We start from the raw sequence: 120596 nt of genomic DNA on the forward strand, positions 1-120596 counted from the left end.
GGAGAGTTATCAAATAATCCACGAAAATCTCCCAGAACTGTAGAAATGGGTCCCCTGGGTCCAGGATGAAAATAAAATTATACCAAAGAACATCATCATGAAATCACTAAAACATGGAATGAAAACAATCTGAAAATTGCCTGAGAAGGGAAAAAAATTGTGTAAAAAAAGTGAGAATTGGATTGAGTCCAATTTCCCAGTAGCTCACTGGCATGAAGTCATTAGAGCAAAGCCATCAAATTTCTTAAGGAAAATTATTTCCAACCAAAAAATTTACACCCAGCCAAATGACCAATTAAGGATAAGGTGACCAATAAAGAATTTCCAGATTTGCAAAATCTCAAAAACTTATCTCCTATACATCTTTTCTCAAAAATATTCTGGAGGAAATAAAGCAAGAGCCATGAATCAGGGTCTTAGATATGGGAGAGACAAAGGGAGAGCCCTCCAAGAGTTGGATGGGGAGAGATTCAGAGGTGATGACTCTGTCATAGAAAGGAATCAGTCCACATGGGCATGGAAAAGAACACTCCAGGAGAACTTCCAAAACTCTGAAACTGATGGGGTACCTGTTGTGTTGGAGGTTTTGAGAGAAAATTTAGACTTTAAGTTAGAGTTTAAAGATAGATATGTGCCACATACATAGAAAACTAAACGAATAACACACATAAAGCGAAAGTTAATTTTAGCTTTTACAGTTAGGTCTGTGATCGATCTGAATTAATTTTTGTATATGGTGTGAGATAAGGATCTAAATTCTTTTTTTTTTATTTTTTTATTTTTAGTGTTTTGGCTGTGTTGGGTCTTAGTTGCAGCACGCGGGATCATCTGTGAGGCATGTGGGATCTTTTTTTTATGTTGTTGTGGCGCACGGGCTCCAGAGAGAGTGGGCTCTGTGGTTTGCGGCACGCAGGCTCTCTAGTTGAGGCACCCGGGCTTAGTAGTTGTGGTGCGTGGGCTTAGTTGCCCTGAGGCATGCGGGATCGTATTTCCCCGACCAGGGATCTAAACTGTGTCCCCTGCACTGGAAGGCAGATTCTTTACCACTGGACCACCAGGGAAGTCCTAAAATTCCTCTTCTTGCATGCAGATATTCAATTGTCCCAGTATTGTTTATTGAAAGGCCTAGCCTTTCTCCCCAAGGAATTGCCTTGGCACCTTTGTTGAAAATCAATTCACCATAAGTGTAAAGGATACTACATTATCTTGATTACTGCAGGCTGATACTACCTTTTGAAATCAAGAATTCTAAATTCTCCAACTTTCTTTTCTTTTTCTAAATTGTTTTAGCTATCCTGGTCTTTTGCATTTCCATATATATTTTAGGATCGGTTCATCAATTTTTGCAAATCTTCTGCTAGGGAGAATTGCCATCTTAATATTAAGTCTTTCAATCCATAAACATGAAATGTCTTTCCATTTATTTAGATCTTTTGTAAATTTTCTCAGCCAAGTTTTATATTTTTTCTTCTACCTATCTTGCTCTTCTTTCGTTAAGTTTATTCCTAAGTATTTAATTCTTTTTAATGAAATTATGAATGAAATTGTGTTAATTTTATTTGCAAATTGTTGGTAGTATATAAAAATAAAATCAATTTTTATGTATTGATGTTGTATCCAACGTTGCTGAACATGCTTATTAGTTCTAATGGAATCCTTGGGTTTTCTGAATACAGAGTCATGTCACCTGAATAAATAAAAGTTTACTTCTTTCTTTTCAAACTGGATGCCTTTCATTTTCTTGCTAGAACCTCCAATGCAATGTTGAATAGAAGTAATAAGAGTGGATATCCTTGCCTTGTTCCTGATCACAAGGAAGGAACATTCAGTCTTTCATCATTAAGTACAATGTTAGCTATAGGTTTTTCACAGATGCCCTTTATCAAGTTGAGGAAGTTTCCTTCTATTTCTAATTTGTTGAGATATTTTTTTCATAAATGGTATTAATTTTGCCAAATATTTTTTCTGTAACTATTGAAATGACCATATGGTGTTTTGTCCAGGTTTATGGTTGCTTTTAGGGAGAGGATTTTTTTTTTTTTTTTTGCGGTCCGCGTGCCTCTCACTGTTGTGGCCTCTCCGGTTGCAGAGCACAGGCTCCGGACACGCAGGCTCAGCGGCCATGGCTCACGGGCTCAGCCGCTCCACGGCATATGGGATCTTCCCGGACCGGGGCACGAACCCGTGTCCCCTGCATCGGCAGGCGGACTCTCAACCACTGTGCCACCAGGGAAGCCCTCAGTTTAAAAAACTGTCTATATTCCAACTAGAACATATATTCTACTAAGAGCTAGGAATTTGTTCTGACTAGCTCACTGCTGTGACCCAAAGACAGCAGTTCATGTCCTGGCAAAAACTTAATGTCCAAGAAATATTTGTAGAATTCATAACGGAGTAGATGAAATTGTAGCCTGAGTTTCAGTCACATTATCTTGATAAGATCTTCCTCTATTACACTCTATCTCCCCAAAGCTTTCGTAATTCCCAGTAGTATGAAGCCTCAGTTCTCCATATTTGGAGGTGAAGTGTGCCATGCTCTCCCTCCAGTTCATTTCTATCCTTCTTAACGTCTATAGCACTATTCTAGCTCTTTATCATTAGAATTTTTGGCTAGTGAAATTCCCTGAGTTTCCCATTTTTCTAGAAATAGTTTGTTTTGGCCCAAGTTTGATCTCTTATTTACTTCTTAAATCTTATTTTGATAGAAAAAAGTCCTCCAGGGGCTTCCCTGGTGGCGCAGTGGTTGAGAGTCCGCCTGCCGATACAGGGGACGTGGGTTCGTGCCCCGGTCTGGGAGAATCCCACATGCCGCGGAGCGGCTGGGCCTGTGAGCCATGGCTGCTGAGCCTGCGCGTCCGGAGCCTATGCTCCGCAACGGGAGAGGCCACAACAGTGAGAGGCCCCCGTACCGCAAAAACAAAAAAAAACAAACAAAAAAATCCTCCATATTGGAACTAACACTTTTCAGGTCTCTGAAACCAGAAAAGGGGTATAAATTTCACAACTTCACCCATTTATTTGGGCTCAGCATCTCCTCCATCACCTCACCTAATTTTTAAACTTAGGCATTGTAAACCCTGTTCCTTATAAAGTTAAATTTGAAAATACAGACTCCTACACCTAGTAACATTAGAAAACTCCAAAAAGAAAACTAAATACAAGGCTTTAAAAATTTTTATTCCTCCTTGCATATTTAGCCAAAATGGTCTTTTAATGTTAAAGTTCCACAAAAAGATTATGTTTATTTGGCTATTCTTCATTAAAAAAAAGTTGTGTTTTTTTATTGTAAGTATTAAAGTGAAGAATGCTCATTTCCAAAAGCAAGAATGTGACCTAATTAGACTTATTCCTTGCTTTCGTCTTACAGATTTTTGTTGTGCCAGAGAACACCAATTAAAGCATGTCCATTTATTGTATTAAAAAGAATGCAAGGAACAGTTGGTTTTTCACGTAAGCAATATTGCCCTGAGAAATCCTACCAGGAAATATTTACTTGAACAGAGTATGGAGAAGAAGGTTATTTCTATCCCCGGAGCATAGGGATGTTTTAAATATGTCATGAGACTGCTATTTGGCTGACTAAAGTCAGATCTCCACATGACAAATGCACCAAGCCAACTGCACTAGAAAATGTTTGCTGGTTTTAGATTAATTCAGCTGTCAGGGTGGTGGAGAGATACAACAGAGAATCAAAAGTCACTTAGAATCAACAGTATGCCTACCAAAATAGAATAAATTTTGAGTTCTCCAGGGTTTTTTTTCATAATACAGAAAATATAAAAAGAAAATATGAACCCATTGCCCACAGTATATTCTAATGATGAGGATATTATTATTGTTATTGTCACTTTCAGTGAACAGTTAATATAATTCATAATTACATATAAAATATCCAAAATTCTCCTTTCCTGGAGATAGTCATACGTTGTTTTATTAAAACCAACTCACCCCTTCTGAAATGAGTTTAAACTGCTTTCAGTTCACTAGAGAGATTTTTCAGGTGCACACAGGGGCAAATGGAAACAGGTATGTAAACATACATGGAGGGAAGGGGGAGGAAGGGAGAGTAGAGCAGCACACCTTTCATTCCTCCGTCTACCTGCAGCCCGGAGATCAAGCTGTCATGCGTGTATCTCTTCAGCACATGGAAGAGCTTTCACTAAGTTGGTACAAAACCTAAGTGCATGTAATTTTCCTGGAGGAAAGTTCCCCAGTGTACCTGTGCCTGCAGATGCCATTCCAGTAGGTTTTCAGGCTACTGTCCTCCAGGAAATATGAACTAAATTAATTTTAGATGAGCTAATGTAAGACTTATACAGAAACTAGAGCAATCAGCAATGTTTTGCGGGCCAGTAGGGTCAACAGCCACTGAGAAGACAGAGACTTCCAGGTCTCAGTGGAAGTTGAGGAGGGAAAGTCTGTGTTGATCTTTAGAGAATCCCTAAACTTGAAGGAGGAAGATGAACTTGGGTTGGTTTTCTTTACTTATGCATTTTATATATACTATACATATGTACGTATAGTATATAATGAGAGATAGCAAGGTTATTGAAGGAATGGATTATTGCAGCTGAAAAGGGAAAAAGGTCATAAGACAAGGCCAGGGACACAATAGGACCGTAAACCCTTTTACTGAGATATCCGAACACTTAGGTCCCTGGGCTCCTGCCTTCACCAAGCATAAGCCTGAGGGCATCGCAAGATGTTTTTTTCTTAGGGTATTTTTTTTTTTTTTTTTTTTTTTGCCATACGCGGGCCTCTCACTGTTGTGGCCTCTTCCATTGCGGAGCACAGGCTCCGGACGCGTAGGCTCAGCAGCCATGGCTCACGGGCCTAGCCGCTCCACGGCATGTGGGATCTTCCCGGACCGGAGCACGAACCCGTGTCCCCTGCATCGGCAGGCGGACTCTCAACCACTGCGCCACCAGGGAAGCCCTCTTAGAGTATCTTTTGACACACAAGAGAAAGGGGTCAATTTCCTGATCCAAGGGGTATAGTCCCTTACTCCTACTCATATTTGCGTCCAACAAATCTTTCTCCTAGCTCTGTCTCCCCTTTTAAACTGGGAGTCCTAGAACATGAGTGCCCGTTGAAAATCCTCCTTCACTAATTACACTCACTAAGCTGCTATCTTCGACCTGAAAATGATAAATATGTATCAACTGACTACATACTGGTCACTCAGTAAATGTTTTGGGGATGAAGAGTAAAGGGTGAAGGATAAAAATACAAACATGAAACTCAATCCCTAACTGAACAAACTCATTCTGTTTGGAATTTTTTAAATTCCAAATGTTTTTGACTGGTAAAACATCTATATCCATAATGTATGTTGTTGCGTATAGGATTTAATACTATATTCTGTATCAGAAAGCCAACAGATAACTGGGTAAAATTTTTTTCGTGTTTCTTTCTTTTTTTTTATATGTTCTGGATACAAATTCACAATCATTAGTTTCTCTATTCATAACTTGTTTTCCAATTATGAACCTACCAACTCTTTCACCTTTTGTTAGCTTTTAAATTTATTTATTTAGTTATTTATTTTTGGCTGTGTTGGGTCTTTATTGCTGTGCGAGGGCTTTCTCCAGTTGCGGCGAGCGGGGTCCACTCTTAATCGCGGTGCGCGGGCCTCTCACTATAGCGGCCTCTCTTGTTGTGGAGCACAGGCTCCAGACGCGCAGGCTCAGCGGCCATGTTGCAACGGGCAACGGGCCTAGTTGCTCCGCGGCATGTGGGATCTTCCCAGACCAGGGCACGAACCCGTGTCCCCTGCATTGGCAGGCAGATTCTTAACCACTGCGCCACCAGGGAAGCCCTGTTAGCTTTTAAATCATTTGTAACTGGGGAAATGTCTTGAACTCAAGTATAATATAAAAGAATTATAATCAGTGCCTGCTCTGGACATATGGCTTCATTTAGAGTGTTTACAGTTATTAAACTTTATGAAAAATATAATTGAAGTAATATGAACATAGAATAAAGTTTATATGAGTGTTTGTAAATCTCTTTAAATTTATTAAAAACAACCTATAGTGATTTTCTCAAATGTAAACAACGTTGATTTTCAAATGTCAAAAGTTGCTCTTACAATCATGTTCTTTCTTCAAACGGAGCCAAATGGTGTAGTAATCAACACTGTGCAATATTATTTTAAACAAAATCTAAGGCTGCAAACAGAAAATCTTATTATTTCTATTCTTCTTTAAAGGTTAAACGTCTCTCAACTCTGTCATTTATTGGTTTAAAGTATGCGTTTCAATATTTAGATATATTATTTCTTGGACTAGTTAACTGATTTTTTTTCCTGTGAAATCTCTTCTTTACACATCATCAACTGAATCAAATTAGATATCAAATAATGTGGCCTACAAAATTAAAAAAAGATATAATTCCGAGGGTGTTTTTACTAGGAATAAATAAGCATATCATTGAATGTTTGGGATTCTGCTTTAGAGAAAAAGCATGTTATTACATGTGAAACTAAAATATGTATTAGTTCTGTGTCAAGCTTATTCCATTTATCCTATATAAGCTTGCTTTTTAAACATAAATATATTTAAGAACAATAATACCAACAAATATCCTGAAAATTATAAACCACTTAAAACAGGTTTTCTAATCTACCAATGCTAAGATTTAAATGAATCTCTGTAAGCATGGCCAAACGTACCCATAGGCACATACTTCTACAGGAGCCAAAAAGCATAGCTCAAAGGGATTTAAAATGAAGGCGGGCATCATGGCACATAGGCTGTTGTACTGATGTCATCAGGCAGGTCTTAGGACTGAAAGATGAGTCATTCTACTCACTGAAGCTTTCCACTGAAACAATCACCTGTTTTCCTGAAAGGTCCTTTACTGAACTTACGAGGAAGCAATCCCTTTCTCTGCTGAACACATTGGGGAAAGCATGGTCCACAGAAGAAATTCCTGTTTTGAAGTTTTGGAGCCAAGAAAACCAGAGAAAAGCTGGAGCAGTCAGCAGGTGTAAACAGGAGGCAACACAAAGCAATAAGCAACTGAATTCACAATAGGATCCAGAGCAAGACGAATACGCAACCACTATATTAGCATCTTCCTCAGGAATCACTGAAACAACTGAAGAAAATGCTAGATTCCCCAAACGACCTAGGATGGGGACTCAAACTATTTTATTTAGAAAACATTCTGGAAGGGTATAAACCAAACTGTTAAACACTTTTTATTGGGAAGGGGGATATTGTTTTTTACCTTCTATATTGTTACATCGTTTAAAAATAAGCATGAATTATCTTTATAAACATGAAAATCAGTAAAGATATTTTCATGATCATTATTTTTATGTATTGGCTTAAAATCATAACATAGTGAAAATTTAGCTGCTTGTGTTTATTTTTAACTATTTATTTGGTTGTGCCGGGTCTTAGTTGCAGCAGGCAGGCTCCGTAGATGCAGCTCATCAGCTCCTTAGTTGCAGCAAGCATGTGGGATCTAGTTCCCTGAACAGGGATCAGACCCGGGCCGCCTGCATTGGGAGTGCGGAGTTTTATCCACTGCGCCACCAGGGAAGTCCCGATGGTGTTGTTTAGAAGGTATAAACTGTCATTCTGACTCTCTCTGCTGGCTGGCCAACAGGACCAATGAAGCAACCTTCATCCCTGCCACATATTCTAGGAGACTCTGGTGGGGAGCAGAACAACAGCATCTCTTCATTAGAGACTGTCAGTTGCAGAGGAAGGACCATATTGCTGGTCATTTCTTGGTCTGGAGGGAATCAGGTGACTCTTGGTAAAGACGGTTCTTCCTGGAGAATTCTTAGTGTGAAGGCACTCAGAATATGTCACCCAATGTTCTCCTGAGGCCCATCAATGGTATCTCATGCATGGTTGTTTTTAACCTTACATTTGATAAATGGATTAAGAGCCTCAGTTTACCAAGCGACAAAGCCTCAGGTCTCCCTTCTTGTGTCTGTCTGGAATTTTCCAGGAAACAGGAGTGTGTTATGTGCAGTCAGAGCTAGCTCATTGGTCACTTACTACCAGTAAACGCTTTGCCTTCAGGAAAGGCATCTGCCCCACAGCCACGCTAGGAGACACACGGGGTGATACTGACTCCAGTGTGATCTTCTCGGGGCCCACTTTCCCCTGCAGATGCCAGAGCTCTTCTTTCCTGCCTCTTGGTCCATGGAGTTTCAGTGGTGCTGGCTGCCTCAGCTAAGGGATGCCCACAGCTGTGTGAATCAGAACCTGGCTTCTGCTAACCTGGGACAGATTTCATGCTCCCATTTCTGCCATCTCCTGTCTGAGATCTTCGCTCTCTGCAATATGCCTTCTGATACCCAGTGTTGACCGCTTTCTCTCTGCCATTTGGAAAGCACTGTCCTCTCCCCGTGTCCAGCTCTTTCAAAGAGAAGTTCTCACAGTCGAGAAATAGCCCCGGTGGCAATTTATACTGTTCTTCTCTTTTGTCCCTATGGCAGCCTCACGTTGTAAAGTACACCAGTCAAGCACTGTTACTGAGTCTAACTGCCACACAGTTTACTACTGGATATTTTCCCCCAAAGGCTCCTCTTGTGCTTTCCTGCCATCTGTCTCCACTTCTACACTCACCATCCCCCTCACCGTACTCCGTCTGTCCATTGGCATATCTCCACTCAACTAAATCCAAACTCTGAACTAATTTTAAGGTCTTTGGTAGGGGTGTTATGTAAATGAAAGCATGTGGCTAATTGCCTTCTAACATTCCGTGACAGAGAAGCTTTGAGGATCTGTTTGGCGATGTACAAACACACCCTCCAGAAAGATGTCAACTGTGGTCAGAGGTAGATTTACTATGTTGTTAATGAATCTTAATCTTTAGGGCCTCTCACTGTACCCGTTCTAAGGCTTGCTGTGTTCTCTGGATGACTAGAGAAGGAGTGGCCCTAGCCATGGACAGGAAGCAGGAAGTACTGCCCAGGCTGGTGGTCACCCTCTACAACCTGACGGTGGTACTGGGACTGCACTGGTACTAGCGGCTACCAGGAATACTACTGTATCATCCTGGGACTCCAGATATAGCATCAGGCCTCCGGACCCTATCTTTGAGCCCAAGGAGATGTCTCCCTGCTTATGGGCAACTATGACCGAGAATTCAGGAATATTTTCTGTCCATCATTTCAGGTACTGCCCACTGGGAAGAGGGAGCAGCAAAGACCTAATAAAGGTGAACCATCTGCTGTGGCAGGGGTTATCAGGGTCCATATCCAGTGATATTGGAGTTTTCTTATAATTTTCTTGACCAATGCCTGAGAAAGAAACTCAGATGTGGCATTACCGGTAACAAATGAAGAAATTGCAAGAAAGCTTTCTGATCACTCAATTTCCATCAATCATGATAGAGGAAAGAATGAACTATATTTCTAGTCTTTCAAGAAAAAGTATTACAAAAAATGTTCATATGAAGAGATAAAAGTGTATGCAGCCTGAAAATGCAGGAAAAAAAGTTATAAAAGTGTTAGGCAGATTATTGTCATCATAAATCATCAACATTACTTATTGTGTTGTGCTATTTTTCTTTTTAAAATATAGTAATTTTTTGTGATTTCTCATTCTAAATACTCACAATTCACAGTTTATTTTTGTATTCATAATTTTGTGTTCTCGTTCTTAAAGAAGGCCTATCCACCTGGCACTAGTCTGTTCAACACAAGCTGTTGTCTGGTTCCCATTCAGGCTGTGACTTAGCAAGGGCTGACCCTGCAGGGACAGATGCAGAAGACAGAAGCGTTTTTAATTTTGACGAGGTTTAAATTAATTAAGGCAATTGACCACAAATGTAATAATTTATATCAGGACTCTCAAGTCTCCTCCACTGATCTATATGTCCATTCTTGAGACAATATCACATTGTCTTGATTACTGTGCCTTTGTAGTAAGCTTTGGAATCAGGTAGAAATCCACCAATGTTATTTTTCTTTTTCAAAATGTTTTGGCTACTCCATGACTTTTTCATTTTCATATAAATTTTAGGATCAGCCTGTCAATTTCTACAAAAATTCCACTTGGTATTTTGACTGAGATTGCACTGAGTTTATTGATACATTTGGAGATAACTGCCATTTTGCAATATTGAGCTTTCAACCAATCAACACAAACTATATCTCCATTTAGATATCTTTAATTTCTCTCAGCAATATTTTATAGTTTTCAGTGTACAAGTCTTGTATATCGTTTGTTAAATTAATTCCTAAGCATTTTACTCTTTTTGATGCTAACGTGAAATGAAATTATTTTCTTAATTTGTAGAATGTTCAATGGTAGTATATAGAAATACAATTGATTTTGTACATTAACCTTGTATCCTCCATCTTTGCAAAGCTCACTTAGTAGTTCTAGTAGCTTTTTTTTAGATTCCATTTAACTTGCTACATAAACGGCCACGTCATCTGAAAGTAGTGACAGTTTCACTGCTTCATTTCCCATCCAGATGCCTTTAAAAAAATTTTTTTTCCTGATTGCAATGGCTATAAACACCAGTACAATATTAAATAGAAGTGATGAGTATAGGCATCTTTGTCTTATTCTCAATCTCAGGGGCAAAGCATTTAATCTTTTACCATTTTAGATGGTGTTAGCTTTTTTTGAAGATGTCTTTAGCAGGTTGAAGAAGTTTCTTTCTCTTCCTAGTTTGTTGAGAGTTTTACCATGAATGAGTATTGAATTTTGCCAAATGAATTTTCTGAATATACTAAGATGATCAAGTCGGTTTTTTGCTTTATTCAATTAATATGGTATGTAACATTAATTGTTTTTAGATGTAAACCAACCTTGCCTTCCAATGTTATATTTTTAATACCAAGAATGTCTTTCTCAAGGACCTGGGAGCCATCCCATTAAAACATAATCATCTAGAAAGACTGCACCTTTATCTCCTAGTCTCTGTGAAAAGGTAGGGAACTAACCTCAATAAGCACCAATTGGCAAACAGAGATGGCCTAATGGCATTGACTAACCTCCCCAATAATGCCCAACAGTACTTTTCACCACCTCACTTCAGTGCTTAAAAGTTCTCTTACCTTTTGTTTCAGTGGAGGTAAGTTCAATCTCCTTCTCCTATTACAATAGTATTTAATAAAGTCTCCCTTGCCTGTTTAATCTGCTCAGTACAGTTTTCTTACATTATGATAGCTTTCATAAGGAGAAAGGAGCATGGGTTCTCCCTTTGGTGGTTTCAGCTGTGGAACTGAAGTCACTATCCACTGAAGACAGTCTTAATAAAAGGCAACTATCTCTTTGCTGGTTAAAAGGCAGAGACCTACAGAATAGGTGATAGAATGTTGATGTAAACTAAGAAGTACTGTGATTCAATTATAGTGTTCTCATTCTTTTTGAGAGTCTCTAGTTGCATATTATAATTTAAATGAAAACAACTACTTAGCTTTATCTCCTTAAAATATGCTATTGATAGAAAGGCCATTTTCCCCTCTCCCTGTTAACGGCTTTCCCAACAGCACCCCCGAATAGTTTTAAAGTAATTACAAGGGCAAAGAAGCTAAGAGTCTGAGATAACTTGGTATAATTGATGACCCAAAGGACAACACCACATATTAAACAGTGATTTAAATGCTATTCAACCGATAAAATTGTGCCACTGTAGTATGTGCTTGCCTGTGTGTATCTCTGTTTCTCAATAATTATGCTTCAATAAAAAAGAACAGTCTTCCAAATAGTACTGTCATTATATAAAAAACATCATTAAACTTAAAAAACATCATTAAATTTAGATAATTTGGAAATAGTCATAAGCAGAGAAATAAAAGTTAAATTAAAAGTATTGAAGGATAATGTAACTGAGGTTTTTTGGTTTCCTCAGTGAGGGCAATATTTATTCTTGCTCTAAGATCTTGATATGACAAATGTTTTCCAGTGAATTACTCACCCAACAAAAAGGAGTCAATTTCTCTTTGCTCTGTTCCATAGAGCTTGAGGGGGTTTTTAGATGGAAAAAAAAAAAAAATACAAATGTCATATTGAAATCATTAGGTGGGAGACTTTGGTCTTTTCGTTTTCTCTTAATACAATGATTTTTTTTTAAAGGTTAAATCATACTACTTTACAAATCATAAATAGCTTTGAGGATTAGAAAAAAGTAGACCTTTAAGCAGTCTTCTTTGTTTAGTCAAAAATGACTGGCTAACCTCACCCTAGTTCTCTGAGGCACAGTACTACCAAGTCTTAGAAAAGCAAGTCAGCAAAAGGCCTGACCCATGAATCCCAGTGATCCTTACACACCTAAGTGTCTCCTCCAACCATGTTTAATCTAAACCAAACATTGCATAGTACCAAAATAAGACCTACTTTGTTTTTCTAAAACCCATATTACTTTGTCAGTGTGTAATATATTTGGGATTAAAGGTTTTTCCTTATTAGAACTATTCAGGAAAAAAGTCTAGACTACCCCCAAATCAAAGGATACTGTTGGCTGTGAGTGATCAAATCCCTCTCTGAAATAATACTCTTCCCCTCCGTCTGTATTTTGAAAATTACAGAAAAATTAATAATGTAAAATGCAATTGATGCTGAATTATTACCCAACAGACTAAGTTAAGTGCTTAAGATACCAACAAAGCAGATGAACCAGAAATTACTAAGAAATTTTAACTGTGATGAATTTATGCAGCATTTCAAAATAAGAAAATCTAGAAAAAAGTCATTTTAATTTCAGTATTTAGGTGTTTTATGACCTTCTGAAAAAATAAATTTTCTTTTGAATTACATATGGGGTTGTCATCACAATCTTTTTAGTATTTGGAGCTTCTAAAATTCTCAATCCAGCCCTGGATACAAAAACTCTAAACACAGAGGGTTAAGGCATCAAAGATGAAAGCTAGTACACTCACAACTATTTACATTGCAAAAGCTTTGCTCTTCTGCAAGAACACGCAGTTGCCCAAACGCTAACCTCTCTTTACAAGGTTATGCTTATTAGCTAGGATTTGAAGCTCAATAGCAACACTGTTCATCCATTGTTCAATTCAGATTGTAATTTCTTTTTAAACTACCTGACCCTTATAATCATATGGTGAGTAGGTTTGATCATTCATCTTCCTGAGGCCAAGTACTTGGCCTGAACACAGAGTCACTTGTGTTTCTGAAGCCTCTCAGCATCATGATGATTGGGGTAGAAACTGTTGATTGAGAAAAGTTTGAAAGAAACCTTTCATACAATGTTTTCATTGTCTTGTTCTTTTTCTGGAACTAAAATTCTTGACTGGAAAAGCAAAAGTCTTCCTAGATACAAGGATGAAGTTTTAAGAGATGTTTCTAATTGTTGTGGAAGCTATAAACAATTTCACTGTCCCCAATGTCAGAATTTGCTAAATAAGATTTTGCTTTTCCTAGGGCCCAGTATTTATTAAGCACTCAGCAAATTCTTATTGAATAAATGAACGACTCTGCCCAACTTCACATCCTTGTCTCGAAGCTGTATCATCCCTCATAGTATTAAAATGTTGCACTAGTGTCCAGCTTCATATCCAGTGCACCACAACCCACATGGTATCCAGATTGGATTATAGTTTGGAGGAGAGGAATCCTTGAGCTGATTGTTTAGACTGGGTTTCTGCCCTTCCCTGAACCAATCACTAAGGCAAAAGGAATGGGATGGGCTGATTTATCTAAAGTAGTGCCCACCATCTCTGGAGTTAGGTTGGAGTCAATTCCACCCAAAGCATGTGGCTGCTACCCGAGAGGAGAAAAAATATTCCAAAGGAAAGTCTGAGACCAGTAAGAATTGGCAAGAGTTGCATGGCTTCTGGGTAGGCAACTAACAAGTACTGACAATGTAATTTCTATTTTCAATATGACTCAATGAAAAACTGATGAATATTACATATGTTAGAAATCATCCTTCTCTCTTAATATTTAAAGAAAAGCTCCTCTAAGTTGGTTTGGAAAAAGAAAAATTAGTTACATTTGACGCCACGCTCTTGTTTTTAGGAAGGGACCCTAAGATAGGACACCATCTACTGTAGAGTGGAGTTTTAGACTTTAACTAGACATTGATGATTAGGTGACTGGCCTTGAGGGTTTTTTAAAGTTAACAGTGCTATTTCCAAAGAGGTTTTAAATAAAAAGTTGTTTCTAAGAAAATTTTCCCTAATTAGAGGTTATAAAAACATTCTTTAACGTTTTCCTTCTTAGCACGTCATTCCTTCTTGCATCTCAGACCTTCCTTCTAGTTATTTTTCTCTACTCTAAATTCATCCTTATTCTTTAAATGAAAGTTTATTGGTCACAAATTCTCCTTTTAAAAAAAACAAAACTAAATATGTCTTTATTTTGCCTTTGTTCTTGAAAGATAATTTCACTGGGCACTCATTCTAGATTGACAGTTATTGTCACTTAGCACCTTGAAGATGTTATTCTACTGTCTTTTGGCTTCAATTTTTGGCACTGAAAATTCGACTGTCAAAATCTGTCATTCCTTTGCATGTGGATATTTAGTTATTCTGGCTGCTTTTAAGATCTCTTTGTCTTTGTTGTTCTTCAGTTTCCTTTTACTCATCTTGCTTGATATACGTGTTATTTCTTGTATATGTGGATTCACGTTTCTGATTAGTTCTGGAAATTTTTCAGCAGTCATCTATCTCTTCCATTTTTTTCTATTCTCCATCTTTGGGACTCTGATTAGACACGTATTAGATCTTCTCATTCAATCTTTCAGGTCTCATCACCTGTCATTCATATTTTCTATCTCCTTATCTGTCCTTACTACAGTATGTCTTATTTTCTCAGTTAATTAACTACTCATGAAAGCTTTTCATGATTAGGTCTTCAGCTATGCAAGTTACTAAAAGCTTGTATCTTACTCCTGGGCTAAATCTCTAGTTTCTAGAGATGTAAACTTGGTTTCTTTGATCCTGGTTTGACTTTAGCATTTCAGATGTACCATTTAACAGTTGATATGAAACTTCCAGAAGGCACTCACTAGCAACTGAAACTAGTATCAGTAAATCTTTGTTGAGGGTAAACAACTGCATTTCTAAGTTTCCACCAATGCTAAGAGATTTTGGAGTTAGTAACTACCGTCTAACGGTACTTACAGTAAACACTTAAAAATTTGTACTTTGGGTTTGCCAAAGTGGGAATTAATGTCCTTTCAAGTTTATTTAAAGACTCAGTTCAGTCTAGCAGACTCCCTCTAAAACAAGTAAGGGTGTTATGCATGTAACGACTGCACAGGAAATCTGGTTTTGCCTTCCACCACTTACATTTTAAGCAGGAATGCCATCACTACACAAAACCTACAAGAATCCCACTCTGAGTAATTAAATGACCAACCTCTTAAAAACCTGCCAGAAGCAACAGGGTCTATAAAAATCTATTTAGTGTGTCGTTTAGTTCTACTTCTGCTTTTAAAATTAGAATTATTTGGAGAAAAATAAGGTTTCCTAATATTCATGATTTTCATGTTAACCAAAGGATTGCGAAAACAAAGGATTAAAATTGACCAATTGAAACAGTATTTAAATTATGAGAAAATGGGTTAATGTGAGCCATTGAGGGTGTTCTTTATTCCATTTTGATACCACAGAAAAAAATAATAAAAATTGCCAAGGGATAGGGCAGGGTTAAATTAAAAATGTTTTAAGGGACATTTTACTAGGAACATGCATAATGCATTGGCTTTGAGTACATTCTGAAGAAACATGGATTCCAAAATTCCCTTAGCTCTTTCCTCTTTCCAGTGCTCTTCCCTCTATTGGGAGTAATAATTTTGCAAAAGTCCTATAAATGTCAGTCCTATCAGGACGCCCTAGCTCTGAATCCAGATGCTGCCACCAAAAGATGGAAAGTTGTTTCCTGGAGACAATACATACAGATCAACTTTCAAATTAGTAGCTACTTTTTAGAAAACTATCACTTTTCTAGTAGTCTGTTAACTGAGAAAAGAGAATGAAATTCACTTACTTGGTAATGAGGTAATAGGATAAACAGGAAGCCAGTCCTTAAGAATGAGCAGTCCCCAGGTGTAGGTGGATTCATCCTCATTCAGTTTTTCCCTTACCTCCTTCCTCTCCCACCCACCATTTTCCTCCTAACATCAAGTGTTTTTTACATGCTTAATACCAAAATGTAAGCTCCTTGAGGGCAGGGACCACATTCTTTTGGTTCACTCTAATACCCTCTGTGCCCGGGCATGTGGCAGCCTGGCACAAAATAAATGCCAAATTAAGTACACAAATATTTATTGGGCAACTAGGGAAGGACAGAGGAAGGAAACAGCTAGGTGCTGGGGTCCCAGAGTATATATAATACAGAGACTTTGTTCTGGTTGGGAAAATGGGCTTGTTTACCATTTAAAATCAGTGTTATTTTTTTTTCCCCACCAAAGAACCCCTAATGGAAGAGAATTCTGTGAGGCTTTCTGCTTCACCTTGTTTGTGCCCTTTCCATCTATCAGCGTTTCACCATTGTGATGGGCTGTCTGCTGTCACCTCAACATCACTGTCCCCTCAACATCACTGTCCCCTCCTTCTGTAGTGTTCTTTGCACTGCAGGGCAGCCAGAAACTACACTTTCCAGAACCTCCTTTGCTTTCTAGTTCTAAGTCAGTGTGGCCCAAAGAGAAGCATTTCCAGGGGATGGAGGAGGCAGAGAAGGGAGAGGCCACCCTCCCTTGGAGGCCATCCAGGCAGAAGTGTGCACAGGCCCGCAGACACGGGCATCGCAGCAGCTTCCAAGATCTCTCACAGGTCACCTGCTTTGGTGCTGTCAACAGCCTAGACAGCTGGTGACAGTTCCTTGAGACTCACTGCGTCGGTGCTGCAGGCTGAGGTGACGGGAGCTTCCTGGATGCTTCCAGATTCTCACGGCCTCCTGGGCCAGCTCCTGAGATCCGCCCAGGGTGGTACTGCAGATGCACCTTCCCTCGCCTGCCCTTCTGACGCTCGGTGGAAGCTTCTGACTCCCCACATTGAAACACTTTATGCTTACATCATCAGGTGGTTGTTTTCCTGACTGAACCCAAATAGAAAGGTTAAAATACTTGAATTTAGCATTAAGAGAAAAACAGGTTTCCTACATGTCTTAACTTAGTGAAAGAGATAATGCTTCACTGAGTCTACTGACTTTGTTAAACGCAGATGAAATGAAGAAAGATGAACCTGCAGGTTTACATCAGGCAATTTCTTTATTTCCTGTGTGACAGTATTTTGAGGACACAGATTCCTAAAAAAGTGGGGGAAATGGTTTTCTCTTCACTGATTGATGAACTATGTCTGGACAGTCGTTAAGCAGAAATGTGATGTATTCTGTCAAGGAAGTGGTCCAGTGTAACACTTTCAGGCTCCTGTGGGTGCCAATCTTGCTATATTTTCTTGCTGAGAAATACAAGGTCAAGCTGCTCAAATCTTATGGTGTACCGAAGAGGTCTGGGAGCCAGAGGTCAGTTTTTTGTTTTCCTAAGTGAATTATGAAAATACGCAATTTTTTTTTCCAGGAAAGGATGCCTAATGATGTTCTTTCCCACTAATGAGAAATTTTCATATTTAAATGAACTAAAAATGTCATTTAACTCATAACTTACCCAAACAACTCTCATCTCCTTCTGAAATTTAATTTTTATTGTAGTAACCTGATCATGTGTAAAAAATAGTTTTGCTTTTCAAAAAATAAATGCTGAATAAGTTACCCTTGTGAATTGCTCTTCATTATTACGGCGGACAATGACCTTTTTTTCCTTTATATAGCTTTTTTTTATTGTGACATTCCTTTTTCTACATGAAGAAACAAATGAAAATCACACCAACTAGAGAAACTACTCTGCATTTTCCTTGCTCAAACCACAGATTAATTTTTGTGGAACAAATTTTCAAAAGTCATTTTTCATTATAAATTTGTCTAGATCGGTATTCAAAACATGATTTTTTGTGTGCAAGATTTTACTTTTTCTTTTCGGTACGCGGGCCTCTCACTGTTGTGGCCTCTCCCATTGCAGAGCACAGGCTCCGGACGCGCAGACTCAGCGACCATGGCTCACGGGTCCAGCCGCTCCATGGCACGTGGGATCCTCCCGGACCGGGGCACGAACCCGTGTCCCCTGCATCGGCAGGCGGACTCTCAACCACTGTGCCACCAGGGAAGCCCGATTTTACTATTTTTTAACAAAAGCAGTGAAGACCCTGAAGAAGGACCCAGTGGCAACGTCTTCCAGGTGCAGTGTTCTCAGTGAGCGACACAGATACAGCTGCCGGGCACCCAGTGTACTCAGTGCTCCTGACTCCAGAGGCTGCCTCCATGGTTTGTTGTCTCAGACCAAGCTCCATCTGTGTCCATATCTGTATTTTTTTAGGGTTGATCCCACGCCTAGTAAAACAAGCTGCATTATGTTGAAACGGCACCACTTATTTTTCTACCACTAATCATTGTGCAAAACCAGAACATTTTCTTAATATTTAATGGCTAGTACAACAGCTTAACCCTTCATGCCACACTGTCATTCAGTTTAAGCAAAGAGGCTGGTTAATCTCAGTCTGCGTTGTTCAAGTGTGTCTTCAGAACACACTAAAATGAATAATATGTGTCACTTGATAAGGAAAGTTCTTCAGTTTGAGACTCAGTTCAACTCAAACAGATTCAGATATGTTGACAGTCATGAAAGTAAGCATCACTCTTTCAAAGAGATTCTAAAACTCACCTAAAGAAAACCTTTGTTAAGAACTTAAAAAAAATTGGCTACTGTATTGTTTTTCATTTCATTTTTTCTAATCAAGACTACTCTTTTGTGGAAAAAATTGAGTTTTGATGACAAGCAAAGCAGCTTCTACCTATTAGCGGCAAAACCTTTTAAGATTGCCAAAATAAAAACTTTTGAGTATGCCAATACTCCAGCAAGATGCAGAATGGTGGCCATGTGGTTACATCTCCTCTGTTGAGACTGCAGTGGCAAAAGTGTGAGGTAAGTATCAAGTCCCACGGAAGCAGAGTTCTCCTGAAATAAAACTATCCAGACACTTTTTAAAATCATCTTTATTTTGGTTGCAAAGATACAATTTACTTAGTTACTTAATATTTCATTTGTTCCCATTTGAAGTCTCATAGCTTGCCATGTAAAACATTGCCTTCACTATCAAACTGCTATATAAGAACATTATAAAATACAAACTATAAACTAAGATAATCTTCTTTACAGTATTCAGATTAGTGCATTAAAACAACATTGATTAAAAAAGGCAAGTGAGTTAAGTGGCGAACATCCAATTCCCTTTCTAATGAAGGATGGTACAAAATGGTATGAAGGGAAACAGAATTTTAAGTGTTAGGTGCTCAAAAACGGTAACTGTGGGAAAGTTACTTCCCAAAAGTAATCTTTATTATTCTACAGGACATAAGAGAAGGTAATTAATTTTCCATCATAACAGCTGTGGAAATACACAGCCGAATACAAGTTGGGATCTTTAGAATTCTAACACAATAGGTATTGATCTGTCATACTCTTCCTCCAAATCACATTAAACATTTATAGTGACCACACAATCCCCTGCAAACGAACATGAGACTTAAACAGAACCCATATAAAAACAATCTATCCTTAGTATTTTACTAGCCAATCTACAGCAAATGCTTACTATATACACATCAGGAGTAAGAGATATACTAGGAAGTTATTCACTGATTTCATTCAGAATAAACAAGGGTCTTAAGAGAAAAATAACAGTAAAAGTTAAATAGACAATTTGTGTTGCTGTGAACTAGATAAAAACAAAACTCCAAACACAAACATATATGTTAATTTTTAAAGTTATTGACAATACTTCCTCTGCTGGCCCAAATCAAAATTAAATTTAAGATTTGTAATTGAAGTAACACAAACGTGGGTGCATGTTACACTGTGACAGAGAGGTGCACACAGAACACACACACCCCTTTGAATTTACTAATTCCAAAAACTAAGTCAACAGGATAAATAAATTATAAACGAAAGGCACATACAATGTGGGCAAAAAACTAAGTTACTAGGTCGAAAAGCAGGAAGCTATGCCAGCAGTGATATTTAAAAAAACTTTCAGTATTAGAAAATATCAGATTTAATCCAAAGAAAACTTCCCCCCAAATAAAAATAACAAAGTATGGGAACCATCCTTTAAGCAACAGCTTTAAAATAATAACAATTAAAAAAACCTACCATGATTAAAGGAATCTTCCTACATAATTTACATAATGTAGTGCAATATTGTGCTCCTTTATAATCTTAGCCTTTCACTCCCCATATGATGAGACCGATAATTACGACTCCGATAACAAGGATAAAAATGATGATGCACAGGGTTTTCCTGGATTTGCGCTGCAGATGCGAAAAAACAAAAACACGTTTACAGATGTAGTGGAGCACCTCTATAGCAAGTGAAGATCATTCGGTTCACTTCTAGAGTAAAATCAATAGTAATTTATTGCCCTCATTTTGGGCTATATTTTTTTGCTTTTCAATACATATAGCCCTATGCTTTCAAAAAATATTCTTCTTGAATTAATGGTATAATTCAGGGGGTAATTATTCAACTTCTGTTGGTACTTTTTCTAGATGTGTGGTTGGGCTTAATTTAAAAATGACAAAGAGAAATAAAAATTAATAACTTGAGCAATAGAGTTTACCTATGTGTGAAAACAAAAAACAGCTTAAAGGAAGATAAAAAAAGCAGAAGGTAAATATTGGTCTTTGAAAGCAGAATTTTCCAACAAGAGAAGAACTTAGAACTCATCTCTTTCAATTTCATCACGAAAGGCAGGAAGAATATTTAATTACCCTAATGGTTTACCCTAATTTATTTATTAGCGGAATTAGCTCCCCAGTCCAAGCTGAGTTAGTACAGGACTGGCACAGATTCATCTGCTTTCACCAGTCCTTTAAGGAAAGAGGGTGGACGGGGAGAGGTTTTGGTTGTACGTGTTCCTGCTGGCCTGATGCCTGGTTCCTAGGCATCAGGCCAGGCCAGAGGCCTTCTAGGAGGCTCTGGGGTAGGGAAGGCCACATGGTTGGGGATTTAGGGGCTGGCCTCACTCAAAGCTGACGAAAGGTAGAATATATGAGTCCCTTCTTTAAAGTGGCAAGAAAACTTCCCTTCTCATCCAGACACCTACTCTCTATTCCCTTTATCCAAACCTCATAGAATTTTAACCAGGAGAAACTTTAGACAGTTTTTTGTCTCTTCCTTTTATAATAAGGAAATGGAGAAAGAGAAAGGGGAAATATCTTGCCCCATGGTCATACTGCTAGTGATTATCAAAAAAAGGATGGTTCCTTTCCACTGATGACTTGTCTACTGATCACACTGTGCTTAGGCTGTGAGCTACGTTTTTTTTTTTTTAACATCTTTATTGGGGTATAATTGCTTTACAATGGTGTGTTAGTTTCTGCTTTATAGCAAAGTGAATCAGTTATACATATACATATGTTCCCATATCTCTTCCCTCTTGCATCTCTCTCCCTCCCACCCTCCCTATCCCACCCCTCCAGGCAGTCACAAAGCACCGAGCTGATCTCCCTGTGCTATGCGGCTGCTTCCCACTAGCTATCTATTTTACGTTTGGTAGTGTATATATGTCCATGCCTCTCTCTCGCTTTGTCACAACTTACCTTTCCCCCTCCCCATATCCTCAAGTCCGTTCTCTAGTAGGTCTGTGTCTTTATTCCTCTCTTACCCCTAGGTTCTTCATGACATTTTTTTCCTTAAATTCCATATATATGTGTTAGCATACGGTATTTGTCTTTCTCTTTCTGACTTACTTCACTCTGTATGACAGACTCTAGGTCTATCCACCTCATTACAAATAGCTCAATTTTGTTTCTTTTTATGGCTGAGTAATATTCCATTGTATGTATGTGCCACATCTTCTTTATCCATTCATCCGATGATGGGCACTTAGGTTGTTTCCATCTCCAGGCTACTGTAAAGACAGCTGCAATGAACATTTTGGTACATGACTCTTTTTGAATTATGGTTTTCTCAGGGTATATGCCCAGTAGTGGGATTGCTGGGTCATATGGTAGTTCTATTTGTAGTTTTTTAAGGAACCTCCATACTGTTCTCCAGAGTGGCTGTACCAGCTCACATTCCCACCAGCAGTGCAAGAGTGCTCCCTTTTCTCCACACCTTCTCCAGCATTTATTGTTTCTAGATTTTTTGATGATGGCCATTCTGACTGGTGTGAGATGACATCTCATTGTAGCTATGATTTGCATTTCTCTAATGATTAATGATGTTGAGCATTCTTTCATGTGTTTGTTGGCAGTCTGTATATCTTCTTTGGAGAAATATCTATTTAGGTCTTCTGCCCATTTTTGGATTGGGTTGTTTTTTTGTTATTGAGCTGCATGAGCTGCTTGTAAATTTTGGAAATTAATCCTTTGTCAGTTGCTTCATTTGCAAATATTTTCTCCCATTCTGAAGGTTGTCTTTTGGTATTGTTTATGGTTTCCTTTGCTGTGCAAAAGCTTTTAAGTTTCATTAGGTCCCATTTGTTTATTTTTGTTTTTATTTCCATTTCTCTAGGAGGTGGGTCAAAAAGGATCTTGCTGTGATTTATGTCATAGAATGTTCTGCCTATGTTTTCCTCTAAGAGTTTGATAGTTTCTGGCCTTACATTTAGGTCTTTAATCCATTTTGAGCTTATTTTTGTGTATGGTGTCAGGGAGTGATCTAATCTCATACATACTGGACACGTACCTGTCCAGTTTTCCCAGCACCACTTACTGAAGAGGCTGTCCTTTCTCCACTGTACATTCCTGCCTCCTTTATCAAAGATAAGGTGACCATATGTGCGTGGGTTTATCTCTGGGCTTTCTATCCTGTTCCACTGATCTATCTTTCTGTTTTTGTGCCAGTACCATACTGTCTTGATTACTGTAGCTTTGTAGTATAGTCTGAAGTCAGGGAGCCTGATTCCTCCAGCTCCGTTTTTCGTTCTCAAGATTGCTTTGGCTATTCGGGGTCTTTTGTGTTTCCATACAAATTGTGAAATTTTTTGTTCTAGTTCTGTGAAAAACGGTTGGCAATATTTCTTAAAGTAGACTTATTAATTTCCCAAATCATTCCCATCCTTGAATATGAATGGAAACTGCATTCAAAATCTCTCAACATTCAAATAAACTATAAAACACAAAGAGCTAAAAAAAATTCTAATACTGTCATTTAAAATATAAACGTTAAGAGTTTTGCTCCATTATTCATTCCTGGCCCAGCTGTAGTTTTCTATATTTCTCCAATGGCTTGTATATCTCACAGCTACAGGCAGGAATCCTTTTTCTTACAAAGTAAAAAAATTTGTAATTTACTTTGTGTCAACTAGAAGTAGTATAAAATTTACAAAAAGAATATGTTCCTGACTCTGAAATTATCCTGAAAACTACTTATACTTTTCAGTATTCCATATGGCCATCTAATTTTTCAACAGAATATACTCTGCATATATTACATATATTACATATATATTACTCTGCATATAAACAGTTCAAGTTTCAATCTCATCATGCCCATGTATTTTCCCCAGATTCCACCTGGTTACCGCAGACCCATGTGTAACGTGCCTTCATCAACAATGAGAGCTGTTCCCCTAGAGTATCTTTTTTCCTGGGGCACCCTCTCCAGCGTGCGGTGGTGAGGTCCTGGGGTGCCATGGTGATGAAAGCATTTTCCACCTTCCTTTATGTTCATGGTCCATCCAAACTATTTAGAAGCACTGCACCGTATTTTGCAGAGGCATAAGTTTAATATCAAGGCTGCCAAGTGGGACTATTGGGAAGCTGCTCTCTTTCTAGCCCTTGTGTTGCATGGCTCTTTCCTCATCCCTCCAGGGCCTGTGGGATTAAGGATGGGGGCAACTCTTGCTCTGGAGGTACAACTTGGGAAGATGTGTTCCTTTTCCCCAGGGTGGCTATAGGCCTTCCCTTCCACAAGGAAGAGTAAAAATAAAACTTGGGGATATATCTATATCCCCCTGAAGTCCAAAAGGAAAATGAAATTATATGGAATCCCAGTCACTGATGAATCCTGCTAAACACTCTGAGCAGCTATAACTGTTGGTATTTACAGATTACTCTGTGTGTGTGTGTGTGTGTGTGTGTGTGTGTGTGTGTGTGTGTGTTCAACTATTCATGAATGACACCTACATTCTAGGACATGGTGACATTAGCTATCTTGAGCTGCATATCTGAATCTCATGCACAAAGACAGTAAACATGAGTTACTCTGTCGGTGAGCACAATTGGTTGTATAACTCAGCATCCTCTATATGCACTGATTTGTCCAGTGAAAAAAATGGCATTGAAACTAAAGGGAACTTCTAAGATCAGTGAGAAAAGTGAAAAGCAATTAAAAAATACCTAGGATGGTGATAATATCTTAGAAATTTTATAAGAAGGTAATAAGTTTCTGAGAAAATAATTATGAACAACTACATCAACAACAAAAAAATGAAGTTTTAAAAGGGAAATCAAATGCTAGGGTGGTATTTAGGGGTTCCCAAAGAGCCTGGGCTTATCTTTGTTAAACGTCAAAGGTCTACATATTAAGTGATATATTAATAGTTCATGGTGCTAATATTTGTAGTCCTTTATATATATTTGACTCATACCTATGGATTCCCTATACTAACCTGATTCACTTAAGAGATCAGTTCATTCCTGGTGAAGAGTCTGCTGAATGCTGACAGAATACCCACTGGTCAAGGACACTCACTCTAAGCTAATATAATTTCCACAGGACCTGAAGAGATCTTTCTGGACAAGGATCTTTGCCTCTTTAGTCCATAGTATCATTGACAAAAAAGAAAGGTAGAAGGGAACAGCAAGAAACAGAAGGAAATCGCTATCAAAGAGGTTTCTGGGTTGAAATGTCAAAATGACATCGGAGACCAAAAGTTGTCAGAAAAGACTGGAGTTGTGTACTGCTCCCCTCAAGACTCTAAACTTCCCATCCCTGTGGGCACAACACTGGTTCAAACCTGAGAACAGACAGGCTACATACACACAGTTTGAACTGACTGGCATATTTCTAGCCTGTCTTCCATGGTATTTTGAATTTTAACATCTCCAGCCACTTTAAACCTGATTTTACACACACACACACACACACACACGTTTAAAAGTCTGAGTTATAAGACAATTCAGCACAGTTAATATTACCTGATAGTCTGCCGCCCTTGACAGCTGCTGGTTTGCTTGCTGGACGTGCACCTCAGCATTTTCCACATTGGCTTCTATGCTATCTTTAAAATAAAACACACACACAAAGCGGGTGCTGATGCTTTAGTAACAGAGCTGTATCAATCACCAGATTTTATTCAAGGTAAGATTAAACATGTTCACTATTCAAAGGTTAATATTAATAGTGTATGGGTAAGGCTGAATTTTTTTTTTTTAGTGATACTACTTCTCAGGTGATCCAAACAATACTGAAGAATTTGAAGGAAAGAAACTTGATTATCTTCATTATAGTGCACTCCAGTTCTACCTGGTAACCCCCAAAAGTACCGTCACCAGTACCTGCATTCTGTGATGGCCAACTCAGCAGCAAGCAAGGCATCTGAACTTTGGTTTAGGGTAAATATAGAGAACTGAAAACCGTCATCTGCTGGGCGGCCCTCATCAACCTCCTTCTGTGCTGAAACCTAGGCTCCCTGAGGGTCCCCAGAGCCTTCTCAACTGGTGACAATTTCCTCCCCCCCTCCTCTGACCTGGGGGTGGAACAGGTGTCAGTCTGTAGGATGGGTGACCACTGTTTCCTCCTCCTCCCTGCCGACTTTCAGTTTTAGAGCTATTGCTGTCCAACTCATTCAACCCACCTTGCTGCAGACATCCACAGATGTCTTTTCTTCTCATTCTTTGACTATTTTAGCCCCTGAGTCACTGATGTTCTTTTCAATGCTTCTACTGTCCTACATATCGGTGATTTCAATATCCAATTGCTGAGCCTCTAATGCCCAGGCCTCTCAATTCTTTGAACACATGTTTTTTCAAAGACTTTGCCTGTGGCGCTTTCCGAGCCACCCACAGCCATGGTCACACCCCAAACCTGTCATTACCAATAACTGCAGCTTCTCTATCATCTCCATTTCAGGTGTCACTCTCTGATTACCATCTGCTACCTTTAGAGTTCTCGCCTTCTAAGACCCCAGCTTTAGTGATCCTACCACTTTTTCACTGCCCCTCACATACTTCATGTCCTCACTTTCCTCTTCCCTAGCCTAGACTCCATATACACAGTCATCTGTCACTGGTTTCTTGCATTTCTCCTCAGCCCTCTTCCCTCCTACTGTGGTCACAGTTAGGTGACAAAACCCCAACCTGTCCCATCGTCTCCATCCTCCTCTTGCTGACTCCATTGGCCCACGATGTCAGGCGTGCTTCTGCCTGAAGGCCTTTGCACCTGCGGTTCCCTCTGCCTGGAACATGTTCTCTTGCCTGCTCCCTTACTTCCGTGAAGTCTTCACTAAAATGTCACCTATCAGTGAGGCCTTACCTGACTCCTCCAGAAAAGCAGCACATTCCCCCCACCTCCTGCAGTCCTACCCCCGACCTGGCCTTATTTTCCCCGTAACACTTATCACCATCTACTTACTTTTCTTTCTGTTTTAATTGTCTCTCTCTTCCAATTAGATTATAAGATCTTTTATCTGTTGTTTAATTTCAGCTGAATCCTCAAGGCCTAGATATATGCCTGGATATAGTAGGCATTCAATAAACATTTACTGGATGAATGAATGGCTTTTGAAAATTTACCCTACTGGGGCTACAGAGGAGGGTAAGAATGGACAAATAATAATTATATTAAACTATAGGTCCAAGCATTTCAACTGAACCAAATTCAGAAAATGTATTAAATATATCTTTAGCATACCCACAGATATCTTCATATATCAAAATGATAAAGATGATCAGAATCCTAATCAATGTTGACAACTACACCTTAAATGAATTACAATTACATTTAAAACTTAAAGGAAGTCTTAGTCACTGATTTTTTTTTAAAGAATTTTTCAAAAAGAATTCTCAGTATCTAAGTAATACAACTAAATTAATGTACTAAAAAAGCTATAAGAATTAATGTTCAGGCAAATGGCTTCTTATTCCCTCTACTTTAAAAGACAAGATAGTGTGCACAATTATGAACAGATGTTTTCCCCAAAGTCCTTGGTGTGATAAGAATTAAATTGGGATAAGACAGAAACCAGAGATCCTGGAAATAAGCTAGAATGATGTTAAATGTTACCTTCCATGATCTCAGCAGCAGTAGACCCTGATTAAATTTGGAACTTCTTAAATAAATTAAGCTGGTCATTTCCACCAGTAGGAGCCGAAAACGAGATCTGTTTTAGATAATGCCAAGGGTGATGCTTTGTTTATTACAGACACTGTACTTTTGATTTCAGGAGGACTGAAAGAGAGGAAGGAGCTACCCTGGCTTGAGAAGTTACCACAGGTAAACTGCATGTAGCTTCCTTCTGCCTCATGAAATCGAATGAGTAGGGCTTACCTATTACATCTCCTTGCTCATGAATCATCATTCCCAAATCTTTAAATATTTCATTAATATCCATAATATCAGCCTAAGAGAAAAAAAATGCATATTATTGTAATCAGAAATTCAGTCCCCAATCCACAAAAGGAGAAAATTTTAAAAAACACAAACCACTGCTCATACCTAGGTGAGCATGCATCTGGACCTAATAACATATATTTGGGGAATATCAGAAAACTATTTTACTATAGGCAATACCAAGTAAGTAGCCTCTGAATCTCAGTTCTCTAAAATAAGTTTGTGATGTTAAAAATATCAAGTGATTCAGAGTGGAAATGAAGGACTATACAATAGAGAAGGGTTGTGGGTTACTGAATTTATGTCATGCAATATGATTAGTTTTGTTATCATGAATAGTATTTCCTCAAAAAAGTAAAAAATATTCTTATTGTATTTCTAGTAAAAATGTATATGTCAATTTGACACTTTAAAAGAATAAAACATTAGGTGTAAATTCAAAGCCTCACATTAATAAATCTGAAAATGCAATGGAAGAGTGATGGATAAATAAGTTATAAATTTAATTTTCTTCAATATATAACTATTATTTTGCTTGATTAAAAAGTAAAGTTTAAACACTTTATTCAGGAAAGGTGGGGCAATTTACATATTCATCCTGTGCCTCAGTTTCCCCATCTGTAGAAGGGCAATGATAATGACACAGTTAATTACTTCACAGAGCTTTTATGAGAACTAAGTAAGACAGTTAAAGAATTCATCACATAGTGCTTGGTGCATGAAGCCCTCAATAAATGGTAGCTATTGTTAGCTATTATTAGCCCACTTCCTAGGGAACAGGTAGGTTCCCTAAGAACTAAGGCTACTAAACCTTTTAGACCTCTTTGATATCCTACACACACTAAAGAGAAATAAAACACTTTTAAAGCCCTTGGAAAAGTCTTATTCATGCAGGTGTGATGTGTATCATGTGCCATGGAAGCTTTCTAGACTCTCTGAACAGACCTTTATCTCTAGACTGATAATTTTCTCAATGCTCAGGTGGCTTGAGATGACTTAACAGAATTAAAAAAAAAAAAAAGTTGGAGTAGAGGGAAGTATATTTTCTCATCCTTGCACAAATTCTAAAGAAATTACTTTATTTTAACAGAATGACTCTAATTTATATGAAATATGCCATCAAATTGATACATCTATTTAGTTTTCTTTCTTGACCTCTCTCCCAGCATCATCTAAGCATCTTGAGGACAAACTCACTAAGAACAGAACAGCAATCCAATTCTGCAATGTAAAGCTTACTTCGAGTTGCCTAATAGAAGACTCTCTCTCCTGAATAAGGCGGAGGTCATCCTCTGTAATTTCTTCATCCTGCACCTGCACCTGAGGCTGAGTTTGGCTATTAAAAAGAAAAGAATATGTAAAAAAGAAAAACCGGTATGAAAACAATGAGGCTTCCTTTTTATTTAAGAAATACTTATTGAATAGAATATTTTTTCTTCAAAGTCATAGAACTGCTCACTTAAATTCTAAAAATATAACAGAAATGTTAACCAAATTTTATTCATGTTTCATTTCAATGATGTTATTATTATTTAATTATTGGAAACTATTATATTTGGCAAGTGAGTACTTCTTCTTGGTTGATTTAAACTTCACCTATGGGAATAATCTATATCAAATAATAATTAAGTCAATAATATTTATTTGGATAATTAAAGAGTATTATTGCTATACTGGAATATTTTTATATATTTTATAATAAATAATGACTTTGAAAATTTTTCAAACTTATTGTTTTCTATTTATAAATAACTTAGGATAGTCATGATATATACTGAAAGCTTTAATTCTGCCCAGGGACTGTGATGTAAAAAATGTATTTGAAGAATTATCTTTTGATCTGTATAATGTTTTATACTTCTTACCTTTCCCAGGACACAAGATTCCTTTCTTTTGAGCTCTCCTCAGGAAAACCACCCTGAATAATTTAGTAACAGAATGGATTGAGAAGATGCAAAGGAAAAACACACAACACTCACATTTTACTTCATAATAATCTAAACTGATTTATGTACACACTGGAGTGCAGGTGTAAGAAAAGAGAGAGAAAAGTTCTTGTTCTAGTATTTTAGGTCAATTACTTCAAGTAATAAAAAAAATTATATCCTAAGCTGACAAAGAAGGAATTCATTAAATATTCTCAAGGGCCAAATAACAAATATTATTTGATTAAAACATAATGTAGTCTTGGAACCTCTATGTTAAGGAACAACGAAACAACCTGTGATAGTTTCTAGGGAGATTTAAAATTAGATTAAGTCAAGATTCCACTCTAACTTATCCTTTATTTTCTCCAGGTGTACATTCGTTTTAAATATTCATACAATATATTCACTGTTCATTTACATCATCTTCATATAATGCAGGATTAAAGTGCTCTCTACTCCAGCACGAATACAAAGTAACAGCCTCAGGCTCAAGTTAGGATTTGACTCTAATCTTTTCTGACAAAACGTTTCTATATTTTTACATAATCTTTTGTTCCACAACATTGACAGAATAACCACAATAATACATAATGATCATCCTTCTTAAAAATTGATTAGAAACACCTGAAAATAAGTATTCAAATACCGATTTCCAAGATATTCACAGGTCTTTACGACTCAAGAAACATGCCGTATAGCTCTTCACGGGGCCCTTGGAGGGTACCACGTTCTTTTTACAGTGCTGATTTAAATACTTACAGACACTCTGGAACTGGCTCTTACTCGAGCGACAAACTCTTTCTCTCTCTCAGCAGCCTGTCTCTGCGCCTTCTGAAAGTTTGTCAGTGATGTGGTGAATTCCGCCACTAAGCGATCCTTCTGTATTTTCCTTTGACGCTAGAGGAAAGCCGGGGGGGGGGGGGGGGGAAAGAAACCTACCAGAATCAAGCTGTGAAGCTCTATAGAATTTGCAAAAGCTGTTTTGCTGTTCTTTATTTAATTCTGAAAATTTCACTCACTCTCCTATTACAGGGCCTTACTGATTAACTCAATAACATTTTGAACAATTTGACAGTATGTTCAAATACTGTGCTTATTTTACCTTGAGGCAAAAGGCCCATAATGTTGGATTTCTCACCTCAAGTTCTCATCCTAAAAACTGGGCCATGATTTTATGTTAAAGTATTTTTTTTTAATGAAAATAAAACCTTTGACTCACCTAAGTAATAACTTCCACAAAGTAATAAGCAGGGTAATAAATACATGTGCCCCTAGGAAACCTCACATCTTGAATGAGCGTGTATGTTATATGAAGTCAGTCCTGGAAGGCCAGGAAACAATTACTCAGGAAGCATTTTCTGAGCACTTACTTAATTATGGGTCAGGGCAAGTGCATGGAAATAATTTTTGCTTTATTGAACCAAAGGATACTACCTGGGCAATTAAATATAGTTTTGTGTTCTGTGAACTAATCTCAAATTGATTTTTTCCCTCTAATTTCCTTTCTAGCACAACAGTTCAAAAATCCTACAATACATTTGATTTCTTTCACATTCAATACATCAACAGTGTGTCTTAAAGTTTCATACCTGGTCACTGGGGGTGGTGGGCAGAGATCCAAACTCTTTAATGTACTTATCTGTTTCTTTGGCAAGTTGGTTCGTATATTGCTGCTTCTGTTGCCTAAAATGAGAAAACACACATTATAGCAATAGAACTAACACATTTCTTTAAGCTATAACTCCGCCACTTGATTCAACCCTGATGAATAGTTTTAGAAAAATCACTTTTTTATAGACTGGCTCCAAATTTTCTCTATGAAAACAAAATTTTCAGGTTCTATTCTTTCATAAATATTGAACAAATACTATGTGGAAGGTTCTTTACTCACACATGGAGTAACCAAGCTCTGAGAAATAAATCAGCAGCCATTTAGAAAGGAAGATGACAAAAGCCAACAGGAGATTGTAAGGTGTATGATGTTTGAGATTTGGTGGCTGTGGGAGCCTTTGATGTGCATCCCACAATTGGGAGGTCAGTTGAATAAGTAAAGAAGATTTGTTGTCTTTAACTCTGCCCAGTTCCCAGGTCTCAGGGTACAGCCAGCCTCTCATATTTCTCCTGAACATTTATATCCTATACTTAAAAAAAAAAAAAAAAAAGCAGAGACGAGTAATAATACGAATTTACTATTATTTAAGTTTGCTGTGGAAAAAACAATAGCACTCCTCTGTAAAAAGAACAGAACAGAGTAAAAGAGGTAAATTATATAGCTATTTATATCTATCTTGCTAGCTAGCTTATGAAGTAAAAACTAAGATCTCTAACTAAAGAAATTAGCACTAAAAAAAAGCCTGTATTAATGTGATGCTTTACAAGTACAACATCAGTACTTCTCATATATATTATCTCTCATTTTAAACATGTATTGGTCACACTTAGGATCCTTTAAAATAATGATACTATGTAAAAATATGTTTTAGTATAGATATCTGTATTTGACTGATAAGGAAGAATTATACCCTACTTTTATATACTTACCAAGTGCCCTATCTTTAATATGCCTTTTAAAAATCTTTAGAAAAAGTAATATAATTAAAATTCTAAAAGAAGACTTTAATGATGTCTACATATTCAGAATCTCCACTATTAACCTTAGCAAAATATTATTAACTACTAAGAATTATGGTTTCTATTCCATTTTACTCTATTTTAATAAATGATGGTTTATTATTTAGATTTGGGGCATGTTTAGCTCCTTGATATCTACCCACTGCAGAAAACTGCAATACAAATTAGAAACAACTGCAAATTCCTCAAATTGTACTTCATAAAAATATGAATTACTATTACCTATCTCTTAATTTCTTCTTTGCAATTTTTCCTTCTGTAGCTAATGTTTGGCATATCACTTATTACATATATATTACTTGAAATTTGTAGCTGTTAACAGTGCTGAACTAAGATTTAAGATTCAGGTTCAGAATAATGTTGGGCAAATCATCAAACCCCAAACAGACATGTTTTCCTTATAAGTAAAATGGAAATAGTTCTTTTAATCTATCTAGCTCACTCCAATTTTGTAAGGTTCAGATGAGAAAATGTGTAAAAACACTCTGTAAAATCTGTAACCCATGAAGTATTATTGCTGTTTTTCTAATAGCATGTTAATTTATTCAAATATGTACTAGATAAACTTCATTACAACTTTTTTTTTTTTAAACAGAGGCTAATGCTTTCTGAAATTCAAATATGTAAATATAAACTTTTAGGGGCATAGTTCATATTGGATATGCATTGAATCTCAGTGAAGTAAAAATCATCATATGGATTGTTAGCTATGGGAAGTGAATCACATAAGTAGAGAAGCTCAGAGTACCGTTTTTCAAAGCCATCAAAAACAACCTATTAAAAGGTATAAGAAAGCTAACCAAAGAAGTTCTGCTTTGATAGAGTAAGCCAGATCTTTAAAATGAAGAAACACATCTGCCCACTCTGGACAGGAAAAAACCTACACAAAAGCTTAGTACAAATGAGGCAGCAGAAAAACCTTATTAATTTTCCATTGTTTTCTCCAATAAACGTAACACTACACACTATCAAAGGAACATAACAATAGGTGGTTTTTCCCATTTCCTTTTTCTTGTTTAATTAATACTTACAGCTGCTGCCTCAATTCAGGTGAATCTTGAGGTGTTCCAAGTTGATTCAGAGTCCTCTGTATTTCTGCAGCTATTATGATAGAAAATAAATGTGTAATTGTTACAAATGTTAGGGCAATAGAAATTAATACAAACAATAGGACAGTTAGAAAAAGACAGAAAAACAAAGAGATAAATATAAGAAGTATTAGTTGAGAAACAAAAAAGAAATGGTTTATTCAAATCTAATTAGTGACAATGGACTAATTTTCAAGATTAATTAAATTAATTAAAACTCAAGATTAGAGACAATGGATTTATTTTCAGGAGTATTGTGTGGGGACCTTACCATGTGAAACGGCAATTATGAGCCAAAAATATTATCGTCTTCCCTATTCCATCAGAACATTTAGTACAATGGCACATGGACTTTCACGTAACTCTACTGGCATAAAAATTGTAAGGAAAATAATTGTTACAATTACATAATTCACTGGGATATAAAGTGAATGAATTATAGTTAATAAATGAAGGGGGAATAACAAAATTAGAAAAATTATTTTTCAACTATGTAATAAGTGATTCAAGCAAAGATCAAAGGATGCTAAAACCATGGGGATACTCACATGACCTCAAATTATCATCACACAGATGTCACTACTTTGAGTTAACTTTATCGAAGATAAATCTGTTGCTTATAAAACAAATGATCAAATTTAGGACCACCAATGGTACAAACTAGCATTATGAGCCTCCTGACATAATGCAACACGAAAGTCACAATATGACCTATGTATTTTGCTTGCCAAAATATTTAACCCAAATCTAACCATGAGAAAGAAATCAGACCAATTTAAATTATGGGCTAATCTACAAAACAACTGGCCTGTACTTTTTAAAATGTCAATGTCAACAAAAGAAAAAAAGTATGAAAGCAGGAAAGCTTTCTAAATTAAAGAACTAAAAAACACAAAACACTAAAACACCCAGTGTATGATTTTTGACTGGATTCTGAATCAGGAAAAAAAAAAAGACAAACCCACAAAAACTATAAAAAAGTTGTGGAGACAACTGGAGAAACTTGAATTTGAATCTGGAGAGAGAGAGACTAAACAAGAGTTGAAAAATGTCAGCAACTGGTGAACCCAGGTAAAGGGTATATAAAAAATTCACTGTACTATACTTTTACTCTTCTGTAGGTTTTAAATATTTTATGCTAAGTTCACCACTCAGAAGTCTATGACCACTGTAATAAAAAAAAGGGGCTCTTTACAAAAGGGGAGGTCCTAGTTTTACGCATTTATATACACAAATAAAATGTCAAGTAGAAACAAGTTGAAAATCCATCTCAAAGTAAGAAACTTTCACACTTCCAAGAACTAGAGAAAAATGATTCAACCCACCCATTCTTTTCATTTAAAATAATCATTTATTTATACAGCTTAAATGCTTTTATATAGTCACTATTTATTGATATTTATGGGATCAAAGGAATGACTGTATTCCAAAGCACAGGATAACTTTTTTTCACTGAGAATGATGTAATAAATATTGGTTTCAAGTCAAAGATGAAAAATATAAATACTGGAGAGGAATCATATAGCAACTGTTAACCATTCAGCTACTTACAAAGGAATTTCTTTTTGCAGTTCTTTTCGGTAACAGATTTTTCTTTTGTGAGGTGGAGGAATTTTGTTTGCTGTTTTATAACATATGGCGGCTTCCAATTAGTTACATATTTCCTTCTTAACCTCAGCAGATTTTCTTGGGCTACCTTATAGGGGTTTAAAGCTTTTATTTTCAAAAAAAGTATGTTGATAAGACAAACTGATGCAGGCATTTATCACATATCTAGAGGGCTCTTGTCTTTTAAAAAAGGTCACAATAAGTGAAAAAAAATAGATTGCTCAATAAATGACACGAGGAAAACTGACTAACCACTTGGGGGTTAAAACAGAGAACTCTAGCTTACCTCATGAAGTAAAATAAATCTGTAATAAATTATTAATATAAGAAACTATTAAACTGCTACATAAAACTATAAAAATGTATTTATTACACAATCTTATTTATGATCTTGGCATGAGGTATAAAATATTATCCAAGTATGATATAAAACTAAAAACCATGAAGGAAAATATGTCGAACTGGCAAAACATACACAAAATTTTAAAATACTATATGAAAAATATGTATCTACATTACAAATAAATAAAAGTAACGTGTGTGTGTGTGTGTGTGTGTGTGTGTGTGTGTGTGTGTGTACGTACACGGGAGAAAATACCTGCAGCATATAATGAGTAAAGGGGTTAATATCCCTAATATAGAAAAGAATCCTATAAACTGGAAATATAAAAATAGCTCAATGAAAAATGGGTAAAAGGTATCATCTTAAAATTATAATAAGCAAAAAAAATATGAGAAATTAAACTTCATTGATAATCAACACATATCAGATTGGTAAAAATCAAGAAAAATAAGCAGATGATAATATAATTACAATCAAAAGCCTTGAAAAAGGTAAAGACATAGGAAGGAGCAATCTCCATCATGTAGAAAGAATCAGAAATAACTGAGAAAAGGTCAGACAAGCCAGTGCAAAAATCAGCCAGGAACAGGAACTTTAAAAATTGATAATATTCACTGAAAACATGAATAGCAAAAGAAAGATTGAAAAGAATATCAATCCTGGAAAGGATAAATAACTTTAATGTATGAACGCTATATAAAACTGTTCCGCCCTTAAAAAATTTAAGTAGACATGCTTCTGATAGGCCCAGTGGGAAGGAGCCTAAATCTACCAAGTGGTTATTTCCCTAGTTTTTGTAAACAGATACACTCAGCAACCCGTTTTCACCCTTTCTCCCTGAGTAAGGGCTTATATGCAAAGGAAGAGATAACCGGGAGCCCCTGAGGGCGCAATACTCCAACAAAACAGAAAACCAGGAGCAACACCTATTCTTGTGTACTGCTCAGAAAGGCCTCCAAGACCTGACAAGCTGAGCAGGGTGAAGTCTCCCCTATTCCCCTCTTCCCATTTAACTGGCCTGTCTGGAGGATGCAGAAGGCAAAGAGTTATGATGGCTAGCAGAAGCTTATTCAAATGGTGACTCCAACTGCAGTGCTCCTCAAAATGTGATCTATTTACTAGAACAGATCGTCACAATCTCTGGCACCTTGTATAAACCTGCTGATATGGTAAATACTTTTTGCTCTACCCTAAAAAATAGAAAACATGAGAAGGAGTTTGTTTTCAACTGGATGGGATGGCGTAGAGCCTTCACAGTCTTATCTTAGGGTTATATATACTCTTTATCTCTGTACTACAAGTTAGTTGTCAAGGTTGTTGATCCTCTCCTCCAATGGGACACTACACTAGTCCAACACACTGCTTACATGTGCTTTTAGGATCTGAAAGGCAAGAAGCAACATGCACTCTTCAATGCCTTGGAAGGATGGAAGTATGCCAGTAGATAGAAGATAAATTCCGTGAAAATACAGGACCCTGTTTCTTTGGTGAAGAATCTTGGTCCATTAATCCGTATGGATCACTGACATACTCCTGCAAAGTAAATGACAAATTGCTTTTCTTTGCAGTCTCAAATACAAATAGGGAAACCGTGCTTAGTGAGACTTTTTATGTGGCTCCAACCCATTTTACTGAATGCCCCCAAACGTTGCCAGCTCTGGCTTCAGCTCCGCAAAAGAAAAGGCTATCCAGCTAGTTCAAGTGTTGGTACAAGCAGCTCTACAAGTTGGCTTTAATGACCCGGTTGATCCAATGGTAACTCAAGCGCCTGTGCAATTTCAGAGTTCTGTATAACACTAGTGGCAAGTCCCACTAGGAAGAAAAAAACCCACAGGAGTCCCTTAGAATCTTGGAGCAAAATCATGCTCTCTTTGGCAAACCAATGTTATCTTTTGAGGAACAGTTCTAGTTTTGCTACTAAGCCCTGGATAAGAAGTAAACAGTGGTATACTAGGTGACCCAGTGACCTGAGCTGCCTGCTATGTATTAGGTGTTATGTTATCTTGTTAGTTTATCTCTTTCTAGATTTTGTTCTGTGTATGTTAACCAGCCTGCCCCTCACCCCAACTTCTACAGCACTTGTTCACTGGACTAATCAACCAGCAACGGTTTAAGAATAAAAACCACTTGTAGGCTCACCAACTGGACTTCCCCTTTCTCAGATTAACATGATTACTGGAAATGCCATGTACCGATTTGCAGCAAGAGTGTCAAAAGTAAATAAGTGGTGTGGCGCCATCTATGGGGCTATGAGCCAGTCACCCAGTGGCAAGATGATGACACTCCTTTCTTCGTGGTGGAGGCGGAATTTCATACTCACTGAAACAGCAGTACTGTGGATTTTGTTATGCTTCTTCTACTGCCCTCCCCCCCATGATTCTACCAGCTTCCTAATCCATATATTAGTCACAATCACGGTATTCTACACACCGGTGCTGTTGATCAAGGTATTCAATTGACAGAGAAAAAAAATTAACAGAACTTCCAAGGACAACGGGATTCCTTGGTCTCCCAGTACTCCATTATCTGGAAGCTGCTGGACTTCTAGAATCTTTAATGGCCTTTTGAAGACCCAATTACGGTGTCATCTGAGAGACAGTGTCTTGGGAAGGTGACCTGCAGCCCCATGGGATCTTTACGCTCTCAAAGAACCCCCACTCCTTGGTGCTGCTTCACCCACAGCCAGAAAGAACACTCAGATTTAGGAACTAAGAGGCAAAAGTGAAGGGAAATAGTTCACATTTACACCTAATTACTCACTTGCAAATTTTCTTCCATCCCTTGAGGTGATTTACAGACAATATCCAAATAAGGAATATAATCACACCTCCATCTGGTAGAAGCAGAGGAGGAATGGACTGGAAATCACCCACTAGACCTGGCACTGGATGCAGGAAATAAACAGGCCTTGGTCCTATCCATCTGTAGAGATGGGAGAGGAGTTCAGGTTGTATGAGTGAAAGCGGTACCATGTTAGACAGGGGCTTTTTAATTTTTTCAAGCTTAAGTATGCAAAAAGGGAAATATGTTCATTATCGGAAACAAAAGGTATGAACTATAATGGACATTTATTTTTGGTCATCTGATACCCCAAATTCTTATTACATTGGCTCTTTTTGGTTTATAATACCATGACCACTGGGAAGCATCATTACAGAACCAGTCTTAGGGGAAAAAACTGGTTGTTAAACTAGTCTAAGAGTCTTTGGGCTTTGCTTACCTCCATTATGAGTAACGCAGGTGATTAACAGTCAGAGTCCTAGCAACAATCACAAAAAGAAAGGCCAGACTCATAAAACAAGCTACTTGTAATCAAAAGCTAGATTTACTTAGTGCTATTTAGGTTTCGTAAATATTGAAGTTCTTTACAAGTCAAATGCTTTAGCTGACAACCTTCTTCTCACTCTGAAACAATAATTTTAATAACACAGTATCTCATAAATTGAACTTTCTTAGAAACGCAACCATTATGCTTTGCCTAACCGAGTGCATTAAATTAATGACTGCTAGATGCTTTTCATGAATACAAATGTAAGACAAGGCCCCTTACACTCAGGCAGCATGTAATCTAGAAAAGGAGAAAAAAAGGTACATTATATAAATGTTACAATAATGTTTCAAACAAGGACCTATAATATAGGCATTCAATTGAAGGACAATCCAAAAAGCCTTAACAGAGGTGGCATTTGTATTGTTTTTGAAGTAAGACACTAGACACTTTGTTTTGGAGATTCAAACCTCTAATACCATACTTAGACATAACTTGAAATGATCAGATTACCGACTGGTTCCCCCAACCACAAGGGTAAACTCCTTAAAGGCAAGAACTAGGTATCCATTGTTCATTACTGTATCTCTAGAACCCACCATATTGTTCACACTCAACGAGTATTCTTTAAACTGAACAACAAAAGAGCATTAGAAAGACTGAATCCTATGTAAGAAGTCATATGTATTTCTAAAACACAAGGCATATATAAGAAGAAAGCTAAGAAAGGTAGGTATGCTCCTTTATTACTCATTTATTCGACACGGTCCGGCCATCCACTACCCACCGGGCACAGTGAAGGGTTTCTGGACATCAACACTCATTTACTTGTATATCTTTACTTTGTATAGCTCTAAACTTGAGGATCAAGCAAACGTATCATCTGATCAGGTGATAAAGGGCCTATGGAAACATAAATTTGAAATTACTGAATCAAATTTAGGAGAAATATTATATGGCATTAGTTCAATTCTATTATATACATGAAGTTGAGAACCAAACAGAATAACTGATTTGTCCAAGAAACTATGGCTATTTCAGTAGAAGAGCTGGGATTAGAATATAGATTTCTTAGTTTCTAAAACAGTATTTTTCAGTGTCCTAAAAGGGCTAAAAGTAAAAGGCTTTTAAAAAGATCATTTCATAATCCAGGTGTATGATAGTTGCCAAAGCAAACAAAGGAAAAATAAGTTTGTGCTAACTTCGAGTAACTTAATAGGAGTTGAGCTGAGATGCTTAGGTGTTGCAAGTAGTGTTCAAAGTACATTTCAAGTCCTACCAGTGGACCACAAGGATTCTTCCGCCCTACTGAAGCTGATCAGGAAATAAACACCTGTCCTTTCTTCAGCTCTTATGAACTGGCAAGATTCCAGAGACATCAATTTACATATGACCAGTATTACCCTCTTACACCAGGGTCAGCCATTTATGACCTGTCGGGGCTTCCAGCCTAGTTTTATACAGCCCTCCAGCTAAGAATGGTTGTTACATTTTGAAAGGGTTAACAAAAAACAAAACAACAATGAATACACAAGAGACCATACGTGGGTAGCAAAGCCTAAAATGTTTACTATTTGGCTCTTTATAGTAAAAATTGGCCGATCCTTGTCCTAAACTAGTAAAAATTCCTAAAACTTTGTATTCACAAACTCAATTCAGTATGGTACTTGAGTGTACTAAGTACTCACTATGTTGTCTGTTTCACACAAAACTGAACAATGCTGCAAATCTTCCACTGAACACGCAAGTATACTAGGTTGGATTTCTGCAATTTTCAGAAAGAATGTTACCAGTACCTCACAGATGCTGGCTTGTATGGGCTATTATTTTCAATTGCTGCTCTTCTCACATTAATTTAGAAACAATTATCGTTACTTTTTCATTGTACTGGATGAACATTTTTGTAGAGTAACTATGTCATTACCAATCTATTATTTTATTACTCTCCAGTTTTTGACTATCTCCTAGTTTTAGGATAGTGGTTCAGAGGATCTCTTGCCTTACTCAAGTTGACCATGTTCAAAAATGTTTAAGCAAAATTAGTTCAGAGAAAGAGAGAGAGAGATAAAAAAGAGGTTTCTAGGTAGATGACAAACAGGATGGTGATCTGGAAAAACTGATAATCATTCCTAGCTTCTTCCAGGTCATGTCTACTGGGTTTCATTTCATTACCTTGCCTGGGATACTGTGAATTTATGAAGCAGTCATATTCATTTTTATTGGCATATGTCTAATTTGAAAGAAAAAAACCCTGTGAAACATAAAAATTAAGGAACAAATATTTTACATAACCATAAACAGTTACTTGAAGAAAAATTCACCTGATACTGATAAACTGAGATAGGATTAAATCAAGATGCACCTCTACAACAATAGAATGAATAAATTATTTTTGCATTATCTACAATCTGCAACTATTTGCACCATTACTTCTAGAGAGGTGACTTTACAGTATATATTACATTTTTCATGACGTAAAGATAACACTATTTCCTACACATCCAGAAAAGGTGCATTATTATTTCCACAAAACCCAAACCATCCCCTTTCTGGCTCTTCATTATTTTCAGTACCAAACACCCATTCTGTTCCACGTGAGTCTGCTGCCATCTAGTGGATGATCTAAGGAAAAAAACGCTTCATAGCAAAGGGTATTTTTTTCTGCTGTACAACTGTAGGCAACAGTTGGCATCAGGGGCTGCGTAATGTCACCACCTGTCAGAGTGCCCTGGGGACCAGGGAGGATTATGTCTGACCACTGAGAGTGGCTGGGCTTCCTGGGCCAGCCCTAACAGGCATGTGCGCCTTCAAAGAAATGTCTCCAAACAACGGAGAACAGAATACAACTCCTTGCTCTTTTAGCACAAAATATCTGTTGCTCAACCCAAAATAATTCACAGTTGAAACTGTCAATCGTAGAAAAAAATAATGGTTATTAAAACCCTTGGACAAGTGGTTTTGAGATTCTGACTTGGTCTCACCCACATCACACTGAGGAAGAAGAAGTAGAGTGTAACACTGACCAGCAAGCAGCCTGGGAGCCAGACAGTCTGATTTGGAAATCTGACCTCACTTCTTGCTGGCTGCTGACCTTGGGCAATTGACCTCATCTTTCCAAGCTATAACTGCCTCACCAGTCAAGCAGGGGGGGAATCACCTCTTCCTCAGTTATGATGAACTTCAACTGAGGACAGTGTATGTAAGCACCTTGTACTGGAAACAGAAACAGTTCAATAAATGAGAGCAAACAGTATGAAGTGGCTTAATGTTTTTCTCCTGAAAGTCAGAAATGAACAGTAAGAATATTCTTATTAATATATATTAATGTGAACCATGCTGTAGGAGGGTGTTGAAACTTAATAAACTCTGATATAGTTATGAGAATTGTAGAGATAATGATAAATATCAACTGACACAAGACAGTTATAACCCCTAATTAGGAGCGAACTCAGCTACCACCTGACAGTGACATGTATACACACAAGTAAGAAACTGAACTAGAAAAAAAACCCAACTAAATATTAATAAAAACAAATTCTGTTTTAGACAACTCCTCACCTATCAAACACTCTATCTATTTTAAAGGGTGGGTTGAAATATTACAGACGATATATATAAAAACATTTTCAAAATGGCATAGATTTCTGTAAGAACACGAGATGCTATTACTGGTAAGTTTACTATAATCAGAGTTAGAATCATTAGGTTGGGCTCATTACACAGTACAAGGTGCATAGGATAATGTATCATGAGAAAATATATCAGCTAGTTGAAAATAAGTTTCAACACAAAAAGGTTCTGAGAAAAATAATCAAGTGAACTAGGTCCCAGAAAAGTATATTATAATTCTAAAAAGCACATGTTAAGTAGAAAAACTCCTTAGAGAATCTGAAACAAAGCTACTAAAATAATTATGGGCTTTTTTCCAATAGGCTCTCTATCTCATGCTCTGTCTTGTGACCTGAATAGGGAGCTTATCTTCTCTGTGGGTAAAAGAACTGATGTGAACGGTGGGGAGGAAACTGAAGGATCTTCTAAAGGATGAGTCTTGAGCTGAAAAGCTCAGGGGAAGCCTGCGCCTCGGGGCCAAGCCTGCTGGTTTACTGTGCCCTCCTTCCTGGCACTCCAACACTTGCAGGCAAGTCCTGCTTCCATGAAGCAATCTCCCATTTAGAACACATTTAATTTTAAATTTCTCATTGGTTTTCTTTCCAAATACTTAGAGGGAGAAAGGCACACAGGCTAACGAAGTAGAAATTTAGGGCATTTTAAAGCTACTGTAGACTAATAAAGAGTTAAATCTAGAGTCATGATTCTTAAAAATGAACAAAGTGCAAAAACAAGCCATTTGAAAACTGTATGTAAACAGTACTTCGGATTTCTAAGATGGCCAGAACACTGCAAGCTCTGTCTTAGCAAAGATGTTCAGTCCTAACATCTTATCATGTGGCCCTGCTCAGCTGACCTGCTCAGAGAGAGTCGAGAATCGGGAGTAAGAGAGGTCAAGAGGAGGACATGGCCCCTTGAGTAGGTGATTTGTGTACTCAGCTAACACAGGGGGATTTGCCAGCAGGGCAGCCTTACTCCTTGCGGTTCTCCAGCCTTCCTGGGCCCTCCTTGGCCCTCCTCACCTCCTGGATGAGTTTCCTTCCTGTCATCCACCAGATGGCCCGACAGTCTGCTCCAAAAGCAGCCTGAGTATTAGCCATGTGAGGAAGTTCACCTCCAGCTCATATGGCAGTGATTCCTCAGCTGTTTATCTCAGTCCGAATTTCTAATCAGTTTTTTTGTTTTTTTTTTTTGCGGTATGCGGGCCTCTCACCGTTGTGGCCTCTCCCGTTGCGGAGCCCAGGCTCCAGACGCGCAGGCTTAGCAGCCATAGCTCACGGGCCCAGCCGCTCCACGGCATGTGGGATCTTCCCAGACCGGGGCACGAACCCGTGTCCCCCGCATCGGCAGGAGGACTCTCAACCACTGTGCCACCAGGGAAGCCCTCTAATCAGTTTTATTTGCAAGGCCCTGCTGTTCACATGTTTTTACTAAAACACTGCAAATGGATTTCTGCTTCCTATAGGAACATGGTACAAGTTTTTTCCTGAATCTTCCCTCTTCTTCCCTCTTCAAGCCATATAGACGGTGCAGAGAGGCAGGAAAAAAGAAAACCCATGTAAGCTACATTTTCAGAGAAATTAAGACCACAAAAGAATTCTCAAAAATATGTACATGTGGCCAGAAGAAACAGAAAAGAGCAGATCGTGAGTGGGAAGCCATGGGGATGGGATAGGAAACAGGGGTGCTGCAGAGGAGAATAGGGGAGGCAGAGTGCCAAAATGTCACCAGCAAGTGTGCGCCACCAGGAGATGATGGTGATTCCCAAGGGGGACCAGGGCAGGGCTGACAGGAAGCAGACACTCTGCTGAGAGAGGTGGAGAGCAGAGGCTTGGACCATGCTCGGGGCCCCAGGCTGCTCATCTCTGAAAGTGTCACCTTTCCCTAAGAGGAAGGGGATGCCTTATGCACTGGGGAACCAATGGAGTGACAGGGGGACGTCTGGACTGGAGGGGGAACTCTCCTATGTCAGGCTAGGTTCTGAGAGGCAGAGGGGGAAAGAAACAGTGCCTCAGGGCAGTGCAGAGAGGAAGGAGCCCGAGGGCACAGCCTGGGCACCCTCTCCCTTCACAGCTGTCTCCTGCCAGGAAAAGCAAGCTCACTCCACTGAACAACAACCAAGAGAACAGAAAGAGCAGCCATGCAAAAGATTATATAAAACTGTGGAAAAGAACAGCAAAACTCGCTACAAAGAAAATGCAGCAGGAAAAAATGTTGCCACAGAAGTGGATAAGGTGAAAATTATAACCCAAAATAGCACCCTTTTTTTTGTTTTAACTCAGTGAGGCAATTGCAATTTTAAAGGAAAATCACAAAACAGCTCATAGACAAGATGGCCAGATAATAGGCAGCAGCGAAGCAGAAACTAGAGGAACTCAGGGAAGAAAAGAGAAAGACAAATTCAGAAATGAAAGGAAAGATTAGATGCACAGAAAGCATGAGCCCCGTTAACAGCTGTTGCCATTTTGGGTTGCTCAGGCCACAGCCCTTGAATTGCTGATGGCTTTAGCTCCTAGCTCAATGTCACTGTCACATCCTCTCTCAACTCCTAGTGATTTCAATACCCATGCTGATAATCCTGCCACCATCCTGGCCTCATTTCTTTGCACGCTTTTCTCCAAATGATCTTGTCCTCCACCCTCCCGTAATCACACACTCCAAGATCTTACCAAATGCCTTCTCATTACCAGCAACCGTAACTCCTCCATAACCTTAGTTTCATACACACCATCGACAAATCACCACCTCCTGTATGTCTAGCTCTCTCCCACTGGCACCCTGACCCAATGAGCCTCTGACCCACCCAGGACCTAGCATCCTTTGGTCCTGCCACTTTGCCACTTTCCCTCGCATGACCTCCCCTTCCTGCCATGTCTTCGCTTGCCTCCTGACCCAATTTAAACGCCACAGTCAGCTTAAATGTCATCATCTTCACTCTCTTGCTTATATCCCCTCAAGCCCCTCTCTCCACTTACCTTAACCACTTGACAAATCCAAAACTCTAGTTAAGACCAACACTGTGCTTCCTCTATTATGTGACTGTGCCATACGTCATTTAACCAAACCTCTGTTAATGGAGATTTTATCCTAAGTTTATAGGTTTAAAAGTTGGGGAACTTAACCATTTATGCTGTCTCTACAAATGAATCCTTCTGAGTTCTATTACACAGAGAGAAAATAAAGTGTAATGCTGACTAGATGAGAACATTCTCCTATCTATGTATCGACTTTCCATTTATTTACACGCTCAAAAGGCTGGTTCTACCCAGAGTAGAAGCCTGAATTCTTACGATAGCCTGTAAGGCACCCCCCAGCGCCCCCCCCCAGCCCCTACTCTGCCCTCTGTGTGCTCTGCACACACTGACCCCTCCTCCACTCCTCCAACACCCAGGCAGGCTCCCACCTCAGGGCCCCTGTACCTGCTATCCCCCCATCTAGAATATTCTTTCCCCAGATACTGAAGGGTGCATTCCCTTACTTCCTTTAAATACATGTACAACTATCATCTCCTCAGTAAGGCCTATCCTGGCTCCCTGTGTATCCCATTTAGAAATGCAGTCCCCTCTCCAGGATACCAGATCCCCACTGTTATGTTTTCGTCAGGGTGCTTCTCATAACACTTAACACCCCCTTCCAATACACTATTTACTTATTTATTTTCTGTCTGTCTTCTCTCACTAAAGGTTAGCTCCATAAAGGTAGGTATTTTGCTTGTTTTATTCACTGAAATATCTCTGGCATCCAGACGGCGCCTAGCACATCACAGATGCTTAATACTCACGGTATGAATGAATGCACATAAATGCACAATGACCTGGTACAATATAAAACATGATCCAAATGCACAGTGTTACGTGAATCAGACTGTCCTGGGTTCAAGTGCCAGCCTCTCCAAAATAATTATATGAACTTGAGCAAGTGACTTAACCACTTCAAACCTAAAATTTCTCATCTGACAGAGTTGGCCAGAAGATCAAATAACAATGTACAAAAAACAGATTCAAAATACCAAATACGAGGCACAGAGTACACAGTTAGCAAAGAGAGCTAAAAGATACTAACCTACATACATGTCTTCCAGAATGAGATTTTTTGTTTTCAGAATGAGATTTCTGAGTAAAGCAGGGTGTACAGGCAATACTCTACAACTAAAGTCACTGGATGCATTTGGGCCACGCTGCCCAGCTCTCCTCCCCCACCTCAGCAGAAAGGCAGTGCTCTGAGCACTGCCAAGTAAACAGGCCTTAGCTGGATTTTTAGCTAAAGGCTTCCACATTCCCCAGCAGAAAAATAATAATCCACAGGCTACGAGGGGATCTTGGTGATGTCTGCAGGCATTCTCTTGGGACGTTAAATGGGATGAAGAACAAACTATTCCAGAGAAGTTGGTGGCCATACTCAAAAGGAGTAATATGCTACTGCAACAATGGTTTCTTCAAATAATGATCATGATAATGACACTATAACAAGAAAGATGACTCGAAAAGGAAATGTCCCAAGACTTACAGAACACCATTTTGTATGACCGTTGGTTTCTTCCAAATCAATTAATATGCAAACCAATTAATAACTGCTTTAAGAAAACACCCAGACTGGAGTAAGTATAAACGGCAATATACTCTTTAATGAAAAATATTGCTTATTAATTGGTGAAAAACAACAAAAAAGTGTCAAAGAGATGAGGACAAGAATTGTCAAAACCATTCCAGGAAACCAAAACTAAACAGCCCAGCCTGAGTTTTGTTGTCCTGCTCTCACACCAGCACTGAGACAACTGAACTGTACGCACAGGCAGCATCACAGGGCAGCTGAGCAGCAGTTACACAACTGACCACGAACTTTATTTAATAAGAGAAGCCACTCTGTAATACAATTACTGAGCATATTGAATATATTTATAGTGGAAAAAGCTAACAATAGTTAAATTAATTTTTAAATAAGAGTCTGGAAACATATATATGAAAATTTTTATGGTATAATCAGCACCACATTTTATTTATACAGAACTCAGAGGAAGGATTCATTTGGGAGTCAGCATAAACAGTAAGCTCCTCAACTTTTTTTTTTTTTTTTTTGCGGTACGCGGGCCTCCCACTGTTGTGGCCTCTCCCGTTGCGGAGCACAGGCTCCGGATGCGCAGGCTCAGCGGCCATGGCTCACAGGCTCAGCCGCTCTGCGGCATGTGGGATCTTCCCAGACCGGGGCACGAACCCGTGTCCCCTGCATCGGCAGGCGGACTCTCAACCACTGTGCCACCAGGGAAGCCCGCTCCTCAACTTTTAAACATATAATTTTAGGATAAAATGTCCATTAACAGAGGTTTGACTCCTGAGCAGTTTCTCAGAGCTATCTGAAATGCTGTCTCCTGGGCTACAGTCCTCATTTTGCCCCAAATAAAACTTAACTCACAACTAAAAAACAAACCACAAAAAACCGAACAAAAACAAAAAAAACACAGACGTTTGAGATGTATGGCAAATTCATATAATAACAAATTATTCAAGCAACATAGAAGAGAGAAAAAACAAGCAGCAAAAAAAAAAAAAAAGGTATAGTATTATCCTATTTTCATTAAAAAAGAAAGAAGGTAATTATGTATAAATATTTCTGGAATCATTTAGATTTGCTACTAAAGAAAAGAATATGCAAGTTGACTTTAATGCTGTTTTCCTCAGGTTGCCATTGAGGAAAAGCACTCTGACAGGTAAGAGATTTTGGTAGATAAGTGCTGAAAAAACAACTGATGTCACACTGTCAGTCCTGACTTATCTTTATGATCATTAACAGTAGTTGCTTCAAATAGAAGCAAATCTTATAATTAATGCATGTTTAATAAAGGTATTTCTATATTATTATGCATTAACTATTCTTCTTAATGTGCTATTTAGTAAGTGAAAACATCTTTCGGAATCTTGAGTTTTTCATAAAAGTCAAAAGAAGTTAAAATAAATATCTCTTCTTCCATTCTGTATCATGTGATCAATAATATCTTCCTAAGCACAGGAGTGCACATTACTTTTGAAATACAATTAGTTACAACAAGCTGTAGAATCTCGGGATTCAAAGGCAAACTTCACCATTATCTGGGTTTCCCATAACTTTAAATCCCAGTGCATCATGCCAAGGAATGCAGGGCTTATTTAGTTTGTGAGGTCTGCCATAACAAAATACCACAGACTAGTAGCTTAAACAACAGAATTCTATTTTCTCACAGTTCTGGGCGGAGGCTGGAAGTCTAAGGTCAAGGTGCCAGTGGGGCTGGCTTTTCCTGAGGCTTCTCCTTGGCTTACAGATGGCCTCCTTCCCACTGTGTCCTCAAGTGGCCTTTTCTCTGTGCCTGGGCGTCCCTGGTATCTCTCCTCTTAAGGACACCAGTCATACTGGATTAGGGCCCCACTCTTATGACCTCACTTAACCTTAATTTCCTCTATAAAGGCCCTATCTCCAAATTCAGCCACACTGGGGGTTGGGACTTCAACAATACGAATTTTGGGGGGACGAAATTCAGTCCATAACAAGGACCCTGACAGTGCTTATGTGAGAGGAAGGTTAAAAAACAGTACTAATGAGCAAAAAGATACCTGTTAAGTATGTTTGACCTAAGCTCAAACACCTGTATGAATGAGTAACTTGTACCAGTCCACAGCATCCTTGGAAAGCCCTGCTGGAAGGACCACTCATATTTGCTGCAACTTCTTTCTACTCATCTCTTAACTGCCCTCCTTAATATCATACAGAAGGAAGGGTGACCCTCTTCCACCTGACACCCCTTCAATTATCTGAAGCAGCAATCCCAGCCCCCCAGAAGTGTTCCTAGTACTTCCAAATGCTGTGTGTATCAATGGATCATAGTGTGATTTCTGTACCCTTCTCATTCCCCTCTCTCTTTCCATTATTCACATTCAACAACTGCTTCTTTTCCAGAACTGGGCTCACAGAAAGGTAGAAAGGTAACGTGCCTTTCCTGTAAGATTTTTCTTCTTTTTTTCCCCCATGTCATCCTTCTGCAGGGGCTAGGCTAATCGTCTGCGTATTGTTCCATTTTTAGTATATGTGCTGCTGAAGCGAGCACTAAGATTTCTTTATATAACTTGTTTCTTCCTCATTCAGGTGATTTTACATTGCAGTCAGGATTTCTGAGAGCTTCCCATCTTCTCAAACCATGTTCCTTCCCTCCAGTGTCACATCTTGGAATCACAACATTCTCTTTTTTGAAATTTTCTATTCTATCCTTTCTGTTCTATCCTTCATCATCCAATAAATCCTTACTAGCACCTGTATGCAAAACTCTTGAGAGATGTAATTCTGCATAAAGGTACGATCCCCAGCCACAGAAGAGATTACAGACCCTGGTAGTTAAGGGAAAAAAATGCTGGCACTTAAAAAAAATTATAAAGATGAAATACAAAAGAATTCACAAGCCAGCATCTCATTACCAAATGAGTGAGGGGAGATTGCTGCCATAAGGTCAAAGGAAAGAAAAGAAATAAAACTTATAATGGTTACTACATGCGAGGCACACTTATCCCTACTTGTTGAAAATAGATAAATGTAGTTTAGATACATTGGGTAACCTACCTGAGGTCATTCACTCCAATTTTATTAAGGGCTGACTCATGGCCAGGCACTGTTCTTACAATACAGAGCTGTGAACAAGGTATATTAAGCCCTTTCTCTTCAGGAGCCGCCATTCTAGTAGGGAATGCAGAAAATAAGTAGGCAAATGTGGTAGTTTAATTTACTGATCAAAGGCATTACAAAAACAAACTGGTTGGGCTTCCCTGGTGGCGCAGTGGTTGAGAGTCCACCTGCCGATGCAGTGGACACTAGTTCGTGCCCCGGTCCGGGAAGATCCCACATGCCGTGGAGCGGCTGGGCCCGTGAGCCATGGCCGCTGAGCCTGCGCGTCCGGAGCCTGTGCTCTGCAACAGGAGAGGCCACAACACTGAGAGGTCTGCGTACCGCAAAAAACAAACAAACAAAAAACTGGTTAATGAGAAAAAGAATGAGTGGAGGAACAAAAATGATAGGTCAGGGAAAACATCTCTAAGGATGTGACCTCTGGGCTAAGACCTAAAAGCCAAGGAGAAGCCAACTGTGTGAAGATTCGGGAAGATGTCTGAAGCAGAGGAAAAGTAAGCGCAAAGGCCCTGAGGTAAGAAGGAGCTCAACTGTTCAAGCAGCAGAAAGGCAGCCAACGTGGCTGAAATCTGAAATCTTGCAGCTGCAAAGGGGAGAGTGGTAGGAGTTGGCAAATGGGGGCAGGATCAGATCTGGAGGGTGTTGTGAGGCATGGTGGGGATTTACATCAGATTGTGAGTGCCACGGGAATCACTGCAGAGTTTCCAGCTGTGAGATGGCATGGTCTGACTGATTGTTCACCTGGGCTATAGTATGGAGAATAGACTGTAGACAGGCAGGAATGGAAGCAGGGAGAACATTTTGGAGGCTACAGTCATGCCGAGAAGAAAGAGCAGCAGCTGGGACCTGGGTGGTGACAGCAGAGATGGAGAGAAATGGACAAATTTTACAGGGAGAACCAATAGGATGTACACTTAGGTTGCAAATGGGGAGCAAAGACACACAGTACTAGGGATTGGGGTTGTAACCAACAGTAGGAAAATTCATGTTCAGGACAGAGGCATGTAGATGGTTCACATATAGGAGCAGTGAGGGACAGAGCTCCCTGGAGCATATTTTAAAGTTTTAGTTCATAAAACAAACAGAAAATATTCAGTCATAAACAGCACTCGTGTTCAGTCATGTAGGAAAAATCACCAGAGAGAAGAAAGGATGGTTGTTCTCTGTTCAAATTCCCTTGGATATGACATTAATTTCCACTCCTAGCTCTGTTCTATGTCAACACCTTAGGCATAAAGAGAATCACAACAATGAAATGAAAGCTATTAAAGCTTTTCTCCTCAAGGGGAAAAAATTCAACCAGGTATTTTCAGACGTGTGACGTCAGAAGTAGATATTACAAAGGGCGTTTTAGGGGCGGGAGGAGAGGAGGGAAAGAGAGAATGAACACGTTTTCAACTCCTTTCCCTCTGTAAACTGCCTTCCTGTCCACCAGACCACCCCAGGAAACAAAAGGTAACACCTCCAATTCCTCGGTAAATACACAGTTCCAGTCAATTCATTAACTTCTCAGGACTGGAGTTCTTTTGTTAAAGAAAATTTGCCCTGGCAACCAAAAAGGAGAACTCAATGATACTAGCTTCCCTTTTCTGCAGTCATGTGTTAAGGTGCAAAACTAGTGTCCCTTTCACCAGACTGTAGTTAAAAGAACTGCATTCATTCTCAAAAGTATAACAACAAAAGGGCTCAAGCTTTTGTAGAGATTTTATTTTTCTTCTCAAAGTCCTAAGGACCTTACAGGGACAAGAGCCAAGCACTGATCCTGCCTAATAAACAATAAAAGGACGCACACAGAATGAGAAGCTAATTGCAACACAGAGAAACCAATAATATTTACTTCAAATCTAAAGAAGTCTGTGTTGGACCAACAACTTTAATCTATAGGAGATAAACGATAAAAAATAAAACAATTAAGATTCAACACAGACCTTTTTCAGTCACCTTCTCTTAACCTTTATAACATGGGCTTAAGTTCACACATTTTATGCCCCTCTAAAAAGTTCTGACTTCTCAAATCTTCCGGAACAAACACATAAGCACATGTGACATATCATGCATATTTCTGCTAAAAAGCAGAAAACTTCTGCACTTACACATTCCGCTGAGTATATTTTATAAAGTTACCAATGGATCTATTGGGTTCATTTTCCAAAGGCTAGCTTTTAGCCACTCTCTATCTTCCTTTTTCATTCTTTTTTTAAAATACATTTTATTTATTTATTTATTTTGGCTGCATTGGGTCTTCGCTGCTGCACACGGGCTTTCTCTAGTTGCTGAGAGCAGAAGCTACTCTTCATTGCAGTGCACGGGCTTCTCATTGCGGTGACTTTTCTTGCTGTGGAGCACAGGCTCTAGGCACACGGGCTTCAGTAGTTATGGCATGCGGGGTCAGTAGATGTGGCTCGTGGGCTCTAGAGCACAGGCTCAGTAGTTGTGGCGCACGAGCTTAGTTGCTCCGCGGCACGTGGGATCTTCCCAGATCAGGGCTCGAACCCGTGTCCCCTGCATTGGCAGGCAGATTCTTAACCACTGCGCCACCAAGGAAGCCCTCTTTTACATTATTCTTTAAACCAATACTCAAATGCCAGAGTTCTCATTAGCACTGGTAAGATTTACTATAATATGTACGTATGGGAAAATTTTATCTCAACGACTGTGTTTCATGGTCAGCTGTGGTTATTTCTATCTATCAATTTCCTGCAATTCATAACTTAGTTACTTCTGACATGATTCACTCCAGAATCCCTTGTGACCGCAACTCTCCCACCTCCTAATACTTAGATATGTAACTCTTAGTGGAACTCCACTTGTGGCTAACTTGGGAATGACTGTTTCCATTACGGGAGTTTAAAAGCATGCATGATGGGTCCAGATATGGCAACTGGTTTCTTAATAACAAAGAGAATAATCCTGCATATGTCAGAAGAGCTTTCAGGATTTTTTACAACTTTAACTTGGTTAAAATTATAGCCTGTTAAAGTTGGTACAGACCATAAACCGGCCCACAAAAAATACATAAGAAAATCATGTCTTGGAAGGTAAAACAACTTACTCAGGCCACACTGCTGTTGGATGTGATTTCGGGACACCAGCAAGCACGCACATACAGCTTGCCTAATTAGAAACTTTTCCTATTGTCCCATTGATTTTCTTAGCTCAGCTACATTCTGGAAGACTGATTCTAATCAGGGAATTGCAATATACATCACAGTGGGACACACTGAAATTTAAGACTATAAATGCAAATGTTGGCAAGGATTTGGAGCAACACAAACTCTGATACCCTGGCTGGTGGGAGTACAATCTGGAACCACTACTTTAGGTAACTGTTTACCTGTATCTACTACAACTGAACATACATATATCCTATGACCCAGCAACCCAATTCCTAGACACACATATGAAATAAAAGAACATACAAGAATGTTCAGCATTGTCCATAAAAGCAAAAAACAAAACCAAACAAAGCAAAAATACAGAAACACTCCAAATGTCCACCAACTGTAGAAAGAATAACTAGATGTGGTATACTCGAATACAGTAATGAAAACAAATGACTGACAGCCACCTGCAACAACACAGATGAACTGCACAAACCTAATGGGAGAAAGAACTTCAATATAAAACATATTTCTTGATTCCATTAGATAAAGTTAAAAACTAGGAACATTAATCAATGACATTAGAAGTCGGGACACTGGTTACATCTGGAGAGTATGGAGGGGGCTCTAAGCATGAGAAGGGCTTCAGGGGGCTGGTAATATTCTATTCCCTGACATGTGTGGTGTTGTAACATAACTCACTGAGCTATATACTAATAATTGGTATACAACTCAATATATATAATATGCTTCTATTTTTTTTAAGTTAAAAAAAAAACCAATGTTTAATTATGTGATGGATTTCAATATATTTATCTGCTTCCTTCAAAAACACGAGTTCTTTCTGTGTGTTCCGTGTGTCCCAAATCCATTTTTCTGTATTGTGTGTGTCTGTTCCAGGATGAAGGGCCCCTGTGAAATATTCTACTCTGGTTCACCTCATATAATAGGCTCAGCATTTTCAACCCACAGAGGCTTGCTTATCCTTGTCCTATATGTCACAGGTAGGAGCCTGTCTCCAAAAAAAATACAGACGGATGTTAAAGGGTAAATGAAGGGGATATGGGGAATATATGTATGCATAAAGTTGATTCACTTTGTTATACAGCAGAAACCAACACAACGTTCTAAAGCAATTATACTCCAGTAAAGATGTTAAAAAAAAAAAAGGTAAATGAGTAAATCTCCTTTCCACATACTGCTAATGAAAATGGTACTTAAAAAAAAAAACCTTGAGAACTAAATCTGAAGTTTGAGAACTAAATCTAAGCATGTCTTTGATGCACTATGATCTTGTAGACCTTGGATAACAATCAGTTTTATTTAGATGTCGACTCCAGTCTATTGGGAATGGTTGCCTGGAACACTGGGTTGAGAAAGATTTAATGCTGTGTTAGGGCCAGTGACAGAGAATACTGTCAACGCCAGGGCAAAGGATGGAGCACAGACACCTTGCCGACTCAGAGTCAACAGAACACTTTCTCCCCTAGGATAAAAATAGTTTCTTAACCGTTTTAAATGCTCCACAGAGAAATCTCTAATAAAGTTCTAATTTATAACATCTGTTTATTACTTATACTTAGAAAGTGATATTATTTAATACAATTTTACTTCTAATATATTTTACATTTATGTATTTATAGTATTTAAATATTTTATGTTTAATATAAATTACATTATTGTGATGTGGTTTAAATACTTCACAAGTAAAGTAAATCAATAAGACTATAGGTTATTTTTTTAACAAAAAGTAGTTTAACAGGAAAACAAAACCACTTAAGTTTAAAAACATTTTGTTTCATCTATCCTACTCTTTGCAAAACAGAACTGCCAGAATACTATTTTAAAAACTCACAAAATTCCAGTCTTACTAAATGTTATTCTTGGGTTCCTCCAAGAATCAAAAATCTTTTGATTGCTATTTTTGGTACAAATTAAACCATACAACTCAATATATTTTTGGTATAAATTAAACCATACAACTCAATATTTTACAAGTTTTTGTTGATCTTAATCAAAGCTAAAATGAAAATAAACTTTTCCCACTGCAGTACTCAGGAAGACTTTAGCTTTAGTTGAACAGATGCACATATTCTAAGTCCAAGGGGATTACCTTACTTACAGCACCTTCTCTTTAGATTTCTTTTGTAAAATTAGATAATTTGTACTGACACAAATTCAAAAGATGCAAATGCAGTGTGAAGAGAAGCACCTAATGTGGTGCAAAGTACCATCTTATTCAATCACATCCAGTATTATTAGCATTACCAGATGTAGAAAAAAGTGAACTGAAATTTCACACTTCTCCCTTTCACTTCCATGTGATTTCTGCATAGCCCTTATCAGTAATACACACTGGATGGTAGGTTAGATTTTTAGCAATAACTTGCTCTACCGAAATCTAAACTTCCCATCATTTAAACATTGAATCTTAGAATTAAAAATATACACCGTGATGACTGGTTTCACTAAATTCATGAACCCAAACCTCAAATGAGTAATCAAACTGCCACACAACACTTCTCTGCTTCTGTTTCCCTGGTACATCCATTCTCTCAACTGTCAAAACTACAAGTAATGCATCTTCTCTTCTTTCCATAAACTTCTAACAACCTTCCCTCCCATTCTCTATCTGATGCCTTTGCCTATTTTATTTAGAAACACTCAGACAGACACTTTCCATCTTTACCCATCACACTCTGCACCAAATCTGTACAGTAGATAAAAGGCAAACCACTCATTAGTGGTCTATTCCCCATCGCCTCTCACCTTCAAAGACAATTCTTTTGCAAGTATACTCTCACTAGAGTCTCTCTTTTGTAGTGGAAAAAATGTACCTTTTCTTTGACCCTCTTCCTATTTCCATGGTAGAATCTACTAGTTGCCTCCTAAATACTGATTTCTCCTTTCTCTCTCAAGTGGAGCAGTCCCCATTTTTAGTGAGCACATTGCAATACAGCTAAAAGATGCTTTCAGCTTTCCTAGTAGTGGATGTAGCCATGTGACTGTCTAAATTCTGGTCAAGGGGCTTCCCTGGTGGCGCAGTGGTTGACAGTTCGCCTGCCGATGCAGGGGACACGGGTTCGTGCCCCGGTCCGGGAAGATCCCACATGCCGCGGAGCGGCTGGGCCCGTAAGCCATGGCCGCTGAGCCTGCGCGTCCGGAGCCTGTGCTCCGCAACGGGAGAGGCCACAACAGTGAGAAGCCCGCATATCGCAAAAAAAAACAAATAAAAATAAAAAGAAATAAATTCTGGTCAATAATATATGCAGAGGTGAGTAGGATGCTAGGAAGTCTCTTTAAATGGAAGAGGTCAGTCCTTCTGCCTCCTCTCCATCTACACTTGGAACGTGGATAGGAAACCACCTTTTTTTTTCTTTTTTTGAATTATCAAAATTTGTGAACCATCTTTTTTTTTTAATTAAAAAAATATATATTTTTACCTTTTGACCCCCTCCCCACTTCACCCATTTCTCCCACCCCCTACCCCTGACAACCACCAATCTGTTCTCCATACCTATGAACTTAGTTTTTCTGGTTTGGGGTTTTTTTTAGATTCCACGTATAAGAAAGATTATATGTTATTTGCCTTTCTCTGACTTACTTCACGTAACACAATGCCCTTGAGGTCTAATCATGTTATCGCAAATGGCAAGATTTCATTCTTTTTCTTTTAATGGTTGAATAATATTCCATTGTGTATATCTATCTATCTATCTATCCATCCATCCATCCATCCACCCACCCACCCACCACATCTTCTTTATCCATTCGTCTATCCATGGACTCTTAGGTAGCTTCCATATCTTGGCTATTGTAAATAATGCTGTAATGAACATGGGAGTGCAGATACGTTTTCAATCTAGTATTTTTGTTTTCTTTGGATAAAAACCCAGGAAGAGTACTGCTGGATTGTATGGTAATTCTACTTTTAATTTTTTGAGGAATCTCCAACACTGTTTTCCATAGTGGCTGAACCAATGCACATTCCCAACGACAGTGCACAAGGGTTCCCTTTTCTCCACATCCTCACCGAACCTGTTATTTCTTATCTTTTTGGTTTTCTTTGTTGTGCAGAAACTTTTTAGTTTAATGTAGTCCTACTTGTTTATTTTTGCTTTTGTTGCCTTCACTTTTGTTATCAGATTCAAAAAATTATTGCCAAGATCTATGTCAAGGAGCTTACCACCTATGTTTCCTTCTAGGAGTTGTATGGTTTCAGGTCTTATGTTCAAGTCTAATCCATTTTGAGTTAATTTTGTGTATAGTGTAAGACAGTGGTCCCGTTTCATTCTTTTCCATGTGGCTGTCCAGTTTTCCCAACATGATTTATTGAAGAGACTATCCTTTTTCTATTGTATATTCTTGGCTTTGCTGTAAATTAACTGATGATACATACATGGGTTTATTTCGGGGCTCTCTATTCTGTTTCATTGATCTATGTGTCTGTCTTTAATGCCAATACCACACTGTTTTAATTGCTATAGCTTTGTAATAGAGTTTAAAATCAGAGAGGGTGATGACTCCAGCTTTGTTCTTTTTCTTCAAGATTGCTTTGGCTATTCAGGGTCTTTTGCAGTTCCATACAAATTTTAAGACTGTTTATTCTGTGAAAAATACCATTGTAATTTTGATAGGGATTGCACTGAATTTATAAATTGCTGTGGGTAGTATGGACATAATATTAATTCTTCTGATCCATGAGCATGGAATATCTTTTCATTTATTTGTGTCTTCTTCAATTTCTTTCCTTAATGTCTGATAGTTTTCAGTATACAACCTTGGTTAAATTTATTCCTTTCTGATACAATTATAAATGGGATTTTCTTAATTTCTCTTTCTGATAGTTTGTTATTAATGTAGAGAAACACAACAGATTTTGAGTACTGATTTTGTAACCTGCAACATTACTAAATTTGTTTATTAGTTCTACCAGTTTTTTGATGGAGTCTTCAGGGTTTTCCATATAATATCATGTCCTCTACAAATAGTGACAGTTTTACTTCTTCCTTTCCAGTTTGGATGCCTTTTATTTATTTTTCTTGCCTAAATGCTCTGTCTAGGACTTCCAATATTTCTGAATGAAAGTGGCAATAATGGGCATCCTTATCTTATTCCTGATCTTAGAGGAAAAGCTTTTAGCTTTTCACCACTGAATATGATATTAGCTGCTGGCCCGTCACATATGGCTGTTATTATGTTGAAGTATGTTCCCTCTATACCCATTTGGTTGAGAATTTTTATCATAAATGAATGTTAAATCTTGTCAAATGTTTTTCTGTATCTACTGAAATGATCATATGATTTTTATCCTTCATTTTGTTAATGTGGTGTATGTATATCACATGGCCTGATTTGTGGTCGTTGAACCAGCTTTGCATCCCTGGCATATATCCAGGGATTTATTCTTTCAAAGACACCAGTTTGCCAGATCCCATTCTCTGCTTTCATCTCATTCAGTCTGTTGGCAGCATTAGACACATGATGCCTCACTCATTCTTGAAACACTCTTTGAATTTCTGGAAACCCAGCAGAGCCTGATTTTCTTCTTACCTCACTGGTCACTCCTTCCCTGACTATGGTGTCTTCCCCTGCTTTCCTGACTTCTACATTTTTTTAAATGCTCCAACACTCTTCTCTGAACTCTACTCACTCCTTTGTGATTATTTTAGACCTATGGTTTTAAATACCATTTATATTCTGATGACACTCTGATCTCCAAATTCATACACCTAAACTAGATGTTCGACACCTCCACTTAGATGTTTAAAAGACACTTCAAAATTTACTTGGCCAAAACAAAACCCTCCCCACATCTCCTCAACTATAGTTCTTCCCATCTTAGGACATACTCACCACCATCCACTTGGTTGCTCAAAGCAAAAACCATGAAGTCATCCTGGTCTCCCCTCTCCCTCTCACCCCACCCCCATGCATCAGCAAGTCCTGCTGTCTGTGCCTCCACAGTACCTCCATCACTTCTCTCCATCTCCCTTGCTACCACCCTGGTGCAAGCCAACATCTCTCTCATCAGAGCCCTGCCATGGCCTGTGTGTTCTCCTTCTATTTCTTCAAAGTCTGTTTTCTAAGCAGCAGCCAAAGTAATCTTTTCAAAGTGCAGATCTGATTGTGTCTCTTCCCTGCCTCTTAGAACGAAATTTAAGCTCCACATGGCCTCCAAGGTTTTAGGTGACCTGATTGGCCTCCTCTCTGATTTCATCTCCTGCCACTCTTGCCTCAAGTGCTGTGCTTCGGCCACACTGGATTTTTCCTATTTTCTGAACACCCTAAGCTCTGGACTGCTTTTTAAAAATACCAGCTGTGGCCTCCATCTAAATGCTCTTTCCCAGTATTTTCTCACTACCAGCCCCTTCTCTTCCACATTCAGAGAACCACCTAAGATAAGGCAGCTTCTCCCTCATCACTTGCTCTCATCACATCACTCTCATTTTTTTTTCTTCATAGGGAATTATGTTGTTCATTAAATGTTTAAACCATCAGTTTCTCCTCACACTGGAAACTACAGGAGAACAGGACCTTGTGGATCTTGTTTACTGCTCGATTCCCAGGGTCTGAAACAGGGACTAGCAAACAGTTGGTGCTCTATAAATTATTTGCTGAATGACTAAAGACTTAACATAAAAATGAAAAGTCATTTGTTTAACCATTATTCCAGTGTCTTAATTACAGACCTGAGAAATATCTCACCGCCATATGCTGTTCACTTAGTAACAGGGACTGCACTGCTCCTGAGGTAGACAATTCTATTCCTCAACAACTAGGATTATTCAAAGCCCCTTATTCCTTTCTCAAGCTGTTGCTTCCGTTCATCTGTGGAGGCCTCTGTGATCAAGTAGAGTACATTTCTCGTGTTTTAGACAAGACAGTTCTTCAAATATCCAAAGGTGGTGATTGTACTGTCTCAGAGTTAACAGTCCCAGTCTCCTTAACAGCTCTTCACAAGGCTGTTAAAAACAAGAGTTTCAGGTCTTATCATCACCCTCCCATGTACTCCAAGACTGCCCCAAACCACGATGTAGTCACACACTTAGCTATCAACTATGCCATGAATATGCAACTGTGGTCCAATCTACCTCATATCATCTGGCTGGTCTCATGAACTGATCTCTTTCTGAGAGAGTGTAACCTGACTGAAGTTAACGCTTCCTTCCTTCCAGTTCAAGCTCACACACCATCTCCAAGATACATCTCCATGTATCTTTCACACCACTAAGTGCACAAGGCTTCTGTAATCTCCATGCACTACAGTCATTCCTCATCTTCTTCCCAGAATTCCCGACACCGTTTAGCTTCCCCGACACAGGATACCTGCCCTATCCTACAGAAAAAGACCTCCTGGCCTCCTTTCTTGGATAAAGGTCCTGATTTTCCACATGTGCAAATTAAAATTATAATTTTCACACAAGTAGCCTGAGGCAGACTAGCACTATTTCTAATCAGCAGCAAGGGAGCCACAAAAAGGAGAGGCCCTTTTGGCTACCATGGAAACAATTTGAAGCAGGAAGAGCAAGGTGGAGCCAGCCAACGCCGGTGCCCCAGGACAAACTGGAACAATCCTTGGCGTACCAATCCTATAGACCCTACTGCGGACAAAGTGATACCTCTACGCTATCCCCCTCCTTGCTCCTCCAAGGACAGCCAAAGAAAACAGGAGCTGCCCCAAATCAGGATATGGGTTATCCTACACTGCTGTGCAGGTCAGCACTTTCTTAGAACTATCTATAATCTAGTTTTACTCCCTCTGCCTCCAAAACAACTGATATCTCATTTCAGTCATTCAGGCAGAGTAATAATTGTTGGGAAGTTAATGGTTAAAGAAACACAGTTGGTCATCTGAAAACATTTCAGATGTTCCACAGTGTGTTTAGCATTCTGGTAAAGAGAGTAGCCTTAATGAAGTAGGCTGAAGAATAAAACTATACATATTAACACACTCTGAAAGAGTTCAGGCATGCCCAGAGGGCCAAAATACTGACCGCAAAATGACCGGAATAATCTAGGTATATGATTAGCTGTGATTCAGAAAGAAAAACTAAAAAACTCTATAGGTTCAAATCTGCTACAGGGATTTTTTTTAAAATTTCTTATATATATTCTGAGGAGTACTGATAGTGCTTGACAGTGCTTCCCAGTGCCACACCTATGAGATTTCATCAAATCTCATTTATCTCATCTAGAACCTGACAGCTTTAATGCAAACCTAAGTATCTATCCTTTTAAATCTTTCTTTCATTAATGAATGTTTATCAGGTGCCTGACACTCTACAGAAAAATGCAGTTAAGTGTTACCTCTTCTAATATAACTACTCCTTATCTTTACTCTATAGAGGTCTAGCCTTTTAAAATCTGCTCTTGGAGGAACACTAATTGTCCTTTTTTGAATCTCCACCAAGTTTCAATGAAGAATTGAAAACAAACAATGAAGTCAATTTAAAAACTCAACTCACAACATTGTGTGATCTTCTGGATGTTGGAAGAGATAAGCTGGGCCAGCTGGGCAGGGTCACCACCAATTCCTGGAGTGTAAGACATAGTTGATTTGCTTGTTCGCTAATTTCATCAGCTGTTTGTGGGCTGTGCAGTTTTCTAAGCAGTCACCTAAATAACATAAAAGAAAAGTCACATAACTGCATTTTTAAAGTTACTGGCTTACACTTTCCAAATTGTCGATCTGGGAGGTTACAAGTACAAATTTCACGATCCTACTAGGGTTGAAATCTAGCTCACAAAAACACACTGTATGAGGAAGTGTTCCTCTTTCTTATTTATATACTCTCTTAGGGGTGCTCTTCCATCTACATGCACAAATACACCTACACACAAATGAATCTCACATCCACATCTCCGAGTCACACTCTTAACTCTCTTTAGTGTCTATATGCCTTTGAAGCTATAGGAACTCGCCAACTGCCCTTTTAGCTGCCAGTGGAACTGGCAACAGGAAATCTCTACTTTGGGGAAGACACTTAGCATTTGGGCCTGCTGCCAGGATCCAAATAAGATACTGCACATCCAGGGACCAAGAACTTTCTCACTCTATACAGAAGAAAGGTAAAGATTCACTCTTGCATCTACAGGACTAGCATCAACAGATCAGATCCCTTGCATCAGGACCACACAACCACACGATTAGCTGAGGCCTGCTCTCTCCCCCAAAGAGGGACTATAATCAGTCCTGTTGATTGCCACTTAGTATTGTAGCATTTCCCTCAACCCTCAAAACTCAAACAAGTCTGGTCTAAGCCTTCTCCTGTTTTCTTTTATGGTCTCCTTTCCCCCCCTTTAGAGAATCAACCAATCAGCTACAAACTACCAGTTTTCCCTTTACTCAAGCGCCTAAATTTGAGAAAGTTCCTGCTGGTGAGATAACTAAGCTTCATTCATCCAAAGAGCTGCCACTGTTGGACTGGCTGGCATTTCCTTAGAGAAGGGGTGCAATGGCGATTCCCTCAGCTCAGTGCTGAGTGAAGAATGAAAAGAAACTGTGAATGATGGAAGAGAAAGAAAAATTCAACAAGATTAACTATAGCTAACTTATTATTTCCTAAGCATTGTGTTTAGGACTTTCACATTTTCTTAGTTGATTCTTCCACCAAGCTTATGAGGTAGGTACAACAATAATTATGATTTTTCAAATGAAGAAACTGAAGCATAATGAGAATAAGCAACATGTTTAATGTAAGAAAAGAGCTAAAATTTGAAACTAAATCTTAGAGTCTATGTTTTGAAAACACAAAAGCATCTTGTTGCTTCCCTGTATAACAAAATTAAGGACAGGTCAGCCCACTCAATTTAGAAAAACCAAATTTATCACCTTTCTGCAGACTCTGTATGAAGTTTTGCTAAACCCACAAGGAAGATGAGGAATTCAGCTTGGGATAACTACATGCATGGATCAAGGTAACACTGCCGAACAGCTTACACCTCTTCTCTCTTATTCTGCTAACAGTGATATCTAAAAGACAACAGTGGTTGGCTCTCCTGATGAGATATGAAAAATAAAGGATCCAAATAACTGACTGTACTTTAAAATATATGTATATAAACAGACAGATAGACAGCTAACTATAAACTGACTTAACAGTGTATGATCTTTGCACACAGGCTACATTAACCAAGTTATTCTGATGTCTGCTTTCCACATCAGCCTCCAGCACCTAGCCCAGAGCTAAGATGCACTGAAGTACTTTTGCTGTACACTTTCGAAAGCCCATTCAGAATTCCTAGTTTTATTGCTCAGAATAACAGTGACTCATTATCTATACCTGCACTATCAAGTGTTCAGCTATCACATGTGTGGCCACTGGCTACGATAGCTCACGTATGGAACATTTCCATCACAGCAGAAAGTTCTATTGAACAGTGCTCACCAAAAATCTCAATAATTAGCTTGCTATGAGGATATATAAACACTATAAAGAGAAAGACGGGAAGAGGGGATCAAGGTGCAATACTCATACTGAGAATCTTCTCAAGACTGTTTCTACAGAGCACAGATAAAAGAACACAGGGAATTTTAAAAAGAAATCTTGAGTGTCAAACATTACCCCTAGTTGCTACTGGACACAGTGTAGAATCCTTAAGATTCCCATTAACATAAATCTCATGCTCTATAAATCCTGTGTGGATAAAGCAACAGAAACAGTCAGTTTCACTTTCTTAATGGTGAGCACCAGCATAAAGCTCAGGACTTCCCTCCACCCTGTGCTCCAAAATGATAAGTTCCCAGAAGGGCAGGTTTTTTGTTTTCAGTTTTGATTTTTCTTTTTTTGGTCTATTTTGTGGACTGCTCTACTCTCAGCATCTGGATATACAATAGGTGCTTAATAAATATTTGTAGAATGAATAAATGTACCTATTTCCTAAGAACACACACCCAGTCTGAGGGTAAATATTACCATTTCTAAGACAGTGAACTCCAGGGCCTTCTTTCAGATCCAGGATGTCCCAGGCTTATCGCTGCCTTGGACCACTGCTTGGTGCCATTTCCTCTCCCTGCAGGGCGCTTCCCATGATCTCCATGTGACCTGCTCCGCTTCCCCAGCAAAGTCTCATCACGTGCTAGAGAAGCATTTCATATTCACTTTGATTTGAAGTGAGAAGTCACCACTCTGTCACTCTGCTGATCTAACCTACTGCATCATAGTACTAATCACCATTTAAAATGATCTAGTTCGTATATCATTTATTATCTATCCCTACCTCTGGAACATAAACATGAGAGAGACAAGGCTATCTTCTTTTTTTTTTTTTAAATTTTATCTTTTTTTTTTATACAGCAGGTTCTTATTAGTAATCTATTTTATACATATTAGTGTATATATGTCAATCCCAATCTCCCAATTCATCCCACCACCACCATCACCACCCCTGCTTTCCCCCTTGGTGTCCATACATTTGTTCTCTACATCTGTGTCTCTATTTCTGCACTGCAAACCAGTTAATCTGTACCATTTTTCTAGATTCCACATATATGTGTTAATATATGATATTTGTTTTTCTCTTTCTGACTTACTTCACTCTGTATGACAGTCTCTAGGTCCATCCATGTCCCTACAAATGACCCAATTTCATTCTTTTTTATGGCTGAGTAATATTCCATTGTATATATGTACCACATCTTCTTTATCCATTCATCTGTCGATGGGCATTTAAGTTGCTTCCGTGACCTGGTTATTGTAAATAGTGCTGCAGTGAACACTGGGGTGCCTATGTCTTTTGAATTATGGTTTTCTCTGGATATATGCCCAGTAGTGGGATTGCTGGATCATATGGTAATTCTATTTTTAGTTTTTTAAGGAACCTCCATACTGTTCTCCATAGTGGCTGTATCAATTTACATTCCCACCAACAGTGCAAGAGGGTTCCCTTTTCTCCACACCCTCTCCAGCATTTGTTGTTTGTAGATTTTCTGATGATGCCCATTCTAACTGGTGTGAGGTGATACCTCATTGTAGTTTTGATTTACATTTCTCTAATGATTAGTGATGTTGAGCAGCTTTTCATGTGCCTCTTGGCCATCTGTATGTCTTCTTTGGAGAAAGGTCTATTTAGGTCTTCTGCCCATTTTTTGATTGGGTTGTTTTTTTAATATTGAGCTTCATAAGCTGTTTATATACTTTGGAGATTAATCTAAGGCTATCTTCTTGTAGACTCCAGTGCCAGGGACATAGATGTTCCACGAATGTGAGGGTGATCACTCTCCTAACAGACATGAGCATTCTCTACATAAACTACATTAACTGCATTCATTAGCTCAGCTCCTCCATCCATTAAACTATTATACTATTTGGGTTTAGTCCACAATACCGAGAATTATTTTTCACTCTTTCACACACACTAAACTTTCAAATTAAATAGAATTATGGCAAATCTTATTCAGACTTACTGCAGGTGTTTTATACAATTTCTCACCCAGCAGCACCTGGCTAAAGTTTGAGATCATAACCAAAATTAAGATTGACTTTGAGATCGGGAGCAAAAGTAAAATATCTGAAGAAAAATGTAGATGTTAATGAGTTCACATGGTATCATATTAACTCTGAAACTAGAGCATAATTCTTAACTAGTCACAAGTCTGAGACAACCTTCTCAAAGTGGCCTGCAAAGCAGAGGCGTGTCCACATCACAAGACACAGCTAAACACTGCTATCAGTCTCTGACCAGGGGGGATGATCAGGCCAACCCCCGAAGAAACGTCCACCTCCAATATTACTAAACAGCACAGCATTTCATAATCATTTCCTTTTCTTCCAGATCCCGAGCAAGCTTTAAATTATATATAATTATGGTCAGAATATGTTGATCTGAATTAAACAAAAATTAATGTATGTCTATAAGAACCAAGCAAATGTAAGAAACTTGAGAGTAAAAAAATATATAGCATTTGACGGGAAAGGCATTTTTGTTTTCTTTTTGTCTGAATTTAAAGAAAGTAACAACCTAAAAAACAAGAGGGGTGGGCTGAGGTGGGGTGGAGAGGCATCTTGGAATATTTTATGTAGCTGTAAAGGGCTTAATGCAAACCAACTAAGGACAGGTACTGAAAAGATCAAAGAAAGGTAGTGTGTCAAAGTCTCCAGGCCAAATAGAAAACCAACTACGATGAGCCTCCGAATAAACGTATACGGTTCCTCTACTATAGAAATATATATCTTCAGTTCTTCTATATTCGGGAGGAGAACTTTAAAGCGCGTTTTCTAAATCCGAGCCTTAAAAAGAGGAAGAGGTCAATTCGTGTCCGGCGTGAGGCAGAAGCTGTTCTCCTGAGCTGGGCCGGAGCGGCTCGGGCTCCAGCCCCGCCCCGGAGCGCCCGCCGGTGCGCCTGAGCGAGAGCGGCCGGGGCGGCCGGGGGAGGCGGCGAGGCTGCGGCGCAGCCGGCGCAGGGCGGGCCGGGCTGACTAGGCCGGCGGCACCAGCCGGACTGCACCGCGCACCCGCGCCGGCCCGGGGGGCGTGGGGAGGAGCGCGCTCCCGGCGCTGGGGCAGCGCCGGCCCTCCGACTCCCGAAAGCCTGCCGCGAAGAGCAGGGCGGCGGCCACCTGACAACGCGCACAAACAAGGTGGCGCGGCAGCCACGGGGACACGCGCTTTCGGGGCGCCCAGCCAGGGACACCCCCTCCAGAGACTCCTCTTACCCCGACGTCCTCGGCTTCCTTCTCCTTCTTTGGCCCCGGCCACCCAAGGGCCCCAGAGCCGCCAGCAACGAGCCTCAGCTGATGGGTGGAGGCGCTGGAACGCCCACTGCGCATGCTCTCAATCCCTCCCTGGGAAGGAGGCGGGGATATCCCTCCTCTTATTGGCCAGCGGGGTTGAGTGACAGCGGCCCTTCCCCGCCCCCTCTGGTTCTAAGCTAAGGAATAGGGGTTCCAGCAAAACTGCAAGGGAGGTGTTCTTTGAGGCCTGACGTGTAGATGGTGAACGCCTTATCCTGCGTGTAAAAAACAAGAGGAGGGAATGGAGAGCAGCTGTTTTCTTTATCAGGTGATGCCAGCCTCCCTAGACTCGTGTCTTCAGCCAGCCCCATCAACTCACGCCTGTCTTGTTTCCTAACCCTTAACCTCAGTAGAACATATTCGTAAGTCCATTAAAAAATGTGAACGCAAATACGCAGTTCTAGCAGGAACAATGAGTGGAGTCATTTCCGTGTGCCCACTTAGTAACCAAGTTTTCGTAGCACACTCAAGTCATATGAAGCATCCTTGCATGGCAGGAAGTAGTTTCAACAGGATTTGAAAAGAGCAGAGAATGTTCTCATGATAAATATTCAAACATAAAGTAATTGTTAGATAAAAAGCATCAGTTGCTTCAGGTGAGAGAAATACCAAATTAATTAATTAGGCCTTTGTCTGTATTAAGGCAATAATATTTTCTGAAAGGATCATCAGGACATCAAAAGTCCAGATGGACTAAGGTGGAAAAAAAAACTAAAACCAGAATATTTTGAATTGGTACCACATGAGCAAATTCTAGTTTGTTTGGAATTATACATACATATGTGCATAAGTGAGTGAGGTCAACCAACGATAAGAAACATAAGAGGCTCTCCGTTTATTTTTCATTTTTCTACTTTTAAGAGAGAAATGGGAACAAGAAAATTTTTCTATTTCTCATTTTTTCCAGAAGAAAACTGTGGTATAATTGTGGTAATAAGCAACAACTTATACTCTGCATCTGTGAAGAGGGGGCAAGAGAGAGATGGGCAGGCTGGCCAAACAGAAGGCACACACCCCATCAAAAGGGGCAGCATGATTCAGCTAGAGCCGATTGTGGACTTCTAGGAATAATTGGCCCAATGTGATCAAGTTATCTGTTTTGTCAAGATACAGTGTAAATTCTAATTTTTATGTGAAAAATCTTTTTTTCAGTATTCATAAGTTTTTATAAAACATTCTGTGATCAAATAATATACATATATCAGCCTTTGTAATAGGCGATAGTTTCAGCCATAGAGTATTAAAGCTGGAGAAAGCCTACCAGAAAAGCTACTCTAATTCCTCATTTCACAGATGAAAAAATCTGAAACCCAAAGAAATGTCATCAAAATCACACAAATAATTATGAGAAGCACAGATCCAGATGACCTAATTCAGAATCTTGATTTCTTCCTACCATATAATTCATTCAGCACATGTTCACTGGGAATCTGCCATGTGCCAGGGACTGCGACAGGCACGGCAGATATCAAGATGAGTAGGATACAGTATTTTCCCTCAGGTTGCTCAAAGAGTGAGATCCTTCCCAGAACACTGCAAGAGATACTGTGATAAAGATTTGTACACAGCACAGAGGGAGCCCAGAGATGAGGACGACTTACTGTGGGATCAGGGACCATTCCAAAAGGGAAGAGTTAATAGAATCCTGAAAAATGTGTAAGACTTCACTGGGAAGACAAGATGGGAAAGGACATTCCAGCCAAAAGGAAGAACACATAAAACTTCATAAAATCACAGGCAAGTTCAAACTCTCAGGGATCTCTTCTAATTTTCATTAGACTAAAGCAGAGTGGGTGGAATGGAGGGGCATCAGACTAGAAAGTCAAGTGGAGTTTATATAATGAAAAGCCTGGATATCATGTTAAATGAATATCTAATAGGAGTTAAACTATGAAAGCAAAGGTGTGATGTCCTCATATTTCCATGCTCTGAAGAAACCTTTGGAGAATGGGCAAAAATAAAGGGAAATAAAAGTGAGAGAGAGTTTTGACCACTTAGGAGGCTGTTGCAATGGTAGCATCCCCCAATTAAGAATCTTCCCAATATCAGAGATATTGAAGGACTGTAGTAAGGCAAATATATTGGAGAAGAGGAGGTGAGGACTGCTTTGAGAAATATTTAAGAAGACTTGGAAATCAATTAGATATGGAGAATGAAAGAGATGACTCCTCTTTTTAAGACACAAAACTGAGCAGAACATGATGTAGCTGAGATCTAAGATTGCTGATAAAGCAATTGCAGTTTGAGGATGGAGATGGTGAAATGAGGGAGCAAAGTGACAGTAAGTTTAGCTTGGGATGTGTTGTTGTGTTGAAGACTCTGGGGAAGTGAGACTCAGAGATGTCCAGTGTCCTACAGGTACTTGAGAATGTGAGCTGGAGTTCCGGATAGAGTTCTGGTTGGAGCTACGGGAAGAGATGAGCTCACTGACTCTAAGGATGGGATGTTGTGGACTTTCTGTGTTTAAGGGAGGGCAGAGGAAGAAAAACCATGAAAAGGAGTAATCAGAGAGATAGGAAGTAAACCAGGAAGAGGTGTAGTAGAGAATGAAGGAAAACATTTCAAAAAAGAGGGAATGGTCTATGATAGCACATGTCACAGAAAGTTCAGGTAAATTGAGAACCGAAAGTTGTGCATTGGAGTTGGAAATTAGGAAGTGGTTGGTAAATTTAGGAACAGGCATTTCAGTCATTCAAGGAACTATCATGCAAATAATTTACATTTACGTAGTGTCTGCTGCGCTTTCCAAACATCCTATCATGTTTGATAGAATCCTGGGCTGTGAGAGGGGGTGTCACGAAGCACTGTTGAAGAACTGGAGGCTTGGTGGTCTCTTCAGGTCACCCTGCTAGTTACTGACTGAATGAGGACCAAAGCTTTGTTGTCTGAATCCTCCTCCTGGGCTCCTTCCAATTTTTCATGTTTCAAAATATGAGTGGATTTCTTCCAGGTCTTTTGAAAACTAGGAATAAGATTTCACTCCTTTGTATCCTTTGTATTCAAGTGAAAAAAAAAAGGTATAGTTTAGGTAGCCCTGCAAAATTTAGAGGTACAGAGGATAAATGAATTCCAGAAGAGTTCCTGATATTTATGGCATCCCACCTGAGCATCAACCTGCTTCTTAGTGAAACTTAGCCAGGTGCCTTGAACACAGCAGGGATCAAAAATTCTGCCAATTTAACAGGTGATCATTTCACTTCTCCCCAAACAAATGCTTTATACTTGCAAGAATTCCCTATGTCTGAAGGCTTGTGATTTGGATTTTTCAGAGCTAGTAATTTTGGGGATTTGGGTCTTCTTGGAAAGAATTCGAAGGGCAAATCAGAAGTAAGTCTTTGAGCGGGGACTTCCCTGGTGGCGCAGTGGTTGAGAGTCCGCCTGCCGATGCAGGGGACACGGGTTCGTGCCCCGGTCCGGGAAGATCCCACATGCCGCCGAGCGGCTGGGCCCGTGAGCCATGGCCGCTGAGCCTGCGCATCCGGAGCCTGTGCTCCGCAACGGGAGAGGCCACAACAGTGAGAGGCCCGCGTACCGCAAAAAAAAAAAAAAAAAAAAAAAAAGAAGTAAGTCTTTGAGCGGGAATTGTTATCTGCATACTTGTGTCCTTATTAATATAAATACCACCTAAATAACGTCTGCCATGTAGGCTAGGGAACTCTTCACTGCTGTATCTCCAGTGTTTGGAATAGCAATTCTAGCAAATCGGAGACAATTGCCTGTTCACATTATAGCCCCTGAGCTAAAATATTTTTTAAAAGGCCCACCATGTGATCTTGTGGGACAGCCAGAGAAGTAAAAGACACAAAAAGGAAAAATACAAAAAGGCAAGGAATTTATTGATAAATGAGAGGTACAAGTGTACCGGTGAAAGTTTTTGATTATAAAGTATGGGAGAACCAAAGCTGTTTTAAGAAATCTGTGCTAGATTAAAAGGCAGTTTAGGAACTTCCCTGGTGGTCCAGTGGTTAAGACTCCACGCTTCCACTGCAGGGGGCCACGGGTTTGATCCCTGGTCGGGGAACTAACATCCCACGTGCTAATATTCCACATATTGAGCAGTGTGTCACCACCCTCCCAAAAAAAGTCAGCTTAAATTAATGTCTAATAAACTAGAGTTTGTTCCATTGTGCCTTGTTTTTAAGCACCTCTCATCTCCCTCTGCAGTCTGCTTGTTTTCTAAGACCACTCTGCCCCTAGCTATATGCCAAGCACAGAGCAGATTTTGCTCTCACTTTTAAACATAGAGCTAATAGGAATCCCACAGAAATCTTATATGGACCATCATAGCATGACGATTGGTCTGTTCATCTCTAATTTTACCTCCTACAATTATTATCATTGTGTGCCCTCTTCTCTCTGTGTCCCAGTCCACTACAATACCTTCCTCATTGGCATCTGTACCTCCAGTTCTACTCAACGTCATTATCCTCAAAGCCACCACTGAGTATTTGAAGCGCAAATCTGAAAACATCACTCCAGGCTTCATGCCATCACCATGATTGCCACATGCCCCCAAATGTACTTCTTAAAAATAAAAGTGCTGGGGCTGGTCAGGGGTGAAAGGTTGTGTAGATTGGGAGGAGGAATCATAGAAGGGCATCTACGGAGAAATGTCTGGAAATCTTATTACGATGCCTTCCTGAAGATTCGAGGTGCGTGTTTGTAAATTAAATGCTCTGAGAAGTGGTTCGGTAAAGAAACAAGTATAACTTTCTTTAACCCGGTATTTTCTGAATGTATTTGACCATAGAACTTTTTTTTTATTCTTAATGGCTGTAGAGATCTACATGGTATCTATTATGGAAAACATTGCTCTCAAAATCAAATCCAAGCCCCTTATCAGGGCATATAAATAGGGGATCATACAACCAGTTTGCCCAGGACAGCCCCAGTTTAGGCTGGTTTTTCCAGCCTTCTGTCTCTGAGCACTCCCTTTCCTTCTCAAAAGTGTCCCAATTCAGATGATACATTACATGGTCACCTTATATAAAAGGACCTATGTGATCTGGATTCTGCCTTTCCCTGCACCAAAATTTATGCTTTGGAATATGCTAGCTTAAAGAACTTCTCCATCTCTTTCTGCTCCCACTTCCTTCCCACCAGCTCTCCAAAACCACACCAGGGGTTCCCTTATTTCTGTGCTTTGCTCTATCAGTTGCCTTTAACTAGAATGCACTTTCTTCCTCCTCATTTTTAAAGTAAACTCCATTTTATAATAATTGTAGACTTACAAAAGAGTTGCAAAAATAGTACAGAGTTCCCATATACACCTCACGCAGATTCTCCCAGTGTTAACATCTTACATAACCATGGTGCATTTGTCAAAGCTAAAAAATTAACATTGGCATAGTACTTTCAATTAAACTATTGATTTGGATTTCCCTAGTTTTCCACTGATGTCCATTTTCTATTCCAAGATCCAATCCCACATTGTATTTACATAGCATGTTTCCTTTGTCTCCTCCCATCTGTGACAATTTTCTGTCTTTCCTTTTTTATCATGAACTTGACACTTCAAGAGTACTGGTTAGGCATTTTGTTAGAAAGTTCCTCAATTCAGGTTTGTCTGATGTTTTCACGATTAGACTGTTACAGATTTTTGAAAAGAATACCAGGGAGGTGAAGTGTTCTCAACATATCATTTCAGAGGATACATGATATCAGAATGATCTGTCTTCTGGTGATGTTAATCTTCACACCTTGGTTAAGGTGATGTCTTTGAGTTACTATTTTTCCATTTCTATGCTATACCCATTAGAAGAGAATCACAAAGTCCAGTCCACAATCAAGAGGAGGAGAATTGAGTTCTACCTCCAGAAGGGAGGAATATGAAAAATTTATGAACATATGTTGAAACTACCACAAGAACTAATAAATATTTGGACAGAGACCCTTTGAGGCTAAACCATCAGAGGCCACAGTTATTATTACGGAAAGAAAAAATTTTCAAGTGGATAGTTATGGAAAGTACCTCTCACATCAGATGCTTGATAATAAGAAAAATTCTCAGGCTCCACCCTACCTAGTTTCTTAGGTAGAAACTAAGAAACTGCTGTGATTGCTTTTCTCAACTTCATGTACATAACTAATTTTGCCTTCTTTTTCTAAAGAAAGATCCTGACCGTGAATGTTTCATCTAGCTCTTTACACTTTTGTTTGTTTGTTTGTTTTTGTGGTATGCGGGCCTCTCACTGTTGTGGCATCTCCCATTGCGGAGCACAGGCTCTGGACGTGCAGGCTCCGGACGTGCAGGCTCAGCGGCCATGGCTCACGGGCCCAGCCGCTCCACGGCATGTGGGATCTTCCCGGACCGGGGCACAAACCCGTGTCCCCTGCATCGGCAGGCGGACTCTCAACCACTGCACCACCAGGGAAGCCCCTCTTTACACTTTTGAACCTCAATTTTGCCTTCGCGTATTCTCTTCTGGTATTGCCATACTGCCTAGTGCAGTTATTACTTTTGTGTTCTAAAGGTGATTTTCTATTTCCTTCAATTCTTCTATGAGGAATATTTGTCACTTCTCCCCAATTTATTTATTTCTTCAATCATTTCTTTATATCACTATGAATTTATGGATTTTTATTTTCTTCTTTAGGTTATAATTAAGTTACCTCTCTACCATTTCAGGTTTTTTCAGGTTGGTTCCTGTGTCCTTTTGACAGGCCCCATTTTTTTTTTCCCTAGCGCTTCCTTACTTGTTAGTATAACAAGATGCTCCAGGCTTATCTTGTATCTTCCTTGTTCCAGCTCTAAAATCAGTCATTTTGGTGTGGAGTCATTGTTCCTTTTACCAGAAAATAGTATTTAGAAACCAAGATCTGGGCACTAGCCTTCTTATTGGTACTGGGGTGTCATTGCTTCTGTGCCCTCTCAGTGGACAGAACTAGGAAATAAATGTCTGTGTATTAGCTCATGTATACACATGTATCTATAAGTTTATCTGACTTTATTGAATATATAAATAAACATGAGTTCATACAGTTATTTCCAACTCTCATCCAGCATCACAGGGTTCATTCTAGCCTTCTCTGCTTCCTTATCGTTAACTTCCTCTTCTGACAGTGAGGAACCCAGCCCCAGTATCTGTCATCAATTACTTATTTGTGTAATGTAAGGTAGTTTCAGAACTGCTAACTCATACTCCTGTGAGAGAAAAACTTGAGAACAGTGTGTAAGGACAATTCTTTTTGCCTTTAGCCTTACAGTACTGAGTCAAAACAATGTTTTCCAAAATTACCAAGATCAGCTCTTTTTTCCACACTCCCTTCAGTGAATGTATGTTTTATGTTTGTATTGCACTTTGGTTCATTTGTTATGTGCCTATATTCCATCTGGATCTCACCAAACATACTGGTTGATTTTTTTTTTTTAATTTAAGTAAAGTTCACTGTTTTTGGTATACATCTCTGTAGGTTTTTGACAAATGCCTGGAGTCATGTATCCATCACCCCAATACCATACAGAGCAGTTTAATCTCCCTAAAATTTCCCTTTTGCAGTAACTTTGAGTCAATTTGTCCCCCAACCCTTGACAACCACTTATGTTTTCTCTCCCTATAGCTTTTTGCCTTTTCCAGAAAGGTAAAAACATTGAATCATGCAATGAGTAACCTTTTGGGTTTGACTTCTTTCCTTTAGCAGCGTGCATTTAAGATACATCCACATTGTTCTATGAATCAATAGTTTGTCTTTCCTATGGCTGAGTATTATTCCATTGTCAGGATGTAATGCCCTTTAGCCTTTCACCTATTGGTTGTTTCCAATTTTTGGCTATTACGATTAAAACTTCTATAATTATTTGCATGCAGGTCTTGATACAAGTATAAGTTTTCAATTCACTTAAGTAAATATCTAGAAGTGAGAGTGTTGGGTCATATATGTTTAGTTTTATAAGAAAATGCAAATTGTTTTCCAAAGTGGCTGTATCATTTTGCACTCCCACCAGCAATGAATGAGGATTTCTGTTGCTCTAATTCCTTGTCAACATTGGGTAGTGTTAGATTTCCTCTTTTAATTTTATCTATTCTAATAGTTGTATAGAGGCATCTCACTGTGGTTTTAATTTCATTTCCTTAATGATGCTGGACATCCTTTTTAGGCCTGTTTAAAATTCATATGTCTTTTTTACTGAAGTGTCTGTTCAGATCTTTTGCCCATTTTTTCGTTACATTGTCTCCCTGTTGTAGAGGTTTAAGAGTTCTTTATATGTTCTTGATCAAATATGTCATTTGCAAATGTTTCTCCCATCTTGTAGTTTGTCTTTTTTATTTTCCTTACGGCGTCTTTCACAGAGCAAAATTTTTAATTTTGATAAAGTCCAATTTGCCAAATTTTTCTTTTTGTGGATCCTGCTTTTGGCGTTGAATCTTTTTATTAGCAAACCCAGAGTTACACAGATTTTCTCCTATATTTTTTCTTAAAGTTTTATAGTTTCATCCTTTACATTTAGGTCTACAATACATACTGAGTTAATTTTTATGTTTATATGAGGTATATATCAAAGTTTTGCTTGTTTTTGCATATGGATGTCTAATTATTCCAGCACCATTTATAGAAAAGACTATTCTTTCTCCGTTGAGTTACTATTGCACTCTTGTCAAAAATCAGTTGAGGAGAATTAACAGCTTAACAAAATTGAGACTTTCAATTCATGAACACAGTATATCTCTACATTTACTTAGATTTTCTTTTCTTTCTTTCTTTTTATTATTTTAAATTTATTTATTTTATTTACTTTTTTTGGCTTCGTTGGGTCTTCGTTGCTGCTCACGGGCTTTACTCTAGTTGCAGCGAGTGGGGTCTACTCTTCATTGCGGTGCGCGGGTTTCACGTTGCGGTGGCTTCTCTTGTTGTGGAGCATGGGCTCTAGCACACGGGCTTCAATAGTTGTGGCACACTAGCTCAGTAGTAGTGGCTCGCGGGCTCTAGAGCGCAGGCTCAGTAGTTGTGGTGCACGGACTTAGTTGCTCTCTGGCATGTGGGATCTTCCCGGACCAGGGCTCGAACCCAGGTCCCCCGCATTGGCAGGCAGATTCTTAACCACTGTGCCACCAGGGAAGTCCCCTTTTATTTACTTTTCATCAGTGTTTTATAATTTTTAGTATACAAAACCCACACATATTTTGTAAGTCATATGTAATTTATTCATTTGTTTTGGTACTATATAAATGTATTTTTTATTTCAAATTCCACTTGATCTTAACTGATATGTACAGATCATTCACATTTAAAGTACGCTTGAATTAAATCTATGATATGTTTGATATGCTTGAATTAAAATCTACCATCCTGATAATTGGTGTTTATTTATTCCATTTATTCTTTCTTTCTTCTCCTTTTTCTTCCTACCCTGAGTTTAATCAAGAATTTTTAAATGATTCTATTTTATCTCCTCTATTGACTTATTATACATATTGATACTTCTTTTAGAAATATTTTATACCTCTTTTTAGAATTAATCTGAGCCTACCTTCAAGTAATATATTTCTAAGGACATTATAACAGTATATTCCTAAGTCCTCCCTCTCCTTGTGTTATTGTCATACCTTTCACTTTTACATGCTACAAAATATATTTTACTATTTTTGATATAGTTATCCATATCTTAGAGTAATTTGAGAAAAAAAATTATTTTACCTTCATACATTTCATTTCTGAATTTCTTCATTTCTTTGTGTAAATCCAAGTTTATGGTCTATGTCATATCCCATATACCTTGATGACTATTTTCATCTTGGAGTGGAAAAGGCAAGGAAAGCAGAATAGGATGATTTGTATTTTTGATACATGTAGCAGTGGAGAAAAAATTTTTTTCTCTACTCTCTTAAGTTTAGTACCTGGGGCTTGTGAATTAAACTAACAAAAGACATATTAACAGGACAAAAGTTTAAGTTTGGGTTAATGTTTGTCTATACAGACATGAATGGTCTTAAAACTAAACTCCCTTGGAGAAGGGATTGGAGGTAGGTTTTATTTGAGTTCTCCCTTCTGGGAGTAGATCTGCACTGAAAAGGAATTTTATAGCAGCCTAATTTCCCAGAAGTTGCTACTTTTTGTCAGGTAAGAGAAGCTTTGAGAAGACTTTTTTTTTTTTCTTTTTCTTTGTTTTTGCATCTGTTGAATCTCAGATGCTTTCAGCTTAAAACTATCTTTATGTTAAAGTAATATATTTTGGGGTGGCATATTCTGTTCATCTTCACACAAAAATTTATAATTTCTTTATTAAAATCATAAACAAAATGAAAGAGAGTGACAAATGAACAGAAAATATGTGCGAGCTGTAACACAAATGGTTTACATCCTTATCACTTATAAGAAAGACAGATCTCATGTGGAGGATGCTATTGATTCTCCAATCAAATTCCCTTTAACTGCCGCGGGAACCAAACCACAGTTGCTGTACCTGCGAAGAACAAATCACAACCGCCTTCTTTGGAGAGTTACCCTTGGCCCAAGGTGAGCAGCCCTACTCAGGAGTCAAGATCCCCTGACCCCATAGACTCAGTCAATGACTGACTGACCTCAGCTCCTGGACTTGTGGAAGAACAGATGATTCTCTGGTGCAACTTGTGCTCTAGAACTTCCCTGTGGGATGGACTGAAGCTGGTCTCTAGCTGAGACCACATTCTTAGCTTTTCCCTTGCCTCAACCTCCTTTCCCTATTCCCCTTCTCTTCTGAACTTTATTCTCACCTTCTCTTGCTCCCCACTTTAGTTTCTGCATCTAGAAAAACTAACCTAAGACATCACACTAGAAAAATAAGCAAAAGCTCAGCATAGACAATTCACAGAAGGGTCTTAGTCCAAGTTTCCTAAAAAATACAGCTTAAGGCAAAATTTCACATACTAAAGCTTTTTTTAATTGAAATATGTTTGACATATAATGTTGCGTAAGTTTAAGGTATACAAATGTTGATTTGATATGTTTATTATGGCACTATGATTGCCTTCGTAGCATTAGCTAAGACCTGCATCACGTCATGTGATCACCCTTTCTTTTTTACGGTGGGAATAATTAAGATCTAGTCTCTTAGCAATACTGAGATGAATTTCTAGGCTCCAGATGGAGACACTACAGCTCAGGGGGCCACGTCATCGAACCAAAACTTAGATAACTTTCGCGTCCCTGTAAATGCTCCTCTTGACCAGAAAAGCAGTCTATCCAGTCAGCCAGTCCCCAAACGCCAAGCCACTGACTCTGGGTCTTCTCACTCGAAACAAGATTAACTATGTGGCCCCAGCCAATCAGATATTTTGTATTTTTCTCTTCCTTATTCTTTACTCTTGAACCTGTAAACGTTTTTTGTCTTCTGTCCCATTTTGCAGTTTTCTAAAAGGAGAACCTTGTGAAGTGTTAAATAAAGTTTGTTTGTATGGCCTAAATTGTCTTTAATCATTTAGCAGCAAGTTTGATGCTTATAATACAGGATTGTTGTCTAAAATCAATATACTGTGCATTTGATCTCTAAGACTTATTTATCTACTAGTTGCAAGTTTGTACCCTTGAACATTTCTCCTACTGCCCTTACTCCCCACCTTCCCCACCCCGTACTAAAGCTTTACCGTAATCCTAGGGCAGCAAGAACAAGATGAAATGGGAAGCGAGGCAGGAAAGGAGGGAGAACAGATACAAAGTGGCACCTCCCCAAAAAACATGGCTTAGTCACTTAGGACAGGGGACTTGGGGTATCTTCCAGATAGGTCTTGTAGAACCACTGTGTCTTGGAACAAAGTTTGGAGGAGTGTGCTGGAAAGGGGAGAAGGGAGAGGTATTTACTTTTTCTTCCCATCCTTCTCTAGATTCTTGGGGATCAAAGATCACCCCGTGGGGCATCAAGTTCCCCTACATTTTCAGGTTGTGTTACCTAGGTTTTCTAGAAAGTCAGATCCGAAACCTAGAAGTGCACATTGTTTGAGGGGAAGGGTGGGGGTAGGGGCCTCAGCTTTTGTGGATTGGATTGGTCTGGAATTGTGTGCTAACATTGCCATGGATCATTTGGGTTGCATCGTGGAGGCTCTGCAGAAGCCCAGACTCAGGGTAGGCAGGCAGAGAGGCGCGGCGGTGCTGGACTGTCCCAGCGGCGGGGTGTCCAGGGCAGATGGCGGAAATCACCTGGGACTGAGCAGGTCTGGGGAGGTTCTTAAACTGCATGAAAAGAAAACAAAATCGCCAATAATCATACTCGAAAAGAGAACAAAAGTACAGGAGGAAAAGCAAAATCAAACAAGCTGTTTTGTTGTTGCTGTTTTGACCTGTCAAATAAAAACCAAATCTGGACTTAGTAAGAGACTTTCTTTGGAAGTTATTGCAATGGAGGGAAAGGGACAGTTGCAATGCGGAGAGCTCTTGGATCATAAGGTCTGCAAAGGTGTCGGGAGTTAGGCAATAGGCTTTTCCTTTTATAGAGGGTGGGGGGATGGTGGAACTAGGCTAGGAAGAATTGGGTGTGCGGACTTGGAATGAAAGGGAGCCACAAGATCAGAGTGTTGTATCCTGTGGCCAGTCTCTTCTCAGGAGAAGCTGTTAGGGAGCGGCTGGCCGTTTGCTGGCTGAAGCTGAGGATGGACCAAAGTTCAGGCACCTGGGGGAAAGACAGAATCTTAACCAGCATTTGAACCAAACAAGCATTTTGTTCTGATTGATTCGTAGACACTAGAAGTTCAGTTAATCATTTATGAGGCTAAGAATGGCCTTGTCATAGGTAAACAAGGGGGGGCATCTATGAGTCTTATCTGTGTAAAAAACGGCTCGGGTAAAATTCAACATTGTCAGACATAAGAGACTGGGAATACGAGAAAGAATGATACTACACAGTGCTGACCAGGTAGGTATGTGGGAAAATGGATACTCTCTTACAGTGTGGCAGCTCTATAAATTGACACAGCCTTTCCGCAAACTTTTAAATGCAATGCACTAACTCTTCAGCCCATCAACTTCACCCTTAGAAATATACACTGAGGAAATGCTTGAACAAGTGTGCTGAAATGACTTATATCACAATATGATTTTAAATATCAAGCGCTTGGGGGACTTCCCTGGTGGTCCAGTGGGTAAGACTCCGTGCTCCCAATGCAGGGGGTCCAGGTTCAATCCCTGGTCAGGGAACTAGATCCTGCATGTATGCTGCAACTAAGAAGTCTGCATGCTGCAACTAAGACCTGGCGCAGCCTAAATTAATTAATTAATTAATTAAAAATTAAATATCAAGCACTTGGGAACAACATAAATATCTGTCAGTGGGATTCACTAAGGATATTTGCACACACACAACAGTGTGGCTTTAATAAAGATAATGGAGAGGCAGAACGTAGTGTGGTGATTAAGAGTATGCTCTTTGGAGTGAGGCTGCCTGGGTTCAAACCCCAGATCTTGCACTTATAGATGTGTAATCTTGGGCAACTCATTTACACTCTCTATGCCTCTGTTTTCTCACCTGGAAAATAAAGATGTATCCACCTCAAAGGATTGTTGGGAGGATGAAATGAATTAATACATGATAGCATGTAGTGCTCATATTGTAATATAAATATAATAGTATAGCTAGTATTACTAGGTTTATATTAGTGACATCAAAAGGTGTCTGCCATTTATTAAATATAAAAATCCATCTACAAAACGAAATATGTGTTATGATACCACTTTTGAAATACAGATATAGAGAGAAAAGGAGAGAAAGAAACAATAATATCTGGAAGAATATACATGCAGATTTTAACTTTTTATTTCATATACTTCTGAGCTGTTCAGTTTTTTCTTTTATAAAAGTCCATTTCTCTAGAATGCAGTCTTTTTAAGTTTAAATGTCAAACTATATTACAAAGTTACATTAATCAAAACAGAATGGTATTGCCATAAAAACAGACACATAACAGAATAGAGCCCAGAAATAAACTCATCCATATATGGTCAATTAATTTACAACAAAGGAATCAAGAATGTACAATGAGGAAAGGATAGTCTCTTTAATAAATAGTGCTGGGAAAACTGCACAGCCACATGCAAAAGATTTAGTGAAAGACTTGAAACCATACAACATCTAGAAGAAAACATAAGGAGGCAAGTTCCTTGACATTAGCCTTGGCAATGACATTTTGGTCTTGACACACAAAACAAAGGCACCAAAAGCAAAAACAAACAAGCAGGACCACATCAAACAAAAAAAGCTTCTGTACAGCAAAGGAAACCGTCAATCAATACAACAAAAGGCAACTTATGGAATGGGAGAAAATACTTGCAAATCACGTATCTGATAAGGGGTTAATAACCAAAACATATAAAGAACACATACAGCTCAATAGCAAGAAAATAATCCAATTAAAATATGGGCAGAAAACCTGAATACACATTTTTTTGATGAAGACATAAAGGTAATGACGCAGGTGCATGAAAAGGTGTTCACTACTCATCAGGGAAATGAAAGTTAAAATCACAATGAGATATCACCTCATACCTGTCAGAATGGCTATTATCAAAAAGACAAAAAAATAACAAGTTTTGGGAAGGAGGTGGAGAAAAGGGAACTCGTGTGCACAGTTGGAGGGAATGTAAATGGGTGCATCCACTGTGGAAAACCATAGAGAGGTTTCTCAAAAAGATATCTGCGCCCCCATGTTCATTGCAGCATTCTTTACAGTGACCTAAGTTTCTACCCACAGATGAATAGATAAGGAAACTGTGGCATATGTAGAGGATGGGATATTATTCAGCCATGAAAAAGAAGGAAACCCTGCCATTTGTGACAACATCCATGGACCTTGAGAGCATTATGCTAGGTAACATAAATCAGACAGAGAAAGACAAATACACAGTGATCTCACTTATATGTGGAATTCAAAAACAACAACAACCACCAAGCTCATAGTACAGAGAACAGATTGGTGGTTGCCAGAGGCGGGGCCAGGGGTGGCATGGCAGTTGGGCAAAATGGGTGAAGGTGTCAAAAGGTACAAACTTCCAGTTGTAAAATAAAGTGCTAGAAATGTAATGTACAGTATGGTGACTATAGTTAACAATACTGTAATGCATATTTGAAAGTTCCTAAGAGAGTAGATCTTAAAAGTTCTCATCACAGGGAAAAAAATTGTAACTTTGTGTGGTGATGGATGTTAACTAAACTTATTCTGGTAATTACTTCGCAATATATGCATACATCAAATCATTATGTTGTACACTTAAAGCTAATAAAATAGTATATGTCAATTATATCTCAAGTTTAAAAATCTGGTGTTAGGCCTTCCCTGGTGGCACAGTGGTTGAGAGTACGCCTGCCGATGCAGGGGACGCGGGTTCGTGTCCAGGTCCGGGAGGATCCCGCATGCTGCAGAGCGGCTGGGCCCGTGAGCCATGGCCGCTGAGCCTGCGCATCCGGAGCCTGTGCTCAACAACGGGAGAGGCCACAACAGTGAGAGGCCCGCGTACCGAAAAAAAAAAAAAAAAAAAAATCTGGTGTTAATTAGAATGAAAGATTATTGAAGATTGTTAAAGAAAAAGTGTAAATGTTAAAAATATTGAAGAAATTCTTACAACAGTTAATCGGCTAATGTACAGTTTAGGAAATAATCAGCTGAGCCTTGGCTTCAAATATTCCTAGTCATGACCTTCAATTAGTATTCTCCTCAAAACTTGCTAAACCACTCCCCCTCCACGTTCTTTTTTCCTTCTTGAAGTCATCAATATAATTCTGGTGCCTCACTTTTCTCAAGCCAGTGAATTAAGAAGGTAGAGAAAAGGAGGGACTAAAAATCTGTCTTCAGATAGCTTACAGAAAGAGTAGAAAATAAAGACACAGGTTTGTCTGAATCCTACTTCTGCCACTTATTTTTCTGTGAATTTGGGTAAATTACTCAAAGTCTGTGTGCCTCAGTTTTCACATGTCAAGTAGAAATTATAATATGACCTCATACAGTTGCGATGATTAAATGAATTAACAATGTAAAACATTTGTGAGAGTACCTAGCACAGGGTAAGTGCTCAGCAAGTGTTAGCTCTCACTGTTGTTGGAGTCATGGCCAAGATATTCAGGAAGCATCTTGGGAGGAGGAGGTTTTTCTGACGCTGGGCTGTAAAAGAGGAAGAGTTACTGAAATGTGGTGGTGGGATTAGGGAATCACTTGTCTTTCTCAGTCTCCCTCCATCTTTTCCTTTGTCTTTCTATCCTTTGCCTTTCACTCTATCTGTCTGTTGATCCCATCTCCCCTCATCTCACGTTATCCCATCCTATTTTTCCCTTTGGACCTTTCTTGGGTTTCACTAAAATGCCATGATCAATGATAAGATTAAACAAAAATGCGTTATAGATCTCTGTCTGATAGTTTATTGTGAATTATTAATGAAATACAATGAGCGGTTAGAACCTTACCTGTTTTGGGTGAAAGAGTAGCCAACAGTTCTTCCTAAGACATCTGGATCACATATATAAATAGCACTGTAAAACACTGGGTGGGAGCTATTTGGAGTCAGTGAATGACATCTTGTGGTCAGTCATTCTACCTATTACAAACACTGTCACGAGTGCAAAGTGTAAGCACACTGTCAAGTAAAAGTGAAAAACAGCCCCAGAAAGAGTCAAACATGTATGTAACCACATGTATAAATCCACATTATATATACCCTGTCTTTTTCTCGTACAAATAACAAATTGAAACCCAGAGAGTTTGAAGATGTGTTCAGGGTCAGAGAAGTTAGAAACTTGAATGCAATCTGTCCTTACTAACTCACTTCAGAGTCTCTTTGACTGGAGAACTTTCTACAATAAATACCATCAACCTGGCTCTCCCAGGGTCCTTCCCTCACCCACTCCTTGTCCCCCTGAATACTCCTCTCTCTTTCCAGAGTTCTTACCTCAGAGTGCTGTAACTGTTTACTTGGCCTCTCCCAAACTAGACTATGAATAGGCTAGGGGTTGCGGCTTTTATCTGCACTCTTAGCACCTGCCATGGATGCCTGGCTCTAGAAGGATCTTAGCAAGTAGGACTGGAATGTATGGGCTTGATTTTTCTGACTGAGTTTAGAGCACTTTCCTTTCTAACAGTGCTACTTCCCCTGCGGCAGTGTTTCTCAGAAAGTGTTCTGCGGAATGGCAGAATCATTTGGGGTGCTTGATTTAAAAAAGCACATTTCACCTCGGTCCTAGAGATCGGAACTTCTGGGTGTAGGGCCTGGAAATCTTAAGCACCTCCTGTGATTCTAATGAAGACAAGTTCCAAAACCTTTCTTTGACTTGTTTGTATAGAGGGGTAGCTTGGAAGGGAGAAAGTGGTTGGTCCCTAACTGGCGTGCTTTCAAGGGGCTCGGCCTGGGCCTCATTTTGGGGAGGTGGTAGGGTGGTGACTCATTTTTGAACAGACACTTCCCTTCTGGGCTTTTACTTATCTTTTGTTTGGTCAGCCCAACATTGCTCAGAGTGACCGCTAAGGGGCAGCAAAGTACAGGGGAAAAATGAGAGGGTCATTAAAACAATGCCTTTGAAATAGATCAGTAAGAAAGATCTGCCTAGAAATAATGAGTTAAGATGCCCCAATCCTCTTCATACTTTTACTTACTATTTTAGGGATTTAATTTTCAAGCATCATCATTTATATTTTGTTAAGTAAATGATTACTCGATTATGGATAAAATTCCCTCAAAACCAAGAAAATAGTGTTTAGAAACAGTTTTTCTTAAAACCAAAGAGACTATCCCAAATGAAGATATGTTCTAACACTGATAAGAAGCAGAAATTTTTTAAAGAGTTGTAAAAAACGTATTATATCATTTGAACTATGTGATGGAGCATATTGTATCCTAAGATTTTGATCAAGAAAGAATAATGGAAATTTCAGAACCATTATTATACCTAACTTGTTCCATGCATTATAAAACAAATCTAGCATCTTGGACAATTTTATTCATAGTCTGGAATTGTAAAGTCATTAATAACTCACATGTGATCTGAGAAAAGCAATTTTATCATGTTATAGTGGCGCTTACTAGATGCCTGACACACAGTGGATTTGTAATGAAGAATCATTCCCTCAACATTGTTAGTTCCCTGGGGGATTGATTATGATATATGATGATGGCCCCAAATAACTCCCTCTAGTCTTTTGAGTTCTACACAGATGTATCCATTAGTCCACTGGACAGTTCCCAACTTAACTGTCCTTAAACATCTCAGCTTCATCATGTCCCAACTGGAAATCCTCTCCCTTCTCCATGCCCTGCCCACACTTTCTCCTCCACCTGGTATCTCAGCCTGAAAGCAAGTAATCATCCTGGAATCCTCATTGTTCCTCATTCACAACATTGAATCCATTTGTAGATTGTTTTATGAAGAAATTTAACTCACTAGAAAGATTTAGGGTAGATCCCCAAACCTACAGAAAGGCAGGAGAACCATAATTTGGACATGCTTGAAGGACATGGGTTGGCAGGGAACTTGTGGGAAAACATGGTCTTTCTGGCCTGGAGATCCAGGGTCACTGTGGTGACTGGGAAGAGTGTGGGACTCTCAGAAAGAAAAGAGCCAGATTGGAGGATCCCTAAATTCTGTCCACCTACAGCTCTGGTTGACGCCTGAATGACACATGTGCCAAGCAGATTAAAACAGGTTAGATAAAGACAATGGGTCTGACATAAGAGGAGCCACCCCCCAGGAAACAGAGTCTACTAAAACCAAAGAGGTAATACTCACCAGAGAAAATAGCTCAGAGGGTTAAAGCCCAAAATAAATGGAGACCAGCCTTGAAAATTCCCCGAGCAGACGAAACCAGTTTAGTCATAGGAACAAAGCTTAATTTAGCTTAATTTGCAGCACTAACTTGACCTGGGTCTTTCTTCCTTATGCCTCTAGGAAATCATAAGCAAGCAAAACTTGAACTATTTCCAAAATCCGTATGAGGTAACCACTAACCAATTCCCCATCATTTAAGAAAATTCTAATACTATAACCAATCACTGTGAAGAATGAAGTCACTGCCTTCTGGATAGATAACTTTTGTTCTTTTTATTTTTTTGTGTGTGGTACGCGGCCCTCTCACTGTTGTGGCCTCTCCCGTTGTGGAGCACAGGCTCCGGACGCGCAGGCTCAGCGGCCATGGCTCACGGGCCCAGCCGCTCCGCGGCATGTGGGATCCTCCCAGACCGGGGCACGAACCCGTGTCTCCTGCATCAGCGGGCGGACTCTCAACCACTGCACCACCAGGGAAGCCCTGGATAGACAAGCTTTGTAACAATATACTCCTGAGGCTTATTCCAAGTTTTGGTTTGAGTGCTCCTGGCTCACAAACTGTCTTTTGACGTGGGCACAATAAACTTTTATTAACCACTACTTTCGTGATTTGTTGTTGCTTTTATTGATACTCCTGCTATTTCTGAACGTTTGAGGAGAGGCTCCAAAAGTTAATATTCACAGCGTCTGGAATACAATCCCAAATTATCCAACATACAAAAAACTAGGAATATGGGACACATTCTTAAGAAAGAAGAAAATCAGTTGAGACCAACCCTGAGATGACAAACATGAACTAGGAGATAAGGAGGTCAAGGCAGTTGCTATAACTACCCTCAATGAAGTAAAACAAAATATGCTACCCATGAATGAAACATGGGAAATTTCAGCAGAGAATTGAAAGCAATAAAACACCAAATGAAAATTCTAGAACTGACAAAAATATAGTAGTTGAAATAAAAGATTGCTAGAGGGGTTTAGCCAAAGGGAAGTTACAGAGAAAATAGTAGTGAAGTTGGAGATAGTTCATGAGATATTATCCAATATTAAGAAGAGAGAGGGGAAAAAAGATTGGAAAAAAGAATGTGGCTTCAGAGAATTGTTAGATAATATCCAGTGGTTTAACACAGTGTAACTGCAGCCCTAGAAAGACAGGAGTAAGATTACTGTCAGACAGGAGCAGAAACAAGTATGTGAAAAAATAACAGCCAAGTATTTCTCCCCATGCCACATTTAGGATTTCTGAATTTCTAAAAATTGAGGTTCTGAAAAATTAAGTACTACAATTTGAGTATGAGTTTTTCTAAACCTGAGGTCTGTGTTCTCCCCCCCGCAGCCCCACCGAGGACTGTGTCCTTAATTACCCCACTATTCTGCCTTAATCATAGGTGCTCACTAAATTAAAAAATAAACTTTGAAAAGCAAAACAAAATAATCAATACTATTTTCAGGGCAAAAAGTCCAGTTTTGCTAGACAAAATGACCCAAATAAAGTTTGTATGGTGAAACAGCTCTCGAAATTAAAGTGCTGTGATAGGTCTTTTTTGTTTTGTCCCTTTAGCATAGGCCTAATCTGCCCAATACAGTTGTAACTAGCCACATGTGGCTATTTTAACTTAAGTTCTTTAAAATTAAATTGAATTAAAAAATCAGTTTCTCAATTGAGAAACCACATTTCAAGTGTTCAATAACCACACGTGAATAGCGGCTGTCATATTGGACAGTGCAGATTATAGAATGTTTCTTTCATCACAGAAAGTTTTATTGGATAGCTAGCTCTGGGCTAGACTATATGTGGTTCAACTCAATTAACTAACAAGAGCATTGAATCAACAAGGACATTAAACCTTGTTTCCTCTGATCTAAAGCTTCAAAACTTGTCCAAGAATATTTCAGGGAATCATTAAGACTCTTAAGCAAATGTTAAAAATCTAGGGTAACAATATGGACCTGACACTTAGCATATATTTTCTTTGGCATCCCTCCTCTTAGGGACGCACTGTGTTCCTGTGTTGTCCTCTGACTGCTTTATGTTTCAGGACCACCCAACAAACACTTCTTTTCTGAACCTTCTGTTGTACAATAAACATGTCCAGTTTCTCAGTCTCTATGCTAGGCAAGAATGGATTGTCTATGGATATAATGTGATACTAGATATGAAAAATGTTCTACTACATTGCCCCTCACAGTAAAATACACTTTCCAGAGAGCTCTTAAAGATGATGCTTTGCTAAGAATTTCCAGCATCATGGAGAGACAAAAAGACTTTAAAGGAGCTATTTATCACATCTTGCCAAGGAGGACTGGGGGTATTACTGTGTCTGTGCTCTTCCTAATTAATCATTTATATCTGTAGAAAATAGTTCTGTTGCATTGGTTAAACTCTATTTCAAAATGCTTTTTCTAGACTCTCATCAAAATTCCCCTCCCCTCCCACCAGATTTAGCATCCATTGATGATTCTCTCTGAATCAATATTATTGTGATGGCGCCAAAATTATGGTGCTCCAACTCCAGCACCCTCTCCATATGTATCAGTGGCACTTGGTATTCCACTATAATAAAGAGCCCTTCTTTATCTACCTATGATCTATCTATCTATCTACAATCATCTCTCTCTTTCTTTTTCTCTCTAATTAATATGGCGTCACAGTTTCTCATTTTTTTCTAATGGTTTATAATTTGTTTTTACTCTCCCTAATTATTTTAGCACTCAAATTGTCCCTTATTTGGCCAGTGGGAACCCATTCATGCTGTAACAGCGTCTTTATGAAAGTGCTCCAACATTAAAAAAAAAAAAAGTGATATAAAAGTATGTTCCAGTTTCTTCCTGTACTTTCCTGGTCCCATGGCTTGGATGAATCATTTCTTTGAGAAGCTCTAGTTCCTTTTATGGGCGTAAAATATTAAGCCAAGATGTGGGTCTGAGGAGTGCTCATCACTCCTCAAGTGGCTGCTTCTAGGGAAGGGTAAGATTTAAGACACTCTATAAGACTGAAGGCTGCTATTTTAGGGCCCAAGTGTAAAGACCTGAGGAAGGGGTCTTTCTCCTTTTGCACTACAGCAGCATTGCCAGTGAAGTGGGGAGCCTAAAGCTTGGGGAGATAGCAGCCTTTACATAGACACTCAGACTCTAAGGCAGGACACCATCTATGGTGGCAGTGATGAAATTTCTTTAGCCAGCTCTAGAATAAAACAAGAGATGTGGTGAACTTTATCTGGAGAGCTGGGACAGAAGAAGAAAATATGGGGGTGTCAAATGGTCTTTTTATTGGGTAAACTGACTTGTGAGCACATGCATGCACCCATCTTGGGAATCCCAGGGGTAACTGGGAGATGCTCTCTAAGGAGGAGACTTAGACTTATGCCATTAAACCAGTGAGGGCTTAAGTAAGTATAAACTTGAAGAATAAAAGTAAAAATGAGGGTCTTCCCTGGTGGCGCAGTGGTTGAGAATCTACCTGCTAACGCAGGGGACACGGGTTCGAGCCCTGGCCTGGGAAGATTCCACATGCCGCTGGAGCAACCAGGCCCGTGAGCCACAACTACTGAGCCTGCGTGTCTGGAGCCTGTGCTCCGCAACAAGAGAGGCCGCGATAGTGAGAGGCCCGCGCACCACGATGAAGAGTGGCCCCCGCTCGTGGCAACTAGAGAAAGCCCTCGCACAGAAACGAAAACCCAACACAGCCAAAAATAAATAAATTAATTAATTAAAGAAAAAAAAGTAAAAATGAGTTGATTTAAAATTCATGGACTAGTAAATCCTGAAAGTACCACAGGCATTTATACACACATATCACACATACACAAACATTTAAAATTCACAGATTAACAAAACCTATTTACTAGAGAGTATAGATGTATAGATAAAAGATACACGGGTGTGTTCACATAGCCTTTTTTTAAGAACCTGCACTTTCAACAGAGGACAGAGCTCTGGTACGGGATAATGGCAATACAAGTAGTCTAGTCTCTAGTTCAGTTAAGATATAGATGCAAGGTTGTACATTTTCATGGTTAAATGAAGTAAAAAAATAATTAGTCACTATTGTTTGGTGAGCTCTGTAATGTGTTTGAAGACTGTTTTCCTCAGTATAAAAACAAACAAAAACAAACACCAGGAGAAACCAACTTGGTCACTACTTGAATTTTGGAGGACTTAGCATGAATCCATTCCCACCAGAGACATGGCTAATCTAGAACCTCCCTACCCACCCTGGCCCAAGACCATCCCAGGTGTTGCCTACTCCTCTGTGGTAGGTTTAAAAATATACTGTTTTTTAAGGATGGGAAGGTAAGGGGCTAGGTGAGTTATTGCTTATTTTAATCAATCTTACTGATTTTAGACATCTAAAACTGGCTAGTAGCAGGGAAAATATTTACACACTGGTTATATATTAGTATCAATCTGGTAAGAATAGTTCTCCAAATCATCTTAAGCTATCAGACCATGAAGGAATACAAAAAGAAAAGAAAACCCCATAAACTCTGAAAATATTAGCAATAGAAGAAATCTATTCCCCAAATAAGTTTAACAAGCTATTATGAGTAAATGTTTCCTCAGTCTTTACAGTCTATACTATAGGGATTTTTGAGGCTATAATTTGAAGAAGATGTAATTTATTTCTTCCTTCTTGAAAGAATGAAGTACAGTTTATCATTACTGCTGAAATGACTACTTAGGGGAGATAGCTTAGTAAATAAAACAGCCTTTGGTAGCTTAATTAGCTCTCAACTCAGGTGGTTACAGGCAAGATTTCAAAAGGTAAAGTAACACAAAAAAGGGATTTTCTAGTGATTAGCGAATTACATTTTATAAAACATATCATTGGACTAAGTATGTTGACTATAATTTTAATGACTTTCTGCAACAAGTTTTCACTCTAAATATATTAAAAACTTGGGAATACTTTTTGGAAAGACCAAGAGGTTATGGTTAATATGCCCCTCAAAATCGGAGAAAAGTTACTAGCTTTCATTTTAACTAGAAATTTTTTCCTCTTACAGAAGCTTTTGAAATTGCCATCTCCTTCTTGTTTTAAATGGCTGAAATAGGGAAGTTGAGAACCTTGAAATCATTCAAACAAGAAGGCAATGGTGAAAAATTTCTCCCAAGCTGAAGCTGTGGAACTCTGCTACAAGAACGTGAACAGTTCCTGTCTTAAGACTCCTTACTCACCAGGTCCTCGGGCAATTCTGTATGCAGTCCTCAGTTTGGGGGCCCTGCTGGCTGTGTTTGGAAACTTACTGGTCATTACTGCTATTCTTCACTTCAAACAGCTGCACACATCTACAAAGTTTCTGATCGCATCCCTGGCCTGTGCGGACTTCTCGGTGGGAGTGACTGTGATGCACAGTGAGGTCTCTGGAGAGCTGCTGGTACTTTGGGGAGAGTTACTGTAAATTTCATACATGTTTTGATAATTTCTTCTGTTTTGCTTCTTTATTTCACTTATGCTGTATCTCTGTTGACAGATATATTGCTTTACTGATCCTCTGACCTACCCAACCAAGTTTACTGACTTGGTTTCAGGAATATGCATTGTTCTCTCTTGGTTCTTTTCTGTCACATATAGTTTTTCTATCTTTCACACAGGGGTCAATGAGGAAGGGGTTGAGGACCTAGTAGTTGCTCTCACCTGTGTAGGAGGCTGTCCAACTTCAATGAATCAAAATTGGGTTCTAATTTATTTTCTTCTATTCTTTATACCCACTGTTGCCATGGTGTTTGTTTATATATGTTAAGGTATTTTTGGTGGCTAAATATCAGGCCAGGAAGATGGAAAGTACAGCCAGCCAAGTTCAGTCCTCCTCAGAGAGTTATAAGGAAAGAGTGGCAAAGAGAGAGAGAAAAGCTGCTGAAACATTGGGTATTGCTACGGCAGCTTTTCTGGTCTCTTGGCTTCCATACATTATTGATGCTATAATTGACGCTCATATGAATTTTATAACTCCTCCTTATGTTTATGAGATTTTAGTGTGGTGTGTTTATTATAATTCAGCTATGAACCCCTTGATATACGCTTTCTTTTATCCATGGTTTCAGAAGGCAATAAAACTTATTGCAAGTGGCAACGTCTTAAGAAATGATTCGTCAACAATTAATTTACTCTCTGAGGAAACATATGTATATTGTTAAGATTACTGCAGGGACTTTAAAACTAATGTGGGGGCTTCCCTGGTGGCACAGTGGTTGAGAGCCTGCCTGCCGATGCTAGGGGACGCGGGTTCATGCCCCGGTCCGGGAAGGTCCCACATGCCGCGGAGCAGCTGGGCCCGTGAGCCATGGCCGCTGAGCCTGCGCGTCCGGAGCCTGTGCTCCGCAACGGGAGAGGCCACAACAGTGAGACGCCCGCATACCGCAAAAAAAAAAAAAAAAAGATTTCTCCAAACTGATTCTAAGTGTCGAGTCCAAGGCAACTTTATCCTCCTTATGCTTCCTGCTCTGGGGCCGGGTCCCCACGTGTGGAGAACTAATGGCCTAATTGTGTGATGGGACACACGGTAGCAAAGGAATTGAAAATGGAGCAGGGGGGATGTGGGTGATTACAGCACATGATAGGTGCACTACCAAAGTATATTTTGGGGTCTCTGCCCACCAATGTCCTACACACTGTTTACAGAAATGATAGAATTATTCCTGAAAGTTTTTTAAACCTATTAATGTAAGCACATATAGATACAAGGTTTGCAACAGAATTAAGGAGGATGTCTTTTGTTTCCACAAGAAGCTCAAGCACATTAAAAATTTGGGACATAATGAATTTCTCGTCCATTCAGCTTATGTCTGAACTGTCTTCTACTAAATTGTCAAATTAAAAGTGATTTCTACATTCCCTAAGAAAGTGACTAACCTGCAGGAGCAGACCATAATAATAAAGAATTTCCTGATTGTTCTAATATGATCGCATTCCTTTTTACCTTGTCATTAAATTTGTTTAGTGCTACCATATTAAATATACTGCTTTAGTACCCACTATTTAAGGCTTTTAAGGGACTTTAAAAAGTCCTTCTTCCTGATAATCATTCTTTCTTCTTTCATTGAATTATTTTGTCCTTACCCAAGCAATTGATTTCTTTCAGTTACTCAATTTCTATAAAAAATTCAATGCTAATGGATCTTAACATATTAAATAATATATGTGAACAGCCGTAGCACAATGCCTGATATGTAAAGAACACCATCAAAGGTGACTTTCCTCTTGTCCTCCCTCCCTTCTTCCCTCCCTCCCTCCCTCCCTCCCTCCCTCCCTCCCTTCCTTCCTTCCTTTGTTCTTTCCTGGTTGGGATGAACACCACATTCAACATCAAGAATACATTTGACCAGAAAAGATTTCCCCAAAGTAAAGGAATGGGATTGTATGTAAAAACCCAGGTAACTGCCTTAACCCCCTGCTTCACATAGGTGAACACTTGTGGTAAATGATTTACTCAGCCGCTTATGAAGAAATAACCCTTTCCACAATTCTAAATCTTCTTCCCAGGAAACATGTTGCACTGCCAAAAGGCACACATTATCCTGTTTGCATTTTTAAAAAGCTCTGCCTTTTATTACAAATTTATATTAAGTACTGCACCTATAACCTTCTGCATTCCTACACTACTCTTTGTACATGACCAAGATGAAAAAAGAGGAATCAATCCACCAGCAATGCCACTGCATTATTAGAGTGACAATTTGCTTCTTAAGAAAACCCAAGGAAGAGAAAGTGCAGATCTGTCCTGAATCCCTTCTCCACATACCTGTTGCACTGCAGATGACATTGTTAATTAAACTCCTCGCTCAAGGAACTGTATTTCTTTGTTTCTTTTCTAACTAGCGTGAATGCTTTTATGGAACTAGACAACCTGAACTATGTGCATTGTGTTGTCTTACAACTTAACAATCAGTCTCAAGGGAATTGGGTTTGAAAAATTAAAAAAAAAAAAGCCAAAGCAAAACCTTGCCTTTCTAAAGTTTAACAGCTAACTGAGCCTAAACCACCCCTCCATCCTCTCAGGAATCTCTGCTTTCTGAAGTTTTCATCACCTACAGAGCTGAAGGCTCTAAATCCGCTATTCACTGTAACTATAAAAGTCAATCTAAACTGTTGAGTTACAGGTGACCCTAAGGAACCTGATTCAGTTACACATGGATGAGATCAGTAGTTCAAGTAGAAGAATGGTTATACGTCTTCCATCTCTAGGAAAATCTGATTGTCACAGTCCACACATTGTCTCACATTCCAGTCACTAAGAAGAGGTCTTATCACCTATCGTTTTTGTCTTTTTTCCTTTGTTTAAATGTGACTAAAAGGACAAGTCGCATCAACCCTCTCGGGGGAATGGGGCATAATTATTATCTCTTTAAGGAACTCACGTAATGATGCCAAAATCTCAGATGTTACCGACTTAAATCTACGCACATGATGAAGGACTTACCTTTTTTTTTTTTTTTAAAGAAGATGTTGGGGGTAGGAGTTTATTAATTAATTAATTTATTTTTGCTGTGTTGGGTCTTCGTTTCTGTGCGAGGGCTTTCTCTAGTTGTGGCAAGCAGGGGACACTCTTCATCGCGGTGCGCAGGCCTCTCACTATCGCGGCCTCTCTTGTTGCGGAGCACAGGCTCCAGACACGCAGGCTCAGTAGTTGTGGCTCATGGGCCTAGTTGCTCTGCGGCATGTGGGATCCTCCCAGACCAGGGCTCGAACCCGTGTCCTCTGCATTAGCAGGCAGATTCTCATCTACTGAGCCACCAGGGAAACCCTGGACCTACCTTTGTGTTTGTGTTCTTTTAAAATGTGGAAGTTCATTCTGCACTGATGGGACAGCCTTGGAAGGCAACATACCACAGATGTAGACAGAATATAATACTGGTCACTAAAAACCATCAGTGTCTGTTTGAATTAAAATTATAGCTACCCTGTGATTTCAGTCACCTTGGCTTAGGGCTGCTGCTCGGGCATGCCACTTGTGCAGTCACGTGGGGTCACAAAGGGTCCTGAGTTTCAAAGGGCCCACACTTGGTTCAGTGGCTCTGCTGTTACCCTATTGAAATGCTTAGTACTTTTTTAAGAAGTGAAAATGCATTTTCGTTTTGTTATGGGTCCCCCAAATTACATAGCTGGTCCGGATCAATCTCTCTCAGAAGCTCTTCTTGAAGAAGAGAAAGAAGAACCAAAAGATCTCTTTTCATTTCAGAGCATATTCCTATTTATATTACGATATGATGAGAAAATGTGTATGAAATTATTTTTAAAGCAAACTTTACAAATAGCAGCACAGTTGCTTGCCAGGAAGGTAGAACTTATCTTAATAGCAGAAGGCATGGCTACTCCAAGGTTGCCAGCAAATTCTCTGTCTTCTGAGGAAGACAGTAAGTCATTTTGGATAAACCTTCTTGGTTCTGCAAAGAATTACTTAAGCATTCTCTTTTAATTAGGTAGATGGGAGACATAGCAGAGGACGGTTAGAACATAAATTGTTGTTTTTAAAGGGCTAAGCAGCAAAAGGAATGAGTCTAGTCCTCTTCCCTTCTGAGGTTCACTGCTATCAGAATATATCTAATAAGCTGAAATATACCATCTTAATATACACCAGATTAATGAACTAACCTAATATAGCAGCTGGCAAGAGAGCACACTAGGGCTTTCCTGAGCAGGACTGACCATGGAAGAGGTTAGATGGACGACTAATCCTTGAAAACTCTTCTGAACAATCCTCTTTAATCCCATTGGAAAGATGTGAAAGTGAGGGCTCTTTGGTGAATGAATGTGTCGTGAGTGCCAGCTCAGTCTTCTTTCTAAGCCCTTGGAAACCGTATGGTCGCCTGACAGCCCCATCTCTCTACATCATTGAAGATGGAACGGCATCTTCCGACTGGGTGGCCTCCTACTTTCAACAGTGACACCTTGTGGCAGCTTGGGAGAACTGACTCTTCAGATTCAGTCCTTAGAGAATATATCAAGAGAGCAGAAGGGAAATGGGAAAGATGGCTAATTAATTTAATTAAAACAGAGATATGATCTTATTTTGTACCTCAAGCTGGAGAAAATGGATATATCACTAATATAACTGTTCACATTTTTTAATGAAACTCAGGTATGCAGAATTTGAATTAATCACAATTAATCATGCCATACGTCTTACTTGCTTTATTCGTTTGTAGCATAATGAATACCCATGACTGTGAACTAGCTTGACAATAGTGTACATACCCCTATATTCTGCTTTCTGCCTGTCACCTCAGGTAACTACTATATTGAATTTTGTGTTTATCAGTTTTTGTATTCTTTTAATAGCTTTATTGTGTATGTCTGTATGATTAAATCAAAATATTGTTGCGTTTGTCTTTTGAATTATTTATAAAATGAGTATCACGCAGTTTGTTGTCTTTTAGAATCTGTTTTGCTCTTATTTTTCCACTCAATTTTACACTATATGTAACTGTGGTTCATTCATTTTCATTGCTATATAATAATCTTTTCTCCTATCAATAGATATTTGAATTATTTCTAGTTCTTTTGCTATTATGAATGGTGCTATTTTGAATATTCTTGTGCAAGTTTCCTGATGCTTATATTCAAGAGACTTTCTTTTTTTTTTCTCTTTTTTTTTTTTTTTTTTTTGCGGTATGTGGGCCTCTCACTGTTGTGGCCACTCCCGTTGTGGAGCACAGGCTCCAGACGCGCAGGCTCAGCGGCCATGGCTCATGGGCCTAGCCGCTCCGCGGCATGTGGGATCTTCCCGGACCGGGGCATGAACGCATGTCCCCTGCATCGGCAGGCGGACTCTCAACCACTGCGCCACCAGGGAAGACCAAGAAAACTCTTAGTTAAATACTCATTTTGTTTGTCCCTTAATGATTAATTTCAAATTTTAGAGTTATGAGTAAATTACATACATAGAATAAATTAAGATTCTGTGTCAACAGAGGGTATAATACTGGATGAAGCCAACTTTTTTCTTAGCAGCAAGAATTCTTTTGCCTGTGTTTGTTTGTGGCCTTTGACATCTATTTTCACTGAATTGTGAGCATACGTTATAAACAGTCCTTATGACTTTAATTTCTTCAATGATTGGAGCTGAACTGATGCCTCCCTGGTATGTTGCAGGCTCACCATAAAACTTTACTGCCAAAAACACTTTTCTTGCTATAGGTGTTACTAACAGCATACAATAATGGATTTGGGGATTTCATAAAAAGAAAATTTTTTAACCATGGGGGCAAACATGGGTTTGTCAAATAAGATCCTTGTTAAAATCTTCTGTCTATTATTACCATATTTTCATAAAAGAAAAGAACATCTTAATTCTGGAAATTTAGTAAGGACATGATCTTAGACAAAAGACAGTCTATTAAATTGAATAAGTATTCCATAATGAAAAACTCATTGTGTTTATTTTCTCACTTTATAATGATCTATAAAAAGTTTGTCACAGACAACACTAATCCTCAGACTGGGAGGATTTGGGAATCCCTGAGTTAGATGGTCAAGGTACCATTAGTTTGAGAAAATAACGTTAAGATGCTTAAATTTTAAGATATAACTTTAGAAATAGTTTTTCCCTTGCTAGTTTAAAAATGTTGCATTCAAATCAGTTAGTTATCTTTCCTCTCTCCCTTCTTTGAACAAATGTTCCTAGAGCAACTATTCTGGCCCAGGTTCTATGGCAGGTGCTGGAGATAAGTGAGCCCCTGCCCATAGAAGCTCACAGCCAGGGCTTCTGAGCTCATTTCTCAATTTTAAATACATTATTCTTCTAAATTTTCACTGTACTATATGAACTTTAAATTCCTTTTTCTTAAATATCTAAGGCAATGGTTCTTAGAAGAAATGTAATCCAAAGAACCCGGGTTGCTGTTTGAAATTGCAGATTTCTGAGTCTCAGTCCAATCAATCCCAAATAATTCGAAGGCAGTTACATCAGCCTGGGTAGTAGCCCATAAGCTAAGTCTAGTTAGCAGTTTCAGAACAAATTTTTAAATAACTGTTAAAATATTTTTCTATTGATAAGGAATACATATTTATTGCCAGAATTAAACCCGTACAGGCACATCTGCTTCAACTTGGCTGGGGATAAAATTATGAGTCCCCATGGTTGCTTCATTCCCCCCCCCCCCCACTTCCTGAAATAAGAAAGAGAGTGGAGTTTGTAGCCAGAACAGACTTGGACTAAAATCTGTCTCTAACTGTCATTAGCTCTATCCCCTTGGGTACCTTTTTATCCCTGATTCATCTATTCCCCTAAAGAAACGTGCATTGAATGACTTCTCTGTGCCAGGTGTTCCCTGAGTACAAGGTACAATGATGAATAAGAGACAGTCTCTTAACTTCTGCAATCTACACTCCAGTGTGAACACAGCCAGGGAGTGTACTGATGGGAAGGGCAAGACATATTTGGAGAGTGCAGAGAAGATCCCTATCTGGTCTTAGGGAATTTAGATAGCTTCCTGGAGAGGTAACCCTCAAGATAAGTCTTTTAGAATGAGTAAATGTCAGCCAGTTACGGGAGGTGGGGTTGTAGGGAAGGGGACTTTTCAGGCATGGCGGCTGCAGGAGCAAAGACGCAGGGAGGGAAAGCACAGGAACCGCGAGGAAAGCAAGGACTTGAACCCAGGCTTGTCTGGTTCCAAAGCCTGAGGACGGCCCTCTGTGCAGGGAGCTTCAGAACTTTGGCTCTACACCAGCATGCCTCAGAGCTTACACAAGGTGCTAGTCCAAGTTCATTAGCTAGGTAGACAATAAATAGTTACTTTGCAGATAGATATCAATAGTATATATGTAGAATTGTAGAGTAGAATATGTAGTTACTTTATGTATGTTTATAGAAATTATTTTTAAGGAAATAAAAATTCCCACACTCTTGCAAATATACTAGATGCCAAATATTGCGCATCACAGACTAATGCAGAAATGTGTCACCAGGTTAACTTCTTTCCTCATAGACCTTGGAATAAATCTTCTACTCTTCTTTTGTATAATTTTAATTGTAGAATTTATTAGAATTTATTTTCTTGACATAGGGCCTTCGTGTCCACGTTATTTCTATTTCTATTACAGCAGTCAAGGTTGAGAAACACTACTTTAACACACTGCATTGTGAAAATATTGACCAATAAACAAATTTCAGAGCTTTTCGTCGCAGTTAATGCTTATCTGACTGGTATATTTATGAAGAGGAAAGTTTGCCATTGATAAGCCATTGTGAGTGGCTGAATTTAAGCTTCTAAATCACTTTAATTGATAAATATGCTGAGAACTTTTAATTTGTGTGATTTCTTCCTCCTGAAAAAAATCAAAGGCTAAAACAAATTAGATGCTGAGGTTGATATGACTTTACAGTAGAACTAGCCTCAATGGAACACTCTAACCAAATTAGAATGTTGGAGCAACATAAATTGACTGGGAGCTTAGAGGCTTGGGAAAGAGGTTTTAGGAGAAGGAGGAATGTGGGACAGAAGGTCAGGACCTGGCAAAGACAAATTTACTTTCTCTGAATACCTGTTTACAGTTGACCATGTGCTCAATGACCTGTGTTGAAACACTTTGGGAAATGCACATATACTTTATCTTTAAAAAAAAATCTTCAGTCTGATTCTTACATCACCTAGCTTATTTGAGTGCAACATTCAAAGTATCTCTCTGAATAATTCTTTCTTTGGTACACTATATAGTCTGCTAAATTTCAAAATATAAATCATTCTTTAAACACTTAAGTTAATGTTCACACTCTGGTTGACAATGTACAATTAACCAAACTGATTCACCAGAATCCACCAATTTACAGCAGTTTATATGGTTCGCTTTACTTTTTTGGCCAAAATTATTTATGACTCTCCAAAGATTGAATTATTGACTTCAATAACCAAGCTGATGGAACTTCCATTTCACTGATCTCTTAAGATGGCAATATTATTATTATAAAAATATCAGTTCCAACAAGCTCCTTGCTAATACATTTATTTTTATCTCTTCTTGAGTGGAAACTTATATGAATACTTCTCTTTGAGAGGACAGTGGAATATGAGACTGCTTCAAATGAATGTTGTCTGGACTAGGAAAGGAGAGTCATGTCGTGTTGTTGCAATTGCTTTTTTGGTGTTTAGTGTAATATTGTATGTCAAGTTAAAGTTCTTTTCGTGCATGCAACCAAAAACTACTCCTACAGAGAATTCATTAGAAGACTATCTGGGACTCATGGAATCCATAAGAGAATGGATAAGTCAGTTTGGAAATGAATACTTGGGTATCTCTGGAGTCTGGGAAGCAAGAATTCCAACAACACCAAGAGCAGTCAGGTCACAATCTTACCACATGGATAGGATGAAAACCCACAGTTTTCATTTGTTTGTTTTCTGCTAAAAATCACTGTCTTTTTCCCTTCATTTAAGATTCAATTCCCAAAGAAAGACCTTCTGAAAGTTTTAGTGTAGGTTATCCACCCATCTGTTTAGTTAAGGGGAAAGGCAGAAAGCCAGTCTCTTCATTACAGTCCCAACAGTTTATCCCTAGTTGGGATGGGAAAGTTCTCAAAAGCTAATTGGATTCCAGTTGGGAAATGGATTCTGGGCAACCAAAAGACCAAAATACCTTCTGCATGAGGGAATGGTAGCTAGAATAAAGCTGGGAATAGGGAAAGACAAAGTTGTTTCTTCTTGTTTTGCTGAGAGGATGGGTTATGGGTTGTCTTTTATTATGAGTATTAAAAACAGAGGTTTCAAAGAGAAATAGTCTATAGGGGATTTAGTACTAAGTAAAAAAGGTAGAATTATCTGAGTCATGAACTTGTCCCGAGAAAAATGTGGGCTCAATATTAAAACCTGAATAGTAATTTAAAATAGATATGACAAGGATGACTCTTATCAACACTATCAATATCAATATTGCTCTAGAAATTCTGACTAATGAAGTATGCAAAGAATGTAAAGAAGAATAATTATTGGAAAGGAGATAAAATTTAGCATTATTTGAGGATAATATGACTATAGAATGAAAACCCAAACAGGTCAACTGAAAAACTAAAATAAATTTTACTGTACACCAGCAATAATAATTACATAGAAAATGTAATGACCTAAAAGAGATATATTCATAATAGGCAAAGCACACACACACATACACACACACACAAAAGTACAAAACATCTAAGAATGTGTGGGAGCAAATGAAGAAAACCACAGAAACTTGCTCTAAGGTACAGAAAACTGTCTAAATGCTTTTGTTCTTTTTAAAAATCTAACAAAATGGTTTCACAAGTAGAAAAAGCCAAGGTAGTTTTTGAAACTAGGAGTGATTAGGGGCAACTTGTCTTACCATGTACTAAATGAAAAGGTTTTAAAAATGTTTTTAAAATCTACTAGAACAAAAATCTAGTCAGTTCAATGGAACTAAATATACAGTCCTGAAACAGACTCTAAAAGGCGGAAGGGTTTGTGAACAGATATGTATATACAGGAACATGCATTTTAGTTTCATTTAAAATTAGCTGCCTTACCCTAACTTACCCATGAGCATAAGTCACAGTTATTAAATAGATAAATTCAAATCCCTGGTGCTACCCAACGTAATAAAAACGACATGAAGTTTGGATGAGAAACAGCTCAACTGCAAATGGGTACTTATGATTAAGAATGTTGGTCCACTTCTATAAGATCTTACTTGAAACCACTATTTTTCCTTTTTTCTTTTGTATATGACACCTTAATAGACATGGCATACTCTGTGTCCGATTATACCTCTTCTTATCCTTCAGGTTTAGCTGCTTTGATGGATAGCTGCTTCTCTTTCAGTGTAGTCTGGAGCCCAACAAGTGAATTTGTTTTACTTCATATGGCTTGTGTTTTGAGTCCTACCACACCAGCCACGACCTTGAAATATGGTGAAATCTTCCAGACAGTTTCATGAGCTTCAGTAACAGGTAACAGGAATTAATTTCTATTGTTTGAAAAAAAGGAATCAAAATAAACTAAGTGGTCAACAATGGGAAAACGGTTAAAAAAAAGTTTTGTTCATCCATGCAATGTAGCCTTATACAGTCACCAAAAATTAAGTTTTTAAGAAGCGGTACGCGGGCCTCTCACTGTTGTGGCCTCTCCCGTTGCGGAGCACAGGCTCCGGACGCGCGCAGGCCCAGCGGCCATGGCTCACGGACCCAGCCGCTCTGCGGCATGTGGGATCTTCCCGGACCGGGGCACAAACCCTGTCCCCTGCATCGGCAGGCGGACTCTCAACCACTGCGCCACCAGGGAATCCCCAAGTTTTTAAGGATTTTGAATGATATGGTTCTTTCAGGAAGTGAGCTCTGAGTGATATTTTAATTTCATTTTGTTTCTATGTGATATATTATTTTTATTTTTTACTTTATTTTCTAAATTTCCTACAAGTATGAAAATCAGAAAAACCATATTTTTAAAATATAAAAATTGATATTTAAGAATTAGAATATATAAATAAGAATTAATGATAAATAGCAAATTATGTGTAAACAATTACTTAATAGTAACATTTAATGTATACTTTCAGTTGATTTTACAAAAAGGCATATATATTCAAGCAAAGGAATGACAAATCTCTTCTAATTTGCATCCCCAAATGTAGCCTCTTAGTTTCCACCACTGAACAACTGAGTAAGGTACCACTGTCAATTTCATGGCAGTTCATGTAAGGGCAGGAGAAGTTCTTTAAAATACAAGTCCCTAAATTCTGGGCTTGTAAAGCTTCAATATGTATAATAAGAATGGCAAATAGGAAGCAAGATATAAGCATCAAATCTAACTACACAATCTTTGCCCCTAATACTTGATAAAAGCCCTGTAGCTGGTGCATGTGGTTGCTATTATGTTGTGTTCATAAATATGATCACCAACTGTTGGCCAAACAGTAAAGTCTAATAATTCTATGGATTTAATTCTAAAAATAATTTACATCTAGATGAATCTTTTTGGAAAATTTTACCAAATAGAATCATCTTCAGTGCTCTTCTGAACCAGGGATAGAAAAATGCATAAACCATTGGATTTAAAGTGGAATTCAAGTAGCCAAACCAAATCAATGCATCGTTCAGGATGGGTGGAATTGTATAGTCCAGGAAAGGATCCATGACTGTGCAGACAAAGAAAGGACACCAGCATGTGAAGAAAACTCCCATCACAGTCCCTAAAGTCTTCGTAGCTTTCCTTTCTTTGCTTCGTGAAATTCCATTTTTCTCTTCCAACCCAATTCGAAATTTCTGATTTGCATCATGAATGGATTTTGCCTGCCCTTTCGCTATGAAATATATTCTACAATAGATGCATATCATAATAGAGCCAGGTATATAGAAAGAAGTCAGAAAGGCCAGAACCCCAGATGTTTTGCTGAAGAAGACAGAGCAACTCCCTATGCAGTGAATGTGTTTGTAATACATCTCTTCAGCTCCTTTGAAGTTTAGCTCCAGAAAGATCATTCCAAATGCAAAAAGAGCAGGAATACTCCAACTAATGAAGATCATCACAAAAATAACCAAGATGTTGATCTTAGTTTTGTATCTCAATGGGTCACACACAGCATAGTAGCGGTCAATGGAAATGAAGGACAAATGAAAAATTGATGCTGAGCTCAGCATAATATCAGTGCTGGTGTGAATTTTACAGAAGACTTCTCCAAAATACCAGCAGTGTTCAACAGATCTCACCATACTATAAGGCATGACCAGACACCCCAGCAGAAAGTCCACAGTGGCCATGGAATGAATGAGCCAATTAGTTGGGGTATGAAGTTGTTTGAAGTGTGATATAGAAATAATAACTATTAGATTGCCAACCACTGTGGTTAGAATTATGAGCACCATTAAACTGTACAGGGAAGCACGGACGTCATTTGACCAGCTGCTTTTCACACAGGAGGTATTAATTATATTGTGGCAAAAGGACATCATTCCTGAGGGCTCTGCACTAGTTATTATCTTTTCCTTTGTGTGTTGAGGAGTCTTTCTTCGAAATCCATGATCAGGTTAGAGTTCCTTCTTTTATTTCCATATATGTATCCCAGAAACCTGGGAGGATAAAAGAAAGGAAATCATCAGCAATTTGATTCTTCTCACTTTTAACACATTTACCTATTACTTCTTGCTGAAAAATGATTATTTTGGAAAGAGCTTTTATTTCCAAGTTTAGTTCAGTAGTTCAGTTCTACAATTATTATTATTATATATATATTTTTTCTGTGGTACGCGGGCCTCTCACTGTTGTGGCCTCTCCCGTTGCGGAGCCCAGGCTCCAGACGCACAGGCCCAGCGGCCATGGCTCACGGGCCCAGCCGCTCCGCGGCATGTGGGATCTTCCCGGACCGGGGCACGAGCCCGTGTCCCCTGCATCGGCAGGCGGACTCTCAACCACTGCGCCACCAGGGAAGCCCCTGCAATTATTTTTAACATCTACTTGATGCTGCTCACTGTGCTGGAAATGCAAAGTTGAATTATTCGTTTGAAATATATGATTCTGTAATACTCAGCTAAATTCTCGAATTTGCAATACATTTTTCAATACACGTACAATACATATTATGTGTAATATATAATACATTATATAATTATGTATTATAAATATAAAAAGAGGGGGAGAGAGAGAGTTTGGAGGAAGAATGTAAATTCTGGCTATCAATGAACAACCTGTCACTATATTGTGAAGATGCTGGAAAATAACAACAAGTCTTAGAATTCCAGGAGTCCACCCTCCTCTTTGGCTCTTATTCCCTCTGGGCTGACAGTTTAGGTCAAGACCACATAGAAATCGAAACTTATCCAACATTAGAATTGGAGGAATAAGATATTTAGGAACTAAAATGCATATTTTAGTAAATTTGAAGTATCTCTCCCCGTAATCCCTTTCTGCCTTCTCTTCTCAGGAGGAAACATATTCATATCAAGTACATCTGTAAGATTTATTTCAATAAACACCCAGGCCCACTTTATGACAGAACAAATTGCAGACGAAATCTATTTATATTATCTGAGCTCTGTAATATTTGAATTATAATTAAAATTTTGCTAAAAGAACGATGGAGTTTTTACTATGAAATTTGTGTTCACTCAACTAAACTATCATTTAGAGTTTTAAATCTTCTACGCGGACTTTTTTTTTTTTTCTATTTCCCCCCTTTTCTTCTTTCTCTTACTTTTGCTGTTGACATTAAAGGAACCAAGCAACACACCTGTAATCAGTGTTTAGAACTGTTTGCTAATAATTACTACCAGTCAAGAAAACATTCCTACCTGATATCACATTGAGTAGCTTTACTCAGTGGGAACTAGGGTCCAAAAATAAGTAAGGGAAGATGAAAAGGGGAAAAAAACTGGTTGTTCAGTTTTAGAAGACTACCTTCATAGATGATGAAAAAGTCATCTGACAACTTTGTATGCCATGTTCTTCATTCCCAGATAAAAACCAAATGGCTTCCTTCTCATAATGGTAACATCCCGGTTTTAGAGAACTAGAGCCTGAAGCATGGTATCTGGGAAATTATTGATAATACCAATGACATTCAGAAGAGTAAGTGTCTGACCAACTTTAAGAACATTACACATAATTTTTGTGCAAGTATTTTTTGTTATAATTTATTTTTAAATAGATTGACTTGTTTAAATAAATTCCCTATGATGATACTGAGTTGAGTGCTTACCTAAAAACATGACATAATAGTGTTTTTGTTTCTTTTCTTCCAGCTCTAAAAATTTAGCTAGCTAGAAATGATTACTCTCTGTATATAAAAATTACCAAGTTGGGGCTTCCCTGGTGGCGCAGTGGTTGAGAGACCGCCTGCCGATGCAGGGGACACGGGATTGTACCCGGGTCCGGGAAGATCCCACATGCCGCGGAGCAGCTAGGCCCGTGAGCCGTGGCCGCTGAGCCTGCGCGTCTGGAGCCTGGGCTCCGCAACGGGAGAGGCCACAACAGTGAGAGGCCCGCGTACCGCAAAAAAAAAAATTACCAAGTTGAACATACAGTAGTAATAAGGAAAGTTAATAAATCTCTCTTTAATTACCTAGCTAAGCAAACAGTTCTGTGCAAATGATCTAATCACCTAATGTTTGAAAATGACGTACGATTTAAAAATATATTGGTAAGCATTATAGTTTAAAGTAGATCTGTCTAGCAGGACAGGAACTCACTGGTTGAGTGGCCCCAACTTCCCAATAATGGGCCATCAGCGCTAAGTTCACCATGCCCTTTGTCTCTGGCTCCTTCAACCACCCATCTCTGATGGTTCAGACTCTCAATCCCAAACTTTTCTATACAATTCCTAATGTGAACCCATCTCCCAATCTACCTACCCGTTACCCGCCCTCCCCAAAACCATTCCAAGTGTGCCCTCCGGAACTCATGGTCATCACCCTACTTCCTCAAGCTCTTTATTAAATGCTTTCCTCTCTTTGTTCTAACTAAAACCATCTTTCCCCTGAGGATATCTCATCCCCTACAGACTTGTCAAAGGCAGCTGTTTTCTCACCTGTATCCCTAGCTACCCTTTATATTACAGGACTTGGAGGAAAACTAAGGATCCTCTTGTACTCATTGACATTGCGGATACTTTTCCGTCTTTCCTTCCTAACCTCCACCCCCTGCAAACTCTGAAGTTCTGTGTTCAAACTATACCTCTTCTTGCTGCAGACCTCAGACTTCCAAGTCATGTCTCTCTGTCTTGAAGATGTTAACTCCTAGTCTACCGTCATTTTCTCCAAGGCTACTCCTGCCAAAATTCTTGATAATTTTCTTGTCCACATAAATGATCCAATAATGGACTTTCAGCTCTTTAACCCTCTGCCTTCCAACAAGCATATCCTCCACTCCATATCATCTCACACTTTCATAGCCATCCCCAGAATCTTCCATTATCGATAATGAAGCCATTCCAAATGATTAATTTCAAGTTCCACCCTCTGTCTTCCCAGCCCATGCCACTAATGCTCTACTTCCAACACTTGTTCAACCTGCTTGAAGCCCATAATTCATTTATCTTATCACCTTTTCACTGTTCCTCATTTACTTACACTCACCTCTTTACCTAGTGTAGATTCCAAAATTTTTTAACATTATTTTAAACTCTCTCCCATTAATACACTTTTCTGGCTAAACTTGACCCCTTGTTAAATCGAGTTTGCCTCTTACTGTACTACACATGTGCAACTGAACATGATGGAGAAAAACACACAATCGGCCTCAGATTAAATTCATGACAGTTATGAACCATTCGAACTGCTCAAGAATCCTACCCAGTTCCCTATTACATTCATTCTCCCACTCTTCGAGATGACTATTTCATACCACCTCCCTCCTTCAATCTCAAATACTTTCTTCATCCTCATTCTCAGTTGATGACCTTGTATCTTGTTTCACTGAGAAAATAGATGCAATCAGAAGAGAATGTCCATATTCCCACTTCCACCCCTACACCAGCTTACATCTGTTCATATACTTAACCTTCCCTCTTATTACTAAAAATGAACTAACCATCTCCCATCAGAGCCGCCCCTTCATATGTGTCCTATAGGCACCCTTTCATGCCTGTTCAAGAATATACTCTCCAATTCTCCTCTATCCCCTGAATCTTCAGGAGTTCTCTTCTAAATAATTAACTCTAGTGTTCAAAAAATGTAGTAATATTCCATCTTAAAAAGAATTATTTTATACCCACATCTTTCAATTATCACCTTATTTCTCCCCTTTATGAAAAAAGAAAACATCTTTGAAAGAGTCCTGTAGGTAGACTCCTTGTCTTCAGTTATTCTCTTCCTAACCTTTTGAATCCACTCTAATGAGACTTTTGTCATTAACACTTCACCAAAACAATCTTAACCATATTGTTCTATATTACTAAACCCAATGGTAAACTCTCAGTCTTCATCTTGATGACCCCTCAGTTACTTCTTGAAACAATTTCTTCCTTGGCTCCAACTCACCTCCCTCTTGGAGCTCTGTTAACTCACTAGCTCTTCTTTATAGTCTCATTACTGGTTCTTCCTCAAGTCACCGGCCCTAAGGCTGGCTAGTCCTTGGTTCTCTTCTCTATTTACAGCTTCTCCCTAGGTTATTTCTTATAGTCTCATGACTTTAAAAAAAAGTCTCAAATGAATATCTCCAGCCTTAACTTCCCCCCTGAACTCTGAACTAAAATTTCCTGCTGCCTGGAGAATATCACCACTTATCATGTCTAAAGCCAAGTCTCTAATCTCCCCCATAATATGTGTTAAACTCCTCTTCCTCCCTAATGTCTAGAAATGGCAACTCCATTCTTGAAAATCTTCAGTCCCAAACACTGAAGTAATTCTTTACTTCTCTCTCTCACACTCAACAATATAGCCAACCCTTCAGTAAATACCTTGACTCTTCATTGAAAGTATGTCCAGAATCAGACCATTTCTCATCAACTGTACCATAGCCATAAACTTATCACTAACCACTGTCAAATTAGTAGCCTCCCAACTGGTTTCCTGGCTTCTCCTCCTTTTTTCCCCTTCCTTCTTCATTTACTTTTAGTATCTTGACTTAACATATAGCTTCTAAGCCAAGAAGGGGTGAATTGTTTCCCTCCTCACTACTCTTTCATGAAACGTAAAGAATGTGAATGAATTCTGTGGAAGGTGTGGAGAGTATGTTCAATAGAAGATGCTGACAGAGGAGAAGATTATTCTGTTTACAACCAGGTGTGAGAATTCATTATAAAGCAAAAGGAAAGGAGGTCCACAGTGTCCTTTGAAAAAGGCAATCATGGAGTCAGGAGAGGAAAGTCATAGCCTTTTAAAAACACAGCTGCAATCACTGGGGTCCAGGGGAATAGAACCTGGGAGAGGCAGAAGCTGTACAGGCTTAGATGAGGAATTCCGCAGCATGCCCAACCCTTACAGGAGAATGTCACCTGAGTTCCCAAGCGGTTTTACGGAGAAGTCAAGATCTCCTGCCCCTTACCACGAGGAAACGGGAAGCCCTTCAAGGAAATGCCAGCAGAATGGCCTGGAGTTGCAATAATGTAGAACCTTCCACCTGGTATAGGTACTTGTATGTCCTTACCCGAATGCACAAGCTAAATAGACATACAAAAGTAGTCCCCAAACAGAAAATGTGGAGCAGTTAATTTCCTGGGGAGTTCAAGGCAGAGGCCACTTGATACCTTAAAGGAAACTAAGAATAAACAACTGTTTATCTGGGAGAAGACCAATCCAGGTAGAGGGGTCAGCAAGTGCAAAGGCCCTGAGGTGGGAGCATGCCTAGTATGTTTGCAAAATAGCAGATGTCAATGTGGTTGGAGCAGAGCAGTGAAAGCAGAGAAAAATCGATGGAGAGGCCAGAGAAGCTGCACAGGGCTACATTGAATAGGGCCCACAGTAAGAATTTCAGCTTTGCCTTTGAGTGAGAAAGGAAACCATTGGAGGGTTTTGAATCCAGTAACATGCTCTGACGGATTCTAACAGATTCACTCTGGCTGCTGTGTCGAGAACAGGGGCAGAGGGCAAGGACAAAGTGAGATGATTAGGAAGCCGCTAAAATAACCTGGTGAAAGAAGATGGTGGTTTAGACCAGGGCAGTGGTCAAGTTTGGATATGTTCTGAAAGTACAGCAGGCACGATTTACAGATAGACTGAATATGTGTTGGGAGAAAGTTATCAAGGGAAACAGCAAGGCTTCTGGTCTGGGCAGCTTGAAGGGTGGAGGTCCCAGTTACTGAGATAGGAAGATGGCGGTTAGAGGAGGGTAAGAAGCATGAGGAGGTCAAGAGTTCAGTCTTGAACTTGGAGGGTGGGGCTGTGTGCTGAATAGCATGGCCTTTAGTACCCAGCTGCCTTTGTTTAAGTCTGGGGTGGGCCATTCACTAGTTCTGTGGCCTTGGACATTCTACCCAACCTCTTGAGGCCGTAGTTTGATAATGTGGAAAAACAATCTATTTCCTGGGCTTCTATGAGGCTGAAGTAAGTTAATATTTGCAAAGTGCTTATAATAGTATCTTGTACATAGTGTTTATCAAGTAAATAAACATCCAAGGGGAACGTTAAAGGTGTGTTGAGGGAAGGTATAAGAACCATCGCGAGGCTTTTTGAAGACTACATGTGTATTTAGATCAATATAAAAAAGATATACTCTAGACTGTCACTATGGGCAGAGGGAGGAGGGGGGTGAAGGGTGAACAAAAAATAGGATGAAATGGAACAAACAGAAATAGTGTGTCATAAGGGAATAGACGGCTTTATTCACTGCTATGGCCCCAGGACCTGGAAAATGAGCACGAAATGAGCACGAAATGAACACGAAAATGAATAAAGGATTGAATGAATGAACAAATAAATTGAGGGGTTCATTAGCTCAATTCTGTGCTCCCTGGGGCCAATAAAAATTAAGGCACATATGCATAGCATGGATCTGATTCCAAAGATAAATATTATAGGCATTCAGATAGAAGTTCCTTGATTGTGGTGATGGTATCACAGGCGTTTTGATAAGTCCAGTCTCATCAAATTGTACCCATAAATTACGTGCAGTTCTTTGAATATCAATTATAACTCAATAATGCTGTTTTTAAAAAATAGAAAAAGGAGGATCAGCCTAACATAGGGATTCTCATCTGTAATTTTGGAAGCCAGAGGGCAGTGGAATGAGCTTAGAAACTATTAAGGAAATAGGATGGCAACTCAACAATCCTATAGTCAGCCAAAATAGTAATCATATGAAGGCAGAAAAAGGACAGCAAATATATGTCTATGACTACCTTCTGAAAGTCTCTAGAACATATTCTAACAATATAAAAATTAAATCAAAACAAAAATTTCTAAATAGCAAAAGATTAAGAGTAAAAGCAACAATAGTGAGTAATATTATCTAAATTGGGATTTAGTTTATATCAAAAAGAATTATGATAATATGACGCAATACAATACTGTTAAAAAAGGATTTTTGAAATGGAAAAAACAAATTTCAAGAGAACACATAATATTAACCTGGAATTTAAATTTTCAACTGTGTATAAAATAGATAACTAGTAAGAACCTTCTGTATAAAAAAAAATTAAATTAAATTAAAAAAATTTTTTCAACTATGTCAATAACCCCTAGTTGTTAACAGCGTTGGTGAATAGCTGGCAAGTTAATCTTCTTGACCGGATTGTAAGATGCATAACTAATCATTTAATTTTGGAAAAATTCTCCAGCTGTATTTTTTGAAGTTCAAAATGCCAAATTGTTTGATCTAGCAAATGTTTGGTGCAATGATTTTCATTACAGCAACAAAAGTAAAAAGTAAAATTGTCTGAACTTATATCAGACCTTAAGTAAAATTGTCTGAACTTATATCATGAACCTCAGTAGATATATGTTCAACAAGATGTCAAATTGGAAGAGTTGGTTCTTTTTATAAGACATAGAAAGATGTCAATCAGATCCTGTCAAGTAAAGAAAAAACATTGCAGTGTTTTAAAATACCATGTACAGGGACACACACACCTACACACACACCTACACACACACAGAGGCACACACATTAAAGCAGGAAGTCATTCAGAAATGTGCCAGGATTTTTCCCACCAAATAATATTTGTGCAAGTAAGATTTTATTTCTGTAGTTTAGTATATAGGAACAATAAGATACAGTTTAATTTTAAAACCTGAAAAATCTCCATGAAGACTCCTTTATTATATTAAAACCAGCCAACAAACACAACATGGAATTTCCTTCTTCATTTACAAGGAAAGGAGATTTTTAAAAATCATGTTTCAACTTTTCAAATTTTCTAGCTTCACACAGGTGAATTTTTAATAAAAGTGAAATATTTTTAAAAGCACATGTAAAGCAAGCTATTTAAAAATATGTAACTCTTTTTATCCTCTCCTACTAATATGACAGAAGCCTTGTGAATCTTCCCAATAAATAATCCTAAATTTTAATGTATGAATAAGTACGAAACCATTGATAAGTCTTATTCTCTTGAGCACTCTCCCTGTAAAAGATTACCTGGGCCTCCAGGCTAGTCTGTGTGATTTGGCGAGGCCGTTCATCGCCTTCAGACCTACCTTTTCAGGAAAGGGTTACAGAGCGAGTGGATGAGCAGAAACACAACCTTTGGGAGGAAGCTGTCTGCACGTGTCTCCCGGACACCTGCTGCAGGTGGAGCCACTGCGGCTCTATGATAGACCGCAGTTAACGCAGACAGAATGACGCAGATATTAAAATCTGAAAAAGATAAGCTGATAATAAATCTTTTTGAAACAAGGTAACAGTATACTATTGAGAAAGATAAGTGGAAGGTGCTTTTATTCTAAACCAGCATCAGGAAGCTAGCAGTGAGCAAACTAGAGAAGGTAAATATTATCATTACTTTAAAAATAGTCTCAAGCGTGAGCCACCAGGATCCACAGTCATGGGTGTTAACAGCATATAAATGAAACCACATGTCCATTAAAACTGCCTTAATTGTTGATTGATTTGAAAAAAAGTTCTCCTGTATTAGACATCTGTACAATGCAGATAATAGCACTAAAAAAAAACAAAACAAAAACACCCACCTCACTTCCAAAGTAGATGACTTGCACCTGACAAAGGAATATTTTTAAAAATCAGACTGTATTTAAACCCAATAACATCTTATAGTTAGAAAATAATTTAAGGCAGTGGCTTTCAAAATTTTTTAACCACGATAGGAAAAAAATGCATTTTAGATAATGACTCAACACACATGTAAGTACACATTTGTAACAGAAGCAAATGTTTTCATTAAAAATATCCTTACCTCATTCAATTCACTCTAATACTCTCTATTTTATTCTATTTCATTTTTTTCAAATGAGTAGGGTTCCCACCTCAATAATGTTACTAATCACAATTAGAAAAACATGACTTTAGAGATTATATGATCACATATATTTAGCCCACCAATTTTAAAATTCCTATATATAAAACTTCCAAAATGACCCTCTTTTTAGACAAGTGCCTTCAGTATAGCAAAATAAATAGCTGAACATGTGTAGTTTCTCATCTATTTCTATCTCTCTGTTATTCTGCCAAAGGAAATCATAGGATCATTATGGCAGATTGATTATCGGTTCCAATTCTTACTCTCCTAGCATCTACACCTTTGTCTTTGCTTCACTGGGAGTGGAAGGTACTCCCCTGTCCTTTGAGCTCGAGCTTTGCCACTTGGCTTGTTTGGGCCAAAAGAGTGTAGACAGAAATAAAAGTGTGCCAGTTCCAGCCTAGTTGTCAGGAGGGCTCAAGTGTTTGTGAATGTCCTCTGTGCCATCCCCATGAGGAGAACACGCCCCGGAGAAGCCCACTTGTCCAGGGAGGCTGAGAGGCGTGCAGAGCAGACTAGGGCATGGAGATATGCAGTATATGGCAGAGCCACCCTAGCTGACCCTACAGATTCATGAACTTAAGTGGCTATTATCTTAAGCCACTGAGTTTTGGGCTGGTTTTTTACACAGCATTTTCATGGGAATAACTAACTGAGTTAATTGTATTTCTGAAAGAAGCCACTGAAATCTATTACCCATTCTCTTGCCTTGGAGAAACACTGACACCAGAGAAGTACTGACACCACATGATGGGCCACCTGTGATCTAAACAGCCATTGACAAAAGCTGCAACAGCACAAACAAAGAAAGCATAAAATAAAAATTACCCCATACTAGGTGAAGTTAACCTTTTACAAAGTAAATGTAACGCCATCTTCAGAAATTCCTAGGTATTAAAGGTCAGTTCAAGAAATAACTCCAAGTTCACTTCTTATTAACAGTACATAGAAAATATCATTCATCTTTCCAAAAATTAGTTCAATGTGTGCCTGACTCATGTGTATACCTGTCATTTTGTGAATGACTGAGAAAGCATAATGCCTCACATATTGGAGTTTATTAAGCTCCAGGAAATCAAAGATCTTATCTGCTTTGTTCACTACTGTCTCTCCATCACCTAAAATAGTGCCTGCAAACCATAACCACTCAATACACATTGGCTCATTGAACAATATTGATTTACTGATTAAACTTATTATTTTTAAAAATCAAAGTATTACATTTTTATGGAACTCTTATAGCTCCACTTGTGGTAATTACTAAACTTCACCACCAGTCAATCTTCTTTTCATTTTAGGTCTAGTTATTTTTTTCACCTGAAAATTTCTTTAACCAGCAATGACTGGGTGCTAGGCTTGTGAGATGAAAGATAATTATGATTCTTTCTGCCAGGAATAGATAGCTAATGGTGAGACAGACATGCAAACTGTTGATCACATTGCAATAGAGAGAATGCTAAACGGAAATATAAAGGCCGTGTATGGGAGCACATAAGAGAGATCTTGAAAGCACATGTGGTACCCAGGAAAGGCTTCACATAGAAGCTGAATCTAGAAAGAAGGTCTCAGAAAATTTCGCAAAAAGACTAAATTTAAAATGGCAAATACGCACAAAATCTTTTTATTTAGTCTTAATAAACTAATTTCATAGTGGAAAATTAAAGTTCTTTAATCAGTAAGGATCATGTTTTACATTTTTATTATCTTATTCCAGCATCCTTTTCATCAACAGAATTGTATTGTGTACTTCAAGCATTCAAAGTAAAGTTTCTCCATTTGGTCAAACACACACACACACTTAAAAAATATTTAAGCTAGCAAATGACTTTTTTGCCATTCTGTAATGCATTTATTTTTAATTTTTTATTGAAATATATCTGATATATAACATTGTGTAAATTTAAGGTGTAGAACATGTTGATTTGATACTCATATACTGTAATATGATTCCCATTATAGCAATAATTGTCTTAATTCCCACAGTCCAAACAGAAAGCTAATTTTTCCTTTATCCCTTTTGTTGCCTTGGCAAGGAACAAAACTGAGCATCTCAATTTGTATTTGAAATAGCTTAATATCATTTTTATGACTGGCATGTTTCTATGGGTATGTTGAGATTTTCAAAATATGTCTCTAAAATTATTCCTATTATGTGTGAATAGTACTAATTGAGCACTTATTATGAATGGAGTTATGCTAAATGCTTAAGTAATATTTTTACTTAATCCTCACAATAACCAAATGAAGTAGGTGTCATTATTCCAATTTTACAGGTTATGATGAATTTGAGAGAGATCCAGTGGCTTTTCCAATATCTTATTACCAAGAATGGCAAAACCAGAAATCAAACCAAAGCCATGCTCTTAATGAGGATTCTACACTGCCTCCAGAGACAAGCTTTATGATATCAGTAGCAGTTCATTACTGAAGACATCACAGTCTCACATAGCCACTTAAAGAAGAGAAGAAAAATGTAATGAAATGAACTGAGTAAAGGGAAAAAGGAGTAAGTAGAGAGAATTATTCTCAGTAACATGACTGCTTTTTCTCTATCCACATATATCTTAGATATGAAAAAAAAGATCTTTAAGAGAGATGAGAGTGTCTCCACTGAGATAGGCTTGAGCAGTGGGTCCTGATGATGGTGGAGGGGAAGATCTGCCCCCAGGGGACATTAGGCAATATCTGGAGACATTATTTATTACAACTGGGGGAGGGGGGTGGGAAGAGTGCCATGAGCATCTTGTGGGTAGAGGCCAGGGATGCTACTAAACATCCAACTGTGCACACAGGACAGTCCCCACAACAGTTATTTAACGAAAAATGGCAATGGTGCCAAGGTTAAGAAATCCTGGGTTAAAATGATACCCTCAGTTTTTATGAGTTTTAAGACTGTCTTAACTAATATTTGCAGAAAAAATAACTTCAAATTGCCTTCTTCCAGAAAAAGTGATACTTCAAGGAAAAGAGAGACTGCCTGAAATAATGGGCATGGGATAGGACTAGAAATAAAAGATAATAGAAGGCCTGAGATTGGTTCAAGATGTCAGAGTAGGACATGCTCTCACACCCTCTGGCGAGAGTACCGGAATCACAACTAACTGCTGAACAGTCATTGACAGGAAGACACTGGAACTCACCAGAAAAGACACCCCACATCCAAAGACAAAGGAGAAGCTACAGTGAGATGATAGGAGGGGTGCAATCACAATAAAATCAAATCCCATAACTGCTGGGTGGGTGACTCACAAACTGAGAACACTTATACCACAGAAGTCCACCCACTGGAGTGAAGGTTCTGAGTCCCACATGAGGTTTCCCAACCTGGGGGTCTGGCAATGGGAGGAGGAATTCCTAGAGAATCAGACTTTGATTGTACATGGGCACATGACCAAACTTCTGTGAACATCAGCTTCCTAATTATAAAATGAAAGATTGATTATTTTCAGTTCTACCATCCAATGGCTGTTAGTGAAGACACGATCCATGTCTCTGGATGTGCAGGCTCTCTGCTGATCTCTTTGGTTGGGGCACTCCTGTAGAATTCGTGAGCTCCTGGAAGACAGGGAGCTCTATTCACTGCTATATCCTTAGGACCTCGAACATAGTAGGTGCTCAAAAACTACTGATCAGTTGACTGTCTGAGATTTCTAGCAGATTAGATGAATATTCACGCCTATAGCACAAGAGCAGTCGGAGCTTGTGGTATAGATTCGGAAGGCATCAACTTGGTGGTAATAGTTGAATCTGTCTGTGGTGGAGGATAAAAAGAGAGAGAGAGAGAAAGAAAGAGTGAGGAAATGGACTGAAAATAAGGTCATAAGTTAAAGAAGCCATCATTAGTGATTTTGAAGCAATGTCAATGGATTATTGTAGACTGGGGGAGGAGGTCAGAGGAAAGCTAGATTCACGACACTAGAAAGATAGTGCATAGTGAAAAAATAGCAGTAGCTGGGTTCAATTAATTTTTTGAGACATGTGACAGTGAAAGGAAGGTGAAAATGGAATATTAGTGAAGAGATGAAAAGTTCGGGGAATTATAAGGGCAAATACAAATTCAAAATAAAAGGCTTAATTCTCCTTTTTGAAAATAAGGGAAGAGACTCCTTCTCTCCCTTTTCTTAGAGCATTTATTTAAAAGAAGAAAAGTGTAAGTTCTTTCTCTGTCTCTTTGAAATATAGGTAAGTCTTTTTTAAAAGCTCAGTAAGCTGGCTCTTGCTAGCTTTACGACCCAGGAGGGCCTTGCTCAAGGACCTGGGAACTATCTCTGAAATATAATTATTAAGGGAGATGATGCCCCTAGCTCCCAGTTTCTGTGGGTTGGTAGGAGCTTAAGCTCAGCAGACACTTCACTCCCAGGGTGCAAAACTATCTTTTGTCATAAAGAGGAGTTTATATTTCCTTTGGATAAAGCCAATTAGCGCAAATGGTCAGCCCAACTACCAAGTGAATTTAGGATAAACTACGTGTGACAAATGGTGCTGTCGGTCCTTTTTCTTGAGGACGAGTTATTGTTTACCTTGAGAACATGTATGTATTAGTCAGGGTTCTCCAGAAAAACAGAACCAGGAGGTTGTATATGTGTATATGGAGAGATTTATTATAGGGAATTGGCTCGTGTGATTATGGGCACCGACAAGTCTCAGGATCTGCAGGGTGAGACGGCAATTTGGAGATGGAGGAGAACCAATGGTGTAGTTTCAGTCCAAAGGCCGACAGGCTCGGGACCTAAGAGTCAATGCTGCAGTTTGAATCCAAAGGCAGAAAAAAGCCAATGTCCTCGTTCAAAAACAATCAGGCAGAAGGAATTCTCTTTTACTTGGCAAAGGTCAGCTTTTTGGTTCTGTTCAGTCCCTCGACAGATTTGTGTTTACCAGAGTGGGGCGAGGGGGAATTGGATGAAGGTAGTCAAAAGGTATAAACTTACAGTTATAAGATAAATAAGTACTTGGGATATAATGTACAACAGGATAAATATAATTAACATTGTTGTATGTTATATATGAAAATTAAGAGAGAAAATCCTGAGTTCTTATCACAAGAAAAAAATTTTCTGTTTCTTTAATTTTGTATCTATATGAGGTGATGAATGTTCACTAAACTTGTGAAAATCACTTCATAATGTATGTAAGTCAAATCATTACGTTGTACACCTTAAATTTGTACAGTGCTGTATGTCAATTATATCTTAATAAAACTGGAGTTAAAAAATAAAGTCAGTTCATCACACACACACACAAATAGTGCGGAGGCTGAAAAGCAAAGTGGTACTTCAAAAATTGTAATCAGTTCAGAGCCCTGAGGATAGACCAAATGTTAGCAGGTCTCATAAATCTCTTAAAACTCCATTCAGACAATAGACTGGCTCATAAATAAAATCATCCTGATGCCACTAACTCTGAATATTTTCATGAACGTTATAGGGAGGATCTTTGGAGGATTGTTTGTATATCTATTCTTTGGCTACGACAAATAGAAGAATGGAAGTGTAATGAGGCATTCGGCTTACACACTTTAGGAAGGATATTTCCTCTTTCTTAACTGACCATAAGACACTACAACTTGAGTCTTAATTTCTTATTGAACTTGAATCTCTGACCCAGATATTATATTCATATGGACCTATAGAGGACAGCCTTCTGCAAACTTTTGTAGGATGTAGGTTTCTTTTTTTTTTTTTTTTTTTTTTACGTCGGCCTGTCACTGTTGTGGCCTCTCCCGTTGCGGAGCACAGGGTCCGGACGCGCAGGCTCAGCGGCCATGGCTCACGGGCCCAGCTGCTCCGCGGCATGTGGGATCTTCCCGGACCGGGGCACGAACCCGTGTCCCCTGCATCGGCAGGCGGACTCTCAACCATTGCGCCACCAGGGAAGCCCAGGATGTAGGTTTTTATACTGGATCCTTCCTCCTATCTCCTAAGGACCCTAGAATGGAGTGACCCAGTATGAAGTAAATCCATCCTTCTCACTTTCCCCCCCACCAAGGGGAGAGGGGAGGAGGAATAAACTAGGACAATGATTTATGATAGTGGATTTCCCACCGTGTCCAGCTCTGGACCTTCCCTTGCATCTTAGGAATTCTTGAAGACAAGCCCGAAACATACTGCTCATGTGGACATAGCCTAAGCTTGGTTACTCTCAATAATAATTTTTAAAAAAGGGAAATAAGAAGGAAGAAGAGGAGGGGCAAGAGGAGAGGTGAAGAAGAAAGAGGAGGAAGAGGAGGAAACCTGGGAGGAAGCTTGGGGGGGGGGGAAGGAGGAGTAAGAGGGAGAGAAGGAAGAAAAGGGACGAGAAACAACCTTTACTGAACCTGTATCAGTCACTGGACTAAGGGCATTATGTGAGATCTCTAGTTTATTTCCATAACAACTCTAAAGTAATAGATACTATCATTATCATTGTTTTACAAAGGAAGGGACTGAGAATTAGATATTTTAAGTTAAGTTAATACTGAGGGGCAGCAGTGAAGTTTGATTCCAGATTTGTCTGACTCCGGAGTTCCAGCTACTAACCACTACCAAAAATTTGAAAGAAAAAAAGTTTGAGTGAAGGGTTTTCTTCTCTAGAGGTGATTTTTCCTGCAGACCCTCCAAACAGCTAGAGAGCGAAAACTGAGATAACTACACTGTTGTGAACTTTGCTTAACATCCATGGATGGATAGGTGGGCAGGGGAATCTTATTAATTACAAGCTAGGCAGGTGAGATAATAACATACTAACAGTAATTTCAAAACATTTTCAAAATAGTATTTGTAATTGTTTTTTGTCTCTAAAATTATTACAGTATATTTTTATCAGCAGTCTCTAAAAATAACTTTCACATATTTATTTCAGTTAAAATTGAATTATAAATATTTTCAGGCTAACAGATTTTATTTTCTTGCTATAATGTTTTTATAATCAATCTTTACAACAACTAGTTTTTTTGTACTAAGTACACACAATGTCAATTAATTTTCACTCATATTGCTATAGCAAGTAAACCCTCAGTTAGTTGTCTTTGATAAAGCAAGATGAAATTTTACCATAGACAGGAAGAATTCAGCAAGTTCACAATTTCAGTTAAATCAACATCATAATCTGTTAAAACAGTATTTTGTGATACTAATATTTTCATAACTCAATTCAAAATTTATCCATTCATCCTGTCTACAAAGCATATTGCCCAAATATTAACTATTTATCAGATAATCTACCACTGTGCTGACAGGTGGCCTTTATTTTCTTTGGCAGCAGCTCAAAGTTTCTAGAATGTATTGATGGCTAAATAGCTATTAACACTGATAAGAGCTCTTGCTGTGTTTCTGTGACTGGACCACCATATGAAGCCGATTTCAAAACAGAAAGATTAAAAGAGCTCACTCTTAACACATATAAGGGAACACGAAGAGCACATTGTCATTGATCCTTCTAAACTTACCTCCCAAGTCTGAAAACTTCCTACTCTTTCTGTTGACAGTCTTCTCTCCGTGTCTCAAGGAAAATTTATATTCTCCATGCCACGTCTACAGATATGATTAACTAAGTTCAATCTTTCTTCAGGGTGTATATATATATTTAATATTAATTTTGTTCTCTCACCTAAGCCTTCACCCTGCATTCTATCAAAGTCTGTGGCTATTAAAGCTACAAGATTGACTATGAGGAATGTGGTGTATTTAAGGTAAGGATGCAATTAAAACCTAACTTTAATAATCACTAAGCAAAATATCAGTGTCCAGCCCTTCAATCAAACAGGATTAACACTGAGTCCCTCAGGAAGCTACAGTCTAGCATGGCCCATGTAAGAAAACACTGGTAACCTAGACTGCTAAAGAACATCTTGGACATGAAGTTCAAAGATTCTGGTCTGAGGATCTGATACACCTAAATTAAGGATATGAGCACAACACTTTGCTCTCTAAGATAAAATAGAGAAAAATATACCTACTTTGTGAAATAAAAGAAAATACATGTTAAAATATTTTGTAAACTATAAAATGCTATATATAAAACATCAGTGACACCTTTACATACTCCTGGCAAGAAGATACAGATAAAATTGCCCTCAGATCAACGAAAAGGGCAGGGAAATTTTGAGCAAATGTTGCTATTGGCTTGCAATTAGCAGGTACATGGTACTGACAACAAAGTAATGGGGCCAGAGGCAAAGAGTATAACGTAACTATTGGTTAGAGTATAAAAGAAGGATAAGTGGCAACCTTGGTGACTCATGGCAGACATTAATCATTTATTGAGTGATTTCTATATGCTAAAGGTAAAGAAGAATGTAAGATACACGCTTTTGAGGACCTTACATTCAGTGATAGACATTATTGTGTTAGCCAATATTTGTGAATCATTTCCCTTTCCTGGACATGCAGAATTATACTCCCTACTTATTTAAATTTGGCATGGCCATGTGACTTTCTTTGGCCAATAAAATGAGTGGAAATGGCAGGTATCACTCTGGGTGAAAGCATTTAAAAGGCAGTGTGCAATTTCTCCATATTCTTTTCTCATGCTCTAGAAATTATGGGAGCAGTGTAGATAAGGAGATGACACAAGATGAAAAAGCCTGGAGTTCTGAGCCTTGACATATAGG

The 120596-nt window shown here is 38.7% G+C and overlaps 3 protein-coding genes across 3 annotated transcripts; 1 reads left to right on the forward strand and 2 right to left on the reverse strand.

Moving 5' to 3' along the window:
* Positions 1-18977: 18977 nt before the first annotated feature.
* STX7 (syntaxin 7) lies at positions 18978-66539 on the reverse strand. The gene is made up of 10 exons (XM_082669207.1): positions 66435-66539; positions 61245-61395; positions 33150-33219; positions 31077-31170; positions 30247-30384; positions 29425-29477; positions 28799-28895; positions 27497-27569; positions 25147-25229; positions 18978-20310 (listed from the first exon to the last, which is right to left on the reverse strand). The coding sequence occupies exons 2-10, from the start codon at positions 61327-61329 to the stop codon at positions 20218-20220; spliced, it is 786 nt and encodes a 261-aa protein (XP_082525333.1). The 5' UTR covers positions 61330-61395; positions 66435-66539; the 3' UTR covers positions 18978-20217.
* A 23772-nt stretch (positions 66540-90311) lies between these two features.
* TAAR9 (trace amine associated receptor 9) lies at positions 90312-91356 on the forward strand (the record flags this gene model as incomplete). Its single annotated transcript, XM_082668714.1, is given in 4 exon segments — positions 90312-90568; positions 90570-90700; positions 90703-90950; positions 90955-91356. Coding segments are annotated over 4 exon segments (1038 nt in total).
* A 10739-nt stretch (positions 91357-102095) lies between these two features.
* On the reverse strand, positions 102096-103115 carry LOC309831899 (trace amine-associated receptor 1; the record flags this gene model as incomplete). Its single annotated transcript, XM_082669253.1, has 1 exon — positions 102096-103115. One exon carries the CDS (start codon positions 103113-103115, stop codon positions 102096-102098), a length of 1020 nt encoding a protein of 339 aa, XP_082525379.1.
* Positions 103116-120596: the final 17481 nt, after the last annotated feature.

Source organism: Grampus griseus (assembly GCF_964374135.1).
Source record: "Grampus griseus genome assembly, chromosome: 13".
NCBI classification, from domain to species: domain Eukaryota; kingdom Metazoa; phylum Chordata; class Mammalia; order Artiodactyla; family Delphinidae; genus Grampus; species Grampus griseus.

Excerpts from the sequence above, each read along its gene's own strand:
- STX7 (XM_082669207.1), bottom strand. The coding sequence starts at position 61,329 with ATGTCTTACACTCCAGGAATTGGTGGTGACCCTGCCCAGCTGGCCCAG. Across the intron at positions 28,896-29,424 it reads AATCTTGTGTCCTGGGAAAG|CCAAACTCAGCCTCAGGTGC; the intron begins GTAAGAAGTATA and ends TCTTTTTAATAG. Across the intron at positions 20,311-25,146 it reads CAAGGGCGGCAGACTATCAG|CGCAAATCCAGGAAAACCCT; the intron begins GTAATATTAACT and ends TCGCATCTGCAG.